The 144,179-nt window shown below is 38.2% G+C and overlaps 2 protein-coding genes across 2 annotated transcripts; both read right to left on the bottom strand.

Annotated features, from left to right (window-relative positions):
* Positions 1 to 34,096: 34,096 nt before the first annotated feature.
* Positions 34,097 to 40,673, bottom strand: mchr2 (melanin concentrating hormone receptor 2). Its single transcript, XM_082150200.1, has 5 exons — positions 40,438 to 40,673; positions 39,271 to 39,480; positions 37,172 to 37,366; positions 36,755 to 36,874; positions 34,097 to 34,998 (listed from the first exon to the last, which is right to left on the bottom strand). Exons 1-5 carry the CDS (start codon positions 40,653 to 40,655, stop codon positions 34,686 to 34,688), a joined length of 1,056 nt encoding a protein of 351 aa, XP_082006326.1. The 5' UTR covers positions 40,656 to 40,673; the 3' UTR covers positions 34,097 to 34,685.
* A 4,360-nt stretch (positions 40,674 to 45,033) lies between these two features.
* me1 (malic enzyme 1, NADP(+)-dependent, cytosolic) lies at positions 45,034 to 135,077 on the bottom strand. The gene is made up of 14 exons (XM_082149403.1): positions 134,918 to 135,077; positions 108,030 to 108,163; positions 99,060 to 99,209; positions 79,026 to 79,101; positions 77,512 to 77,673; positions 60,487 to 60,590; positions 52,783 to 52,892; positions 49,719 to 49,816; positions 49,314 to 49,427; positions 47,974 to 48,079; positions 47,740 to 47,882; positions 47,472 to 47,645; positions 45,435 to 45,533; positions 45,034 to 45,347 (listed from the first exon to the last, which is right to left on the bottom strand). The coding sequence occupies exons 1-14, from the start codon at positions 135,044 to 135,046 to the stop codon at positions 45,180 to 45,182; spliced, it is 1,767 nt and encodes a 588-aa protein (XP_082005529.1). The 5' UTR covers positions 135,047 to 135,077; the 3' UTR covers positions 45,034 to 45,179.
* Between the last annotated feature and the right edge of the window lie 9,102 nt (positions 135,078 to 144,179).

The raw sequence follows: 144,179 nt of genomic DNA, 5'->3' as shown, positions 1-144,179 counted from the left end.
ACCTCTTCCTCCCCATTCACACAAGTTTTAGAAAAAAATATTTATAAACAACTTTCAAATTATTTATGTATTAATAATATTCTATCATCTCAATCTGGCTTTAGGTCTAATCATTCTACAACTACTGCATTACTTAATTTTACTGATGATGTGTTTTCAGCTTCAGATAATGGCAAGCTCACAGGTGCTACTTTTCTTGATTTAACTAATGCTTTTGATTTGGTTGATCGTTATTTGCTTTTAGATAAACTTCATGCTATTGGTTTTTCTGAAAATACAGTTTTGTGGTTTAATTCATATCTGCATAACAGAAAACAATTTGTTGTCCTAAATGGGAATAAATCTGATCTTCTGATTCAACAAAAAGGTGTGCCTCAAGGTTCAATTCTGGGACCACTTCTTTTTTCTATTTATGTAAATAATCTACTATTACCTCTCAAAAACTGTCAGGTTCAAATTTATGCGGATGATACTGTCATATATGCATCCAATTCTGATTTTATGCAAATTAAATTCTCTCTTCAATCGGATTTTAATACTTTACAAGATTGGCTTTTGGCTAACAAATTAGTGTTTAATAAAACCAAGTAATATACGATGATTTTTGGTTTTAGACAGAAACTTAATTCCAAAACCTGTTCTTGTGTTGTATCATGTAAAGATGGTACTCCTTTGCATATAGTTGATACTATTAAATATCTTGGTGTATGGCTTGATTCTAAACTTTCTTTCACACATTTATCATGTTTTACACAAAGTCAAGGTTGGAATGAGTATCTTGCATCGATCTCGGAATAGTTTTTCTTATATTGTTCGTAAGAAACTTGTTTCTCAATTAATATTTCTGTCTTTTGATTATTGTGTTGTGGTTTATCAAACGGCATTAAAATCTGATCTTGCCTCGCGTATAATAGAATTAGCAGATTTGTTTTAGGATGTTCTTTTTACACACATCACTGTACACTGTACAATGTATGATGCACTCCAGTGGTCATCTTTGTGTGTGAGAAGACACATTCATTGGCTTCAATTTATATTTACATTTATTTATTTTAATTATCCTAGTTATCTACAACAATTCTTTGTACCCTTTTCTTCAAACCACCAAATTAGGCATTCTGTCCAGACTTATTTTCTTGTTCCTCATGCAAAAAAAAACAACAATTGGCAAAAGAGCATTTATGTTTAAAGCTCCAGACATCAGATCCATTACATCATTGGTTGTTTAAACAATCTTTATCATCTTATTTTAAGGTGGACTGCATATGTTTTCATTGAAACTGTCACTGTTGTTGTTGTGTTTACTGTTGTTTATGTTTATTTATATTTGTGATTGATGTTAATTTAAAATTGTATTTTCTGATCAGTATTTATTTTTTGTATATATTTATTGTTTATTCTGGTATCTTGGTGGTGTAATAAAAAAAAAAGTATTATTATTTTTATTATTGCTTGTGTTTTGTTGTTTGCTTGTTTGTTAACTGTTAATTGAAATTTTGTAATGTTTTTATTTTTATGTTGTAATTGTGATACATTGTACGTTAGGACCCACTCGAAAACGAGATGATACATCTCAAGGGGTTAATCCTTCTAATAATAAATTCTACTAATCACACCAATAGAGATGTCCATCACACCCAGTTCAGCAACAGCGTTTACTGCGGTCCAGTTTATAATTTTAGCATTAGATATCTGATAAATGGAAAAATAAAACCACCTGTTTAGTTTGACTTGTAATTTAGCATAATATGTGAGATTTATGTGAGCAGAGAGCCACTGTCTACTTTGGTTTCGAGAGGGTGGCCTTCCATAGAAATCCCAGTTCAACTGCAAAAATGTATTTAATGGCTTGGTTAATGTCTTACAATGCAGACATCATGGTTTCATATCTATCGTGATATGTCCATTAAAATTTTTGCACAGCACCACGCATAATTTCTCAGCCTAAACATCCAATCCAATAATGTTTCTCTCAAAAATGCATTGCTGTCTGATTTGAGTTTTTCTTTTCTTTTTGTTTTAAAAAAAATAAATTACATTTTATTACAACATCCTACAACTTTTTCCTGTTGATAGATTCATTTTAAGCATGATTAATGCATATGCTGATTATATTTGGGTTTTGATTACCTGAATTACGAGTGTAACAGCTTGAACTGAGACACATGAAATTACAATAAACACCCTTATTAATGAACAATAATTGAAAAAACTAAAAGTCAAATACACAGTCAGCAATATGTGCCTTTATGGCTTCATATAAATTTGAGCTTGTAAACGGCAAAAAGATTATTAAAAAAAAGAATTTATTTTGAAACCTTCCCACCACTACCACACTGTTCTCAAACCATTTTTTCAGATGGTCTTTCCATCATATGAGACCCGCAGTACCTGCAGGTGAGGGCGCAGTTCACACCAGCTGTGTTTTGTTGGTATCTTCTCCTCCATTCTTGGGCCTCCACAAACAAACATATGCTAATCACAGCTCCTGCTCACAGACCCAGCTCTCACATTCAACTGCAAATGAGGTCAGGCTTTGGACCCTGGGCTCCCTGAACCCTTGTTTGATGTGGGTCACAATGAGAGGGTCTTCTCCAGCACAAACATGAAACCCTAGCAGGTATTGTGTGGCGCACACTGCATATAGATTTCACTGTGAAGAAAAATTGCTACAAAGGATGTGATTTCTGAGGTTGATGCTGAATTTTGTTCCACCAGCAGCAACACCAAGGGACCAGAAAAGGTAGAAAAACATACAAGACTAGGGGTTACAGAGATAATTATTTCAGAATGTTTTTATTTTTATGTGAACTATTTATTCACTCTCATATTGTTCAAAATATGACTGACTTTCTTCATTTTGAAAAAAAAGCCTCAATGTTTTTTGGTCCAAACAATAAAAGTCAAAGGGGTCCAATGTTGTTTGGACTGCAACTTTTCTAAATATTTTCTTTTGTGTTCCACAGAATAAAGAATGTCAAAGGTTTGGTTTTACATACATTTTAAGAGAAAGTGAACTGTTCATTTTAAGAAATATTAAAATACAGGAAAGCATGATTTTCATAGGGGATATTCCAAAGAACTGAACGATTTATCCATTCTAGCAAAATGTAACAGGTTTGGTTTCATCATCAAAGGTTGGCATTAATTTGAGCAGCTAATTGTGATTGGCAGTGTGGTTCTCTGCTGCTATACCTCACACACTCAGTGCACCATTGTACAGTCTCTTGGTCATCCTAAACCCTTTCTGACTGGTAATTTCCAATGATGTGCTCCAAATACAAAACCTAATCCTTATCACTTGCTTCTACTCAGTTTCAGGTCCGACCATGTTCCTCACATCCAGGGACTGAGCCAGAGGCATAGTGAGCAGAGTGATTAATGGAAATTCGTTTACTTGTGGCCATGCTTTCTGTCCAAGTACTGCTAAAGCTGGGCTAAATGTGTACCATTGATTTCCTCATTATCTTCAGCCTAGTAAATATGCAGGCAAACCAGGCTGCTAATGTACCAGCAATTATTCTCCATTTAACCACATCACTACAGCTCTGAATATAGGAAACTGAATAATGACAAATGTTTAGCATGAAACTAAACTAACACACCTATAATTGCACATTTGAAATTACGCAGTATGATATACATGACAGAAGAACTGAAAACATTTCATTTAGAGTTTATTCTGTTTACACCAGTAGTCTCCATAAAGCAACCTAGTGTGTAGGGTCTTGCTGAAAGATACAGTGATGATAAAACAGGGTTCATGGGGTCCAAAACTGTATGACTTTCTTTCTTATGTGAAACATATTACATGTTAACCAGTCCATCTTTGTGGTTTGCAGAAGACAGACGGCCATCCAGGTTTGTAACAACATGAGGGTGAGCAAATGATAACCGAATTTCCATTTTTGTGTGTATATGGTAATGTTGTGATGCCTAAATTCAATAGCATTTAAAATGATTGATTTTAATGGAGGAAACTGCATGGAGGAAAAAATAATGTCTATATAACTGGCTTATCAGAATTGGCTGGAATTCTATTAATGTCAGTGAATCCTTTATTTAAAAGGTGGCCAATTTCTCCCAAAGGAGTCAACATTTCTTTCTCATGAGAATTGTCAGTGCTGAATATTTGAAATTAATGTAATTTGATTGGGTCATTTAGTTTAAGGCTCTAAAAATATTTGACCTCTTGAATATTCTCATTAAAAAAAGTAACATTTTGAAGGTTCTCAGACAAGAAAGAATTAGAAACAGTCTGAATCTAAAAACGAGAGCCTGCTACAAAAAAAGAAAACGGAGAAATAAAGAGAGGTAGACAGTGAGAGACAGAGTGGTCTATTGGAGTGCAGTGGGCTATGAGACAGGTCCATTCACACAGATCTAAGCTGACCGTCAGGCTGTGCTTGAGCGCACTCACCCGGGCAGCAGCACACAGGCCACAAACACAAAGTTAACCAGTCAACTCCATTACAGTGCAGGGGGGCGTGCCCGGACCTGCCACTCCAAAGAAAGCGGGCAGGCTGACAGAGAATATTAATTACCTTTAAATGAAGTGGAAGTCTCTTTATTGGATGTCTGGTGCTGGGTTTGTTATTGCTGGTTTGAAAAGGCCAATGGCCCTTTGGTCTCGCCGCCTTTGAAATCCTGTGGACACTGGTCAGTGGGTCGAATTAGCAGACAGAATGGATTCTCACTTTTCTGAAGAATCCAAGAAAATTTCTGAAGCTGAATTCTTTTCAAATGTAGTTTCTAGGTTATCAAGAAGCCTAACCTGTATTGGATCATATATTTAAGCCTATATTGGATCATAGCACTCTGACAACGGTCAAGTACAACGGAAAGAGCTTTTCAACCAATTATAGATTAAAATGTACCAATCTCAACTGAACTTTGCTGTATTAGGCACATGAAGCTCATCCTAGTGCGGCTGACAGGGTAGTCTGTAGCCATCAATGTGTCCTTAAGAACATATTCTCAGAAATCAGAACGACGACACTATAGGCGCCTCACTGCCCATCATCACAAACACACAGATTTAATTCCTCCCATCCTCCTCATGTGAAGAGAGCAAACAAAGCCCCAGAGTCTGATCTTGAGATGAAGACGACGCCTGAGCTTCAGTGTCTGTGAATGAGATTACATATTAATCCTAGCAAGGGAAAAAAGAACATGCTACAGGTAGCCTTTTAAGCTCCTTTTGTAAGAGGGCTTTTTTACACCTCTTTTCTGAACACTGAATAGACTCTTTTCCTCTCCCATTCTCTCTGTCTCCTTCTATTGATGAAATTGTTCCCTAAATACATGCTATTAGAATATGTGTATAGGTGAGTAATAAGTTATTAGTTGCAATTACTGGTCATCTATTAGCAGAGAATAATAGGCTGATTAGCTGCAAAGCCTTTTAACTTCAGAGGAAGTAATTTAAAGATGGCTATCCTTTCACAAAAAGAAGAAAGGAGCTGCTCTATGAATGATACACCCGCCTATTGCACAATAGTGGAGAAAAACCCCATCATAATGGCATAACCACGATACCACAGAAAACTAATACAATCAATAGGAAGAATATCTCTATAATTTTCAGGAAATATGTTGCAGTGTGTGAGCCAAAAGCTGTGTAGAGCACTTCACATGCATGGCCAGGAATCAAATCAACAGAATATGCAACCAGCTGTATACAAAATGTACAGAACTGAACTAAGGCATAATATAGCATAATATTATAATATAATATAATATAATATAATCAAAAACTGATATTTTTGGATGCAATAACTACCTAAATCACAGAGTTGAAGTCAGACACCTTTTATAGAAAAACAATGACAAACACCTTCCTCACATTGTTTCAAAATCTTTCTTTGTGCTTCAAGGACATCTATTCACCTAGACTACAATCATTTCAGGCAGTGAGACCAAACATTTCAGGTTACTTTCATTTTTTCCCCAACCATAAACAAAAGCATAGACTTTAATTGAGATGCTTTTCTTCTTTATGCTTTTGCTATTATATTAAAAAGAAAGCGGTGCAACAATGTGCCGAAAATGTTTTCCAAACAAATATGAACGTGCTTCATCGTTCTTGCATTCTTTACAACTGAAAACACTTGTGAGTAGGAGTTGTGGCTTTATACGATGATGCCTATTCAACGGCTTACAAGGATGAAAGTGCTAGAAAATGGTTTGAAAACTTGTTCATGGCTTCATTCATTTACACATTTAAAAAAAAAAATTTGTTATCATATATGGTTACCATCATGATTTTTGAAGAGGGTAAAGAAGAGAAGACAGCTAGATTTTTGCCAAACAAGGGTTGGCAGCAAAAATCTGTTTTCAAGCCAAGTCAAGTCTTTTTTATTGTCTGAAAAACAGGTGGCTTGAAATGGATTAAAATCAGATTTTTACCAATGTCTCAGTGTGAATGCATCTAAAATCTAATTCCGTTTTTCGTCATTCATTGTGCGTAATCTCATACATAGTAAACCTATACAAGTTTATATTGTTAATAACTGTGGACATGGCAGAAAAATGGAACTTGCAGATTAAACTTTGTTTACTTGTATACTTTGTCTTATTTGTATAATTACAAAAAATATTTAATAATAAAAATGTAATAAAATAAAAATTAATCAAATTATTAATTTTTTTTTAAATCTAAAAAAATAAATAACTAAATAAAACAAAATTGGATCACCCCTGCAGTGTAAACCTTACCTATCAGCAAAGATATACTTAATTTCTGACAACAGAGCATACGAAGTACCACTGAATAATCCTGGGGATTTAGCACATGCCATGCTTGGGAGAAAGTTTATATATACAGACAGAGCCTGATAAATAAAGTTCTGCATGGTCACATGAAGACAAGTCTTAAATGAACATGCACTCCTCTCTCATTTTATCTTCTTAATCACACTTTATTTCTATTTTTCCTCTCTCTTTCACTTTTGTTCATCTTAATTATAGCAGGAAACAGCTGAATGTGACAAGGCTAATATACACGTCTTCGGGTAATATGACAGCGAGCCCTGCTGGCCTTCATTGTGAGATGGTCTGCAGATGACAGGGCCGCCTGCTGCACCAGCTCCAGAGTGGATCACAAACAGGCACACTATGCATGCTAAATAAACTATACCACACACCAGCCTTCATACGGTGTACAACATAGTGAGATTTTGTAATACCCGAATAATTCTGTACTAATTTACAATCTCTCAAAGCCTATGGTTTTTTGAAACAGCCGGCCGCCATTTTATAACATGCTGTCAGTCAGTCAGTTTACCAATTTCCTCTGCGAGTCACTCTGCCAATGCACTCAATGGCCAAGTACTGTCAGCCAGTCCATTCACATGCACGCAACCGTCTGCGGGAGGACTCGCAATTCCCCCTGATGGTCCAGTTTTGATCTCACGGCCGGTAATTGCTGTGGGAAAGTGAGCCACTCCAGATGAATGGAAGAGGAACATCGGTGTCCGTGATGTCGGATGCACCACGTTCAGGTAATAGCCTCTCTTCTCCAGACCCTGTTGGCCTTTTGCACAGAATGGGGGGATGAAAGTGCTGAAGGAAAGAAGGGGGGGGGGGGGGGGGGGGGTCAATAGGCTCTGATCCAAGACTGGCAAACCATAATTACCTGTAATGAGACTTTTGTTTTGAAGTATCACGAAGATATTCTTGAAGTCACCCTGGGCTGATTGGTCGAAGTGGCACCACACGGGCCTCTAGGACCCTTTTCGATTACGATTTGCGCTTGCCGTAATTACTATTGAAGTCTCACTTTCCTCTCTGAGAATAAGCCTCCTTCGGCTCCTTCCATAAAGTGCTCCTCCTGAGCTCCGCCATGAAACTATCCACGCTCAAGAAAAAAGCTTTGATATTTCTTAAACCGTCATTTCGCTTAATGCGTTACCTTGACAACTTTCCTGAACTGAGGTTGAGATGAGTGAAAGATCATGATCTCTTTCGTCTTTGAGATCCGCTTCATAGGAACTTGCCATAACCAGTTGAGGTACCTTATTAAAAGAACTGTAGCATCCTATGGAATTCCGTTATTCCAGGTAAAGAGATGCCGTCCAGCAAACAGAGTAATGGCTGTGTCCTAATTTGGCTGTTATATCGGGAATATCTCTGATGAAGTTCTTGATAAAGAATGCTTTACATTTGCAAATCTGAAGAATAGTGATGGTTAATGCAGATCTGATCTGCAAAACTTAAAACCTTTCAGGGCTGTGCCATTTACAGCTCAACATTGTAATTGAAGAGGCTGACTAAAAGAAAATAATTTAAAGGTTAGACAGTTAAAGGGCAGTTCACCCCAAAATGAAAATTCTGTCAGTAATTACTCACCCTCATTTTGTTCCAACCCCGTAAGACTTTCGTTCATCTTCGGAACACAAATTAAGATATTTTTGATGAAATTGAGAGCTGGCTCACTCCTTCATAGGCTGCTGTGTAATTGATATCTGCCAGCCCAGAAACGTTAAATACATCGTTAAAATAGTGACTACAGTGGCTCAACCTTAAGTTTATCAATTGACGAGAATACTTTTTGTGCGCAACATTTTTTTAAATAATGACTTTATTCAACTATTCATTTTCTTCTGTGTGGGCCTCTGAGTGAGTTCACGTAGTGTAACAGTGCAGCGCTTCTGGGTTTGTACGTCAGAACGTAGGCTCACTATTGGCCAGCATCACACACGACCAGCGTCGGCCAATAGTGAGCCTACGTTCTGATGTACAACCCAAAAGCGCTGCACTGTTACACTACGTCAACAGCTTAGGAGAATGATGAAGAGAAGAGATGGTTGAATAAAGTCGTTATTTTTGTTTGTTTTTTTGCGCACAAAAAGTATTATTGTTGCTTGATAAACTTAAGGTTGAGTCACTGTAGTCACTTGGACTATTTAACGATGTCTTTACTAAATTTTCTGGGCTGACAGATATCAATAACCTAGTAGCCTATGAAGGAGTGAGCCAGCTCTCAGATTTCATCAAAAATATCTTAATTTGTGTTCCGAAGATGAACGAAAGTCTTATGGGGTTGGAACAACATGAGGATGAGTAATTACTGCAGAATTTTCATTTTTGGGTGAACTAATCCCAAATCAGTGAATCTCACTGTTTTTGCAGCCTCGTTCAGTATAAAGCAGACTTTTATTTACAAGTAGTTGGCTGTTTTTCTTTTATGTAGTAAAGAAACTACATAAAATCCTTCAACAAAAATATCTTTATTCAGAATGGTCTATTTTGCAGAATTAGATATCTGGTCCTTCATAGCAGCCTCGCTACAGTCATCTGCCTTGGTCACATTCAACATTTTCCATGTATGTTTTATAGGTCAATGCAAATTTTACAACCTTTCCAACACAGATGTGAATGGTTCTTGGTTAGGCAGTCAACAAAAGGACAATAAGGACAATATTACCCATCAAACAGAACCAGAAGCATGAGGCATTCGCTAATCACACTAATAATCACCTTATCAGAATGATTCTTGTTTGCCACACATAATCCACGACAATTACCTCATTTTGGTCTCATGCCCCATTGGAAATCATGTAGCTAACATAATTTAAAGACTTGTAAAAAAAATTTTGTAACAGCTTTTAAAAACTGAGGAGCTAGAAGACGACTCAAAATAATAGAAAGATAATTAAAAAGCAGACCGTTTCAAATGATCTATTAATGTGCCAAGTTTCTACATTGCTTTGCAACTGAAAATGGCCTAGTTAAACTGATTTTAACTGTAGACTATATTATTTGCTGGAAGAATTGTTCTTAAGAATTGTGTACTTAAAATATAAAGGCAACAAGTTACAATAAGGCTCAATTCATTAACATTGGTGCATTAGTTATCTAACTAACAACTGAACAATATGTTTACAGCATTTACTAATTTAGGCTAATGTTTTATACACTACTGATACACTACTTTATACTTTAAATATGATTTTATTTTTTTGAAAAAAGTCTCTTATGCTCAACAAAGGCTGCATTTATTTGACCAAAACAGTAAAAACAGCAATATTATGAAATATTGTGACAATTTAAAATAACTTTTATATTTTGTTGTCAAAGCTAAATTTTCAGCATCATTACTCCAGTCTTCAGTGTCACATGATCCTTCAGAAATCCTTCAATATCCTCTAATATTGGAAACGGTTTGAAGAATTTATAAAATTACATTACATTTTAACATTACAAATGTCTTCACTGTCACTTTGGATCAATTTAATACATCCTTGCTGAATATAAAAAAATAAATTAAAAAAACGTACTGACCCTAAACTTTTGAACGATAGTGTATGCTAATGTTAACTCATGTTCATTCATAATACATTAACTGTTTTTAATTTATTACTAGCCAAGAGATGAATAAATGCAGTAAAAGTATTGTTCATTGTTAATTTAATACTGATCACATTAGATAAAAGAAAAAAAATATTCAAACCTATTGCTAATTGTAAAGTGTTAGCATGTTACTTTTTTATTCCAGTGTCTTATATTTCTGTTGCCACTGTTTTATAAAAACAATTCTCCTGAGGACGCAAGTTAAAGTCAATTTATTTAAGGCGATTACAGAAACTCTGTTAACAACATTCACTTGAAGTGTTTTATTGCTTTAAAAAATAATGGCTTTAAATATCAACAGATCTTGACTGGATAATCCAACGGATACATATTACCAGAACAAGCAAATGGCTGAAAAAAGTTCATGGCTACACAATCAAAGCAAAACACACTCCCTCCCATGAGACCTTGGATTCCATAAAGAGACTTGAACACAAAACTAAGATATTTTCAGTAGATACACAAGCAGCCTCATGCATACACCTGATAAAAGACAAGGAAAAAAAGAGGGAGCACTACAGAGAATGCAATTGCTTCATGATAGTTGAAACCCACTAAAGAGTACAAGTGCAAAGGATGGAAAGCTGTCCTAATTTTTATCAGAATGCAACATTCTGAAGGGCATTACAGTGGTTAATGAAAAGATGAATAATTTGTAAATGAACCCTAATTGCTTATGCAGGGAGAGTCGGGTCTGTTTGGTCAGGTCTCAGGTGGGCTCTAGAATGAAGTGCTTTATGTCTCTACAGAAGAGGGGTCCTCAAACTCCAACCACTCCTCCTGCACTATAGCATTACATAGACCAGACCAGACATGAGAATTGACCAGAGAGGCAAGTAGATAGTAATGCACCGTTTCTAACTCTCTAAGGCAAGCTGCAACAAGACTCATCCCCCTTGTGTATTGTAGAAAGTTATGGTGAAAAGGCCTTCAAGTAAGAGTGTATATGCGTGTGTGTGACATGTGGGCTGGTTCCCAGTCCCCACTCAGCAGCGGGGTTCATTAGCATTCCTTTGTGCGTGCATAAAGGGGCACGGAGAGCCACCTATTCTACGGCTGGACTTTACCAGCTGCCATCCAGGGCTAGTCCTCATTAAGGCCCCGCTGTTCCTCTGAGAACACCGCCACATGTTCCACACGCGCCCACTCTCACCCACACTCACACACACACGACTGAACCAAAGGAGAATTTCACACACCAAACGCTCAATCGTGCTCATACACAGGCTTGCACACTCCACCAGAAAGGCGTCTATTGTGATGGCCTATCGCCGCCTGCATCTCCATATAAACACAAGGTGATCCTGCCTCACAGGAGCTCCGCGCTCACCAATACACACCATGAGCAAGTATACACATCGGGTTCAAAACCCTGCTTCAGATGGCTCTATTCAACGTGCGGCCATCGGAGTAATTGCTGTTGGAGGATAATTGTGAAGCAGATAAAGCTGGAGCTCATGGATGGGGAATTTGATTGCATGAGGTATGCAGAAAATATTATTAAAGGATAAATGTATTCTCAACTCTAGGACACCAGCATACAGAACCATTCATCTCTTCAGTACAATGCACTTCTAGTTACCTCCTCACCGCACATTCTTTTTGAAAGACATTTGTTTGGATGAGTGGAAGCTTTAAAGATTGAAAAATAAGTTGTGTTCCTGTGATCTTTGCTCATTCCTGAAAAGCATTAGAAAAATATGAGGCAAAATATTCATTCTCATACCGTATACATGACTGCTTGCTTATACAAATCTGTGAATACAAAAGAAATACTACGATTAATGCAGTTTTAAAAATAAATACACCACAGAGTATAAAGTTTTAAAAACAACAGAACAGAGCACACCAATGCATTTTAGCCTTGATTTTGATGACTCCCTGCACAGATCAGTCTGAAGGACCAAAATCACGGCCTTGTCAATAAATGGACTCGGTGTTTGACTGTTTACCTGCTACTATACACCAGGAACACGGTCATAATACCTTGAAGAATCAACAGGAGATGCAGTTTACTGTACTGGCATAAAATAGGTATGAAAGAAAGACAAGAGGATCTCATACAGTTCTTCTATTGATTTTTCCTTCCTGGAAGCAGATCAGTGCCAATGGCAAAACACTGCACCTGTACAGCTCTGAAATGTTCCAAGTCCAAACACACAGATATTGGATATTCAACTGTGCTCATTTCTATTCAAAGCTTATTTCTTGTATTCCTGTATTTTTGCATTTGACGTTCTTACACTCACTTTAAAACACAAATAATTGTATAATACAAAATGTAATCTTTATAATGTACAGCATGAGAAATAGATATTCATTTTGAGATCTGATAATGTTGTGATGCCTGTTGTAGCATTTAAACGATTGATTATCGTTTTCAGTGTTTTGTTTTTTAGACAATAGTATAGAACTTCAGTATTGGCTATTTAATATTGTATTGCCCATAACCTGAAACATGGAAGTAATAATCATCTTATTGGCACAGGTGTATCCTTAAATTACCCTCATCCTTAAATTTAAATGAAAAAAACTCCTAGAGCACAATCACACCATCCACCTGCGGCGGGACACAAGCACTGACTGGCAGTCCAAAATTGAGCCACTGAGTGCAAACTCAAACCGCTTCACCCTCAAGGGCCACTGATTGACAGCACATGTCAGCGACACCCATTTAGAGCATGTTAGCCTGGTCACAAGAGACAGCGAATTAGATTGAGCAAGGTTGAATCAGTGGAACAAGAGGAAAATTAGGGATGATTATAGCTGAACCACACCCATTGATAAAAGGTGGGCAGGCCCCCATAATCCCCTGCAAGCAGACAATGAACATAAGGAGATTGAGCCCTGTGTTTTAACTTGGCCAGGGAAGAAAAAGCCCTCTTATTCTCTGTATTTACAACATGTGAATGACCAGCCTAGCCGAATGCTTTTAGGTTGGGCTCACATAGCAAGGAGTTGGCTTTGTTAGCCACGGTCCCCTTTGTGCGACAGACCCTTGCAACCATGTAATGGGATTCACGCAGTTGAAAATTACACTTTCCTACCCCTTTCACTAGTTCTCATTCGTTTTTCTGTTTTCGCAATAATTAGGTCTTGATTATTTGTTTCTATGTATATCAATTCCACTGGGCCAGGATATGATGTCACATTGTCTTTGGAATATTATTGCACGTCTCTCTACTCTTTATCAATGTTTCTATTTACAGATGCACTGTGTGTGTAATTCCGGTCCTGTAAAGCAGGGTTTTTTTTTAACTCAACCCATGGGGCCACAATACGTGCAAAAAGATCCGATTTTACTTTTAAAGCTAAAGTTAATGTGTTAACCCCAAAAATATTATAGATATTAACTAAATGTGTTTAAAATAATATATGTTAAAAATTTAAATATAAACAATACATTTTGAAAAAATACAATCCATTTTTTGTTGCCTTTACAAAATCAGTTAAAATATGTCTCAGAGTATAAATTAGAAAGAAGTACTTTTACTCTGCTAGGCAGAATTACATTTATCAAAAATGAAGGAAAAGACAAAATGCTACAAAATATTTCCACTTCAAATAAATGATGTTCTCCTGAAAATAATCTCCACAAAAATATTGAGCCGCAAAACAGGTTTTAACATTGATAAGAAATGCTACTCGAGCACAAAATCAGCATATTAGGTTGATTTCTGAAAGACAAATTCAGTTTAGCCATTACAGGCATAACATACATTTTAAACTATATATTATATTTTATATATATATATATATATATATATATATATATATATATATATATATATATATATATATATATATATATATATATAAATCATTTCACAATACTGTTTTTACTGAATTTTTTATCAAATAAATGCAGCTGAGCAAAAGATATTGACAGTTCAGGGGGAAGAATACTTGTGAAAAAGATAGATTTTTTTTCCTTTTTCATAAGAATGTAAGCATATTTTGAGGAGCCCTTCTTGCTCACTAGCACCACTTCTCTGGTAAACAAACACTTGACAGAACATCTTTATTATGTAGAAGTTTAATAAGATCACTTTTTTTTAAATCAGGCATGGTATTTTGTGGCATTCCAAACAACAGTTCAGTTCAATGTCAAGTAATCTTAGAGACTGTAAATCATTAATTAAATTGTAATATTTTTTATCCACCTCCAATTAATGAATGCAAACCCTCCTTTTCTGAATTCGCTCCTTTATGGTCGTAATGCTCTTTCAAACGGATTGAAAAGTAAAATTATAAATATTTCCCGAGGACAAACTGACAAACATATGCAAATGTGGTTACAGTGAGAGAAGCATTTTTGATTCATAATAGCAGCCTTCTTTAAAATGCCCAGTTAGTACAAACTCTTATGTGAGTGTTACTCATTTTTTTACATGTTTAATTTTTTAATTTTGTGTTTTCAAGGACATTATAAATAAGCCACCGAAAAGTGCTGGTGAAACAATGCAGAGAGTGACCTGCTATAGTCTGCATCAAGGCCAAAGCCTTGAGAGAGGAGAAATGAGAAAAGAAGCTCAGCACATTCAGAATATTTTTAACATTTTTCCTCTTGCACACTGGTTCTTGCTCTTTATCTCACAGAAATGCATACAAAAAAAAAAAAGCAAGCACACACTTACCATAAATCTAAACAGGAATATTTGGTAGTAGCTACCCTGTGACTGAAAAGGTTATATGAATAGCATGTGACAAATAGTATGTCAGCTACTTATGAAGTCATGCTTCATTATTTTTCCGCTCCCACAAAATGATTAAACTTCACAGTATGTCTATTGAAAAGCAAAAAAAAAAAAATCTCTCTGGTGGATCGTTTTCTTTAGGATTCATGCAGTGTACTTTTTCACCTGGAATTTGGCTATTAAATGTTTTTTATTTTTTATTTAAATGAAATTTAAATTACTGATGACTTCAAAAGCATAAACCATTGATTAGTAATGTCAGAGCTCATGGTAGGTCTAAAAAGTTTCTATATATAATTTCCTTAATGGAATAAAATGAATGGGATTTTTTTCTTTTACCAGAACCTGGCTGTTGCACATTAATAACCTGTAACCAAAATGTCAGTAAGTATCAGACGGCAACTTCCATATCATCGGAAAATCTTATCACAATTGACATTATAATAAATTACCACAATTAAGGCACAACTTAATATATAAAATCTTAAATAACCAACAGAACATGAAAACACAACCCCTAAAATAGTTTATGTACAGTACAGAATGATGATATGACAGACAACCTGTAGTCCAGGGCAGTTTAATTCACACAGAAAAGTTAACCAACCTCATTCAAAATGCAGATGCGAGTCTTGAAAATCAGTTACAGAGTAGGCTACAGTTGTCACTATGGTTAATAGCAGAACTATGTGAACGTAAGTGTATTTAGGACTCTAAAAAAGGGCTGACAACTTTATTCTGACAATAACTGACCATCACCAGGACTTTCCGTCTCTTTCCCCATTTCCTTAACAGGTCCAAGAAATGTGATGGCTCCTGTCTGATCTAACAATCATGGCAGTGCTGAATGTTTGGTGAAATAAAAAAGAAGCTTTTTCTGTCTGTGGAAAAAAAGACAACCCCCACCATATGATTTTCATGCAACTACTAGAGCTTGTAGTAATTACTTTAATGATGTCCCATCATCTCAGCCGCCATGCCAAGAGCAATAGAAAGCACAAAATAAAAGTTAAATGAAGGCAAATGGAAGACACAATCATCTCATTAAACGACACAAAGTATAGATAGAGATAAGGCGGTTCCTCATATTCGATGCAAAAAACCTATTAGATGGGTAATATTTTCCAAGACTCTATGTGGCAGGAAATAGAGGATGTCGAATACTTGCAAAGCTGTAAATTACTTGGACATTTTAAAATGTTTCAGTAGTAGGTTTATTTAAGTGATAATGATCTAATTCTGTGTTCTCAATGCCAGATGTATGAGGATGTATCCTATTACGGCCGTCCATAGCAATGAATGCGACAGCTCCAAAAATCACGGCAGACACGGTCAGTGGAGAATTGCGCGAGGGCATTGATATCCACAGCTGTTCTATTTCATATCAGCTAGCAGGGACAGAGATCCAGGGCTCACCCTCGCTGGCTAACCCTTACCTCGGCAACAAATATGTAATTTGATTTCAATTGGTCCTGAAAGGTAGATGGCAGGCCTTGTTGCAACAACAATGACATCCACACGCTTCACCAGGTTTTCACGTCGAGGGGCACTGCAGTGCTTTTATTATTTATATGTAATTTTTTTTTTTTAGAGCAAAGAACTGCATTTTTTTTTGCGCCTGGTTGGATCCCAGGAAAGGCTCCAGGGTGGAGGGGGCGAAGGGTGTGTACAGGCACGTACGTTTTTCGGCCAATCGGGGAATAATTTACTTACATTTTCCATCTGCATAATAAGCTGGGCAGCTAATGACGGTGCTGGCCGGCCGAAGACAGGGTGGCATGCCTTCAGATTTAATGGGTGTGCAGAAGAAACTTCCAATGCTTTCTGACATCTCTCATAGTAAACTAAATGTGCTCTGGGTCAGGGAGTGTCTATTATGAAAATAAGAGACGAACAAGTCAATTATACTTCGCTGACTGCATTGCCAGGGGTCCTCATTAGAATGATCAGGAAGGTCCGTGGTGCTGCGCTCCTCTCCTCTCCTCTGTGTAGCTCCTGATTAAGCTGTGGAGGAATGACAAGACCCTGTGCTTCCCTTTATCTTATGGAGTGCATCTATAAGAACGTGTTCATGGAGTGGAATCAAATAGACATGCAAACAAACCTCATGAGGCTGTACAGGCGCAAGAACGCACTGAGGGGGCAGCATCTCGAAAGCCGGTAAGAAACTGTTGACATGCTCGGATAAAAAAAAAAGAAGAAAAAAAAAAAGTGCGAGACAAACTCAGAGGCCAGGAAGCTGATAGCGTCATGGATCACAGTGCATCCAGGAAATATTTTTGGCAGGGTATGTATGAAACTGTCATGCACAGACTGGATGCATGGCTTAGGGTGAGAGGGCGGGGCTAGAGAATGGATCCAAACGGAAAGCCTGGGGTTCGTTGGGTGGATTGGTGTTCAATCCTGCCCGCCTGGCTGGGCTGTTTCTCAGAGCGAGGAGCCTGGGATCCACTGACAGTGACAGGATCTGTGGAGACAGGGTGCAGGGAATCTGGCTTGTTCTTCCTAGTGCTTGTATCCTGTGCAGCACGGCAAAGTCCAGGCACTAATTCATTTATTTGAGCATGTACAAAGACAGCTGCAAATATCATGCCCCTCTACACATAATATATAAATATGCTTCTGCCTACACTACTGTTCAAAAGTTTGGAGTCTGTTATATTTTTATTGTTTATGAAAGACGCCTCTTATGCTCACCAATGCTGCATTTATTTGATCAAAAATACAGTAAAAAAACAACAACCTTTAATATTGTTAAATATTTACAATTTAAAATAACTTTTGTTTTTTAATGATATATTTAAAATGTAATTTATTCCTGTGATGGCAAAGCTAAATTTTGAACAGTCTTCAGTGTCCCACGATCCTTCAGAAATCATTTTAATATGCTGAGCTGGTCCTCAAACAATTCTTGTTATCAATGTTGAAAACAGATTTGCTGCTTAACTTTGGACTGTGGATATTTCTTTCTTCAAGATTATTTGACGAATAGAAAGCTCAGAAGGACAGCATTTTATTGAAATAAAAACATTGTCATAACTGACACTTTTAATCAATTTAATGCATTCTTTCTGAATGAAAACATTTCTTTAAAAATTTTAAAATTATGTGAAAAGTGGAATAAAAAAATGAATAATCTATTCATAAAAATTATTACTGTACATGTGAAAAAAAAAAAAAATTGTAGTTTATAACAATCTAACAGAATTGTACACACACACACATTATATATACATTATATATATATATATGTATATATGAATTCATATGCAAAAGCCTCTAAATGCCATTTGAAATTTTCATATAGAATGATCACTTTTATCAAGCTTGTATATTTAAGTTCAGTAATTTCACTTAAATGATAATTAATAGGTCATCTTCATTGCCATTTAAGTGAAATTATTTAATTTAAATATACGAGCTTGATAAAAATGATTTCAGATGGCATTTAGAGGCTTTTGCATCTGAACTCTTCATATATATATATATATATATACATAATATATATACGTGTGTGCGTGTGTATATGTATATACACACATATGTATGTATAAGTCAAGCCCGAAATTATTCATACCCCTGGTAAATTCTGACTTAAAGTTACTTTTATTCAACCAGCAAGTTTTTTCTTGATTAGAAATGACACAGGCGTCTCCCAGAAGATAAGACGATGTACAAGAGGCATCATTGTGAAAAAAATTACTCATCTTTTATTTACATTTGAACAAAAAGTGGCATGTCCAAAATTATTCATACCCGTCTCAATAATCAATAGAAAAGCCTTTATTGGCTATTACAGCAATCAATTACTCTTTTACTCTTGCTATAATTAGGTTCCCACCACCATGTTTGACAGTGGGGATGGTGTTCTTAGGGTTGAAGGCTTCTCCTTTTTTACGCCAAATGAAGACTACATCATTGTGGCCAAACAATTCAATTTTTGTTTCATCTGACCATAACAAAAAGCGGGCTTTGTCTTAGCCATGACTGTCCACAAACCAACAGCAGAGAGCTTCTGTTTTTCACCTGTTGAGTTGATTAAAACAGCTGTTCCCAATGAATCAGGGTTATTAGGATGCTTTAGAACAGCTTGGACTATTTGGAATGATATAGATCTTTGGATTTTCCCATAGACTGTGACAGTTTGCAAAGGGTATGAATAATTTTGGACATGCCACTTTTTGTTCAAATGTAAATAAAAGATGAGTAATAATTTTTTCTGTGTCATTTCTAATCAAGAAAAAAAACTTGCTGGTTGAATAAAAGTCACTTTAAGGCAGAATTTGCCAGGGGTATAAATAATTTCAGCTTGACTTTTAGATTTATATATATATATATATATATATATATATATATATATATATATATATATATATATAGGCCTACATATGCATAACATTTCATTCAAATTTTTACAAAAATAAATAATTTATTATTCACATTTCTAAGGTGAAACATTGATATGCTGTTATAATCCAATCTTTACTTATTTTATGAATCTAGCTTTGAGAAAAGATGAAAAAACAAAAAAACATGTTTTATGAACTGACCAGTTTTTCTTTCCATTTAGTTTCTGAGGTTCTTTTCCCCTCTTTGCATTCCTCTAAGGAAAAATCAATGCCAGCTATGGATACGATTTTATTTCACTGCATTTTCAGCACAAAGTACAAAAGGTGCTCTCCAACATATTTTTCACGACCTCCCTTAGGTGCTCTTTGAAACAGATGATTTAATCAATGACATGTTATTTCCTAAATTTGTTCTGGCACCAAATCCACTAATAAACACACTCTAAATCGACATTCCCTGAGGTTTTCAAAAGGCCATGCTCTCGTGTTACCTGAAGGGAAATTGAGAGACATAGTGAGCACTCCAGAGTACATGCAACATCCAGCGCTCATGTTAAAAGACAAAGCCCTCATCCCCCTTCCTGCTGTTGTGCAGACTTAATATAGCTCAAGGCTACGCAAATTTACGTCTTGACCTCCTTAAGTTGCCAAATCATGCAGAATGAAAAAAGCATTTTTTTCTGCTGCTGTCTGTCCTTATATGAGAATATTCTTGTTATGATAATTGGAAATTCAGTTATTTCCCTCCAGTGTGCATTTTAAAATATGAGCCAGCGTGTGCAACCAAACCAACTTTAACCAGCATTACAACCTGTGTCTCATCACAATAATTGGGTTTTTGAGTTGACTTGACTGGATGACAGCGATGCCTCGAAGATTCATCATGGCAGTCTCTTTAACCAACAGTGCGTCTCAGGAGGAGGCATTTAATTAGGGAATTTAAAACAAGGTCAGTTTTTGGCAAATGTTTGCTTGTCCCTCCACGTCCTGCTTAAATCCAAGTTAAAATATAAATTTTTTTTTTTTTTTTTAATATATTTTTTTTTAAATACAAGATGTTTAAGATGCATTTGTTATTAAAAAAAAATCTTAAACATCTTTTTTTTCTAACACTGGTTCTAGACTGACTTTCTTAGAAACCTGCAGCAGAATAAAACTGGTTTTGAAAGATATTTATCAAAATTTGTGCAGAGCCAATTTGCAGACATTTCTTTAAGAGATCAGTTTAGTAAAATGTAACCAAATGGAATTTCAATTTCTGAAATTACTAGCATAAAGAAAAAAAAATCAAGTCTAGCAATTATTAATGAGAAGAAATAATGAAATCAAAAATAATGTTTAAAACCTATAGGGTTACGTCGATATTAAAAATTTGGCCGATACTGATAAGTCAATTATTTTCATGTAATGGCCAATATTAAAAATGACTAATAAATGCTACAAGTGAATTTATGCATCACAACGTGTACAGTTTGAACAATTGTTGTTAATTTTGTGATTAGCTAAATATTACATTTAAAAGTGTTATTCAGTTTTTGATGTTTTTAAAGACAAATTTTATGAGAGCAATGAGCATTAGTTGATGGCAAAGGTATAGTCTAAATGTGAAAATAGGTGAAATGACCATGTAAAATGAAGTATACAACACCTACCAACCACACACACACACACAAAAATCATCTTGCTTCCTCTGCATGTTACAAATACTGTTGGCTCTTTAAAAAATTGAAAGCATCTGCTAAATACATACAGTAATCGACCAATAACAATAATGTCTGCCAGTAAAATGATGATACTGATTTAACATGCAGCGCTATTAAAACCTTCAAAAGATACAGCATTAAACAACAGGAACTAAAAAAGCAAAACAATGCAATGTGAAGAATAGGAAAATTGTGCCCGTTATCACATGCTGCTTGACCTATGCAAGAAAACTATAGACTAGTAGTAGTATTAGTAGTAGTAGTAGTAGTAGTAGTAGACTGTTGTTACAAATGTCTGATAAGAAATAAGATGATTTAAGACCATTGCACTTATTTGTGCCTCTGGTGTTAGATATACATCTCTAGGTCATGACTTATCTAACGATGTTCTTCAAAGACCATATTTTATCCTCCACCTACGCTCACGTTCACACCTCACAAACCAGAAAAGCAACCTGGAGGGGAGTCGTACAGTGTTCATAATTTCACAAGAGTGGAGATGTCACTGTGAGAGGAGAGGGATAAACAATAATCTTTCTAATGCAGAGGATCCACAGCAGCCTAACTGAGTCACTCCAGTACCACAGTTCTCTGTGCATCAAAGCACATGATTAGGAAGCAGCTAGGGCCCTTTGAAAGAGAGAAGTTGTGTGTCTGCTGTTTCCGCTGCAGTTATTTACAAACTGTCCATGATCAAGTTAAAAATGTAACTATGTCCTTAACATTTACATTTAGAAGAATTGAATCCCTGATATATTAATTTGGTGTTTTATAAGAAAGACTAAAGATGAACGTACTTCTTTCTTACATCAGTCTACTACAAATATAAGCCATTTTAATATCTTTGACTTATTGACTTAACGTTCCAGTTTCAACCGACCCTATTAAAGGGGAGGTATAATGCCCTTTTCACAAGATGTAAAATAAATCTCTGATGTCCCCAGAGTGGGTGTGTTAAGTTTTAGCTCAAAATACCCCACAGATATTTTTATATAGCATGTTAAAGTTGTCACTTTTTGAGGGTTGGCAAAAACGCACCGTTTTGTGTCTGGCCCTTTAAATGCAAATATGCTGCTGCTCCCGACACAGAAGGCGGGGTTTCAAGAGCTCATGTATTAGCAGCTCTGAGAGACACTAAAATGACAGAAACTGTTCTGCGTTTTATGTTTAAATGGAGTCAGACAAAGATGGAGAGACTCAAGAAGAAGTGACAACACGTAGAATGCAACAGGACATCTCTGAATGGTTAGTTGATGAATTTGTGTTGCTGATGTGGAGTTAACCATCTTCAATTAGCATATTCTGTCATGATAATCTATAAATCGCTTGTATAGGAACTGTTGTGAGATGCACACAGAGTGACTTTCTATTGCATGTGAAAAGATGGATGCTACAGTTTGAGCGGACTCACAAATGTGTTCGACTATAACAACTCTTCCTCTTCTCAACATCCCCGGGGGTGGGGTTTATGTAAATTTTAGGGTTGATGATGTCACTAACCCTGGAGGAATGTAGTCCCTACCAGCCATTTGTTGTAGTCCTTAAAAAACGATTTCTTTAAAAGCAAATATCTCCCTTTGCTTTGAACTTTGAGCGTTGCAACTTTGCAGTTGTTGTTTATGCCCAAAAAGCAACATTGCACACTAACTAAAGTTAGAAAAGTGAAATCATACTCAACCACCCCTTTAAGGGTAATCTACTTTTTAATATTATTTATAGTAATTTTGCCCAAGGTCTTCTCACACTAACTCATCCATAGGAAGATCCCTGGTTTCTTGTTTAAAGATCAAGAATAGGCCTTAACAACAGACCTTTCCTGACCTCAACGTGTTTGTCTTTTCGAATGCAAAAAAAATTAAATAAAAATAATTTTCAAAAGAGATCTCAACAATATCATAAATGGACCTCAAATTTGTAAAGACAACGAAGTCTGCCATAATTCAGTTCACTACTGCTGGCATTTAGCTTTCACCCCTGTGAGGGTTCAGTGATTTTAGGAATACGTAAGGCTTTAACCTTGTGAATTTCACCAAAACATGCATTTGTAGTCAACTTTTTTAGCTGCATATTTATTTACTTATAAGAAAGATATCTGACCCAATTTATTTACTGTCTCACAAACTGGTTGGTGTAAACTGGGTTACATAATGCATTAACCTGCATTTTAAAAAATTGGACAGTTTAAAAAATGTTGGACATCATTGCAAGGTTTTAACATGTTCTGTCATATGCACTACCTAAAAATATGGGTCCAGTAAGACTTGTTTTTTAAAAAGTATCTTATGCTCACCAAGGTTTGGTTTATTTGATTAAAAAAAACACAGTACAAATTTATATTGTGAAATTATTATAATTTAAAATAACAGTTTTCTATTTTAAAATATGAACATTTCTCATCAAATTTTTTCCCAAACAATTATCTAGGATAATTTTTTGTTCTATACTTTTACTGCATGACTGCAACTGCCACAACTTCTGAGCAATCTAGCGCTGTGACAACTAACTGGTGGGACTCCTCTGTCCCTGACAAGCACCAAACACTTCAAGCTCTTTACTTTTTGTAATTTTACTTTGAGTAGAAATAAATGCAATTTGTAACTCCAATGCCTACAATAAGGTGAATGAACAAAAATGCAGCCTTGCCAGCCAGAAAGAATAAGGAAGATGGTACAAAAGATAAAAGATACTTGAAAAAGGGCCGAGGCTTAAATTAGTGGCTCTCCTGAACTGAGACTAAATCAGAACAGCTCAAAAAAGAAAATGGCATCAGCTTTGCTTTTGGCAGCCTTGGGGAATTATTTTCTCTTGCTAAGGCTGACAACACAGCCAAAGCCATATCAAAATATACATTTAAACACACACACACACACACACACACACACACGTATATAATTGTCATTTTGGGGTAGATGGTGTACATGACCCATTCAACTCCATTTAGCTGCCTAAACTGCAAGGCAAAGGTGTTGAAAAGGTGCTTCCTCATCAACAAACTAATTTACAAACCAAGCCTTTGTTCAAGACTGTATTTACTGCATGACGGAAGTATTTATCCAGCTACGTGGTTCCGGTCGAATGATCCTGTGTGGAAAGCTGTCTGGTCCAGATTCTTTCTAGCCATTTAACTCTGCTAATGGCCTCTCTGCTGCACCAAATGGCCCTTCTCTCCGCTCCGCCACACAGTCGTCAAACTGATATGCCCTAATGTAAATATTTGGACCTGTACCCCCACCCCTTCCAAAGGGCAGAAAAAGAGCTGTTTAATTGATATACTGCACACTCAAACGGGTTTAACTTCTAGGAGAAGAGGTGAGCGTCAGGAGCAGAACAAAAGATCACACCAGAACAGACCTCTAAAGTGCTGGTGTTATGTATAGTGACCTTATGTGGGAATATCCATCTTTCTACTCCTCTAGATCACAAGATAATATGACCTGGTTCATCCCTGAATGGTTCAACTCACAGACAGGGCAAAACAAATAAGTGACAGTGAAAGAATGATGGTAGGAAGGGTGAAAAAATCCTACTTAAAAACATAGACCAACCTCTTTATAAGGCACTACTTGCATTTCCACTTTGGAAGCTTCAAAAAATTACCTTACTGTTGTAAAAGCTTTGAGAGTTATTCTATAATCCTGAAGAGAGAATGAGACACATACTGTATATGAGACAAATGTCCATTTTGCGGTTTTCCTGTGATGGAATTCAACATAATATTGAACTTGAACTTCTCCTTTATTACTTCAATGTAGTGTAGTCCGAAAAGTTTAGATAAAATATATAAATTAGAGTTTTTTAAATGTTATTAAGCATTAGATATATTGTTCAAAATGAAGACAGGAATTTGAAGGACATTAATATTTGTGTTGCTTAATATAGTTTAAATTCTTCAAAATATTAAGCAGTACAACTCTTTTCAACATTAATAATAAGATTTTTTTAACACAAAATCAGCTTATTAGACAGATTTCTGAAGGATCATGTGACACTGAAGACAAGTAATGGCTGCTGAAAATTCAGCTTTGCCATTACAGCAATATTTTTTAAATATATTACATTGAAAACATTTTAATTTGTAATGATATTTTTACAATATTACTATTTCACCGTATTTTTTATCAAATAAACTTTGTATACACACACACACAAACACACATTGTTACAAACAGTGCACTAATATAAGGATTGTGGTCATTTTATGAATTGCAGGGTAATCTTTTTAAATCTTTACAAATTAAAAAGTGCCATAGTACACACACATTTAGTTTGCATATTAAACACCCTCTGGGTAATCTAGGTCAAAGTGTCGGTCATTGAGGCGTGTGGCTCGGGATTGTCTTCACACCTTCTCTGTGCTCGGGCTAATGGACTATAATTAGCAAATTTACTGGTCAGTAATTCAATTTTGATTGTTTTTTCTCCTCTCTTTGCTCCAGTGAATTGTGGAGCTCTCACCCTGCACTAAGTGTCAAGTCCAATCAACCTGGTGCGAGACAAGACCCAATTAGCACTGTGGGGCGATCCCTCAAAAAAAAGGAGCCTAAAGGGGATATGTCCCGGGGACATAATTGAATGGGACACCAGCTTTCATTTGGGTCTATACATTGGGAGAACTGGTCTGCACATAGTTAGTCCTAAATTGTTGTTTTTGATTGTTCTGTTGTTTTTGATTGTTACTAACAAAATAGATACAAATATTTATCACTTAACAGACACTTGTCCAATTCAACAGACAGTACACCAGTCATATTGATGACTGAGCAACTTCTTGGGATGAACTACCTTGTCTAGTGCTGGATTGCGGTATTAAGTAGAAATAAATAAAATGGCCTACTCATTGCTTAATGAGACAGAACATACAAACAAAAAAAGTTATGTTTACTCAAAGAGTTCCACCATCGTACCATATATATTCTCCTTTACCTGCTCTGAGCAAAGTGTTACAGGCACTGAAGCAATTATCTCCTCTCTTCAGTCTATTATTCTTACAGTCTTCATTGTAGTGTTGAATGACTATACAGGGAAGACCTTCAGATCCTATTACCGCAGAACATTCCACAATGAAAGCCTGAACTTCTAACCTTTTATGATTCTCCCGGCTAGGATTAATAGGACACCAGAGTTCCAACCCGCATCCAACCAGCACAGCGTATTAGCACCATTCAGACCCAATAACTTGCAATCTCTGTAGCTGGGTCTATCACATGGACTTTACTTAAATGTGAGGTGGCACTGCTGGGCCAAAGACCTGCCTCAGTTTACCAGTGCCTCTGGTCATGGCCTGTGATATCTCTGTCCAGTCCTGTTGCCCCGGGTCATCTTTAGCTGGACGACCCAGAAACGAGCAACCAACCACTCTATCACACATCCCCCTCGGGAAAAGCTGGTGGGTGTCACCAAGGGCGTTTGTGAATTAACTCCTCAGAGGAGCAAGAAAGAACTTAGTGGTCTGCCACAGAAGAAAAGATTATATAGTGCACTTATACTCTTATTTATTGTAAACACCAACACATGATTGTTAAATAATTTCATGCAGCTAAAGAATATTTACTACACCAACTAAAAAGAAAGGCAATATCATATCATGAGATATCAATATAATATTGTACGACCAAGTCCCTGCTGATAGAACTAGTCTTATATAATTGGATTACTTTTATAACCATACATTGTTGACCTTTCCATCCTCTTCTCTTGGATATTTCAGCCTTTACTCGTCTAAGGTGATGGTTGGAGGTGTGTGGTGCCAAAGCTTGTGCTATTCAGTGACCTGGAACTGGAGCAAACAGATAAGAACATCATGTACAATAAAAACTCAGCTAGTATACATGCCTCTCTTAAAATAGCTGGGTAACATCTCAACACCATTAAAACACAGTTTCACTGAGAAACCACAATCACACACACATGTACTCTCCACCAATAGGCCTCTGCAATTTTGATATTATGCACCTATACAAGCCTATTATTGTTATGACATCCTGGTGATCCCAGGGGCCTTTTTCAATTAAGCCGCTGGCTGTTTACAGGTATTGTGCAGGACTTGTTGTACCCATACAGCCGGCGCTCTTGGCTATTGTGCCAGGCCACAATGGTTAATGAGCTATCTACCCATGAGGACCAAGCAGAACAAATAGACAATGTGCTCTTCCCTCCTACAAAACTCATACACACAGACAATACACTCCACCTCAGCCACCGAACACACCAATCCAAGACCGACTACTGTAAATATAGGCCACTGCGAGTTCTCTCCTTTGATCTCTGTTTGCATTTCAACATCAAATGAGCTGACCTAACCTTCTCCTTGGGCCATTTAAATGATAATGTGTAGCAGGGACTGGTTTGGGCAGCCATTCATTTCAAGGTCAAGAGGGCGATCAGACGTGCTCTCTCTGGATTAGCACAAGACAACAAATGTGTTTTTAACCAACCAAATGCACACTGGAGTTCAGTTTTGCCACTGTTTGATTGCATAAGATATGCTTTGGCCGGAACTGGTCAATGAACGAAATGACTGATGTGATGAACCAAAGCTTAACTTAACTTCATTCACATTGGAGTAGAAATAATAATTCCCAATAACAATTGCATACATCATAACTTACATCATGCATTTAATCACGATTCAAAACAATTTATACTTTGTGAACAGACAAGCATTTGTACGGAATACTTAAAGTAACTTTGCGTTCACTCGCAAAATCTTTGCGTTCCCCCGAAAATCTTTGCCTTGGTTCGCAAGACATTTTGCGTTCCCCCAAGAAACATTGCATTTGGTCGCAGAACCTTTTAGGCTCTTGAAGAGTAAACGCAAAGTTTCTCGGGGGAACGCAAAAGAAATTGCGCGAGAACGCAAAAGCATTGATAAAGTCGAAATATAGAGAAATAAAATTGCAACTGATATATAGTCACATTGTGAGAAACAAAGCAAAAATTGTGAGACAAGACACAACTGTAAAATATAAAGATGTACAGTATAAGAGATAAAAAGTCGAAATTACAAGAAACAGTAGAAATGACGAGACAGTCAAAATTGAGCGACATCACCCTGCCTGATATAAATATGCATTTGCAAAATATAAAGTGATAAGACAAAATTACAAGAAAGTAAGATAGACCACACCGCCTGATATAAATACGCAATTGCGAGACATACAAGTCATATGAGAAAGTCACATTGGGAGATTTGATATAACACACAATTGCACTTTAATTGCGAAAAATAAAGAAAGTCTTTTATAGGCAGAAGCAGGCTTACGTACAAACAAGCTAGACCAGCAGTACTACAAGCCCTTCAGAAATAGAACATTACCAACCTGAAAATTCATGTTTAAGCTATAACTGAATGTCATACACAGACAGGCAGTATTATCAAATGAACAGAAAAACAAATGCACACAGATTCACATTCTTCCCAAAGCGTTTTGAGTGGCCCGTCGGGTAGGTGACATCTTCTGACTCACGCTACAACAGTGTGCATATACAGGAAGCCAGAGCAAATCCAGTTGCCCCTTGAGCAGCAGGTAAGGAGATAAAATGCTGGCTGGATTTACATGCCACAAGTGATGCAGAGAAAGAGCCACCTCGCTCCACACCGTCACATCAAAGCTGGCCAGGTTATTAACGGGGCATGAAGAGCACTGGAGACCTCACTCGTATCACACACACATCACATCTCAGCACGATGGACTCAAAATGGACAACACACACACACAATATTTTAAATGTCTAATTCTGACATTAATGTGAGGCCCTGACCATTGTCAATGCCCCTCACAATTCGTTAAGCAACTTATTGGGCAAAAGATTCAAAATGCATGTTAATTTAATGGGGTTTCTGCTTAGGGGAAATTATATTAAAAAAGCTTTGATGTTCACAAAACTTGGCAGTCAATCATTTTGCACTGAATTTCAGCTTTGAGGAACAATGAGGGATCTATTGTTTCTAACACATGCATGTTAATGTCCTCCATTAGAATGCATGTAATCATTTCAAAAACCATTAAAGCGGCCCGGCTCGTGTTCGGTACAGGTGATTTCTGCGCCCTTTGTCTTTTAATCTGCTTCTAAGGTTAATTTGTGATCATGTACATCCTAAACTGTTACAAAGCTAGATCAGTCCAATATAACGGAGATAACTAACGAGAACTACATTAGCATCAACCCCAATGCACGATAATGTTCTATTTATTATAAGCACACACTGCAGTTAGGTCGTCTACTGCTTTAAATTCTCGAGCTCTTTAAAGCAGGATGGGATATGATTGTTTTTTTGATCGTCACCTCGAACAAAATCCTTCTGAAAATGATTCTAGCAATATTGTTCCTCTGTGCTATTATCGTTATAGTTGTGGTGTGTACTCTGCTGTTCTTTTACATTAATAATAAAGACTTATTGTAAAAACATTCTTATAGTTATCATCCTGGGTGTGAATGGGCCTTTACCCAAAAAACACTCCACCTGTAAACAACAGTCCTATTAGACTAAAAGGCATTAGACTTAACTATACCAGGCAAGTATGCCCATGGCAAAAGCGTTTCGACAAGATACGTGACAACAGGTTAAAGCAATGCCCACCCACACTGATTCAATTAACATGCAAAAAAAATCTGATGAGGCTGTTAAAACGACGTATGAGATGACAACATGATTACATTTTTCTCACTGAGTCTGAGAGTGGAAGCACGCTGACATTTATACAGGCAAACTGAAGTGATAGATTGAGGTCAGACGGAGAACTGCGTCTTAGTTTGTCGCATTTTCAGCATGTGTTGATCCATCTGGAGTTGTGGAGGCTGTATAATCAGCACAAGTCACACAAGCATGTGCCGAGGTTGTGGGAGCAGGAAATGTGCAATGTGCACCATGCTTTTGCATAGTCAAATAACAACTCAGTCGAATAAACATTTTTGGTCCACTAAACATCACGGTTACCTCACACAAACTGAGAGGAGTTCTTATGTGGAAGAAACAGTCTTGGAGCCTTATATCTTCATGATATTTTTTGCACTAAATCAATATGAAAATAAAAAGGCATCTAATTAATTAATACTTATAATCATCCTTAAAAATATATTTTAAAGGGATACTTCACCCCAAAATTAAAAAGCGGTCATTATTTACTCACCCTGATATCGTTCCAAAGCTGTATTACTGGCATCGTTCAGTGGAACATAAATATATAATTTGAGAAATGTCTCACTGTTTGTGTGTGTATTTCCCTTTGTGTTCCACAAAAAAAAAAGGTCATACAGGTTTGTAACAACATGAGGGCGGGTAAATGATGACAGTATTTAAATTTTTGGGTGAACTATTCCTTTAAGACTTAAACCATTTACACCCTCATGTCCTTCCAAACCCGTAAGACATTCGTTAATCTTCAAAACACAAATGAAGATATTTTTTATAAAATCTGAGCGATTTCTGTCCCTCCATTGACAGCTACGCAACTACCAATTTGACGCTTCAAAAAATTAATAGAGATAGTAAAACTAATCCATATGAAATGAGTGGTTTAGGTTTTGGTTCTGAAGAGACACAATCACTTTATATGATGAACAGATTGAATTTAGGCTTTTATTCACATTAAAATTCATCAACGGACACATCAGTTGTGATAAACGGAAGCTCGAGCATGGTTGCTTGATGTGCGAGAACCAATGAGGTCCATTCTCGTGTGTCTTTGAGACAATTTGAAGTGTATTTAGGAATAAAAACAAATTCTAGGGCCCTGTGATATCTTGTCAATTACTTACAACACTTTTTTATTTGGTGTTGATTGGCATGCTGTGTGCTTTACAGCTATATTGTTAAAATACCCTTAAAAATGTAATTCCAGTGGGAAATATGCCCCTTAAAAACCGTTTTAGGAGTTAGGGACTATATGGGAAAGTGCTCTTAATTTGGTAAAAATAAATAAACTGCTCACTCACCTCAGCTAGATGTCCAGTGTTTCAGCAGAGGCTCTTCCACACAGTTGTTAGGCCTACAGTGTGGAAGCATACAACGCAATGCAACAATGAGTTCAAATCTCTTGGTCAAATTGACCATATTTATGGTTTTTACTCTATACCTGAGGCAGGCAGTCCCACATTGATTCCACAAACACAAAGGCACCTCGGCCAAGCTGAAGAAATACTGCAGTTACGAGTTATTTCGTCAATTACAACTTGAAATGCATCACAAACGTGCACAGAGCGGCTTCCAACTTCCAAGGGAGAAAGAAAATGTAATTAAACGCGACTGTACTTCGTGCTCACACTTGTCATCTTGTATCTCAGGCTTTTCAGCACCCTCGCTGCACACATAGCGAGAAGCCTGTTCCAATTAACAAAGAAGTTGTCAGGCCTTTGATTCGCGCTTGGTTTCTGCGCGTGGTACCCGCCCGCGAAACAACAGGCTGTCGGGAAAACCTGCGCGCACCATTGCCTCACAGGCGAAAACCTGTGCTGATCTCCTCACAGGTTTCACCATGTACAGACACGTCCGGGAATATTAATCTTACATACACACGATGAAATAACCGAGGTCATTTATCAGAGTGCGAAACTGTCAGTGCCAAATTGTTTTACCTCTTTAAAGACAGGTGTTACATTTCATCGTGGAAATGTATTTGAATAAGCGAATGATCAAGGATTAGGCATGTCTTGATTATTATTATAATTTTTTTTTATTAACAAGCATAAGTCAAAAGCTCTTCTAATTAAGTACCGTTACAGAATAATTTCTTTAAATTTGCCAGGGTAATATTCGCATTTAAGAAAGAAATGCACAAAGTCTGGCACGTGACGCGACACTAGAAAGGATGCAGAAATGGAAGCTTAAGTCCTATTTTGAAATAATGATGGTTTGCTGTATTTATCTCGTTTGCGAATATCACGATAAAAAAAAAATGAATAAATACACGGAAATGACATATTAAGTTATTAATATTAAGTTATTAAATAATAAGTTATTAAAGGAATATAGATCTCGGATAATTAAGACGCATGAAAGTAGGCCCAGTCAGTTACCAACGACAACAATGACATATCCAGTGTCATTCGACAATCAGGTAGGCTAGCTATTCCAGGGAACCGTGTCATTCATTTGTAATTAACAGTAGGTCAAAAAAATAATAAAAGGATATAAGTGCATAAATGTGCACAGAGAGAAATATGATTTGATCTTGCATACATTAGACTTAGGCCTAGGACTATATATAAACATGCTGAACTGATTCACTAAATAGCCTATTGCGTAGGCCTATTTTGCCTCGTTTGTTAAAAAGCATCTGCAAACTCTAAGCTGGGAAAATTGTCAGCACATGCCCTCTACTGGTGAAGAATTAAACTACACTTGGTGTATTTTGTATGTCCAGCTGATGTTTTTGAGATGGAGGATGTAGGCTATAGAAGGATTTTCTGTTTTACAGTTACATACAAAGGAAAATGGTTTCACTTGACATGTGTCACAATGGTTTCACTTGACTGAAAAATATTTTTTTCTACCAATCATACAACTTATAATTGTGCCACAAATAAATATTTGAGGGAAAATTGACTGTGCAATAAAACATTTAACAAATTAAAAGAAAATACTTGTGATATCACACATTTTAATTACTCATACAATTAATGATCTGTCAAAATAAAATAAAAGATGTAAAAACAAAAGCCTTGGTGTGAAAAACATGACACAAACTGGCAGCCGAACTGTTGAGGTGTGAGTAACAAGGCCAGTGCCATATGAAGCAAGTCACAAACAAGGTCAAACAATGTCAGATTAGCAGCAGTAGTCAGTCACCACGCTCAGAGACCAGAAGGATGATTCAAAGTTTGAGAAAGTGAAAAATGATGTGATGCGGAAAATACAGGGCGAAGACTTTGTATAATGTGCTTTAACAGAGATAGAAACAAAGAAGGTAAAAGTACCTTCCTACCCAGGCAGAATCTCTATTGCTGCACTGGAATCACTGACAAAGCCAATAGCACAGTTTGTGGCTTATATTATTGTATTGAATAGTATTATTGTAATGCATGGTCTCAATAAACTATGTTGACACTGAAACACTAATATTGACAAGTATTTTAACACATTAGATGGTATTTTGCCTCAGGCTGGTTTACTAGGCCATAGAAGGTATAAGTGAGAGAGAGAGAGAGAGAGAGAGAGAGAGAGAGAGAGAGAGAGAGAGAGAGAGAGCATGGGGTTGAGTTTCCAGCCATTGCCGCCAGGCATGCTTTAGGTCAGTCCCGGTCCCTGTCTGTCTCTGGTCTGGTTGGAGAATTGATTCCACTCTGGGAGCTGCTGCCAACGGATCCCTGCATCTCTGCCTGTCTGGTCAGTGACCTCACTCTTTAGAGCTGCCAGCCACTTCATTGTGATGTCCAGTTTACACACCAGACAATCCTAAATGCCCTTAAAGGATTTCTGCACAACAGCAACCTTTTGTCATGGGCAATATTGATTTTGCTTGTATGTAACAATGATAATATACACTGTAAAATGTTATGACAACATATGTTTTTGCATTGTTTCAACTCATCAAGATGAGAAATTTCACAATTTTCAAGCATTTTTTTAAAGTCAGTTCAAATTACTTAAACATCCAAGTTGATTGTACTTAAAAAAAAATAAGGCAGAAACTTTTTTTTACAGTGAATGCACTCACAAGATGAATGAAAACATGCTCACATGCCTTGATACATTCTGTACCGTGCAAAGCAATCTTTTCTAAACACATTCCTGATATGGCAAATTAATAAAAACCCATTGATAATACAATAAAACCTTCACAAGATGTTAAAATATCAAATTTTTTAAATGTCACATACAGTACAATAAAGATCAAAACCTGAAAACAGAGCCATATTATATAGTAAAAGACTACAATGAGGTATACTTATCATAATCATCTTTTTTTACATTTTCTCCAGAGATGAGGACTTTTGACCACAATTTAATGCAATCTGCAAATGTCAAAACTGACCCTTTAATCAAAGGCAGGGTTGTGCAGAATTCAGAATATCTTTTCTCAGTATCAACTGCAGAATTACAATTCAAATCAGAATGTAAGGAAATTAAATAAATAAAAATCAGCATTAAAAAAATCAAGAAAATTAGCATATAACTCATTTTAAGTAGAAGAGTGAAATTTGAATGTTGGCTTGTTAAAGATTTTTTTAAGTTTTGAAGATAGTTTGAAGGTTAATAGGCCTGATTGGATGGATGGATGGATGGATGGATCGGACGATGGATGGATGGATGTGTTGAAACAACCCAGCATTTTTTGTAATGGATTGATGGATATTTGAGCTTAACAACTTAAACCGAAGACTGAATTACTACAACTAAACAGTAGAGGGAGCCAAGACACCACAAAAATAATAAATAACAGAACATTTACAACATAGGTGCAAGACAAGCATACATGCACATATCAAACACCCCATGCCTCCTATATGAAATCCCTCCAGTCCCAACAAATAAAATCTAAGAAAAGCAAACAAATAGAAATGTTTCCCCAACGTGCTTTGCATAAAACCAACAACGGCTTCACCCATTTACAGTGCTACTTGTGTTTCAGTGTGAATTCAGCTTAAAAACTGGAGCGAGGGGCCTGGATCTCCCGTTCCACACTTGGCATGCTGGGTGTATCCCGACAGACCAGCCTGTGGCGGAAGTGTCCGCTCAGCAGAATGTAGATGAAGGGGTTTATGCTGCTGGCGGCGTAGCTCAGGCACACGGACATGTAGTAGCAGGTGTGGTACGCTAAAGAGGGCCGAGGTACGCTCAGGTTAACCAGCTGCAAGATGTGGTACGGCCCAACACTGACCAGGAACACCGCTACCAGAACCAGGACCATTTTAGTGAGGCGGACCACACGCTCCCGAGGCAGGCTGGTGTTATACCTGAGAGAAAGCCGAAAATGCAGATCTGTCCGTCAAATATGATTGGCAATTAGCATACAGTTTGGATTGGTGGTATGGTTCCGTTCTGGGCGAGAACTCCCTGCGCATCCATGCAACCTAGCATGGATAAGAGCAGGGAGAGCAGCAATAACCCCTCTTGGGGTAAACAGAACAGAACCAACATGAAAGCTTGCAAATATATTTAATTCAAGATTTTAAAGTACAACATAATTCGATCATTTATTCTGATTCAAGGGGAATCAGAATGCCAAATCCTGACTGGGTGAGAGGAGGAGCTGGGGATGGAGGAGGGTAATTAGCTCATGAGAAACATGATAGCTGCTGATAATACTGAAGGAGCTTATATATGTATACGGTGATAGGCGTCGTATTCCTATAGGTAGATGTGGATCAGCTGAGGGTCAGCTGATGCGAGCTTGACTAACGTGACCTGCCAGAACTATGATGTTTGGGTCGTACAGTATTTAGCCGAACCCTAAATCCAGGTTTATGGTGGTTACATATGGGCATTCTGATTTTGTTCTAATCTAAAATCCTAAATATGGTAATTACAGTTAAAAGAATAGTCCACTGAAAAATACAAATTCTGTCGTCATTTACTCACACCCATGTCATGCCAAACTGTGTGACTTTTATTCCCATTGACTTCAATTGTATGAAAAAAAATCTGTTTGGTTATCAACATTCTTCAAATTCCCTTTGTGTTCAGCAGAAAAAAAGAAATGCATACAGATTTGGAATGACATGAGGGTGATTATATGCTGACAGAATTTTCAATTTTGGGTGGACTATCCCTTTAATATGTAAATTAACAATGCACAGCAACATTTTTGTTTCTGCTTTTAAATCCACCAAAAACTGTCCGCATTTACGTCCACTCTTAAGTGCATTATTGTTTAAAAAAAAAAGAAAGAAAACATTGTATTGAACCTAGGATATTTTTAATAGAAAATTCTTACAGTATAAATAATGGTTTAGCCATAAAATCAGTATGTGCAGTCTATCTAAAATGAAAACATTTCCATGAGCAGGATCACTCTCAAAGGGGACAACCTGCTACATCTGACAACAACACACAAGAAAAAGCTTAGCTTAGCATAATTAATGGAATCCTTTGTTGCCAGCTAGCATGTCGTGAGTAAAAGTGATAAAAAAAAACGAATAAAAAAAATATGAATTACTTCTTGTGGCCTGCGTATTTAAAATGAGTACAAATAGTAATGCAGATTAAGACTAGGCAATTTCCTAGGCAGATATTGACATGTGTCAATGGTGTTGCGTGATATCTCTGCGCCCAAGTAGCAGTGCTTTGCCTGTGCTTCACCCCAATATAGTCCCAAGACAATTATCTGCCTAGGAAATCGCCTAGTCTTAATCTGCATTGCTATTTGTACTCGTTGAGAATATGCAGGCCACAAGAAGTAATTATTATTATTATTATTATTATTTATGTTTTGATCACTTTTACTCGACATGCTAGCTGGCAACAAAGGATTCCATTCATTATGCTAAGCTAAGCTAGCGGCGGCGCTGCCAAACTAAAACAATACATGCACTGAGACAAAAATGCGTTTGCCCACCTATCTAAATGTAGGAAAGACGGTGAATAAGCCCTATTTAAAAAAACGGTGGAGTGTTCCTTTAACGAATGGAACCAGTGTAAGAACAAAAGCAATTACATTTGTAGCTTTGACAGTTTGGTATCACACACTGGCTGTAATGAATTTAAATTCACCTGTGAGCCTTTTTGTTCTTGCGATACATTCTCCAGGAGTAGCAGAGTATCAGTATGTAGCAGATGAGAATCAGAGGTAATGGCAGGAAGAAGGAAGTCACAGTCTGGTAGAGTGTGTACCTGTAGATATATGATGACACATGATGTCAGTGGTGTGAGAAAAGCTTTAAAGCCTTTATATCCCCTCTCTTAGTTTAATTCACTTAGTTTAATTAAACAAGAAGGATGGATTCCTCTGAGCATCACCCTTTTGTAAAGGCACTTTTCAATAGAAGATTTTATGACAATAGAGTGACAGAAGAACAAAATTCAGAAGTCAAAGCAGAACTATGACAATAAAAATAAGGGGTTATGAGAGAGGGAATAATCAGACCTGTGCAGAAGGCTATACACAAGTACATAAGCAGAAGCATTTACCAGAGCAACTCTTTATGAGAGACAAGGTTAAGGGAACAGCTCTCCAGCCCGTCTCTGAAGCGGATCACTTTGGCATGAACCCAGGCTGGCAGAACCATGATGAAGGAGGCCGCCCACACAAACAGGTTAATTCGGATTGTCCTGGATCTGGTCCTGAGACTCAACAGGCGAAAAGGATGAACAAGGGCCAGGTATCTGGAGCACATAAATGAATAAACAATAAAGATTTTACCCCCCTTATGAGTCTTTTCACACTGAAAATGTGTCATTTTATCATTTAATTAGTTGGTTGACATTTATGAGAGGCAATATTTAAAAATATTTCCCATTCACCATTACTCTGCTGGTGAAGACACGATCTGACATTTACAGTAAAGGACAGACAATATTGTTGCTGATAGAAAAAGCAGTTGGGAATGAGCTTGGTGTTAAATCATCTTGTGCCAAGATATGCTTTGGCATTAATTAATTCATTAATTAATATTATCTTCTTATACCCCAAAATAAACCTCTTTAAAACAAAGGAGGAAACAGAGTCTACTGCAGATGCTGCATTGCGAGAAATTAGGGTGTTCATGGACCGTCAACCGCAGCTACGTGTCGAAATAACACATTCCTGGTCTAGTAAGTTCTTCCTCAAAATTATCCATTATAATTCTGAGAGGGGTTTGAATAAATGAATGAATAAATGAATAAAATAATAAATGAGGGTTTGAATTTTTTTTTTCTTAACGTTCATATAACAAGAGAACATCCTTACTGAGCCAAAGAAGCACAAAATAGGCAAGACCCTTATTATACTGTATGTATATCAGCACAGAATTGGTTTGTCTTTCAATACTGTAGTGTTTATAAACAGTCAAAAACTTAAAGTCCTATTTTTATTCATTTTGAAACATCTTGAGGCTGCTCTAAGGTTGTTGTTTTTGTTTTTGTTTGTTTTTTTGTGACTGATTGCAATTACTAATGCATCTCAGGTTATAATTTCCTGTTGTCATTTGTTCATTTCATCACTGTTCTCAAATGTGCTACACAAATGAATAATGAGTTTACTTGCCTGGCCTGCTCTATAATTGTGGTAAGAGTGGCCTCTAGTGGTGATGTTACAGTATAGCAGCTCTAAATGAAACACTAATGCACTTAATGTGCTACATAAAAAAATTACTGTACTACCAGCCACAGTTCAAAAACTGTATGCTATTCCCATTGGAGAAGCTTAATCAAAACCTGATGAACCTTTATCAAACGTAGCACTAACTAAAAATGCATTGACTATTCAGTCATTAACTTCATTGAGAATCCAACATAGGCCAACAAAATATGAAATCAAACTTTTGTCTCAAAATCTCGTTACTCAAAAATAGATAAAGCCCTTATAACAACTTCTCCATGTGACAGTCTCTATCTCCTTTTCCTCTTCTTCTAAGAACTCAACCTGAGCTGTTGCTTTCAGAAGAGATTAAATAAGAGATTAAGCATCAGGCTGCGAGTTTCAAGGCACTTCAACATGCACACACACACACACACACACACACACACACACACACACACACACACACACACACACACACACACACACACACACACACACACACACACACACACACACACACACACACACACACACACACACACACACACACACACACACACGTGTTTCCATTTCAGGGAAAATGAAGAGAAGGAAAATGGAAGTGAAGGTGTAGTTTGAGAGAACCTTTAATTATTTAGCATCGCCCCTATGGATTTAGACCTCTTTTTGTATGTGATGGCCATACAAAAAAATAGGGTTGTCCGTGGTTTAAAATGTGTTGTTGTGGGTGATAGGGATGGCCTGGATGAGTGTGAGATGCCTGAATTTGTGTCCCAGTCCAGCCCAGGGTCTATGAATGCACTTTTGGCTTCACGTGCATCAATGCAATTGAGACAATAAAAGCATTTTGATTAGGACATAATAAAACAAAAAAGTAAAATATGTAGTGGAAAAACAATTGTCCATTGTTATATTTGATGAATAAAAACACATTATGTTTATTTTAATAAAGCTATCAGGAAATAATGATATCCTTTCAAACATTGTTAGTTGACTGATCACGTACCTGTCAAGACTCATAGCGGTCATGACTGCAGCGCACGCCACCTGGTTGCAGTTATCAAGAGAGGTGATGATCGTGCAGAGGGTGCTGCCGAACACCCAGTGCCCCCCACGAGCCCACTGGTGAATGAGGAACGGCATGACGGTCACGTGGACCAGGTCGGCCACAGCCAAGTTTCCCATATATACATCTGGGACTGTCTTTTTGGCTGACCTACAAAAATATACAAGAAAGAACTTGTTGTGGTCTGTGGTCCCTTGATGAGAAACTGCTAAAGAAACAACCAGGAAATGTGAGGGAAACATGACAAGTTGCAAGAAGCAATAAACAGGGTATAAGTGAGTGACAGGAGTATGAGGATGGGTCATGGCTATTTTCTGAGGGTATCCATCTACCAAAACAGTGAAAATTCTCTGAGGAATTCCTCTAGCAAATCAGAATCGAGTATTCAGACAGACCATGGTATACATACAATTAAGATACACATTTTTGTGTGAATTAAATCATTGAAACAATTTCATTGATCTAATAAAAGAACTGTGGCAAATAAAATTGTATATTTCTTTAATCAGAGATTGTGCAAATGAAACAGAATGAATTCTTGAATATTTATATATTGAATATCTATATAGCCTACAGAATGATTTTTTTTTTATAAAATGAAATGATCTATTCTTGCCATATAAAATTAATTGCATGAACAATGAGCAAGATGTTAAATGTAGGATATAGTGGCAAATTCCCATTTAATTATCATTTTAATAAAGCTATATTCAATTAATCAAGCTATCAAATCAAATTACATCCTTTCAATAATGAATTTTTTTTTTAACTCTAAATTCTTAAGCCTTCATAAACATGCTTTAGTATTCGTTATGATCACATTAATTTTTATTCCCTAAGGAATTTGGCATATTTCTTTACTAACTACCTTTACACGGGCATTTATCTATGTAGAAAGAGAAAACCATATTCAGTATAGGCTATACACCATTCAATGTTATTGTGAAATTATGCCTGGGGAATTTCAGGGAAGTGTTTATGCATTCCATAAGCAATAACGTATTTAACATGCCATGAAGTAAATGTATTTAAAATATATAAACAAAAAATGCAAAATAACTTAATTAAAAACAGAAGCAAAATAGTGAGTCTTCCCTTTAAACCCACCTTAAAATAGTGACCAAAACAAGAACATTTCCAACAAGCCCGGTGGAGCACAGAAATCCAATAAACGCAGGAAGGATTTTGGTTTCCGTGACGTGAACAATATTATAATAGTCATCGGCTGGATGTCCTGCTGCTGTCTCATTAGCGCGCGTGCCGTTGTCTAATTTGAGCGTAAAGTTCCAAACAACAGGTTCCAACTCCACCATGGCGTTCATCATTCGCGTTTCATTCCGATAGACGAGAATGCTCTGAAATACGGTAACGTCAACCGTACAGTAGTTTTACGTCCATGGAAGGTCCTCGTGGGCTTCAGCATCCTCATCATACCAGACAGTGCGCACATGGTGTCTCCACTCGTACCCGCGCGCGCGCAGCACCTTGTGAACATCAAAGGGAAACATATAAAGACATTCGAAAGATATGATATATAATCATTTATATTTTACATTTGTCTGACACGTTTTATTCAAATTTGCTCATATTGCATTTTATCATTTCATACATTCCCTGACAATCGAACCCATGACCTTGGTAATTCTGCAATTCTCTTTGAACTACAAAAGAAAAAAATATATAATAATAGTCTACCATCTATGAAAAATATGCTCATACCACTGATAGATCACTCTTTTGGATGAGAAAAAAAAACGATTTATTCATATTCCTTTGCATGGTTCTACAACTCCATAGTCCCTATTTAAATTAAAGAGCAATAATGAAAAGCAAACGGCATATCATGCAGTGTTCACCTATTGTTATCTTGGTTACACTTGTATGGTGCAACATCAGTGCGCCATAAAGTATACATATAGCAAAGCTCATAAAAAGACAACAACTCTCCCCTAACAAGCAAAGTATCTTTTACCATTTCAAAATTTGCTTTGAAAAATAAGTATTCTAGATTATATTCATGTAATGAAAAATAACTGCGCCAGATCATATGAAATGACAGGCAGACTTATTTTGAGAATATAAAAAAATGAATCAAAGCCTTTTATATTAGAATCCTTAGAGGGCTGTAGACTTCTCCAATGTAAGTTCCTTATCTTTATTTAAATTTCTATGTACAGCTAAAGAATTCAGCCTTGAATTATAATGAAATTATGAAGCATCAGAAATCCACAATTTTTGAGGGTACTCCCAAAGGAACAGCATGTTCCAGCAGCACAGATCTCAGCACTTGGTTAAATGTGCAACAAATTGCAGTAATTGGGATATAGTCCCAGTGAAGGTAAACCCAGTGAAATGACCTGATTATCTTATTAAACACTCAGTGGCCTGCACTGCACAAATGCAAATGAACAAATGATACATGTTTTTACCAATTAAAGTGTATATCTGGCCAATCTGCAGTGGTGTATAACAAGGGGAGTATTTATATTGATAGGAAATGGATGAAAATTACACAATGTACTCTGTTTGGAGAGGAAAGTCAGTTTTACTGCAGTCATGTAATGGTTAGATCAGCAGGTACAGAGACTTCTGTTTGACCTTCCAAATAGGGCAGATGGGCAAAGAGTGAAAGCTATATAACCAGTTTAGATGGAAAGGATCTCAAGCTGACCAGCTGAAGACGTTACTGTAGCTTTACTCATTAATAGACATGGTACTTCCTTGAAAATAAATTCCAGCACAGCACTACAACACATAGGCCTAATGAAATGAACCTTATAGATAATGCTTCACTATGAACTCTGTTAGAGAGCACCATATGACAAATTATCTATTGAGTTTCAAATCGGCATACATTTCAAATCTCTCAGTTCTCTTCATCTCCGGAAAGCCAAGCAAATGTTGATTCTTGTTTTATTAAGAGCTCTATTGCGTGCTCATTTTGCCAGAAGACTCTCCTCTCCTCTGTTCTGTTTTTATTTTTTAAACGGGGTTATTGTCAGAGGTTCAAGATTTAACATGCTCTATGTCAACCTTTCTCGCTCGTTGTGACAACTAACCTATACCACTCCCACAGCATACATTTGTAAAAGTAGCTGGAGCTAATTTTAGCTGTGTTCAAAATAGCCCCCTATACCCTCAGTCACTATTCCCTACATTAGCCGACTACTAGCCAACAGTTCACTTAAATGAAATCGAGTGAGTGAATTCGGACACTGAGTTCCGGAAGGGCTGCCACTTTTGCATAGTTTGTTCTTGCTGTTTAATAATCATTTGAAACTTAGCAAACTGGCAGCTCCAGTAGTAATGAAAATATTTATCTTGTACCCTGTCATGGATACTAGACTGTATAAACCCTAATTAAACAAATTATTAATTTAAAAGGAGTTTATACCTGTATGAAATTACGCTGTAACCACATTGGCAGCGGTTTGGATGGATGGATGATTCAGTTGTCGGTGCCATCTTCTGGTCAGACGTAGGAATTCATTCGGCACAAGCCTCAAAGTGCATTATGGGTATTCTCTAGCCGCTGAACGTATATCAGTTGTACACTCATTATAGCGATGCATTACGGGATTGAATGAGTGCACTTGATAATATCCACTATGGTTTCGGATACTACTACAAATGGCTTGCCACTCAAATAGTGTCTTATTTAAGGGTAAAGGAGGCATTTTCGAACACAGCCTTTGTTTACAGATATGACGAGACATGCACAGGCAAGTGACGTATGTACGCAATTTCCTGCGAAAACCATCTCACTAGGTATAAACATAGACAGTAAAAGAAATGGACACAGCGACCCCATTGGATTCAACGGAGAAAAGTGAAGTCAATAAGAAGCACTCACTTCCTGATGGCTGAGCGTACTGCGCAGACTCAAACTGAGCTTGACGACGTAGATGTGACGTGGGCAACCTGTCTGTCTTCTAGTAGCTGTGCCAAGAGAAATCTGAATCATTCCCTTCCGAAACTTGCAGAGACGGAGAGCTTGAGTAGGAGGTGTTCATGAGCTAGGAGCAGGAGCAACTTTTGCTTAGTATTCTGATGAATTATTTTGTCATTTTGCCTCCACGTCCCCCCGATTGCTCGCGAGCTTCTCCTCCTGTCTATACGGTAATTTCTCTACTGTGCGAAATTAAAATAATAAAAAGAAATAAGAATAATTAAAACAGTTTAGAAAAATTAAATAAAATACAGTACATTACAAACGGTCAGACGAACAGCGGCACAGTGCTCATTCAGTAAATGCATAGTTAAACAGAAGTGTTTTGAGTCTGGATTTGAATGTGACTACTGTAGGAGCACATCTGATCTCTTCAGGAAGGTGGTTCCAGCTGCCGCTGGCATAATAGCTAAAAGTGAACCCTTGGTATTTCTAGCTGATATGATCCTAATGATCTCAGTGATCTGTTGGGTTTATATTCGTGAGCATATCTGCAATGTATTGAGGTCCTAGGCCATTGAATGATTTATATACCAGTAATAATACTTTAAAATCAATCCTATATGTAACTGGGAGCCAGTGTAAAGACCTGAGGACTGGTGTGATATGTTCATATTTTCTGGTTCTGCTCAGAATCCTGGCGGCAGCGTTCTGTCTTTTTGGGAAGGCCAGTGAGGAATCCATTACAATAATCCACCCTGCTGGTGATGAAAGCATAAACAAGTTTCTCTAAGTCTTGACTGGAAACAAAGCATCTAATTCTTGCAATATTTTTCACATGATAGTATGCTGATTTAGTTATTGCTTTGACATGACTACTGAAACTAAGGTCTGACTCTAGAGACACACCAAGATTCCTGACTTGATGTTTAGTTGTTTGACCCCTAGAGTGAAGGTATGCATTCACCTTGAGAACTTCATCTTTGTTTCCAAACGCAATGAAGTTTTGGCACATCCAACTGTTCACTTCATCAATGCATTGGCACAGGGAGTCAATGGGGCTGTAATCGTTAGGCGATAGGGCTAAGTAGATCTGTGTGTCATCTGCATAGCTGTGGTAAGCAATTTGGTTCTCTCTCATTATTTGGCTCATTGGGAGCATATACAGGTTGAACAGGAGTGCCGCAAGAATTGAGCCTTGAGGGACTCCGCATGTCATGGATGTCCACTCAGACTAATGGTCTCCTATACACACATAATAACCTCTCCCATCTAAGTATGACCTGAACCATTTTAGGACTATCCCAGAAAGCCCCACCCATTTTTCCAGCCTGTCAAGAAGTATGTTATGATCGACAGTGTCAAATGCAGCACTGAGGTCGAGTAGTACCAGCAGTAAAACATAAGAAAAAATGGCATAATAAAAGCCTCAATAAAGCACTCAGCTGGCAATCATGACTCATTAAGTCATGTTTTTAAGACAAACACTTCAACAGCTTCTAACTGCTACAGGATTTGTTCATTTCCAATGGAAATATCTAGTTGATTATGGTGTTAAAATAATGTGTACGAGAAAAAAAATCTCTATATAAATCTGATGCCAGATATCACTTTTATTGAAGTGAAAGGTGCTTGATAAGGAATGGCTTTATAAGGCACAGTTCTTTTTATAGCCCAACATGAACATGTTCATATGTATAATGATCATGCAGTGCTGTACGTCCCTTCATGCACCCTGAAGTACATACTTATGGACAATGGTGATTTGTAAAGAATTCCATACAGTGTAATAAAGAACATACTCTCTCACAAAATTACAATAAATGACATTTTATTTATTAAGGCTATTTTTGGTTTACAGTACTGTTTGCAGATAATCATTATAATTCTATCAAGAAATCACATCTAAAACAGAAATGTCATATTATAAATCTCATTCTGGTCTGTGTATTTTGGGTGGTCACAGTTTGCACGTTTGGACGTTCTTGGCATTCTCAGGCCAGCCGTACGAGTCCACCGCAAACTCGTCGTAGTCTGTGCTGTAGATGAGCGAACGAACAAAAGCCTCTTTATCGTGCGGCTCCGGGTGCAGTGTTGCCATTTTGTGTTTATAGGCGTACTCCACAATCTGTCATGATGCACATAAAAATGATTAGTAAATAGCGGCATGCATGAATCACGGCTGTGGATTGAGATGTTATGGAGTCGAGCCCACCTTAACAGCCAGCTTTAAGGAAACATCCCGGATGCTTTTGAGAGGAGGATACAGACGCCCCTCTGCAAGATCCTTCTCAGTCACCAGTTCTGCTATAGTCTATAAACACAGCACAAACTGGTGATTATTATGGACTTAACGTGTGGACAATATATACACAGTTTGTGTACACCGACAAAGAGTATGAACCTAATTATTCTTCTGTTGTTTGTTTTTCTGATAGACCTGCATTAAATATTCATCCCAGCTTTCCCACTGCTTACAAACGTGGATTGTGTAGGTAGTAATACGTTTTTTTTTTCTTGCCTGAGATCAGCCAGATCCATACCCCCAAAACAAACAAACAAACATACAAACAAACAAACAAGAGACTAAAACAATAACTAAACCATTTATTTTTGGCTAAATTTGTTTCCGGCCTCTGGCCTGTGTTGTTAACTAAAAATAAGACTAACATTTAAAACAAAAAAGCTGAAATAAAATATAAATATTACATAAGAAAATTACTAAATCAAAATAAAAAGCGAATTCAAAATATGAATAAATTATATTATTTAAATAGTAGTATATACAGTAAATAATACTAAAACAATGCTGTGTGATGCAGAATAACAAGTCTCTTGGATAAATAATAGCCATAAGGTCTAGGTCTTGCAGCTTTAATTAAACTAAAACCAAAGCACAGTCGTGGTGCTATGTTGTGCTGCCCTCAAGATAATTGCTTTATTTGTAAATACTTCTAGAGCCCAAACAAACCTTTTATCTCTATTTAGAGTTACTGCAACCTTGACCACTAATAACAAGCACAGAATAATTAATCACAATTAGCTTTTGTCATTTTCCAATTTAGAACTACACAAGAAGATTCTTCAGCTACCATCAGCTGCAGTCGCCAATTGTTCTGGTTGATCGTTATCTTAGTTGCTTTATTTACATCAATTTCCTGTATCTCCCTCTATTGCTCTCAGATGGTTTGTTTTGTTCACCACTTTGTCATTTCAGGTCACATTGGGTTGCTGCAGTTAGTGATTATAGACCTTCCTGAGACTCGATAGCACAGAACCATAACTTACTGAAATATACAAAAGCCTTGTACGACCAGCGGGGATAGAGATTAAGCATTCCCCCCTGCTGTCGGATACTGTTTGAAGCTCAGATATCCAAACAGCAGCTTCACTGGAGTTGTCCACAGACTGCAGGAGAAGTGATCCCGCTCATGCTCTGAGTAGATGATTCTACTTTGAGCTGCTTTAAAGAGAAAAATCTCCCTCATTGGCACATGTTGATTTAACGTGTGGGTGCGTAAGGCATTGGCTAACCTTTTTATGCTTCAATGGTCTGTTTCCAGCATAACAGGGCAGTGGTTCATTGACATTCAAAAAAAGCTCTCTTGTTTGCACAGTCTGATGCAACCATTCACAGTACCTGACTAAAACACTGTCTGGCTGATATCAGGTGAAGCACAGAGGACATCTTGACAGATAAGTTCAGTAAAATACAAGATGACATTGCTTGCAGCAATAAAATGGGAGATGTTCGCATACTGAAATGGGATTTTATGGTTTATTACGAGCATATAAATACAGAGAGACAGAAAAAGTAGGGCTGTGCCAGTGACAGATAATAAGCAAGTTTTTACCCACCAAAACTGTTATGATAAATTTCAGACTGTCAGCTACTGTTATGTGCCATTTTTACCCATCTTTAGTGAAAGTTCGCTACTATTTAATTGTTTTAAATAAACAAAATAGTTTGCTGTTAATTTTTTAAAAGAATTTTTTTGCAATGTACAGTTCATAGAGGTTCATTGTATAATTTTAAATAGTTTAGAGATTATAGTTAATCTGTATTGAATCGAATCAGGAACTGTGTATTAATAGCCAGCCCTAAGAAAAAGAGAGTTAAAGATGGAGACAACAGATTACTATTAAAAAAATTTGATTAGAGAGAAAGTTTCCAGAAACAGTTAAATTTGTTAACAATTAACAGAATAAACAGATTTAGGTAGACAGAAAAGAGCAAGCGAGATTCAATCACCTCAGCCGTAATGAGGAAAATCTCCTCAGAGATGTGTCTCATCGCACAAGCGGTGACTCCCAGCCCCACTCCAGGGAACACATAAGCGTTGTTGCCCTGACCGGGGTAAAACTTCCGGCCATCGGGAAGGGTTACCGGATCAAAGGGGCTCCCGCTTGCAAAGATCCCCCTTCCCTGCAATATTAAACAAACAAAAAAAGAAGCAAAAATTAAACCAAATTTAAAATTTTCTGACATACATGTACACATGCGACTCCTTCAAAAGCACCTCAGTGAGTGTGTAGCACTGCTCAGCGGTGCACTCCGCCTTGCTGGTGGGATTGCTTAGAGCGAAGATAATAGGTCTCTTATTGAAGGAAGCCATTGCCTTGATTATCTCCTCTGTGAAAGCACCAGTGATAGCTGCCACCCCTGTAGAGATGATGAGAAGTATTTGAGTCCATTCATAGGGACTGCTGGGGCAACAGCAGTGTATATATATTTATTTACAGTACATGTATACCAATTAAAGCAGTGGGTTTCAGCTCCTTCACAACATCCTCAAGCTTCTTCATTTGTGCATGCTCATGCGCAAACCTCATTTTCTCATGGGTGAGGTGATCCCTACCCTTAATGGGGGACAGAGACATTATTAGATTATTAGAAAATTAAAGCGCATCAGGAAAATACGATAGCACAACTCACTGCACTTCATAATGAACACAGATTCTCTACACAGAGAACAAAGTGTGTATGATCTGCCAGATGGGCAATAAAAACAGTGTCTAAAATATACACACTTAAAAATGTCACACTTTAAAATAGTATAAATGTCACTGTCATTAAAAGTATAAATGTCATTGCATTAAAGTATAATATATATATTTTTTTTTTTATCTGTATATCTGCCATTCATTTTAATGAAAGAAAGTTGGTTCGATTTTTAATGATTAGGCAATATATATATACCGTTTATGGCTGTCAATTGTTAGTGGAACTCATCCATATTTAATGTGATGAACTACACCTATGAACTACCTTCACACAGCTACTAATACAGAATAAATCACAGAAATGGCTCAGAAAAGTGACAAGTTAGCACAGACAAAAGGTCCAGCATCAAACAGTCTAGCACATGGCATTTGGTTTGATATATTATTATTTAATGATGAAATTCACATTTTTAGATTTGACTTATTTGTCAGACACACACACATAAAAAGGACACACTAGTATTAATTTAAAACAATAAAAAGAGACAATCCCATGTTCTTTGGATAAGAAACTATTATGTCAGATAAATAATAACCTAACATAAAACTAACTGCAAGGCTAAAAAAAAAAAAAAAAAAAAAAAAAAATCATATATTTATATGCATGTATTTATATCATCTGTTAGTGGAAAGTATTTTCCTTTATTTCATGCTTAACGGCATCTAATCCGAATGGTGACAGCCTTCCTCTTTAGGATCTGAGCCATTAAGTGATACAGCCCCAGGCTTCAGAGAAGCGGAAAGAAGCAAGGCATGAGAAAACTGCAGAGATCACAAAGCTCCTCCATCACCATCCTGCCCTTGAGAAAGATTCTGACTCCAAGGAGTTCCAGGGAGGTGGAGAGCAACTGGTGTACCACAGATCACTTGGATGAAAGTATCATTATCACAACCTCCCTGACTTCTTTGTCTTTATTAATCTAACATGGCCAAACGATCTGTTAAGCTTGAAATAACAAAACCATCTATTGAATTCTACCATCTTTTCTGATGAAGACAGAAGATCTTTAAACTCTGATGAACTTCTGAACGTTCATCAGTGAACGTCAACACTGACGTAAATATATCTTGTCATTAATGATGATCTCACCTTGACGATAAGTCCTTTAGAGTCCACCATCCAGATTTTCTTTATACACTGCTCACGAGGAAGCCCTTCCTTCTCCATCGCCATAATGATCAGCTCAGCTATGCCCATTGCAGCCTGAAAACATAAAAATGCTGTTAAATCAATAGGTATACATTTCACATACAGATCTAAAAAGGCCAACTCAACTTCACAATATTTCGATAAAAATCTCACAGCTTGACTCCATTATCAATCCATTCCACACATCTTAAAATAATCATTTCATAAATGTTTTAATAGTTTTATTGACAGACAAGATGCATCACCATATGAATCAAAATGGGTTAGCCACCATCAAAACACTGTCTGAAACAATTGGCATTGAAAACGGTTATATGCGGATCTGTGCAGCTGACACACACACACCTCCCCTGCACCCTGAAACACGATGGTATGGTTGCACATTTTGCTCATGGTAATGCGAAGGGCAGCCAGCAGTCCCGCCACAGCCACAGAGGCAGTACCTACAGGACAGGAAACACAAATATATTTTACTGAGTTTATCTAATCTCTGTGGTAAGAAGAAAAACTGGACATAAAAGTAGGAGCTGAGGCTTGAGACTCAACTCTGAAAACTCAATTCTAGACACTAAGGTGGAGTTTATATGGAGGTGAATTTCTGGAGGAATTGTCAAAGGAGTGAGATAAGCAGCTGTTAATGGATTCTCACCCTTTATAAGAATAAATCCACTCAAAACTCTAGAGAACTGCTGATTTGGGGATGAGTCTGTTAAATGTACAGCAGTGTGGCTGTCTTCAGTGAAGTCTAGCTTGCTTTCAAAGCACAGTCAATAAAATAATTACATACATTGCATAATAACAGTTGGAGAATTCTAAACTATTTCTGAATGGCCCATTTATATATATATATATATATATATATATATACAGTGGGGAGAACAAGTATTTGATACACTGCAGATTTTGCAGGTTTTCCCACTTACAAAGCATGTAGAAGTCTGTAATTTTTATCATAGAAAAACTCTTCAACTGTGAGTGACGGAATCTAAAACAAAAATCCAGAAAATCACATTGTATGATTTTTAAGTAATTAATTTGCATTTTATTGCATGACATAAGTATTTGATACATCAGAAAAGCAGAACTTAATATTTGGTACAGAAACCTTTGTTTGCAATTACAGACATCATACGTTTCCTGTAGTTCTTGACCAGGTTTGCACACACTGCAGCAGGGGTTTTGGCCCACTCCTCCTTACAGACCTTCTCCAGATCCTTCAGGTTTCGGGGCTGTCGCTGGGCAATACGGACTTTCAGCTCCCTCCAAAGATTTTCTATTGGGTTCAGGTCTGGAGACTGGCTAGGCCACTCCAGGACCTTGAGATGCTTCTTACGGAGCCACTCCTTAGTTGCCCTGGCTGTGTGCTTCGGGTCGTTGTCATGCTGGAAGACCCAGCCACGACCCGTCTTCAATGCTCTTACTGAGGGAAGGAGGTTGTTGGCCAAAATCTCGCGATACATGGCCCCATCCATCCTCCTCTCAATACAGTGCAGTCGTCCTGTCCCCTTTGCAGAAAAGCATCCCCAAAGAATGATGTCTCCACCTCCATGCTTCACGGTTGGGATGGTGTTCTTGGGGTTGACCTCATCATTCTTCTTCCTCCAAACACGGCAAGTGGAGTTTAGACCAAAACGCTCTATTTTTGTCTCATCAGACCACATGACCTTCTCCCATTCCTCCTCTGGATCATCCAGATGGTCATTGGCAAACTTAACACGGGCCTGGACATGCGCTGGCTTAAGCAGGGGGACCTTGCGTGCGCTGCAGGATTTTAATCCATGACGGCGTAGTGTGTTACAAATGGTTTTCTTTGAGACTGTGGTCCCAGCTCTCTTCAGGTCATTGACCAGGTCCTGCTGTGTAGTTCTGGGCTGATCCCTCACCTTCCTCATGATCATTGATGCCCCACGAGGTGAGATCTTGCATGGTGCCCCAGACCGAGGGAGATTGACCGTCATCTTGAACTTCTTCCATTTTCTAATAATTGCGCCAACAGTTGTTGCCTTCTCACCAAGCTGCTTGCCTATTGTCCTGTAGCCCATCCCAGCCTTGTGCAGGTCTACAATTTTATCCCTGATGTCCTTACACAGCTCTCTGGTTTTGGCCATTGTGGAGAGGTTGGAGTCTGTTTGATTGAGTGTGTGGACAGGTGTCTTTTATACAGGTAACAAGTTCAAATGGGTGCAGTTAATACAGGTAATGAGTGGAGAACAGGAGGGCTTCTTAAAGAAAAACTAACAGGTCTGTTATGTCAGAATTCTTACTGGTTGGTAGTTGATCAAATACTTGTGTCATGCAATAAAATGCAAATTAATTATTTAAAAATCATACAATGTGATTTTCGGGATTTTTTCCGTCTCTCACAGTTGAAGTGTACCTATGATAAAAATTACAGACCTCTACATGCTTCGTAAGTGGGAAAACCTGCAAAATTGGCAGTGTATCAAATACTTGTTCTCCCCACTGTATATATGCTTGCTTTTCCACTCCGGTGGACACATATGGTTAACTATGGTTAAACTCAATTTCAAACAATAAGTGTTGTATTCTACAATTACAATATGTGTTGTAGTTGCTGATTGGAATTAGCCTGGTAATACCAGACTCTGCTACTTAACTTTGCTTCGTATACAGAGTCTGGAATAGCATAATAGAGAAGTGTTTTCTCTCTCACGGGGGGGCGCTTGTCTGAAGTTTAAAATCATTGGTTACCCGTAAGCCAATCACATAACGTTTGGTTATGGCGTGTGTTATGCGCATGCTCAGCCGCATCTAACTTCCACTGTAAACGCATGTATGATGCAAAAACTAAACCATCGAGCGAAATACCGGAGTGAACATGGCTGTGAATGACTTTTGCAGATTATGTGAAGTAAATCTACGCATCCACGGTACAATCAGCGTCTACGTCACGGCTCTCAGCCCGCCCTCTGTTCGTTGATTGGCCCGGCTGTTTTCAGGCCGGTGGAAAACTGAAAGATAGGCTGCTATCTCAGACTGACTACAGGAGCGAAATGAAATTAGCGGAAGTAGGAAGTCTGACGTAGTCAGGCTAGATTGGAATGTGTCTGCAATGATAATGTAAAAAAAAATTTTTTTTTGTGAGAGAGGTGGATGGTAGAAAATAGACTCAAGATAAGCACAGTCTCGCTATCGAACCATAAATATAAGAGGGGTTTAAGCAACAGTATGAAGGAAAATCAGAGTGAGAGATGTGATCTGAATGAGTAACTTACAATCATTGATTTCAGCATTTGCTCAAATTGACTGTACAACAGACTTAAGCATAACATTATGACATTTTAACTGACCTAAATTATAACTTATACTGTATGTGTTGTCTGTACTTTCATTTAGTGCAAGAGAGACTAAAAACAAGTGTGCAACTAAAATCTTTTAGTGCCCATACCTTGGATGTCATCATTGAACGTGAGGTACTTGTTGCGGTATTTACTCAATAGACGGAAGGCGTTGGTGTTGGCAAAATCCTCAAACTGGATAAGGCAGTTCACCCCATACCTGTGCATAATAGAAACATCAATGTATATTTCTTCAAAACTCAAGAAACACAACAAAATGAAAGATAATTTCAAAGGAATTACAAAAGTCAAAAGACAAGTATAAAGAATCCTAACAAAATGGAAATTAAAATGGTCCAATACACAGGCTAAACATTTAAATAACTCTTTTATCATTTCAAATAAAGCTGCTAAATAACGCACTCCACTTCAGCCTGCAGAGGGGGCCATCCAACTGCTCCTCAAGCCCATCACAGATGGGGTGGTTCAATCCCGAAAGGTTTTTTCCTACTCAGTGTGGGCCTGAGACTGTAATTGTTTCTTTGTAGTTGTTTCCACAGCCAAACACAACTCCGAAAAGAAAATAACAACCCTTGTATGATCAGTTAGCTAATGATGTGGTAACACCGTGGCCTCTAAAACATTCAAACATGGCTATTCAAAATCAATAGCCAATGAACTGCACACACACAATCGTTTCTCTCTTCAGAACAGCAACTTTGAGAAAAACTACAGTGGCAATTCAGTGGTTTCTCATGTTATACATCCAGTCAGCAGAACAATTGAAAGAATAGTATAGAGCAACCAACTGATTCCCCAATGAAAAATAGAGGGCAGAGATCCCCATCAGATTTTGATTCAATATTAGAGGTTCCAGACACCCAAGCATTGGAAATAGGATGGGTAAACACTGCAGTGTGGCACTGTAGAGAGCCAGCCAGTCACTCAACCCAATGTAAGAAGAACAGAGATCTGCATTGCTGCCTAGAGCTGCCATGCATACATTTCCGTCAAACACACAGGGATTTGATCACGGTTTTCACAATGACAGCTGTCTCTTGAAGCATCCATCCGTTTCTCTATTTCTGTCAACAACATCATGAATAGAAAAGATAAAATGAAACATCTGAGTGGTTTTACAAACTAGATCAGTTGATTCACTGAAAGTATTTGATTCAGATGATTCGTTCACAAATTGGCCAAAGGAAAGTTAGGGTGGATGTAAAAAAATTCTGTGAATACTTCTCACACAAAACCATCATAAGACTTCAGAAGGCTTGGAATAAATCATTTAAAACATTTTTATGATACTTAAATAGTGTTTCTCCTGCATGTCATTTTGTAACTCAATTTCCTTATGTGGAGAAGTGTCCATGGTATTCTTCAAAAATGTAATTGCAAGTCATACAGGTTTAGAAAAACATGAGGGTGAGTAAATGCAGAGAAATGTCATTATTTGTGAACTAATCCTTTATATCATACAAAATGGTCAGTATTGTGTGGTCAGACATACTGCAAAAACAGAAAAAAGCCATAACGTTTTTTCCAGCACCAAAGCACTCTAGGTAAACAAGGTTTAATGAGCTCAGAAACCCTTTTAAAGTTTTCAAGAAACCGCCGATCTGGGGACACGTCTTTCTAATCAAACTGCAGTCTAAACTCTTACATATCTACAGGACGAGGCAGGAAAACAGTCCAGAGAGACTGACAGAGTAATTGCTCATGGATTTGGAGAACTTTGGCAGATTTAAATAGGACCTAGAGAAAGTGAGTCATAATCCCAACATGCTCTCTGATCTGCTGAAGCGCATCATCTGAGGATGAAGACGAAAAATTAGATCACAACCTCCTGATCTACCTCAACAGTGGTCAAAAAAGACATTAAGATTATCATTAGACCAAGAAAATCTCTGCCAACTTAATACCATTTAATATCTGAGATAATACAGAGTTAAGTATAGCTCTCATGGTTGTTTATTTTGGGTAAATGTGCATGAGAAAGAGACAGAATGAGGCAGAAACAACTAGCCGACAAAACAAAGCACCCATTCGGTGCATTGTGCTCTCAATCTCACCAAAGCTTGTTGTCTTTTTCTGGCGCCTCGTTCAATCAGATCCATAATGCACCTCTGCGTCTGTTGTAAAACTCAAACAAAGAGCTGGCTGAGAATCAGCTCCACTGGTCCTCTCCACCAAAAATCAGGCCAGACAATGACAGGCACACCCAAGCACATTGAGAGCTACAGGATCTCAGTCTCCCCTCATTTGCCTTTACCTCCAGACAGGAGAAGAAAGCATTGGGGTGTTGAAAAGAGCCAATATTAAATCTCTCTCTGTGACAACTGTGCCATACTTTTAGGAAGAGAAAAAGCATGTTTTTTTTTGCAAACAGGCTACTTGCTTTGGTTCTGTCCTAAAAGTTATCTCAGTCAACAGATCAGCATCTGGGAATGAGAAAACTTTCTGGGCTGCTTTTAGAAAGAAATTTCTCCACAAGTATTCTGGTTACTGCACTTCCATTAACATTTTGGTGCTCTGTGCTTGGAAAATGGCACAAGCAAGTGGCAAAAACATACTTGTGAGACTGTTGCAGGTTGAGTTAAGTAAGAACTTTAAAAATCAAAGAAAATTAAGTCTATTTCTATGAATGTAACATGTATGTTGTGTTTTGTTGTCCCCTGTGACCTAGTTTCTCAGTTGGTTTGATAAGTCATTCTATTCACCTGTTGTCTATTTAATTATCTCATTGGTTCCCTTTGTTTGTTCCATGAATTTAAACTATGAGTTTTTTATAAATTACATAACGTATTTATGTATTATGGTATTATTTGTTGTACTGCCTTTATGCTGACAAAAAACAAAACAAAAAAAACAAGGTAATTGCTGTAATTTAATACAAAAAATGTTATCTATATATATTCTAATGTGAATTAAGAAAACACAAAAGTAGGCCTACTTTAAGTAAAATAATAATACTATAAGTATTTCTGCATTTCATTAAGACATTGTTTACTATGTTTATTAATCCATTTTCCTTATGGGGACTTTCTCACACTGTATTCCTGATACTTGATCTCTTGATTTTGACTTGATTTTAACCAGGACATTTGGTCACCACATCTCACAATTCCCAAATAAATTTTTCAGGCATATGGAAGCTGGAGACTGTAGCCAGCAAATTCTATACAAACCATAATACACTTCAGTCTCAGTCTAAATGATCTTAGGACGGAAGCTTGGCTCCATCACTCTTAAAGTGGAATGCAGTAAATGAGCTCGGAGCCCATGAGAGACTGTTGAACCCATCTCAACACCATCGCTAACACATTACACCAAGGCCTTTTGTGCCTTCTTGTTTCATTCACTGTGGATTTACTACTTGTTTCTCTCTAAGATAAATTATTTGCCGCAGACAGAAGTGCAGGAAAAAGTTTCTTTTGATAAAGCACTGAAATCTAAAGCTAACCAGCCACATCTCACTGCAGCATTTCAGCTTTTGTACACTAACAGGAACACAACATGGCTGTTGGGAATTAAGCATTTCTCATAAAGTGGTTTGCTCAGACATAACAACATTCTTAGAGTTGAGAAAAGAGAGATGAAAAACCCAGCCACTAGGTTTAGATTTAGCATAATCTTGCTGGGTCCATACTGACCACACATACTCAGGGCGTTTGCTGAGATTGGGTCTAAGGATTCTGGTGGTGCTGACACGCTTTCAAAGATTTTCTTTTTCCCGCATGTCTACCGCACAACCCACGGGCTTCCGTATTAAAGGTCATGGTAAAAATCTTGTCCAAACACAGCTGTTCAACAAAAGATTTAAATCCGTGCACACACACACAATACCAACGCATTTTCTGAGGTCGAATTCCAGACAGGTTTGCACACATTATCAGGTGTAAAGTCAAACTGATAAACTCCCAGATCTTCTTCATATGCCAAGGGTGAATATCTCAAACTACCACCCCCAGGACCTCATTAATAAAATGTTTGCAAAGATTTCATCCTAAAAGTATGTGTATGGCATACACAAAGTTCACTTCACAAAAACTTTATGAATCCAAGTTAGTGAAAGAGTGTTTATTCACCAAAATAAGCATATGGAGCTAATAATGCGTCTTTTAAATGTGCATGACCACATTTGCATTTAATTTCATATAATTTTTTTTGTTTTTGAAGTCTCTAATGCTCGCCAATTGCATTCACTTAACAGTAATATAAAAAAAACTTAAAATAAAAAAAATATAACTTTAAATAACTTTTCTATCTTAATATAAAGTATTTTTTAAAAGCATTCTTACTCCAGTCTTCAAAATGATCTCCAGAAATCATTCTTAAATGCTCATTTGGTACTCAAAAACAACATTTCTTCTCTTCATCAAAGTTGAAAACTGCTTAATATTTTTGAGGAAACTTGTTTGACATCAGAAAATAACTGAAAGAACTTTTTTAAAAACAAAGCTTGCAAAGCTTACTGTTTCATTTAAACATTACACAAATGTGTTATGAAGGCCCTATATGGGGTTATCATTATCAGGTCAGGGTTTAATGGGACAGGCAGGCAATACATTCACTCATTGTGAGCATGCAGCTCTGAATTCGGTGCTCCTCTCCAGCACACACCGGCTCCCACGGGGCCCATGGGGCTTTGCAGGCTGCTCTTTCTATTAAGACACTCCTTAAATTCCCATTCCTCAATTCCCATCTGCATAGAAAAATCAAGCAACATTCCCATCCATCACTTTTCCTAACATGGCTTCGTAACGGTGCCCTAAGATGGCCCGTGTTACCATAGCGATAGCTGGAACACCGTCACCACTACAGCTCTGTGAAAAGCAACAAGCTATAATGAAATAATTTGACATGGGAATTGTGCCGGTGCACACAGAGGGGCTAAAGAAGACAGATACTTTTCAGTCTGTTCTGGGAGCGGGTGGGAAAACAAAGTCAACCCCCACAAACTACTTCAGCACCACAACACAAAGCCTTAGAAGCAAAAAAAAAAAAAAACTATTCTTGAATTAACTACATCATAAAAGAAGCATAACCCCCCCCCCCCCAACTTTTTTTCTGGACGTTTCTTTATATGTTTTTTTTTTTACACTCCTTAAACAAAATAGAGACCTCAAAGAGCATCTATGCCCACTATCTGCTCTAGTTCCTCTTCTTAAAGCCATTGTGGCAAAGAAAAGTGGCCTGATGGGGATTGGTGTCATTATTCTTCATCACTCTCACAAAAAGGCTTGATGGGAAACAGAGCACCTGCAGGCTGTTAAACTTATGGTCTGAAAGAATATACAGTGCATTTAATGATTTTCCTTTGTCTTATCTATACATTTTATTTCAAATTGCCAAAGTTATTTTTGCCATAGTTATCAAATGTATTGATTATTGCATAAAAAAACCAAAAAAAAAACTGGATTGCAGTCCACCAATAGACAGTTGTGTGCAGTTTCTTCAAATATTTAAAACAGAGAGAAGTTTAGAACTGTTCATGTCACTGAAAGAAAATGGTCATGGGTTCGATTCCCACTGAAAGTACAAACTAATGGCCCCCCCAAAAAAGGCCCTTTATTGCAATGTAAGTTGATTTGGCTAAATGTAAATGTAATGTAAATTTAGCACTTATCCAGCAACCTTTTCAGGATTTTCCTGAGGAATCTAGCCTCTGATTTTTTTAAATTATAAGGAGTTTATTAAAAATCCCCAGGACTGTAATCATTTGTCAATCGGCAACCTATAATCACTATATTCATTTTCCACTAACTCTGCACTTTTGAGGAAAAGTGACGCTTTTCCCTGTAGTTTCATGTCCAACCCATTATTATAGAATCATGGCTATATTCTTCCAGCTGGAGGGAAATCAGACACTGGGGTTTTTGAGTTCTCCATTAAATACAGCCATGTGTGGCACTACGTTCTTATGACATCCTCCATCAAACCAGGCCACACCAGAGCCTAAAGTAACAGAGAGACCTTTGACAAAGACCCTGGTTCTTAAATGTTAATGGTTATAACCAGTGCAAAACTTGCCGCCATTTTCTAGGTGGTTGCTAGGCATTGCTAGTTGGTTGCTAGGTTTCTGTGGGGTTTTAGGTGGTTTCTTACACTTTCAGACCAAAAGAGCCAACCATAAATGCCCTATGATATTCTGGTCCCTAGATACTGTTTGTGTCTCTCCTTCAATGCAAGTATATGGGAATTTTCTACAAATTTTGGCATCCCCCAAAAGTACAATGACTCAAGTAATAGCACTCATCTCCTTAACAACTTGATTGATAATATTCATGTCTGTAGCACAGTTAGTGCAACTACACGCTAAAATGTGTAATCAGTAAGTGAATAGTAATGCTTGCTTAAACAAATTTGACTAATAAAGACTTAAAGGGGTCCTAATATGCCCTTTTATGGAGTCTTGATTTTGTTTTTGGGGTGTACTAGAATATGCTTTCATGCTTGGTTGTTCAAAAACACATTATTTTTCACATATTTTACATTATTACAGCACCTCGCTCCCCAGTCTGGCCCGAACACGCCATTTAGTTTCAATTAAGCCCCTCGTTCCGAAATATTGCTGTGATTGGTTAGCTGGCCCAGTGTGTTGTGATTAGCACCACTTAGCGTGTGTTCTGGAAATTTCAAGCCCCTTACTATAACTGCGAGCTCTACTCAGATGTAAATATTGAGGATAGCGTCAATTTCAAACCAATTCAAGCTTGATTTAGACTTAGGAATGTTAACAAACAAGAGGATCGTCCAGAACGGATTTCATGCATGGACTTTTCAAGCACTGATTTAACAGGATGTTTCAGAGTGGTATGTTTTTAATTATTTTAGATACAATAAAATGTCAGGAGAAGCTTTTGTGCATAGTGGTTCTGGAAGTTGTTTTCCGTCAAATGTGCAGCACACAGATAAACGTTGGGATTATAATACTCAGGAACAGTGTATAAATAAATTCAAACCACTCTGAGTTTGGAAACGGGGTGGACAAAACAGCGTCTCTTTGACATAGCAACAACACTGTCTTCTCTATTGCAGCTCAACCAGGCCTTGCACCTTTTTTTGTGTATTCCGTGGGCGGGGATTATTTAAATGAGTAAAATTGTGACTTCACAAAACCCGGATAAAAGACGTTGTAGTCCAAACAAGTCGTTTGTTGTAGTTCTTGGAAAGTGAATTCTGTTAAATAAAATATCTACATTTAGAGTGCACGCTAAGCTTTGTAACCTTGCAGATCTTTTTTATGCTCAAACAGCAACATTACACACTAACTAAAGTTGAAAAGGTGAAAAAAACAAACATAATAGGACCCCTTTAAAAACACAAAGTTTCATTCTCCATGATATATATGATATATAACAATGTATTTAAAAGCTGAGCTTTATGCATGGACATTCTCTCTCCCATTAGCTGTCGAAAAAGAAAATGACAATACTCAAATAACCCAAACTGCCATTTTGAAGACTATCAAAGAAAATGGCACAAGACCGTGAACAATTCTAAGTATCATGGAGCCTGAAGAGCCATCAACCAGCCAGTGGGGGCTGGTTATGAACGGAATTACATCACCGCATGGCTCTATATAGTGCAGGATATGTGGGGAGAGAACTGATGAGGCGTGCAGTCAGTGATCCGGTTCGGGTCTCTGCCACTGGAGTCATCGCTCAGAGCCCACAAACCTAGAGGCATGCGCTTTACCCCACATTCCTGCAACGCAATGGCTCAGCTATGCTCTCCAGGCATTTCCATCAGCGGCCTGTGGAAGGAAGCATGTGCTTTGAGGGAAGGGTACAGTGGATTTACTATACCTGTCTGTGATGGCCTGCATAAACTCCTCCAGAAGCTCATCATAGGCCTGTCCACGTACTCTTTTATGCCTCAGACCAATGTACAGAGGGTCCTTCAGGAGTTCCTGCGACAGGGAAAGAGAGAAATAAGAGGGTTTTAACCACACTTTTTAGAATCCCAGGCATCAAGTAGAAACAATAGCATGACATAACAATTCATCATTCTCTAACCAATGGAAAAAATGAGAACCAAAAATAAAATACCATCAAAACTCAACAAGTGAATGTTTGTGTATACAGCTCCTCTTTAATTAGTTTACATATGGTAATCTGGTTACCCCGCAGCTGGATAAACCTCACACAGTTATTTGTGCCTGCCTGTGCTTAAGGAAACACAGACCGAGAACAAGGGAAAGAGAAATGCATAAAATCGTAAAAAGAGACAGAAAGAGGACATGTGAGGAAAAAGAAAAACACTGCATTTTCAATTTGAAAGTCTAGCAGCTGTCGCTCTTGTTCAGATCTGCAGACATCACACTGTGAGCCACAAACGCTATGGGAAAAACAGAAAAGAAGTTGAGAGAGAACGCAAGTGTCATATAAAAATTCTGTGCGCCCCATCACTGTCAGCATGCCAGTCAACCAGAAAAGAAAATGGATTAACAGAGCACTCTCAGCAGTTCTGATGTGTGGTGCATACTTAACATCGTATGGCAACAACTTTGGAGCCTTTTCAATGTTTTGATCACAGTGAAAGAGGAAGTGCTTTCATCAGAACTCATTCCCACATGGCGCACAAAATTTCTGTCATAATCAGTTCTGACGATCTGTCCTCAGTATAAAAGCATTTTTTTTTTTTTTTTATCTGATAGGACTAGTGAAAAAGAAAAAAAGTTGTTTGGGACTGAAAAAGTAAAACTTTTAAAGTTTCTATGAGATTGTCTTCAACATATATAGTTTGATTTTTCATTTCATGTTATTGATCTTATTCATCAATGTTTCTTTTTTTGACATCAGAATTCTTGATCATCATAATTCATAACTACATTTTCCAGTGAATGACAGACTTATGGCATATGGCAGGCTTCTCCAATCTTTAAAGATCTGTTGCTTCTTCCGTTTCACAATGCAAGATAATCCATAATCCATGAGAAACTTTTCGGAACTGTGCTGGCATGCTAGCTGAAAAAAAAAAAAAAATCATGCAGGAAGTCTGAAATTGAACTAAGGGGATATTTTTCATCCAGGACCTCTTTGGATTTCTCCTTAACCCTCTGGGGTCGGCGGTCAAGGCGGCATGACCAGCTCGCTTTTTTTCTTATCAGTGCAAAAGAGACTCAAAATACTCTGTTGATTTTGATCTTACATATAAGTGTTATACATCATTCAAAACTGTTAAATGTCTTCTTTTATTTGTGTACACTCATAATAAAAACAAAATGTTGTGTTTTTCATAAAATAAATAAAATAAACATGATGCACGTTCTGCTGTCTCTCTCAATGTGAAGTTCATTCTGAAACGCGACAGAAAATGACCTGTAACTCAGCGAATGTTTGTCACACAGACTTGAGACGAATGTCTTTACAAAGCTTGGAGTCTCTACTTTTAAATAATGTCAAATATATCAAAAACAAATATTATCTGTTTAAGTAATCCGTATGAAAGCAACGACAAGTATAGTTTCTCAAACATGTCCTCATTACCTCTAATGTGACCACACCCACGCGTGCTTGAGCAATTCACATGCAAATTGTTCACGTGAAAGAACGCAGACCTGAAAACGCCCTCATCACCTCAAAAACAAAGAATCAGAGACCTCAGACTCCTTTGCTTTTCATCGAGTTTGGAAGACTGTGTTTGTGCTGTGCTGTCCTGTTTACCTTGGATTTACCTCAGAAGAATTAGAAGAACGCGATTTGAAGATGAGAAAGATTTTTAAGGTAAGACATTTCCACTCATAATAGTAAGCATGTTATTGTTGTATAAACTTTACATTGTAGCAACTAGTCAAACTGGTGCCAGACTAAAATGTACGTTATAAAATGAGATTGGAGTAAAAACATGACGCCTAATGCCATACATGTATATGTATCTAAAGCCCTATTCGGACGGGACTAGTTTTCCAAACGACGTTTGAGTTACAATTCTTATCAACCTACGTCTGTGATTTCATGTACGGATTCGGACGGGACTAACATCTCCGTGTTTATTACCGAGGTAGGAGTGTCTGTGTTTTACATGTGGGCATTGCAGAAGATCACGTTTTCAGAATGCGTGGATTGCGTATGCGTATTGCGTATTAAGCACTTTGAAATATAAAGTAAAACGTCCTAACGTATTTAGTGTTTTGTAAACATTTTATAAAAATTGTAGTATAAAAAATCTAAACATACATTTATCATCATGATTTTATAGAACTGGGTTCTTATAATAAACCCACTGGAATAAAAAGTTTTAACTTATATAATTTAAACGTTATGTAATTAAGTGCAGAAATGAAAGTAATCTTACCTGAAACTGATATTACAGTAGCCAGTCTTAACAGTTTACGTGATTTGGCTCTTCTTGTTGATTTCATTTTTTTATTTCTTTGCAGTGTACCGAACACATCTACATCCATTATCGGTGCGCAAAAAGCAGAAACTTGAATACTGGCGCGATAGCGAGAGATTGTACGGTAGTTCACGTTGACCAAAACACACAAGAAAAAGCGTTTTGGATAAAAACATTTTCGGCAATCACAGACATTCGCATTCGGACGGGATTAGATTTCTCTGAGGACCGCAGAGTTTGACGAAAAACAGTAGGTAATTTGTAATTTTTACAGAGGTCGTGTGAGTAAAAGACAGACATGGCAGATTCGGACAGGATTAAAATCTCAAAGTATGTCTGTGAAACAGAAATTTCTCTAACGTCCCCCTGTGAAACTAGTCCCGTCCGAACAGGGCTTAAGACAGAAACATGTTGAAATGTGAACTAGACAGGTAGGCAACCTTTCAATGCTAAATTTATATACATGTACGACACAAGGATGTTTTTATGTTCGATAATAAAACACAGCATGATAAAAGTAGGCTAGTATGAGTGTTTACTCTAATATGGTGAATATTATAATGTTTAGACCCGTGTTTACTGTTAAATACTGTGTTTGTGGATATCTGCTCAAACGTAGATATGTATAATATGGTAACAATAATGTTTCATAGTTTGGAGCGGCTCGATCGCTTCAGTAAATGTTCTCTGCATGCGCTGTGAGTTGAAAAGCAAAATGTGCCAAACATTAGGCTTCATGTTTTTACTCCAATCTCATTTCATAACGTCATAACGAATGGAAACATTTGAAGTAACATATGATAATCCATATATTTTTCTCTAGTGTAGTGTTACTGAAGTGTTCCTTTTTAACAATTTATAGGCCACCTGCTATAGGCTATTGTTATTATTATTTTATGCAGCACTACACGTAGACTATATAGGTATTTACACGTATATACACGTAGGCAAAACAAACCTGGTGTTCATATATATATATATATATATATATATAAAAAATATATGTATGTATGTATGTATGTATGTGTGTGTGTGTATGTATGATATACAGTATACAGTATATATATATATATATATATATATATATATATGTATTTTGTACATTTTAAATCGCAATTTTAACCAGAAAAATCTAAAATGTATTCCCAAAATCGTGCAGCCCTATAGTTTCACTTGATGTCCGCATGTTCACAGCTGTTTTTTGTTGCTGTTGTTGTTGTTGTTGTTTTTTACAGGGACCAGCCACTGATGAGTCCTGCTCACTTCAACATTCACATGAGTCTCTGTACATGAACATGGTAAAGTGAAAAATCAAACACCTTGGAAATGACAGGTATGTACAATGTTTCAGGAATGGCACAAAGGTGTGTGACTGTTCAAGGCTCTGTCTTTAGATCAGTGTGTTCAGTAATGTGTTTTTTTTTGTCATTTGTTGTGTATCTTTGGATTATGTTGTAAATAAATCCAAACAATCAAAAAGCCATTCTTTTTTAAATCTCTCCTCATTCTTTGTGCAAGGTTCCTCATAATGATAAGGCCTGATAGCACCTGATAGGGCCATTATGGGAGGGTCTTTGTCTTTCTCAGGTGTGAAACACATAAATATTCATGATGATTCACGCCTCCTTGCATAAAGCTTTTTTTACACAAAACATATCTTACAAAGTTTAAATCAATATATTGTTTTATCTGAATGAGTAGGCAGGATGATTTTCACATAGTTTTGGAGCAAATATTCTAGGCTACGTGATACAATTTTCAAAAGTCTTGTGAAGAAATAATCAGTATGGGTTTCATGATCTTATTTCAGTGACAATTTGTTTTTTCACAAACAACGCATAAATGTCATTATCTCAAAACTACAAACTTTTACATATATACTGCTGACATATTATTGTAGCAGAGTATGTGCTGAATACAGTGTAATCAGACTTTAGCCATGAAAATGTTACAATGCATGTCAGAACATCTCCAGGGCCCAAAAAACCCCAGAGGGTTAAGAGTTTTACACAGCAATTGCGCTCATAAAGGTGCCCTTAAAAGGGAGGACTGTCTGGTTTCTGGCAGTACTGTAGGTGAATTCATCAGTGTGGGAGAGGAAACAGAGAGTGCAGTCTGAGATATGAGATGGTGACTGCAGGCAGATTTATTGTGTGTTCATAATGCACTTCTAAGTGCACACTCAGTGGGATGGGATATACTTCCAGAGGGTCTGGTTTGTTGTGAGTGTGTTTTTTAATCTCAAGACAGTCGCTATAAAAGTAGTTTCTCTGAACCTCACAGTCAGGAACCAAAACAAACAAACTGCCACTCCTCTTCAGAAGTGACATGTTTTGCCAGCTATCCCAACAATGGGGCGGCGACAAAATAAGGCCTTCCCACGCTGCATTTGTAGGATAATCGTAGACTGCACCAGGAGAAAACCAAAAACTGTATTATTTGTCATGGCCAGGATTTTGCCGAACAGGATGTCTTGTGTTGGTCCTGGAACCTTCTGTCAAACAAATAATTCATGACACTATCGCTAACTTTAACCATAAACTACACCACATTTCGAAAGTTCAGTAAGGTCAGTAAGATTTATTTTTTTGAAGGAAATTAATGTTGTTATTGTTGTTTTTTTTAGCAAGAATGCTTTAAATTGATTACATTTTTTACATTTAAATTAAATTTAGAATCCTGAAAAAAAGTATCATAACATTTCTTGAGTACCAAATAAGCATTTTAGAATGATTGAAAATAATGGCTGCTGAAAATTCAGCTTTTTTCCAAGAATAAATTGCATTTTAAAATGTATTGAAATAGAAAAGTTATTTTAAAGGTAAACTTATTTCACAATATTACAGCATTAACTGTAAATAAATCTGTTCAAAATTAGAGAAAAATTTAAGATGAATAAGAATACCATTAAAGCCCTACCTGAAAGTCTAACCTAAAATCTGACAGGTTGACGAACACGTGGTTCCGGAAGCAACAAAGATCCAGAAACATCATACTCTTACATCCACAAAACTTTTTTCCAAATTAAATTTCCAATTAAATTTAAATGTAAATTAAATTTCCATCCAGTAATCTCTTGATCTTCTTGCCCATTTGATAATCACCAGAATGTATTCTGGTAAAATATATATTCACAAAATGTAGGAAATATGACAGTTGTTGACATTAGATAAGGCTCTTTAATCTGAAAAAGGAATACATCAGATTACAACTAAGATAATATATAAAATAACAAGACGTGCCTGCTCTCACAGAAAGTGAAGTGCTTGAAGTTCTCAGAAGAAACAAATCATCTCAGGTTATGACTGTAACCCTTGTTCCCTGAGAAGAGAACGAGACGCTGCGTCGAAGAAGACGTGATAGCGTCTGAAGCACGTGTGGAACAAGTCACATCTCGATTGGTGTGGTGTCATGACGTCACATGTGACATGTACACGGAAGCTACAAAGGGACGCTGGCACACAACAGTATTAGCTTCTGATAGGTCGAAGCAAGTCGTTCTCAGGAACTCAGGAGGTATGGCAAAGGAACGCAGCATCTCGTTCTCTTCTCAAGGAACAAGGGTTACAGTCTTAACCCGAGACATTCCCTTTTAATAAGCTATAATATCCAAGCTATAATATCTGATAAAGTTGTGAGGGGAGGCCGAGCCAGCAGCATCACAGACCTCTTGAAGGGAAACCCCCGATAGAAAGGCTTTGGAGGATGCCACTCCTTCACTCGAGTGAAATCTTATCAGGAGAGGAGAGGGCAGACTGCGTGCCTCATACGCTGAAGAAATAGCCTACAGACTCCACCTGCTAATCATCTGCTTAGAGGCAAGGGAACCCTTCTTAAGTGACCCAAAACACACTAATAGCTGGTCCGACTTCCTCCAACCTGATGACCTACGTACGTAGGCCTCCAAGGCCCGGAAAGGGCATAGTAGGTGTAGCCTTTACTGATCAGCCGACACATGTGGTGGAGGATGAAAGGCCTGCAGGAAAACAGACCGCGCCAAATTAGATGGCACCTTGGGCATGTAGCCCGGCCTAGGGTGGAGAATGGCCTTTACCCTCCCAGGGGCAACAGATAAACCCTGGAGGTCCCCCACTCTTTTAACCCTGTGAGGTCGGCAAACACGCCGGCGAGTTTTGCTGGATTTTCTTCACATAGTAGCACAATAAACCTAAATTACTCCGTCATTTATGGTCATACAGAAAAAAGAAATATGAAAAAAGAATCTGTGAAATGTCTACTTTTGTATATGTCCACTTACAATCAAATCAAAACATTGTGCTTTTGTAAAATAAAGAAAATAAACAGGGTGTGCTTTCTGCCTCTCCGTCTCTGTGAACTTTTTTTTCTTGAGCACGTCTATAAACTGAAACAAAACTCAGCGAATACTATTGACACATTTACATTTTTACATTTACATTTATTCATTTAGCTGACGCTTTTATCCAAAGCGACTTACAATTGCTATATATGTCAGAGGTCGCACGCCTCTGGAGCAACTAGGGGTTAAGTGTCTTGCTCAGGGACACATTGGTGTCTCACAGTGGATTCGAACCCGGGTCGATTCCATTTATGAGCCATATATATTTATAAACATTTAAGTGTGTACTTTTAAATGATCGGATTAAAACTGAAAACAAATATTCTCTGTTGAAGTAATTTGTATAAAACCAACAAGATGTCCAGTATCTCAAACCCTTGCTCATTATTTTTAATTTGACCACGCCCACGCGCGCAAAAGAGATTCACATGCAAATCGTCCACGCGTCACGCGCTCGTTACCTCAAAAACAAAGCACCAAACTTCACAAGTCCCTGCTTTTCGTCGAGTTTGGAAGACACGCCGTGAGCTTACATTGGATTTACCTCAGAAGAAGAAGAACGCGATTTGAAGACAAGAAAGATGTAAGGTAAGAAATTCTTAATTATTAGTTTATGTTATTGTTGCATAAACTTCACATTGCAGTTGAACTGTTGCTAGATATATGGTGAATATTATAATATTTAGACCCGTGTTTACTGTTAAATACTGTGTTTGTGGATATCTGCTCAAACGTAGATATGTATAATATGGTAACCATAATGTTTCATATTTTGGAGCGCGCTGTGCGTTTGAATGTACGTCCTTGTTATGACGCTGTGCGTTTATCAATAGTGTTGTTATTATTATTTTATGCAGCACTGCACGTAGCCTATGCCTACAAGGCACAACAAACCTGTTCATTATATATTGTTGGAAACATTTGTGTGTGTGTGTGTGTGTGTGTGTGTGTGTGTGTGTGTGTGTGTGTGTGTGTGTGTGTGTGTGTGTGTGTGTGTGTGTGTGTGTGTGTGTGTATTCTGTGAATTTGAAAAAGCAATTTTAACCAGAAAAATCTAAAATCTATTCCCAAAATCGTGCAGCATCAGTATGTTCACAATTGTTTTTTTGTTGTTTTTGTTTTTTTACAGGGACCAGATGCCCCACGGATGAGTCCTGCTGACTTCAACATTCACATGAGTCTCTGTACATGAACATGGTAAAGTGAAATTCAAACACCTTGGAAATGAAAGGTATGTACAATGTTTTTAGGAATGGCAAAAAGGTCTCTGTCTTTGGATCATTGTTTTCACTAATGTGCTTTTTTGTCATTTGTTGTGTATCTTTGGATTATGTTGTGTTGTAAATAAATCCAAACAATTTAAAAGCCATCCTTTTTTAAATCTCCTCATTCTTTGTGCAAGGTTGCTCAGAATGATAGGGCCTGATAGCTCCTAATAGGGCCATTAGGGGAGTGTCTTTGTCTTTCTCAGGTGTGAAAAGAAATACACATTCAGGATGTGTTTACGCCTACTCGCATAAAGCTTTCTTACACAAAACACGTATTACAAATTTTAAATCAATATATTGTCTTATCTGAATGAGCAGTCAGGATGATTTTCACATAGTTTTGGAGCAAATATTATAGGCTACATGATACAATTTTCAAAAGTCTTGTGAAGAAATAATCAGTATGGGTTTCATGTCCTTATTTCAGTGATTTTTTTTATTTTATTTTTATTTTCACAAACCACACATAAATGTCATTATCTCAAAACTACAAACTTTTACATACATGCTGCTGATATATTATTGTAGCAGAGTTTGTGCTAAATACAGTGTAATCAGACTTTAGCCATGAAAATGTCACAAGTAACAGAAACAAGCACAAATGTCAGCACATGTCAGAACACCCCCAGGGCCAGAAAACACCTCAGACCCCAGAGGGTTAAGGGAAGTAATGGCTAGCAGGAAGGCCTCTTTAAAAGAGAGAAACTTCTCAGACAACTCATCAATGGGTTCGAAGGGTGCCAGGGATAACCCCTCAAGAACCACTGCCAGGTCCCACACAGGAACCCAGGCCTGGACGACAGGCTTCATCCTCTGAGCACCAAGAAGGAAACAAATAATAAGTTGGTGTTTCCCCAGAGGGGAAAGAGTGGATGGACCAGGTCAGGTCATCGCTAATGTTAACCCCAAGGAACTTTATGTGAGAGAGTCAATAACATAAAGTTCCTTGGGGTTAACATTAGCGATGACCTGACCTGGTCCATCCACTCTAATATGGTGGTTAAGGAGGTCAGAAAACGGCTCTTTTTCCTCCGACGGTTGAGGAGATTCGGCATGGACGCAAGAATACTGTCCAATTTTTACAGATGTACTATTGAGAGTATCCTGACCGGATATGTCACCGCATGGCATGGCAGCTGTACCTCCCACGATCGTAAGGCACTACAGAGGGTTATTAAGACAGCAGAGCGCATAACGGGGTCTGACCTGCCATCCATGCAGGATCTTCACAACGAGAGGTGCAGGAGGAGAACAAAAAGGATCATTTCTGATCCAAGTCACCCGGACCATCGATTGTTCAGCAAGCTGCCATCGGGCAGGAGGCTCAGAAGCATCCAGACCAAGACCAACAGGTTCAGGGACAGCTTCTTCCCCCTGGCCGTTAGGCTATATAACTCGTAATGCACTTCCTTCATTCTGTACCAAATATAGACTGTCTTTTATACTGTCTTTTCACTTTACAATTGCTACTTAGCTAACTGGACTTAGCATAATTATTTGTATGGTCACTGGCACTTATTAACACTGTACATAGTTGGCTACTTGGTTTTTTTTTTATTTTTTTTTTTTTATTTTTTTATCTATTGTTATTATATTTATCTTACTGTTAGTATATTTATTTATTCATGTGCATGTGATAGGATGTTTTTATTCCAGATAGGTTTTTAATTTTATAATTTGTATGGTAACGTTGGGTGGCGGTGGGATCTAAGCATTTCATTACATAACCTGTTATTGTAATGACAAATAAACTACCTTGAACCTTGAAGAGGGGCACCACTTAAAGCCGTGTGGAAGGCAGCGCTGGCTGCCACATAGACGTTAAGTGTGGATGGGGAAAGACCATCAGAGAAATGGCTTTGGAGGAACTCCTTCACTGAAGCCACTAGGCAGTTAACTGGGTCCAATTGGCATTCTCTGCACCATAAAGTGAACACATTCCACTTTAAGGCCAAAAGTTTCCTCGTGGAGGGAGCTCTAGAGTTTTTAGAGTTTCTAGAGCTCTAGAAGATTGTCTCAAGAACCACGAGGGTGGTTTGATGAGCCCTCGGCTTGAGAGAGAAGGTCCCTCCTGATGGGAATCTCTCATGGGGGGCCTGCTAGGAGAGCTATGATGTCTGAGAACCATACTCGGGTGGCCAGTACGGGGCTACCAGAAGTAGACTGACCCTGTCCCGACGGACCCTCTCTAGAACTTCCGGGAGCAGGGCAATCGTGGAAAATGCGTACAGAGGCCACCTTGGCAATACCTGCACCATGGCATCCAGTCCCAGAGGAGCTGGATGTGTGAGGGAAAACCAAAGTGGGCAATGTGTGTTCTCTTGAGAGGCAAACAAATACACTTCCGCTCGGTCGAACTTCCTCCAAATTAGCTCCACGGTCTTGGGGTGGAGTCCCCATTCCTTAAGCCTCAGCCCTTGCCTCAATAGTGTCCCGACAATAGTGTAGACCACCCCGCTGAATTTTGGCGGGCGATACTATTTATAGAATTTAATTCTGTACCTCTTTTCCACCGTATGCAGCACCCACTGAGATACACTGTGAATACTCCTCCAAGCTTCTACATATTCTACTAGGGGGATCAGTCTCTCAAGACTGACCTCGGGTGTTGTGCGTAAAATAGTCTCGGTACCCTGAAGCGACTGGCTGGCAGGTAACAACCAAATTTTATTTTCTACAGGCCTCATCTGAGGAAGCTAACTCGACAGATTTGCATTTGCTGGAAACCGATGCGTCCCCAAGTGCACAAGGCGGCGGGAAGCAAACATTGATTTCCTGAGGGCTCTGCGGAGGAGCGAGATCTTGTCGCTCCGTCAATGGAGGGACCGCCCTTAGAGGCCTGCGCACAACGTCCTGACCTCTTTACCGAAGCCTTCCTCGCCTGAATGAGTCTGTCTTCAGACCAGTCCTCAGATCTGTCTTTGGCTTAGAAGACTTCGGTTGAGAGTGCTGCTTTGACCCCCAGGCATTTTGGAGGGGGATGAACTGTTTGAATTTGGCTGACTGTCGGTTCGCCTCCTGAAACCTCTCGACCACTGTATTTACGGTGTCGCCAAAGAGGCCAGAAGGACGAAAGTGGGGCATTGAGGAGGAAAACCTTGTCCTTCTCTCCAATGCTCGACAAGTTCAGCCACAAATGCCTCTCTACAGCCACTAATGCTGCCATGGAGCGGGCGATGGCAGGTGCAGTCTCCTTAGTGATCCCGCTATCGTCTGTATCTTTTAATAGGTTGGCCTGGTATGCCTGCATAATGTCCATCGTATGTAGGCATGCATCAGCCTGACCTGCTGCCATATATGCCTTGCCCACCAACGCAGATGTTGTGTGACAGGGTTTTGTGGGCAGCGTCGGAGTCTTAAGGGATGATGAAGTGTTGGGTGAGAGATATGATGCTAAAGACTCTTCAACCCACGGCATCACCCCATAGCCGTTCTCTTTCGAGCACAAGAGGGAGGAATAATTATGAACAGTTGGGCTCGATAATCTCTGAGAACGGCCTTTTCCACGATCATGACACCTCAGTGTATAGATCGGGAAAGAAAGGCAGACTCCGACATGAAGGCTATGACCGAGCCTGCAGGAAGCGCTCACCGCATTTACTTTTCTTTTGCCCTTCCTGCTTTTCTGTTGGCCAAATTATATTTAATTAGGCCATTACTCTAGTTACAATCTTCAGCAGCTCCTCAAAAGCAGGGAAATGAGGTGGCAAGTACTCTAATTATCCTGCCTCGATGCTTAGAACATCTAACTCCTCAGAGCCAGATAATTCTAGCATCAGGTTCTCATCCTGAGCAGAGCCGCAGAGCGGGCTTCCGATCCCTGAATGGGAGCAATGGAGCTGGCTGCTGAGAGCTGAGAAAGTGCAGAGGCCATCTCAAACTCGCCAGGCAGCTCCATTTGCGATCCCCATGAATGTTAACGCCACGCTGCCCCGTTGGACATGGATCCCGAACCATGGGGAGCGCGAGCCTGGCCTGTCTAACAAGGCCAGGCGGGAGCGGAGCGATCTGAGCAGCAGTGGCAGCTCACAGTTCGCACTGACAGCACCCTTGAGCGCTGCCTGTGCATGCTCCGCTCCAAGGCACATGACAAAAAGTGAGGGTGTGTTTCCTTCCGTAATGAATCTGAGACAGGGAGACGCATACTGCCTATATTGCCTCTCACCCGCCATACTTTCACTCTTTTTGATAAGGAATGCTTATACAAAGTGTCGTCTTCGACACAATGCGAGTTTCCTTGAAAGGGAACCACCTGAGATATTTCTGGCAAAATCAGGACAAAGTTGGATCCTAGATCAGCTACTCAGAAGTGAATACGAGTACTGATTGCTCAGTGGGTGATGAGAGAAAGCCCTTTTCTCTTCGGGATTAACTGGGTTTTGATGTACCATGCTTTGTCTGTGTGAACTGTATGTGTATGTAGTCTTTCAGGTGAGATTAAGGCACAGGAACAGTCAGGGTCTGTTAGCCACAGTCAGAGAAGAATGAGAAAATGAGTGTCAGAGAGAGAGAGAGAGAGATCCCTTTGCCTAGGCCACCCACAACCTAAACAGACAGCACTTTGTTTGTGATGACATCATTTGGTTTCCTTTCAGTATGTAAGTGGATGCGTGTGGATGAGGTCACATGAGGTGATAGCAGTTTAGACCGAGTATCCCAGCTGTCAATCAACAGAAGGAGCCTCTGAAGTTCAATGATGATGTGTAAGAGACGTCATCAGAGATCATATTCCCCTTTTACACCAGACACATCAACAGACTTGTTATCAGCAATCATAATCTGTTGTCTGGAGGTCTGTGTATACAGGAGCTCAGAAATTTCCATGAAATATAGCACTGTTTAGACAAGGCACAATACTCCAGAAAAACTCACAGGAGGTGTTTACACAAATAGTGTTTACATGGGTTTGATTGTAAACTGCTTTGGCTGTTTGTGTGTGTACAATCTGGATCTACACTGCAGCTGCAAAATTTACTGAACCTGTCCTCAGCTAATGGAGTGACTACTTGTATGAAGGTGAACTAGTTGACAGTGCAGCTATCCATAGCGAAATTTTGATCCCAGATTATGATATTTTCAGATCCTGCCTGATTATCTCCAAATCTATAATTAAATTAATTCAAATTAATTAAATACTTAAAATACATGTAAATACTTAAATTAAAAACAATTGTTTTAAACAAATATATATACACACATTTCAAAATGTATCTCATTATAACACACACACACACACACACACACACACACACACACACACACACACACACACACACACACACACACACACACACACACACACACACACACACACACACACACACACACATACAATCTCAAAAACCTCATACATCAAATATAATATGTTCTTAATAAACAGTTTTAATTATACTGTGTTCTTATACTATTTATTACTGAACAAATAAATCTACAAAATACTTAAATTCCTCAAAAACCACATAAGATATCAATATAATCATGATAATAATGTTCAAAATAAATTTTACTAATGTGTTGTTCTTATACTATTTTAGAATATTACTGTATGTATATGCTTGAAAATTTGATTGTTAAAATTTTCAATATTTTATAATAAAATATATATTATTTTATATTTAAACAATATTTTAGTAGTATATATTCCAGTATATAGGCTAATACTAAAATATAATCTAAATACTATACAAAAATAATATGTATAAAATCCTAAATATAATAGGATAGCATATGTAATAGTGTATATATTTTCACTGGAATGCAAACAACTGCAATTACAAGGAGCAAAAAGTATCTGACAGGAAATCCAGTTTGCTGACATGAACAATTAGCGCACTTAAGCTATCCATAAAAAACCTGTGCAAAGCCCCTCCATGTTATTTGCACATCTTGAACTTTCTCTAGCAGCCAGACCACAGACAGCGTTCTTTACGGATTAGAGTTTAACCAGAGCGTACAGGGCCTGGATCAAGCAACCATAAATGATGCTGATCCTGGATCAGATTCCTCACTGTCTGAATTGATGTTAGTGGCTGTGTTTGGAGAGTCAAAACTGACCCAGGTGCAGTTGTCAAGCTCCCTCTGAGAGGCAGAAAGAAAGGAGTCAGCCTGACCCCAGTCAGTAGGCGTCTTGCTCCTTTAGAAATAACAGTAGACTTAATCCTTTAATAACACTAATTTTATCATCTAACTGCACAATCCTATAAAACGCACACACACAGCTGTGGGGGTATAAGCAGTGAGTTCATCAATCAGATCTGTCATCTCCTCAGAATATCCTGAAAACAAGGTCTTAATTACCTCAGACTTCGTGCAAAGTCGGCCAAATGGTGCAGCAGAAGAAGTCTTTCAATTTTAGACTTCTAGAGGGACAGAAGACTCTTTATCATGAACACATGCATGCAACATTAACCCAGACAGTGCAAAATAAACAAATAAATAAAATTAAACCAAAACAAATGATAAAAAAAAAAATTCCTCCAGCTGAATACACTTGGATGCAGACAGAGACAGGGGCCCAGAATCTAGAGTCAACTCATTAAAGTGTTTTGATGCCTGAGGATACGTTGAATCGCTGACTGGCCACTCTGGATTTAGCATTGCAGCAGAAGACACATGTGGAGCTGGCCTACACAATACTGAAGCTGAACCGAATGGGAAAACTGACTCAGAGCAGTTACACAACAGTGTTAATGTGCTTTTACCCTCTTACTCATTTATGAGCTTTTGTACAGAACCAACAAGAGTGTGAAGCTGTCAAATATTAACAAACTTGAAATTTTTGTGTAAAAGCAAGAATTGTTGACATGATATATGACCTCATATTACCTGAGATATACATACATGCATACCTTGAATTTAAAGCAAGATGCTTTGGGTAAGATAGTTGAGTTTATTTATTTTTTTGAGAGAAGTCTCTTATGCCGAGTACACACTGCACGATTTTATCCCTGATTTTTACTGACAAATGCCTGAAATCTGAGGCAAATCGGTGCTCGCTCACGTGAGTGACAATCGTGTAGTGTGAATGATCAAAGACGTGATCTAAGAGATGCGCCAATGCCCATAAAATATTTAGCATGCTTAATATTTGGACCTGTCTGTGACTCAGAGTCATGTATTTTGACTGGAAATTACATCGGCGACAACCTACAGCCAGTGAGAGAGCTAAGATACAGGGCAAGGGAAAGTTCAGGGGGGAGGAGTCCTGCAACAGAACATCAGCAAGCATGTCTTCTGATGGCTTCTTTTTTCTTCTTTGCTACAAATCAGCACACAGACAACTTGGACCACAAGCTTCTTGCGTAATCATTTTAAAAGAAGAAATCCAGTCTCGCTCGGGAACTCCTCTCACGTGTGATTTTACATTATTTCCTGCAACAGTTCTCATGTGTGTTTGGTTTGTAGGCCAGACAGAGTTGTCTGCGATTCTTCCTATTGAAATGTTGTCGCCGATTCGTTGTGTAATGTGCACACAAAAGCAATTAAATGGTACCCCAGAAAAGTCGTGTAGTGTGAGAAGAACAGCAATCTGACGACTTTGAAATCGTGCAGTGTGTAATCAGCATTATGTTCACCAAAAATACAATAAAAACAGTAATATTGTGAAATATTGTTACAATTTGAATTTATTTTAAAATGTATTTTATTCCTGTGATGGCAAAGCTGAATTTTCAGCAACCATTACCTCCAGTCTTCAGTGTCACATGATCCTTCAGAAATCTGCTGCTGAAAATTTAGCTTTGCCAAATTCTTTTAAATTGTAATAATATCACTGTTTTTACTGTATTTTTGATTAAATAAATATAGCCTTAGTGACCATAAGAGAGAAAAAAAATCGTATTTATTCCAGACTTTTGGCTGGAATAAATGTTGACAACTTGTTGGTTCCCGCTGTATTTGTAGCCAATGAGCTTGCTGCTCAACTTTCAAATGATTGCCTATTGTTTGCCGTAGCAGTTTGCAGCATGCTTTCACAAACCCTCCTCCTTCTCCAGCTTCACCTGTATATATCTGTATATATCTGGGGGCGATTTGTGAATGCTTGTACAGCAGCAGCATGTCTTGCTTGCTCATTGCAGCATGTCGTGTGTATAAGCAGTGGCAAATTCCGTACTTGCTCTGCAAAAGCAGCAAAAAAAGCAGCAGCAGTAGCAGCGTAGCAGATCTATTCTGCCAAGACCAAACACATTAACATTGTCATACACATTACCATGCCAAACTCTCTGAGAGTTGTCATGACAGAAATATATATTTTTTTACTTAGGCCCAGCAAATTTTTCTCCATTACTTTGTGTCCATAAAAAATCTGATTAAATGAATCCACTAAATTGAAATGAATGTTAATGTCATTTTGAGACCGACAGTTGTACTGTATACATAAGCTACTGTATGTATAACTTCAACAAAAAGACAAGTGTCTCTAAAACACAAAGGCTTGAAAGTCATACACTTTCTTAGTCTCTTCTTTTCTCACTTTACTCTGTCTTTCTCCCTCCATCTGAGATTCAGCATCTATGATGGCATGGCTTAGCCACTGCTCTGGCACAGAAGGGGAGTGCCAGGTGGACACTGGCACAAAGCCTTGGTAGATGAGGCAGTGGTTTTCTATTTCTGCAGTGCCACACCCTTAGCCCTGTTGAGAATGACACAGACTTTATACTTGCTATATTTACATTTATCTGAACTCAAAGGGCTATTCACAGCCTACAGCTACTGCAGCAGTAACCTACGTCCTTCTGCTACAACACTGCAACCGTTATAAACAAACAAGGTGGCGGATTGAAGTCGTGAAAGAGGATGTGGTTGCTATGAATAGTTATGTCTTTGATTATGTCAAGGAAAGCAAGATGGCAAGTGGGTGTCAGCAGTCACGGTCTGGATGGCTGTGGTGCCACATGTCTGCCTACCTCATTGTCTGTCCCAACATCCAGCATAACAGGCAGGCACTGCTGAGGCGGCATTCCACCACAGGCGGTGTAGAGGGCCAGTTTACCCACTGGGATGCCCATGCCATAGCAGCCCAAATCCCCCAGGCCCAGTATCCTCTCTCCATCTGTCACTACTACAGCCTAGAAAAAAATATAACCAAATTATTGAGACAGTTAGCAAATTCAGAAAGAGACTACATGAAAAGCCAAATCATTTGTAAAATTTTAGGTGAACAAAGATTTTATTTATTTTTTGCCAAAAATATGGGCCATGTATGCATTATAGGGAGCCAGGATTTTGGTAATATTTTAATAACACACACACACACACACACACACACACACACACACACACACACACACACACACACACACACACACACACACACACACACACACACACACACACACACACACACACACACACACACACACACACACACACACACACACACACACGGTCTTGCTATCTTTGTGAGGAATCTCCATAGGCGTAATGATTTTTATTGTCACAGTTATGTTCAGTTAGTTTCTGTTTTCATGGACCTTTAGTTTGTTATTTTCAGTCACACCTGAGAATCCAGATTTTTTCATGATTTCCAAAAAGATATTAAACAGCACAACTGTTTTCAGCATTGATAATAATAAGAAATGCTTCTTGATCACTAAATCAGCATTTTAGAATTATTTCTGATGAATCTTATGACACTGAAGACTGGAGTAATGATGCTGAAAATTCAGCTTTAACATCACAGGTTGTACTATTTTTACAGTATTTTTGATCAAATGAATGTAGCCTTGGTGAGCATAAGAGTCTTCTTTTAAAAACAATAAAATCTTACTGACCCCATTTTTTTTTAATGGAAGTGTGTATATATTGTTTTGGACACTACAGCAGCCCGCACTTTTAATTCACCCTACAAAGCTTTCTGGTCTAATTTATGCATTTTATTATCAAATCACTTTCTTCATTGAATTTGTATGTTTTTGCCCTGGATTAAACATATGTATTTATAGCTGGATCTGTGATAGGCTAGTTTGGCTTGTAAGTCTACCCTCCAGTAACAACAGATTCTCTGCTTTTATAATCACATTTTCCTATATTCACAAAAAACAGCACAAGCGGTGTAATTTAATCCAATTACCGAACGCAATTGATCCCAAAGCAAGAACAACGTGTTTTTTCCCGTTAACATTGTGATGCAGATGCAGTAGGTGTTTAACCTTTTTACTGCTTCATTTCATGCCACCCCGCATTGTTCCTCAACACGCCACAGGGTGCGACATCATTACCTTAATAACTTTTAAATGCTTAACGAGCAGATTAATATGACTTTATGGCATCGTTTTCACGGTACAAGTCATATAAATTTGGAATCAATGTCTTTGGCATTGTTGAAACCCTGGAGTTTTGATTTTGTGTCTGACAGTGAGAGTTCTGGTACATTGTGTAATAGTACAGGGTGGTGTAGATGTAAGTGGGCAGAACTCACACGAATGTCCTTCTCTGGCCAGCTCTGAAGTAGTGTGGAGATGTGGGAGCGGTCATGAATTGTAATAAATAAGCCCCTGAGAGAGAGAAAAACAAAACATGGTCAATTGAATTGAGCTGTCCGTGTCGGCAAGTGTTTCCATTCATTTTATAAATGGAATCAGATTACTAAAACATTTAAACAAACCAGTGGACATCTAAAATGATGAGGTAGAGTACGTTTTATTATGTCCAGTGTAGATTAATTTTCCAGTTCCATTTGGAGCAATTCATGTACCACCTTTAGGTAAATGTAATGATAGGCGCATAGCTCCTGACTATAAAGTCACCGATTTTTTTGTTCACTTTTAATGATTGATTTTGGCATAGTCTCCCCTAGCATGTGACTCACAACCCTGTGTTGCCCTTACATTTACTGTCAGCTTCAGTTTTGTTGAGAAAACTATAAAAAATATATATATAAACATGAGATAAAAAACAAACTTTAAAAATCTAACAAAAATAAGAAGTCACTTTGGCAACTACCTGAAATACTAAAACTACTAAAATTGAAATAAAAATAAATAAAGCTAAATAGAATTATAAAAAAACTAATAAAATGACAAAAACACATTCAAATGAAAACTTAAAATATAAAAATAAAAGCCAAAAGCCGAAATATTAATAAATACTATAATAGTATGTAAAAAATAATAAAATAATAATGGTCGCATTGAGCTTCCTCTGAAACTTCTGAAACTATCTGCTGCTGTTGCTAAGCTACTATAAAAAAAGTGGATTATATGTTATTTAATCCCATATTTCAGTGTGCTTATTGCTTTGCTTTATTTCTGTACTCGCCATTATTTTTGCTTCCAAATCAAATCTATCAACCTCGCAAAGGTTCAATCACTCCCACATGTTTACAATGATTGCTATTTTTTATAGGCACCCATTCCACCCATATCCTTCTTCAAATAATCAAATCATCAGCTTCAATCCTGGGCTACTTCGACAAGAAACCTGTTTCTCAAAAAAGCTTCTCAAATGCACCTCCTGTTACCACTTGTGATGGATGTTCAAGGGGAGGGTTACTGATTTTTGTCTGTCAACAGACAGACTATGCTGTTTGAGCTAGTTAAACCACCCTGGATCAGTCTGGAAAGTCATGCTTGTTGAAAAAAGGCGGAGACTCAAAACACCTTCGTAGATTAGAGGCTATACTTGACTGATCAATGCCTAGAAAACATGAACAAACGCTCACTTTTGCACACCTATCAGTGATGCGCGGGTCAATGTATAAACAACCCGGACCCGACCGACGTTTTCAACTAACCTGCCCGCAACTCGGACCGCAAAAAAAAAGAAAGAAAATATTGTACCCGACCCGCTTCCTGACCCGCATTTTTTAAAAGTAGGCTAGTAAATGCATAGCAAGAAATACACATGACAAAGCCAGCACTTTGGTCATTATCTTTCATTATTTCGGCAACTTTGCTCTTTCTGTTTGTGTATTTGCGGAGCTTCCACTCCCCAGTCTTCACCTTTTCTCTTGCCGCCTCCATCTCTACCTGCAGACTGAGCTCGTGCGTCATCTTCGCGCCAGTTATTCAGCCATTAAAGTGTAGGCCTATGTATTTCATAGAAAATTGCATGTGAGTGGAGTGGAGCGGGAGCAAGCGGGCGGATCTTGGACAGAACGCAGAGCGGCATTTTTAAAAGGATGGAGCGTCGCCCTATTTCCCGCTCCAATTTCGCTCCGCGCACACCAAGATTCTGAAGCATGCTCAGTCAAGCCTGACTCAGTCTACTGTTGATGACTGCAAGATGGATTCAATTTTCAGTCAAAACTCGGCTCAAGAATGGAGTTCAAAAAGTAGGCTACTTCAAAAAGGAAAATAAGAAGTCATACAGGTGTAAAACTAACTATTATGTGGTAGAAGAAAACGACATCGTTTCAGTCAGTAGGCCTAAAGATTAATTTTGGAATCTAAAAAGACACATCTCTCAAAAACATGCAGTGTGATATGTGAACACGCTGGGAAGAAAGCAAAAGGTTAGCAAATTGAATACGGTAACTTAAAGTGTAGCCTAAATTAAATACAGCGTAAAATGCAAACAATTGATACAAGCCCATTTAAATTTTAATCCTGCGCGCTGCGCACAAGTTCAGTTATAAGAATGTTGTCCTAATAGTTAATTTAGCCTAGGCCTACTTTTAAAACGTTTATGTATATTTATTTTATATTTTTGTTTATATAAATTTTATTTATATTATTAGGCCCATTTATTCGTTTTATTTTACAGCAGTTTGTGTGTACAATGGATATAAGCCCATTTAAATTTTAATCGTGCGCGTTGCACAAAAGTTAACTTATCAAAATTCTGGCCTAATAGTAAATTTACTTTTAAAATTTTTATGTAGGCTATATTTTTGTTTATATAATTGTTATTCATATTATTAGGCCCATTTATTCGTTTAATTTTACAGGACTTTTGTGTAGGCTATATTCCTTCTTACATAGGCCTAATTTGTCATTTGACATAAAACATTTCTATTTGAAAAATGTTGTTGCTGCTCATTAGTTCTTTAGGAGGTAAGGCTGTGGTCTAAGCTACAGTGATATAGGCTACATGTAGATTTTTTTTCCCCTTTTTGGAGCGAGCGGGGGGCGATTTGAGTGGAGCGCGGATCAAACTGCGTTGAGCGCTGATCGAGCGATAATGAGCTGAGCGGCCTGATGTAGCTTTGAGCGGGGGAGCGGGGGGGTGGACAGTTCCGTGAGCGATGAGCGAAGATTCTCACCGCTCCACTCCGCTTATGCTCTCTATACTACTATATAAATTACAAAGGTTTAATTGGCATCTTTATTTCAAACGACCCGACCGACCGCGACCCGAATATCATTAAAAATATTTTTGGATGACTCGTAACCGCGGGTAACCGCGGGTGACCGCAGGCACCCGCTCATTTCGGATCAACCCGCGCATCACTGACACCTATAGATCGTTTGTTTTGTTTCGAAACAGGGACTTAATTTGTTACATATGTTGCATACATAACAATATATTGCATTTTCTTCTTGGTTCGGTTGGCTTTCACAAGGCAACCTTTTAAAGCGTACCAAAATGAGTTCACGCAAATCACATGCAAGTGCAACTGTACTCTTCTTGGTCAGAGTTTCCTCTGCGTCATTCATCAAGATGATTGACAAGTTCGCTCCATGAGCTTATTGTGGCTTTATTTGTAACTGCCGAGACACATTCAAACACTATACGAATGTAGCAAATGGATCAAATTCAAACTCCCAGCGCTGTCTAGAGGTTAACAGTTTCAAGACACAGTACGAAACACTATACGAATGTTATAATGTAGCTAGCAGGAATCAAGGCTTCATCACGACAGCATTCTCGCACAGAGAAGCGCAATTACACAACATTTTAAGATGAAGAGGTGCTCTTTTGGTTTTCGACTGTGATAACTAATGTGCTCACTCACAGAATCAGACACTACTGCTATTTTTATAGCAAATTTCCGGTTAGGAATTATAATACCATTTGGTCCATTGAGTAGGATTCCTTTCACACCTCAAGCGAACCACCCCACAGTTTTTTTGCAATATCTGACCACTGTATCACATGACATATGGCCTATAACAAGCTCTCACCTGTTTATTTTTTAGCATTGTTGGGAGGAGTAAAATTTACATATGCGGCTTCAACAACCAGAGGCATTTAGACTTGTTCAGTTTTGACTGGAATCAGTCTCAGACCACCTCCTGAAGTAGTTTGAGTGATCAAATTTAAATCCGTCATGTATATGCATCACTTGCCAAAACTGGGGCTGTCTGGTAAGGGGTTAATGTCTATTAATGCTTTATAAATTATGAATTAACTGTTTACTGATGCTTAACTAACGATTAATAATGTGCAGTTATTATAAAGTGTTACCAAATTGTCTAAGAAAATGATTAATAAAACACATTACTCACTTTGTCTTCACTGACAAAGACGAAAATGAAAAGACTAAAAGTCAAAGCTTAGCTTTAGGTAGGGAAGAGACAGGGCAAGATAAGGAGACAGAGTGATGGAAATGAGGAGAGAGCAGGTATTGACAAATAATCTACTGCCCACTGACATGGTACTGACATGGTTTTAAAGCTATTTCGTATCCATTTTTTGGCCTTCAAACTTCTTGAAATGCACATATGTAGATCAGAGAAATAAAATTTGTATAGGGGGAGCCTGGTCCCTAACCCCCCTAACTAGCTCAAATTTGGGACCTTGGTGATTATAAAATCCTGCCCAAGACCCTGCTTGCAAAGATTCTCTCTGTAGCTCAATCTCTCTCTCTTGGCCACTCTTTTTCGCTTTTAAGTTTTTATTTTCTGGTCTCATGAAATCCACTGAGTCGAGTTGGATGAGCAGGACCCCTGGGACATCCTTCACATTGACCTCAAAAAAATATCTCCAGAACATACACCTACTGTAGATCTTTCTTCCTTCCACCTACGGCTTCATGGAAAACGTCCAATCTCTCAGTCAGCCCGAGTTCACAGAATCCATAAAAAAACAGATCATTCTTACATCTGGAAGAATCTTGAAATTAAACTTCACCAGGTGGACTTGATCCAATTCCATGAAGCCTACAAATTGAGGCCATCTTGTGACAGGAAGAAACCTCAGGCAATGACAGGAAATCTAAAGATGGGTATATAACAAATTATATGACTCCAGGGTTACAGTTTAGACATCCTTTTATGCATCAACAAGATGTTGCTAAATTCCAGTGCAGCGGAAAAGGCGCATAAGAGCTCTTCCTCAGTAGCTGAACTTAAGTCAAATGAAAAGCACACGCCTGGGAGCAGGGATCAGGCTCGAAACACAAACATAATTCAGACTGCATGCTCCTCTGACACAGAACTCTTTAAAAGTCATTCATCACAAGCACCATGAAAAATAACCTCTGCAGCTTCAGTAAACAAACTTTTTAAAATTTAATAAATGAAATGGATATTGTCAGGAGCCAACTCGGTATATATTTAGTCTAAAATATTATACTGTACTACCGTTCAAAAGTTTGGGATCGGTAAGTATATGTTAATGTTTTTAAAAGAAGCCTCTTACCAAAGCCTCTCATAAAAAAATACAGTAAAAACTGTAATACTGGGAAATATTATTACAATTGAAAAGAACTATTTTCTATTGTAATGCATTTTAAAATAGTAATTTCTTCTTGTGATGGCAAAGCTTAATTTTCAGCAACCAGTACTCCAGTTTTCAGTGTCACATGATCCTTTAGAAATCATTCAATGCTGATTTTGTGCTTAAGATTTGTATTATTATCAATGTTGAAAACAGTTGCCATGCTTAATAATTAAGTGGATAGCGTGATTTTTTTTCCCAGTGTTATTTGATTAACTGAAAGTTAAAAAGAACAGCATTTATTTGAAATAGAAATCTTATGTAAGATTATAAATGTCTTTGCTGTCACAGTTAATCAATTTAATACATCCTTGCTTAGTATAAGTTAAAAAAAATTATACTATACTAAAAATGTATACCATAAAGCATCATTGAGCAATCTCAATGTTAGTAACATCCTGTCTACTAAGATGCCCTCCTCTGGTCATTTTTATAGACATGTACTTTGCTGCCCATAATATCCCACAGTCCTGTGCATGTGATTTGGTGGTTGGTTGAAAGTATAAAAATGGCATCTAAAGGAGTGGATGCAAGTAAATGAATCTGTAAAATGTCAATTTTCCCCGTCGCCACCAATGTATGATTCCAATTCTGCTGGGAAATACGCATAGTACTCATTAAAATTTTGCCAGTTATGTCTAAAGATCTTTCAAATTTGTTTAACATCATTGCAAATGATGTTATGATGCCTTGGAAACCTGTTTCTTCTCATAAACATTTCAGACTAAAGTGTCCCAGGTTTTGACTGCTCTATGAAATTCTCCACAGTGACTCAAACTTATGCATGATGAGGGGAAAACCACAACAGATCTTTTAAACAGGTTTGAACCATACCCAGACAGCCTGGACAACTTCCCCCACATTATGTCTGACATTGTTCTGTCAAAAGAATGGGTACTTTGGTACCAAGTGAATACTGCAATTTAAAAAATTGAACAATACCAGCATTTCTGTAGTAACAGTTACACTAAGCACCGGGAACTTGGTACCTGCTGACAGGCGGCTGCTTTCCTAAGCGCTCTGTGCATCAAGAGCATCAAAGGTTTCTATTTACATCATGTTTTGACTGTAGCCAATCACAGACATTTCTGTTGAGTGCTTGAACGCATTGGCCACTTGGTGGCCACTCAAAGGTGTTTAAGTTAATCAGCGCAGCATCCACTCAGTAATGCACAAAATGCTGTTTTTGTTCATCGAAAGCTTGTTGCATTGTAAGCTCATTGCAGTTTTGCACACTATTGGATACTTTCATAACCAACAACTAATAGACCTGCCACTATGTAATGTGTAATGTGTCTCTTTGTTCCTCATTTTATTACAGTTTTTCTGAATTGCTAAAACACTAAATCCCATTCTCTGAACCAAATTCTCAATAGCCTAAATCTACTATTTGCCTGCAGCACCCTCAGCAATACATCCTGCTAACTTGTCAAGCGAGAACTCCAAATTGATTTTCTGACAGTGTAACTGAAGAGAACAATACACTATTAAATGAGAACCCTTTCAATCCTGAAACTAACCCATTAGTATGTTTACTAAAGTTATGAAATGCTTATCGGTAATCAGCATGTTATACTTTGTGTATAACTTTGCGTAACAAGCTTCCAGGCATACATTTCTGCAGCACTGGGATCAATCTAATTAAATTCATTTATTCACATGTGAATGCTAATAGTTAATATCTTAGCCATTTTTATTATTTTTTTCAAATCACAATCATCCTCATCAACAATTAATTACTGATTAAAAGGCCAGGAATTAGTTCAGGAATCTCTTTTCATTTAAACATTATAATAAGAAGAAAAGTATGATTCAACTATCCCACAGACAGAATAATCCCATGGAGGTCCTCTGGGTAAAAAAAAAACAAAAACAAAAAACAAATACGGAAAAAGAAACATGTGATGAAAAAGGAGAGCCATAAGAATGGGACATAATATTAAATTATGTGGCTAAATTTGACCAATTTCTGGCACCAAAAAACACTGACAATACAATTCTTTCAGAATGTGGTTACTGATTTCTTGACACAGACTCCTTCCTAATCCTGATCTATGAGTTAATAACAGGATAGAAAGTTAATGTGAGTGGAAAGAAAGGAGAGGAGAGGAGAGGAGAGGAGAGGAGAGGAGAGGAGAGGAGAGGAGAGGAGAGGAGAGGAGAGGAGAGGAGAGGAGAGGAGAGGAGAGGAGAGGAGAGGAAACAATGTCAGCTGATTACTATGCACAGCAATGGGCACCTGGTATTAGAAAAAAAGGGAAGGGCAGATTTAGTTTCCACCTTCATAAACCGCCTGTGATATTTACAGAGTTGGCAAATGGAAATATGCCCAGAGCAAGCGGTATAAAATTAAAGTTCTGTAGACATCAACTTGCTTCAAACGTCATTGTGGGGACATGATCCACTAACAATAAAACAAGAGAGCCTAAATCTGTGAGAGCACTGCGTGGGAGTGTGCAAGGGCGTGCGTGTGCTCTGAGGGATGGAAAAGTGCTTGGCTTGAACAAAACGGAGGGACTCAGATGAAAAACTAAGAATCAGCTGGACAAACACACCAACCGTTCTTTCCAATTCCCTCTCCTCTGCTCTGTGCGGGCCACTAGCAGCAACAATAGACTCCTCTCCACCCAGCTGCCGACGGCAGCCAAACTTTCCTCTATTCCAGTAAGAGGAGCGCATTGCATGAGAGGTTCATTTTTCTGAACCCACCACCCTTTTCCATACAGCCTTTGCAAAGTGCAAAGCCATTTCAGATCCTGAAATCTGAGATTTATAATCCAAGACCATCATCTTCAGACCCCGAGTGCCAGTCTGAGGTTTGCGTCACCCTCATTATGATCAGTCCAGACATGGCTGAGAGTTCTTGGTTGAAAAATGACAGTTAGAAAGGAATAAAAACAATGATTGAAGTTGGTGTAGATGGTACTAGCCTTCCTCCTTCAATAAAGTGTGGTGCAAATGATCTGCATTTGAATGTCTGTGGGTCAGAGTGGGCTGACCGTCTGTTTTTGTCAGAGTCATAGACAGTTCCTCTACTCGGCATTCAGACAGCCAGAAGAGTCAAATTACCCAAGCTTACATAACAGACACACACACACACACACACACACACACACACACACACACACACACACACACACACACACACACACACACACACACACACACACACACACACACACACACACACACACACACACACACACACACACACACACACACACACACACACACACACACACACACACAATGCTAATGGAACAAGGCAACAAGCCCTCTGCAGTCAAAGAAAAAAGGACAGATAAATTACAACCATGCTCCGTTTTTCCATCAATTACTTTCCAGTAATTGTTGCGTTTTTGTGACGTTGGCTATTAAACAACTGACATGCTTAAAACGCTAAATCAAATTGAGCATATAGCTCATTGTGCTAAATATTGACTGCTACTCTACAGCAAAAGCCAAAACTGCACTAACATCCCATATGAAAATAGTATTAGTTGTGTCTGACCACACAGAGACTCTTTTAAGGAAAGTTAATTCAGAGAGCCTTGGAAATGAAATAAAAGAAAAAGTTATAGCATTATTAAATATTGCTTGTGTGACTATGATTTATGGATTGTTCAGATTTGGTATATTTTATAGATGACTGTGGATTGCATTTTCTACAAGCATGTAAAATATAACAGTGTCTTGTGGGACGAATGTACACAAATCACTGTTAATGCAATCCGTGTGTCTCATCGGACCCCATTTCAACAGAAGATTAATGTAAGTTTCACGTACAGCAGTAAAATAAGCATGATTTGATGATTTAGTGGAGAAAAAAAATACACCTCACTTAAAACAGCTGGCGGCTGAATTAAGATTCTCTAACCTCTGACTCTTACAAAGATACTAAAATAAATAAACAAATAACATATGATGAAGAGCAGTCATAAAAAAAAAACATACTTTACTATCATCACCAATTATATCACCTATCCCGCAGAGCTCAAAGTTCCAGTAAACTTGTGAGGTGCAAGCAAATGTATTGAATGACATCCAATATTCCATAAAAGCTGTGACCAATGAAAAGAAACATCACCATCACTTAGTCACATAAGTGGACAAATCCTTAAATTAAAAAGGGAAATTTGATGAAAAAAGCCTGAATTGTTCATGACATATTTACTTAAGTAAAGCTTTTTGCCCAAACAAATAATACAACAATATATTCCAAAGCCTCCTCTGTTGACTGTGGGTGTGCTGCACCCACGGTGCCCATTGAATCTCTGCTTTAGCTACGATTACTGCCAATTTTCCTCTCATCCAAATCATCTTGAACCGCTGCATCTGTGTTTATGTGTCTAATGAGTGTTTTTGAATACTCAAAGAAAAGGTCTATTCAAAAAGCATACCCTGGGCAAGGTGCACTGCATATAGAAAGGATTTTATAACCATAAACAGTAAAGCAGCTCAAAAATCTTCTTAAAAACCATTTTAAACATCAACCATATGCATAATATGCCATATGCAGGCAAATTATCCAGTTAGTCTGGACTTTGCTAGCATGGCATGCCCAGGAAAGAGCTGTGGTCCATGACATTGGTTAACTTTCACATCTCTTCAAAATGTTGACGCTATGTAGATGCGAGCAAAAAATAAGTCTGACACCAAAGTTTTAATGATGATAAACTCCCACATATCAGAATTATATGCACGAATGGAGAGATGAATTGACACAGAAGGGTGTGTTTTTTTACCTCCAGTCACGCAATTTCATTTTTGCTGCAATGCCTGTCAGGCTTTGTGAGTCCTCATTAAATGTGATTAACATCCATAGATAAAGTAGTATATTCAGAGCTTTTGCACACTCTTTCTAAAGTAATGGAGTGATGTGCAACCTTTTGATGCTATCCAGGTTATAAAACCCCAATAAGGGCACATTCAGGAAACATAAATGCTTTAATAATGTCTCATAAAATGTAACATGTTTTTAAGGCCACAAGTCCTATGTGGTGTTCACATCTACAAACAGTTTTGGTTTCTATCCATATTGGTCATAAAATAAATCGAGATTTGAATTTAAAATGTCCTGTTACACAACTTTATTTATGACTATGCATCCGAAACCAAACATCAACAGTTCCGCTAAATACAAAATGAGCAACTTTCCCACAGTTTTAAGGAGGACAAAATTACCCACAGGCTTATTTATTTAACTAAATCACATTTAAAGTCTCTTCAGGCTGAGATTCTGTTTTCCCCACAGGAGTTGTTGCGCTTATTGCAGCTGATAAAATAATAAGGCACTAAAATAAAATGTAGAAGCGTCAGCGCCGTGACCTGTTGGACAGGGCCATTTTTAAATATGACACCACACAGAGTTATAAAAAGCTGCAATAGTGTTTGACACTGCAATAGAGTCTGCAAAAAAAGAAAAAGTTTTTTCCTCCCCTTGAGAAAATCACAGCACGCTGCATAGTGTTTCACAAGCCCTTATTAAACACACTCTGGCATCTTCAATTCATTCCCAAACTATTAAAAGCTTTCTTTGCGGTTAGGCCAAAGATTTTGTGCTGTGACTTCCCTACTTCACTTCATTTCAGAGAAACAGTACAGGCAGGCCAAAGTCTGGAGCTTGACTTAGTATTTAACTTAATCTAAATAGAGTTTCTTCTGCTTGCTAGGTTTAAAGAGAAATTAATTCATTATTGTATGACTTTCTTCTGTTGAACACAAAAGGAGACATTTTTAATAAAATACTGGTTGTTTTTTTCCATGCAATGGACTCTAAAAGTATCATAAAAGTATTATACAACAAGTCCACCTGAGTGTCACGCAGTGAATGCAGCAAAAGTTAAAATAAACGGCTGGATCTATTCACAAGCAGTTTCTTTAAAGTCCCCATGAAATCAAAATGGAAGTTTTTTGGCTTTTAGTATGAACATGTTAGCCTTACTGTTATCTATAAGCTAGTGTGCTCCAATGACAAAATTCATATTTAGAAGATATAAGCATTCAAAACTAACAGTCTCTCACTTCTGCCAATATGGATCAATGATTGTGATGACATCACTCTGCACTCTGCACAGATTTTCTGTCCAATCAAATGCTCTCTAGAATCTAAACTGTCCCGCCCCCTGTCACTTGTTTTCATTTTCTACATGGTGAATGGCACATAGTGCACTATGTAGAGGATAGGGAATGATTCAGACAGAGCTTTCCACTGGGGTGAATGAAGTCTGGTTTCACGTTAGTGTCATACAAACCGCCGCAGCGTGCATACAGTGTGCTCCGGTCCAGAGACATGAAAGCACAGAGTGGATCATATGTGCGAGTCGGCGCATAGTACCAAAAAAACGTATCGAACCCATTTAAAAACTGCACAGAATGCTATATTTTAAAGCAATATGGAGGAGATTAGGAGGAGAAACGGTTAGAGATTAGGAGGAAACTACGGCTTTACCGAGCTCAATGGCTCTGGTCGATCTGTGATATAAACAAAATGCTATTGGCTATTTTAAAAAGGGGAGGAGCTGTTTGATATGTCCCGCCCTGTCTTCCTGTTTCAGTGGAAATAACGCCAACACATTGAATAATGCTGCGTGTTTCAAGGCACTTCAGAGGGACTTTAATGAAAACAAACGTAGAAATAACCTCTCAGGAAATCATGAAACAAAAACACGATAAACAGAACAACCACTATTATGAGACAACATCTTACCAAGAACGTGACAAACACAGGGCTATAAATACACAAGCAGACCATTCAAAGGAAATGAGAAATGGGTGCCGAGAATCAACCAAATAATGAATCGCCATATAAACAAATTCAAAGACAGGAAACAGTGCAAAATCAACTCAAAGTCCAACTCAAACTAAACTCAAACACAGATAACACGTGACACTGAGACTTAAAGAACCAAATGAACTACTTGTATATATTTTTTTGAATATAACATATTTTTAAGGTACATTAGGTTGAGTAAATAAGGATGGACATGTTAATTTTTGGGAGAAATTATCTCTTTAAATTCTTCCAGCCATAAATGAGCCGTTAACTTAACTTTCAAATTTACCATTTTTATTCAAGTAAACTGTGCAAGTGTGCCTTCATAAGCTGTTCCAATCCAAAAAAAAAAAGAAAAAAAATTTTGCACAATGACACTGTATCCAAGCCTTATGCATCCCTAAATAATCTTAAAACAACAGACAAGCGTTATGTGATTTGCCACACATATATAATGGTATAGTGTCTTATCTTTACAAAACAGGTAAAATTATTTCACAACACATGGCTAAGACCTAATAACCTTTAACAATAGTGTGTGATGTTCAATTTGATGTTCTTCCAGACTTACCTATTTTTATGTAAAATTTATGTTTTGTTAAAGACTTGAATTCATTACACTACATTCAAATGAGGAATGAAAAGTGTAAAGAGCTTTTTTATCAACCCAACTTCTGAGCACAAGTTTCTTTCCAAGGTGACTGGAAATTAAAACATCCTCCAAAAGCAAATAAATGGCACGGGCCCAGACTAACACATCTGGATCAACAGCTAACCTAAAATAAAACATCTGGATGGAGAATTTGTTGGCCTCTGAGCACCACCAAGGAGGAGTCAATACCACGGCTTGGCATATGTTGGACTGATGACCACAGGTTTAAGAGGAAATAAAAATGCAGATAATTATTACAACATTGTTTGAGTGTACAACACCTGTTTTTCTCTGAGTCTGATATACTTTATTGCTCCCTTTATATTAATGACACTAAAATCTGGTAAATGTGCATTGTTAACCTTGAGGTCAGAACAGTATATTTGTACAATATGTGAGAGACACTGTGTCAGGTGCCTTGACGCTCCCTTGAGTGGGAGATTCCTGAAATCCTTTTAGGCTTATAATGGGATGTATAGCTCAAAATCTCAAATACATCTTCAAAACGGCTGGTGTCACATTGAGAGCTATACTAAACACAAAACAAAATTGTAGAATTTTTTTCCCCTGCAAAAATAATTCCTTTATGAATCTGTGTATCATTTGTTCATTCATTTTTTTTTTTTTTTATGAAAGTAGAAAAATTTGAAAATGGCATTTTTCATTTAAAAACAAACAAACAAACAAACAAACAAACAAGAATTTAGCAATAAAATTAGAAAATTAATAAACAGCTTGAATATTCAATCTCTACATGTGGGCAACATTGGTCAACCAAACATCAAACCGTGTCATCATCAGTTGTTCCTCAGCTATCTGCAACATAATTATATAGAACCAGTACAGAAACAAACTATCTGTGAAATTAGATACTAGTAACACTTCCACGGATATTCCATATCATAGCAAGCAAAGCGTCTCAACTGAAAAAACGCTGCGCCCTCAAAGTGCTCTCAAGCACCCACAACTAGGCATTTGTAGCAGAGCGCCTGCCTTCTTCAGCTGGCTAAAAATGCTTTGGTGGACACTCAGCCTCAGTTTTTACCCAGCAATCCAATCACAATGGAAAAATACCACACAGAACAACCGTCACATTCTGCTTGTACAACGATAACAAACGACAACAACATCTCTTCATCCAAAACTAGTGCCAGAGCAAGTATGTTACATTGTGTCGACATTTTTATATTTAGAAACAAACTAATTGCCAAATCAGATATTAGTAACAATTTTCAGGTAAGAGCGGGCATGGCAATTTGTAATTTTAATGTGTCTGGCTGCCTGTGTCATTAGCTTTCAGTTATATCTAGCTGTACAAAACAGCTTGTTATGTTTGATATTGCAATCTGATATTTCTTGCCATTTTATTTTATTATGTTGTCTTAATTATAAACACGCTGGTTTATAGTGCAAACAGTTTACTGCTCTTACATATTTGTCTCATTATTTCGCTATAGCGGCTAATAAATCGGAAGTCTCGCACATTCACAGAAATCACCCTACTTCTGTGTTGAAAAATAAGGTGGATAGTGTGTCTAAAAAAAAAAACAAAAAAATACAGCTGCACCGCACCCACAGCAAGGCGTTTTCAGGAGAGCGCTGGCGTTTTCAGCTGGGTAAAAACGCTTTAGTGGACTGGACACATGGCCTTATTCATTTCATGCTAAATTAATTCATCATGTCTAAATTTAACATATCCTGCAGCCTCAATTAAAATTTCTGGTACAAGAACCACAGGATTGCAAACCCTATAACACATGGGATTGTAAACATGCAGCACATTTAAATAATTCTCTATATATTTATTAAAAAAAAATTAAAAACGACTCTAGAGCCAACACAGCAAAAAAATTCAGCTGCTCAAAACACATAGCGCTCTACAAGGAAACACATATTTTCATCACAAAAGTTCTATAAACTGCCTTAAAGATTCTTTTTTGCCTTCTGATTAGAATACCTTCATAAAAAGACAATCATCCCACACAGACAACTCTGACTTCTACTCGGGATAAAGCAAAAAAAAAAAATCAGAATGTGCCAGTATATCACTGTGGTTGGAAAATAAGGTTTCTGAGTAACTGGAGGGTATTTACATCCATCACAGAATGGTAAACCATTCAACATCTTACCACTAGGAAATAAGTTCTTCTTAAATAAGTCCTGTGATTCAGTGCTTCACATTCTGTACAGCAAATCAACTATAGTACATGCAAATTCACAGGATAGGAAGATGCTTCGGGGCCTCCAACACAAATGGATTTTTCAATTATTCTGGAATCTGCAGTGCACTAAAACTTAACTTAATAAAATTATTTATTATTACCTCACAATGTTCCATTGCTGGATACTTGCATGTGGAAATAACATCATAAAAACACCCCATCATGAACAAGTACACCAACTGAAACTGCCAATGCTACATCTTATTTCTCTCATCAGCCTCTCGCTTTAGGGTAAGGTTCCACAATTTTACTAGGAGGAAAGGAATTTCAACAACTCTGCCAATTTCAATGATTTGTTACAGATAAACATTGGCCTGGAATTGGGTAACGTTAAATATTGCAGAGATTATTAACATAATATGCTATACAACACATTGGCTTCAAACCACAACGTGTTGTAATCATCCAAAGGTCAGAGTACATCTTCGTAGCTAGTACTAGGGCAATAAGTTAAATAAGTCAAAAGTATACTATACAGCTTCCATAAATTGCAAGGTACACTGCAGTGCGATTCTAATTGGATAAAAAAACCCAGAGAGTCCCAAATTTCATATATCTCCAAGGTGTATAGGGATTAAAGACAACACTGTGACAAGTCCCTGAATGACCCACCTAGCTCTAGGCAAAACTTCTGAGCGTTGTCAGATCTGCTTCTGTGTCTTGTGCTCTGTGGGACTTTCATGTTGTAGTTTCCTGTGGCCAGGTCTTAGTTTTGTAGTCTTTTCCATTTTCATTAGTCTGCTCCAGGTATGTCATTTTGCCTTGTTAAGCTCGTTTACCTCTCTGTTTAAATAGCCCTTGATTTCTCTGGTTCTTTGTTGGTCGTTGTTTGATGTCATGCAGGTGTCTCCAGTTCCCTGTGTTTTCTTTGTTTTTCTCAGTGTTATTTTGTTTCTGACTTATGTTATGATTGTTTATTTTCATTAAAATCTCCCTGCATTTGGATCCCTCATCTCTGCCTGCCGTCTTTGATTCCCCCGTCCCGTGACAGAATGACCGACCCATAATGGATCCAGCAGGGAGAATTACGTGTCTCCATCAAGGAGATCGCTGCATTGAGGATTATGCTCTGGATTTGATTGAGTTGGTTAATTTGAGCAACATGAGCAAGGAATGCCTGATGATATTCTTTCAGGGAGGGCTGTCTGAACCGCTCAGCTCACTCATTCCTTTTTTGGGACCTTAACTGGACACTCGAGTATTAAATCTATCGTGCAATGCAGCTGAGCGGCTCTGCACTTACTGTGGGAGTTGCGGAGGAGGAACGCATCATGGCCGCCAGGCCAGAGCTTCCAGCCGTCATGGACGCCAAGTCAGAGCTTCCAGCCGTCATGGCCACCAAGTCAGAGTTCCCGGTAGCCATGATCGTTGCTGATGAAGACATTAGGGCGGTCCATAGGTATTTGAGACTGGCGTCGAGCCTGGAAGACACGCAGTTTTGTTTGGTGCGAGCAGCTGGCATCTCTGCAGTGGGGTCAAGTCTGGGGGTTTCAGCCAGGATGGCCGCCACGCCTAAGCCCTCGGTCAAAATGGCTGCCGCCTTCCCAGAGGCCTTCCCTGAGCCCGCTGCCGGCCCGGAGTCCTTCCCTGAGCCTGCTGCCTTCCCTGAGCCTACTGCCGGCCCGGAGTCCTTCCCTGAGCCCGCTGCTGGCCCGGAGTCCTTCCCTGAGCCCGCTGCTGACCCGGAGGCCTTCCCAGAGCCTGCTGCCTTCCCTGAGCCTACTGCCGGCCCGGAGTCCTTCCCTGAGCCCGCTGCTGGCCCGGAGGCCTTCCCAGAGCCTGCTGCCTTCCCTGAGCCTACTGCCGGCCCGGAGTCCTTCCCTGAGCCCGCTGCTGGCCCGGAGTCCTTCCCTGAGCCTGCTGCCTTCCCTGAGCCCGCTGCCGGCCCGGAGGCCTTCCCAGAGCCCGCTGCCGGCACGGAGGCCTTCCCAGAGTCCGCTACATTCCCAGAGGCATTCCCCGAGCCCGCTGCCAGCCCAGGGGCCTTCCAAGAGCCCGCTACCAGCCCGGAGGCCTTGCCTGAGCTGAGACTGATTGTGTCGAGACTGATCTGGGGAAGACTACAAAAAATCTCTGCATTGAAGGTTCAGAGGAGATAATAGATAATGGAGGCCACAAATGAAGGTTCACATGTAGCCTCCATAATCCTTAATGGAAGTAGTTTGTAGTAACCAGGACTCTTCCTAGAGCTGGCCTCCTTGCTAAACTGAGCAATCAATGGAGAAGGGCCTTGGTTAGTCATGACCAAGAAGCTGATGGTCACTCTAGTTGAGCTCCATGATCATATATGGAGATGGGAGAAACTTACAAAAGGACAAACATCACTGCAACATTTCACCGATCTGGGTTTTATGCCAGAGTGGCCAAACTCAAGCCTCTCCTCAGTGAAGACACATGAAAACCCACCTGAAATTTTAAAACAAAACAAAAAAAGCACCTAAAGGACAGTGAGAAACAAGATTTTCTGGTCTGATGAGCCTCAGTTCCAAGCATCATGTATGGAGGAAACCAGGCACTGCTTATCACCTGCACAATACCATCCCCACAATAAAGTGTGGTGGTAGCAGCATCATGCTGTGGGGGTGTTTTTCAGTGGCAGGGACTGGGGGACTAAACACAGCAAAATATAGGGATAGCTTTAATGAAAACCTAATCCGGAGCATCCACAACATCGGACTGGGCAGAAGTTTCACCTTCCAACAGGACTATGACCCTAAACGCACAGCTAAGACAATGCAAAAGTGGCATATGGACAACTCTGTGAATGTCCAGTAACCCAGAGCCAAGACTTAAACCCAATTGAACATCTCTGGAGAAACCTGAAAATGGCAGTCCACTGACAGTCCCCTTCCAACATGATGGAGCTTGAGAGGATCTGAGGAGAAGAATGCAGAATGCAAAATCCCCAAATGCAGATTCACATTAAAGCCAGAGAAGAACTGTTGGGCATCTCCGAGCAACACACAGTGGTGCTTCATTTTTTAATTAATCCGCGTTTTGGGAGAATCAATCGGATGAACCAATGATTCAAATGGCCCATTCATAAAGCGTCCCATTTACTTCATTCCTGAATGAATCAGCCATTTGAACGAATCGAATGAATGAATGACTCAGTGACTTACTCATTTAGACATTTACCACCACCTACTGGCAGTTTCAGTTTCTTATGTAGTGTATTCTTTCATTAAAAAAAATTATTTCATATTTCCATGATTAAAAAAAAACATTAAAGATAGTTCTCTGTCATCATTTACTCACCCTCATGGCCAATGAAGCCTAAAAACATATGTGTAATAAATAATATGTTGAATGAAATAAATTCTTTTTTTCTAAAGCTACTTTTTGTAATGTCTATTTGATGCTTTCTTCATTTAACACAATGACTTTAAATTATCTTTTGGGGGTAATTTCTCAGCCAAATTTAATGTGCAATTAATTGGCGATCAATTAGATTAATGAATTGCAACATCGTGTAATTAATTAGATTTTTTTTAAATGTAATCGCTTGACAGCCCTAATAATATGTATACTTTACTCAGGAATACACTGCTGTTTTGTCTGTGTGTGAGAGATTCAAGGAAATAATGCCGAGCAGCACCTCACACTGCGTATTTCACGTTGTTGTGATTAGCGCTCTAATCTGAGATTTCTGCTCCACCCTGGTGGTCCGTTTGACACATTTAACACCCATGAGGAAGTCTTTGTGTGAGTGTAAATACAAAAAAGAGATTGGCTTCAAAGAGAAGGAGGAAGAAATTGTTGTTGTTTTTTAGCCAATGTGAGCAATCTTTAATAATCTTTATAGGCCTATTTTACTATATTATATTATATTATATTATATTATATTATATTATATTATATTATATTATATTATATTATATTATATTATATTATATTATCAGCCATAATACAAAAAGAATGAATTACTGACCAGAATATGAATATCAAAATATGCATCCAAACTTCAAATTAGACATTTTTAAAATGACTACAAACTGCTTATGCTCAACATTATGCAAAATTATTTCGTAAATGCACAAACAACAGCAGAAGTTTAATTAACCAGTTTAAAAGGCATACAGTAGTTTCAGTTATCATTTATTGACACTCATGTCATTCCAAACCTGTATGACTTTCTTTCTTCTGTGGAAAACAAAAGAAGATATTGTTTAAAAAAAAGTGTCTTTGTGCTCCACAGAAGAAAGTAATAGGTTTGAACAACACAAGGGTGAGTAAATCAGAATGTTAATTATTGGTGAACTAGCCCTTTAACATGTAAAACAAACACTGGGTCCAAATTTTAAAAATCTAATAATAATATTATCAATATAACCAAGTGCACCAAAATACCGTAGTTTGATTGGATCTACAGTCTCTAACCTCATCAACAAACTTTTCTCTTTCATTTTATTCCTTTCATTTATCTTGCTATCTTAACGATGCACAATTATACGGTTAGTTGGGTTGCATTTTTGGGTTGCAACCCACCAGTTCAGAACCCCTGTCCTAACATCAGAGGTAATGAGTCTGCTAGGCATTCTTTCCAAATACTTTGCATTTAGGGAGATTGCGGAAGGCTCTCATGTAACGTTGAGGTTGTGGAATGCTCTAAAATTTCCCCTCATTTGAGGATCCTAGGAAATCCCTCAAAATAATTCACTGAAAACAATGAAAAAACTTGAAAAGCATTCTTATATTTGATCATGTCCAGACCACAAAGTACAGCGGTGAGGGGAAAAAAAAGCAAAAAAAGAGGCATAATTTGAGAGATAAAATGGGTGATAATGGCTGCTAATCACATTGAACCAGGACAGGAAGCAAAGAGCGATAACAATCTCACAACATATGCCAAGCTCGTCAATGAACTAAAGGTTATGCTTATTTAAACTGGCATATACTTCAAGGAGTCAAAAATCTGACAGCATAGACTCCAAATTCCACCATACAATACAATTTCTGTTACGACAGGATGTATATTCAACTTTCCAGACAGATGTTTCAACTTTCCTAGAGGCATTCAGTTTCATTTTCCTTGAGGCAAGATATTTGATGATTTGTAGAACAATTCAAAAGCAGAGTGACAATGCCAGGACCTAAAAGATAAGCTGCCGGATGGATGGATGCGTTTGCTAAAGGAACGTGTTGAAGGAGAAAGAGCTTAACTATAAAAACAAATTAAATTATGTTCAGCAGTCTTCTTACCTAGGTCTCCTGAAGGTAAGGCCGTATTGCTGGCACGCTAGGCCGACAGTAGGCGTGTACACAATGGGCATGAATCTCTCTACGTCTGAGATCAAGACCCGGTAGAACAGCTTCTCGTTACGGTCCTGAAGGCCCATCAGAAATACGTATCTGTAAGAAAGTAGAACATGCATTAAAGGACATTTTATATTCAGCAGATACTAAAGTAAAGGACAATAAAAATGCAACTAAAGCTAGAAAGCAGGACAGACACAGGGTATGGTGAGTAGCTTCAGGACCTCCTGAGATTATACTGCTCCATATTTAAGGGAGGATTACCCAAACCTACCCAACCGAACCATTTAAAGCTGGCGTAACAGCTTTAGATTTTATTATGGTCATGTTGATGTTAAAGTGTCCTGCCAAAATGTAGCTGTTCAAAACAGTGAGAGGGAATCGGAGCAAAATGTCAGACATATTTGTTTAATAGTTCAGCCCTCTTCAATTCTTAATCTGTAACTATGACAGAAAATGACAAGATTTAAGCAACAACAGTCATTAAGTGTGACATCCCCGACCTATTTTTGAGTCGTTCTGATTCAGCTAGTGTGACACCAGACAAGCCCACATCAACAAGTGATTAAGAAGGTTACTGGGGAGAAAACAGGTGAGACAGAATGAAAGAAAGACTAATAATAAACTAAATGCTGAGGAAATCTCTCTGATTGGATGAATAGAAGTGCACTTTAAATGTAGCTTCATAAATGTATTAAAATCTTCACAATTGGTTCACACCAATTGGGGATATTTTGGGGATATTTAATTTAATTTGATCAATCAATAAATTCCTCTTGAAACAAACTTTGTTGTATTATTTTAATTTAATACTGTGAAGCTGCTTTGATACAATCTGTATTGTGAAAAGCGCTATACAAATAAACTTGACTTGACTCTTACTGTACTCAAGCAGTGTATATAATGTATACAATGATCATGTTTTATATACCGACTTTTAAGTTAAACAATTAAAGAAGTCCTATTATGTTTTTTTTTTAACATTTTAGTTTGTAATGTTGCTGTTCGAGCATGAAAAAGGTCTACAAAGTCCACTCCTAGAGTTATTCTCTAATAATCTAGTTTCTGAACATCCAAGGTTGTTTGTCTTTACTTTGGTTTTCATGGTGGATTTATTGTAGTTGTATGGTGGATTTTAAATACCATAAAAACTTAAGTTTGAAATATCACCTATGATATAATATAATATTTAATATAAATATATATTTAATATGTAAAAATCATAATATATTAATATATGTTGATGTATTATATTTTATTTAAATATATTTTTTATTACATATTATATTATATTGTTTCTCTTACCAGAGTGAAAGTGAGAGATTTCTTAATTATTTTGAGCCAAGAAACTTACTCAACTTGTAATGTAAAGTTGGTTTACAGCACAGGGAGAGGGACACATACTATATCAGAGGACAGAAATGACATGAAAATGCCAAAAAAAGTAGTACATAGATGACCAGACTGTCACATTAAAAAGTCTTGACCATGTGCTGCTGCTTGAAACAAAGCTCAAGAATAATTTGGGTTTTTCCCTGCTTATGTCAAAATGTTAGGAAAAATACGCAAAAATGCCCCCAGAGATCTTAGACACAAGTTCCTTGTTATAGAAATACGTTCAAGATAAATACATTCAAGTTCTACATCTGATCCAAATTAAGACCACGTCACATTCCCCATCAGTGCGAGCAAGCTTTCCATCAAGGCAAGAGCATAATATCTCTCTTGTTTGGCTCAGAAAAAGTGTGCCCACCTTCCTCAGGCAGAAGGAAACAGATGTGTACCAGGACTGTAAAGTGAACAAGGTGGGATGAGAAAAAAATCGAACTCTACCTTAAAGTGTCAGCTCTATCATGACAGTCACGACCAATTTGGACCGCAGTGCTCTGACAGCGTGATGGTGATGGTGAAATGTGAGTGATATTTTGGCACCTTGTTACCTAACTAAATCTCAGGAGACTCAAACAAATGTCATTCTTGAGACTCGGCTCAGCTAGAATCTGGCTGGATTGGCCGTCTTCTATTCTGGCAAAACCAACTGCTGTAAAGCTGTTTGTATTCCCAATAAACTGATGGGAGTAATGGCTTTCACAGAGTTTCTACAGTTCCTACTATATGCGATGGCATTGTGAAGGGGAAGGCAGAACTTCAAAATGAGGTGCTTAGACTATGTTAACAAGCATGATAATTCTGGACCTTAGATTAGGGAACAATTTCTTTGCATAATTTTTATTTAGATACACAGCTTCTTTATTAATGCATCTTTCTTTCTTACTTTCTTTCTTTCTTTTTCATCTCCATTCTTTTTTATCTCTCATTTTTTCCTGATGTGTAGGGCAGCACAATATTGAAGAAAAATGTGATAAGTTCAATAACACAGTATGTGATATGATAATGCCTTAAGAGTTTGAAATCACTTGAAATTATATATATGTAAAAACTGAAAATGATATAACCAAGATAAGTTTTTTGTTCTTTTGGCACTAAATCATCAACAGTAACGCCTCGGTTACGACTGTAACCTCGGTTCCCTGAAGAGGGAACTCCCGTTGCGTCGAAAACTGACGCTATGGGAACGCTTTGCGTGATGACGTCTTGAAGCACATGTAAAATCAGTCCAATGGTGTGGCGGAACGTCAGAGGCGGGTGACGTCACGTACCAGGAAGCTATAAAAGCCGGCCCGAAACAGAAAACGAAAGCTTCGTAAAGTCTGAAGTCGCGCTGACAGGCATGAAGGAGATATGGCAAGGCGACGCAACGCTCGTTCCCTCTTCAGGGAACCGAGGTTACAGTCGTAACCGAGGCGTTCCCTTTCAAGGGAACTCCCGTTGCGTCGAAAACTGACGCTATGGGAACGTCTATACCAACGCCTCCATAGCTACAAATGTCTGTCCTGTGTGTAATCATGTGAGCAGCACTAAGAAGACAAAACATGAGACCCTGGAGTAGAGTCTAAATCCAGAGAGTAGAACCTGACGAAGGTGTGCGGTGAGGACCAGCCTGCCGCATCACAGACGTCCTGTAACGATACTCCTGATATAAGGGCCTTAGAGGCCGCCATACTCCTAGTAGAGAGCGACCGGACAGCCAAAGGAGAAGGCTGTCCAGCCGCCTCATAAGCCAGTGAGATAGTCTCAACCACCCACTTGCTCATCCTTTGCTTAGACACTGGACCTCCCTTGTTAGGGGAGCAAAAGTCACTTTTACGCCACAGGGCAGCTCTGTGGACATACGCGTCTAACGCCCGAACAGGGCAAAGCAAATTATTCGCCTCCTGGTCCGATTTCGAAAGGGAGGAGGACCTCCAAGTGCCACGAGGGAAACGAGATACCAAAGGGTCTTTCCCCACAGACATTCCACCCAAAGGACTGTGGTAAGCACCTACGGCCGCCACATAAACCTTTAAAGTGGACGGGGTCAGACCTGCAGTGAACCGGTCCTGCAGGAACTCCAGAACTGTACCAATTGGGCAGTTGACTGGATCCAACCGACGGTCACTACACAAAGAGGTGAATACTCTTCAGTTCAGGGCATAAAGTTTCCTTGTGGAGGGAGCTTGGACTGTAGAATGGTCTCAACAACCTCAGTTGAGAGACCTGACTCTATGAGCTGGGCCCCCTCAGAGGCCAAGCCCACAGGTTCCACAGTTCTGGGCGGGGGTGAAATATTGAGCCCCCTGCTTGGGACAGAAGGTCCCTCCTGACGGGTAGCTCCAGAGGATGCCCGTCGAGGAGGGACACAAGATCGGGAAACCATACTCTGCCCGGCCAGCGCGGGGCTATAAAAAGCAGGCAAACCCGGTCCCTGCGAACTCTTTCCAGAACTCCCGGGAGCAGAGCAACTGGGGGAAAGGCGTACAGACGTAGCCTCGGCCACGTCTGTACCATAGCATCCAGTCCCAGAGGAGCTGGATGCGTGAAGGAGAACCAAAGTGGACAGTGAGACGTCTCTCGAGACGCAAACAGATCCACTTATAATTTCCATATCAGCTCCACCACCTCGGGGGTGGAGCCACCATTCCCCGGGCCTCGGCCCCTGTCTCGACAGAGTGTCTGCTCCTATATTCTGGACCCCGGGGATGTAGGCTGCCTTGAGTGACAGCAACTTCCCCTGGGACCACAAGAGGATATGGCATGCCAGCGCAAACCCCCTTGATATAGGCGACTACCGACGTGTTGTCCGTATGTACTACACATGGTGTCCCCTGAGACCTGTGATAAAGCTCCTCAGAGCCCGGAAGACAGCTAACATCTCTAGGCTATAGAATGCCAGGAACGATGATGGTCTTCCCACAGACCTTGAGATGAGCGACCCTCAGGATCGCTCCCCAACCCGTGAGGGAAGCATCCGTCGTTAGCAGTTTGCGACGACAAGGAGCTCCCAGCACTGGGCCCTGGGACAGGAACCAAGGTTTCTTCCACATAACCAAGGCACGTAGGCATCACCGCGTGACCTTGATTGTGCGAAATGGGTTGCCCCTCGGGGAAAAACCCTCTGGTCCTGAGCCACCACTGCAGGGGCCTCATGTGCAGCAGTCCAAAAGGTATCCCGTTGGAAGCTGCTGCCATGAGACCCAACAGTCTCTGGAACTGTTTGACAGTGAGTAGCTGGCCTAGCTTTACACTTCTCACAGCTGCCAGGATGGAATCGAAGCGTGGCGATGACAGGCGCGCCTGCATCGACACTGAATCCCAAACCACGCCTAAAAAAGTGGTCCTCTAAAATGGAGAAAGCACACTCTTCTTGGCGTTCAGCCGTAACCCCAACTCTTTCATATGGGCGAGAACAACATCTCGATGTTGAACCGCCATCTAATGCGACTGAGCTAAAATCAACCAATCGTCGATGTAGTTCGTGATGCGAATACCCCGGAGGCGCAGAGGCGCCAGAGCTGCATCCACGCATTTGGTGAAAGTGCGGGGTGATAAAGCCAGGCCGAATGGAAGAACTCGATATTGGTATGCTTTGCCCCCGAAAGCAAACCTCAGGAACTTCCAATGACACGGACGGATGGAAATATGCGTCCTTGAGGTCTATCGTGACAAACCAGTCCTCGGACCTGATCTGTGGCACGATTTGTCTCAAGGTTAACATTTTGAACTTGAGCTGCATGGCTGACTCGTACAGAACTCGAAGATCTAAAATGGGACGCAATCCCCCGTCCTTTTTTGGAACTATGAAGTACCGGCTGTAAAACCCGGTTTCCCTGTTGGAGGGGGGTACATATTCTATGGCCCCTTTCTCTAACAGAGTGTTTACTTCCTGTTCCATAACCAGAACCTGCTCGGGGCCCACCACTGTGGGCAGGACCCCCATAAACCGCGGTGGGCGTTAATAGAATTGTATCTAATACCCTTTTTCCACGGTCTGCAGGACCCAACGAGAAACATTTGACAGTAGCTTCCACGCTGTCAAAGATTCTACTAGAGGTACCAGTCTCTCGAGACTGGTTTCTGGATTTTGTTGCTGTTGAGTAGTCGGTTCGTCGCCATGTAACGGCGCACCGGCAGGGAACGACCAAACAGACTGCTCCAGCACCCTCCTCAGAGGGGGCGGGCATCCCGAGGCCACTACGTTTCCGGGTGGACCTTGAGATATGTGCTCGCCGGAGACCGCTGCGCCCTGTAACACCGGAGGCGGCAGGGTTGGCAGAACGGTCCCCTGAGGGCACCAAAGAGACGGCACCGTATTTTTCTCCTGCTGTTGAGTAGTCGGTTCGTCGCCCTGTAACGGCGCACCGGCAGGGAACGACCAAACAGACTGCTCTAGCACCCTCCTCAGAGGGGGCGGGCATCCCGAGGCCACTACGTTTCCGGGTGGACCTTGAGATATGTGCTCGCCGGAGACCCTGTAACACCAGAGGTGGCAGGGTTGGCAGAACGGTCCCCTGAGGGCACCGAAGAGAGACGGGCACCGTGAAAAGAGGTGTTAACCGCTCTGCTTCGGGGGGACTACCCTCATTTGTCCTGAGCCCTCAGACATCAGGACTTTTTCCCAGCAGCCTTCTTGGCGGTAATAACGGTCCGCAGATCCGTTTTACCCCTCGAAGACTGCTGGGTTTGAGAGCGCCCTCCGTGTCCCCGAGATTTTTGTGGGGGAGCACGAGAGGACACACTCTGTTTTTGAGTGGCACGATGTTCAGCGCTCTTTTTAGAGGAGTGAGGCTGCTCCCGCTCAGCAGCCTCAATGAAAGAACGGCGGGGGAGAAGTTTTTGTAATGCAGCTGCCTGTTTAGCAGCTTCCTGAGATTTAGCTACCGCACTGTTTACTGCATCACCAAATAAACCAACAGTGGAAACCGGAGCATCTAAGAGAACGTGCTTTTCTTTCTCTTTTATATCACTCAAATTGAGCCACAGATGCCTCTCAGTGGCCACCAGGGCTGCCATAGACCGCCCGATTGATTTAGCGGTCTCCTTGGTGGCCCTGAGAGACAGATCTGTGGCTCTGCGTAGTTCAGCCACTGTGTCAGGACCAATTCCCCCGCCCTCCTCTAAATCCCCCAATAATTCTGCCTGATAGGTTTGCATAATAGACATCGTATGCAGACACGCTGCAGCTTGACCAGCGGCTGCATACGATTTATGAACCAGAGAAGATGTGAATTTTACTGGCTTAGAGGGAAGTGAAGGAGCTTTCAGGGAAGATGCCGTTGCTGGAGAGAGATAGCTCGCAAGCGTCTCCTCCACCTTCGGCATCTCCCCATAACCATATTCTTTAAATTTGTGAATGGAAGAATAGTGGGATGTTTGTGGTGCATACACTCTGTATGAAACCGGTTTTCCCCACGATTTCGACACCTCGGTGTGGAGATCGGGGAAAAACGGAAGGCTTCTTCGCTGAGGCTGTGTACGAGATGGCAGGAAGCGTTCGTCGAGCTTACTTTTCGAACGAACGTCCTGCCTATCCTCTGGCCACTCAATAGATAATCTGTGAACTGCTCTCGTGACAACATCGAGCAATTCCTCAAAAGCGTGAGACTGAGGTGGCGAATCCTCAGACTCAGCTTCAATACTAACAACGTCCAACTCCTCAGAGCTGGACAATTGCAGTATTGGTGCCTCCATCGGGGGGGAAGAAACCGCAGCGCGTGCTTCCACACCCTGATGAGAGGCACTGGATCTATCAGAAGGATGTTGAGATAAGGCAGAGCCCGTCTCAACATCCACTGATAGATCCATTTGCGAACCCCAGGTCTGTGATTGCCGCCGTGCCTCGGCAGCGGCGGGACCCGAGCCCTGGGGAACGCGATCGGGATTGAACCGAGCCAAGCGGGATCGGAGCGTGCGCAATGGAAGCGCGTCGCAATGCACACAGTCACCACCCTCGAGTGCTGACTGGGCATGCTCCTCACCCAAACAAACAACACAAAGAGTGTGAGTATCACCTCCCGTTAAATAACGCGGGCAGGGATGGACACACACTGTAAACTGCTGCTTGCTCGCCATACTGAATATATATATATATAATATAGACAGACAACACCAAATAACAAGGACAGATTCAACACAGAGCGCAACTGAAGACTCAGAAAGCTTTCGTTTTCTGTTTCGGGCCGGCTTTTATAGCTTCCTGGTACGTGACGTCACCCGCCTCTGACGTTCCGCCACACCATTGGACTGATTTTACATGTGCTTCAAGACGTCATCACGCAAAGCGTTCCCATAGCGTCAGTTTTCGACGCAACGGGAGTTCCCTTGAAAGGGAACTGCGGGTGCGGGCTGAATCCTCCTCTCAGACTCCTCTATGAGAGTGTCATGATGGCTTGTTAATCATCTCGCATACATCATCAGATCACCTAAAATCATCATTCAGTTGTTGCAAGCCGTTGCGATATATGCAAATCATGATTTGTACAATTTGCAATATTTTAATATGGTAATATTAACACCGCAAGTGTTTAGGGTGCCATTTAGGACAGGGCCTTAAAGTAGTCCACACTGCGTGACAATAATCAAACAAATGAAACTATTTGCATTATGCGATGAATTAGCTCTACCTTCCATCTTGTTGTATGTTGTGGAATGTTTAGTCACTATCGCTCCTCAGTCATGTTGACAGTCTGAACCCAGCCTTTAACCCATTAACCACTGGTTATGGCAGAGACTGGTTTCAGAGGCCTGTGCTGCACTTTGTCAGAAGATTGTCAAAATTTGTTGTGTGGTCTGCCTAATCCAAGCAAATGCATGGTTTTACTCTTTTTTTTTACTTTTTTTTTTGACCAAACACCCTTCAAATATTTTGGTTAAAAATGTTGGTGGGCTGCCTGTTCCTTCACAAAATTCAGGCAGTAAAACATCTAAATAACTTTGATAGTCTGGGAAAGACTCCCTCATTGCTCAAGCAGTCAGCGATATGCATGCCGAGATCAGGGTCATTTGACTGAAAGCGACCCATCCAGAAATAAACCTTGTCCACAGTCTGCGAGGACAAACCAAAGACTGTTACGTGACCAGTAGCCTTGAGATATGACGGAAACATAATTTCCCAAAAAGTCAGGCATGCAAAACATGGGTTGCAAAACAGATCCCCTGCAGGGACTAATGAATTCTGGGAAAATGCAAACTAACATGATAGTTAAAGACCTATTGATGTTATTTTGATGTTATTTTGATGACACTTTGATGATGCTTTTTATGTCTTGTCAACTCTTGATGTCTCTTTGCTTTGCAGTTTAGAAAAATGGGGAAAGTAAAAAAGAGAAGAAAATGAAAATAATTCTTGCTGTAACAAAAGATCTACTTATATTGTGCAAATGGCGGCAACAGCACTATAATGTTACATAACACTATTTCTGTGATCTGATGGTGTGAAATTTAGTCACAGAAATCAACTCATCGATTAAAGAGAGTAATTCTAATGAAGCAGGACTGAGAGCAACAGGATGGACGTCACCATTTCCTCCATTTCCTCACCTGTCCAAGTCATCCTTTTTCAGCTCGTAGTTTCTGAGGACCCGCAATACTTGTACATCCTGGCTGAGGAAGCAGGGAGGCAACAGGCCATGAATGCCCAGCTGCAAGCGCTCTTCCAGGGAGAAGGCCATCCCCTGCAGAGAGGACACAGAACAGTCAACTATTAACAATTATTACAGAAGTTACTGAGCATTGAGAACTGATGTGAACTGCAAAGTTTAAAATAAAAGAGAACTGAAGTTTTCAACCTCCTGAAGTGAAACAGGGTATATATACTGTATGTATATGTGTATGTATATATATACACACACACACACAAGTGTATATAACAGATATTAAAAGTCCTCAGATTTTCCTTAATTACACTTGTGTGCCATGGAAATATGTAAAGTCTCTACAATGGCTACTAGAGTAATAAGAAACATATGTACTTTGCATTCATTTCAATAATTAATCTTTACCCAGCTAAGCTTCAGCAGCTGTATTATTAAAAGATTGTTTGGTAAAGCTTAAATAAATCCCCATATTCCCTTTGCGTGTGTCTCAGATGACTTAAAAGGCCTTTTGTCACTGTTTTCATAGAGTTCTCTTCCAGTCTCACTGTTTGTTATGGTGGGGAGTCTGTAATGCAAGAAAAGCCTAAGAAAGGTCACAAGGGTCACGGTTGGATCACATCTCAGTGTGATGTACAGCTAAAAGGGCAAGACTGCTGCTTTACTGCTGCGACCCCTCGACATTTACCCTGACCCTGACCTCTACAATATAAATGCTAAAGCCAGGGGGCCCTGAGTTCATATTACCAGACTCCACATGAATATCTGTCAAGACCAAAAGCTGTGGCATTTGAAGCTAGCCTGTCTTTTCCTTAATGACAGACTTGCATCATCATTGCCGCGCCTCTGGCTGCTCCTTCAGAGGAACCACTAAGGAAGGCGCAAAACCCTGAAAGGCTGTGCTAGATCTGCTTTTTAAACAAGTATATGCAAGCTTGGCTTTTCAATCCTTTTTCATCTGGTTATGTTAAGTGGTATGTTTGTAAAAATTATTTTGACCTTGTAAACAAAGACTACTCTGCGCACGTACAATAAGATGTGGTGTTATTGACGCAATTGAGACTCAGAGCAACTCGCCTTGTAAAAATTCGGAGGATTTTGCTGCTGCTTCATGAGCTGTAAATCAAATGCAAAATTTCTGAATTATCTGCAATGTAATTTAAATCTGAGTGTGATCAGTTTATGTGGAAATTTATGAAAATTTGATCTAAACCATAAAAGCAGACAGACGAAAATATATGGATGCATATAGTATATAAGTAGATACATTTCAATATGCATATTTAAAAATTATATATTTAAATAAATATAAACATATTAATATACGTATAAAGTATGTTAATATACAATTAAATAGTTTTTTTTCACTATTTATTGAAACGTAAAAGTCCTCAAACTTTCTTGGACAAAACTCCTTTGTGACAGGACAGCTACACATGCAATAGCATGTAACAGAACTTTTTGGCTTCTAAAAAGATTCTGTGACAAAAATACAGACTTATTACTCAGAAGCAATGGATTATTTTTGTAGCTTCTATCATGTCTGTCATCTTCTGAAGCTAACTCTGCAGTGCACCACTGATGGTCTGTATTTAAGAGCCTCGAAAAATCACCGCCATCTTGCCAGGTCTGAATTGCAACCCTTGTGATTAAAAATGGACATTCTATTTTCTCTATTCTGGTTTATGCAAGACTATCCCTAGACACTTATGATTACATATCCAAGGCAACTTTGATGTAAATAAGCATTTCATTGACCTTTACTGACACATGCAAATGGCCAAAAGTGCTTGCTATTCTTGTAACTAGCGATTTGAGAAGACTGAAGATGACTCGAAAGAAACAGCAATGGGGATTCTCAATGAGAACAGCTCTACCTAATCAAATATAATTACTCAAACAGCTCTACAAACACTGAATGGTTCCTTGTGTCATGTGTGTAATGGAGACATCGGTGGAACCGGGCCCAAGCGGCAAATTAACGTCTCTGACAATGGAGCTGCAGGTGGAACTCTGGAGGGCATGTCCACAGGCCCCAGGACTGGCATTCTGACCGTGGCCATGGATGGCTGGACTGGGGAAAGTGGTCTGTTTGATGGCACGCATGGATGGCAAGATTAGAGCAATGAGTCCCGGTCGGAGCTCCTGGCGAGGCTGGCGTGGGAACTGGTGAGGTACTTGGCGCTGGTTAAGAGCGACTCTGCTTTGACGCCAAGTGGAGTGCGAGACTTACACAACAGTAGCGCTGCTATCTAGATACAACATATTTATTTAGTTAAATTACAGTTTTGACGATTTGATAATCGCACTTAGCCATATTGCGATTTTAATTTTATTTTGATTAATCGGGCAGCCCTATAAACCTTTATGACTTTTCTTCTGTGGAACACAAAAGAAGATATTTTAAAAAGTAAATGGCATCCAAACAACACAGGAATATCACACCATCTTCTTTTGTAGAGAATTTCACAGAATAAAAAAAAATCATTCAGCTTTGGAACAACACGATGATGAGTAAATGATGAACTAAACCCATATCAGAGCCCCTGCCATGTTTATTGGCTCAGGTTGTTACAGTTTTGCTTTTTGTAGCAATAAAGGGACAGGCAGGGCAGGAAAGTGTGAATGCTTCCACATGCGCAACAACCACATTAAAGACGCCAATGTGTTGTTTGCAAGCTCAAGCAAAGAGTGCATGTGCATGTGCTCAAGCTGTGCATGCCAACCTGTAATCTCAAGATCAATGCCACCACCCCTCTATTTTGGCCATGACAAGTACCACCCCAAACACACAGCACTAAGTACTTTGTGGAAAACATTAAAGCCTTACTTTTGACTGATAAAAGCCAGTCTAAAGCTTTCAAAAGCTTTTCATGACTTCAAGCAAGAGGTCACGTTGAAGAACTTTGTGATTCCAATTCAAACAACTCAATCTGAATCCTGAAATTCCCAGTACTTGTACGTGGAAAAAATTTGCAGCTGCTTCATAAAGTGCCAAAAAAGCACCAAGGCAAAGCAAAAAGCAAAGCAAAGCTGTTCTTCAATGGAACTTTACAGTGGGAGTGATGTTTCTTGATCCTGTAATGGAGAATACATGAGAGTCCATGAAGCACAAAAGTGTCAGTGCATTTTGTGATCTCACTGATGTGAAAAGTTTGCATAACCTCAATCGAAATGTGACTTTTCTTATCGTACATTCAGGACTGACTTAATGTTCTTGGAGTGAGACCAAAACACTGCTAATGGGTGTTTCTTCAACTTTTGTGTTTACTTTTACTTTTATGTTTGGTTGGTTTCTATTTTATGAAAACTGATTAAAATATTGAAATATAAAAAAATATTAAAATGTCACAGAAATAAATTTATATATATATATGTAACTATGTAGCTTAACTGGGGTAGGAATAAAAAAAAAGAAAACTGTTTGATATTGTTAGAGGACATATTAATGTCTGATAATGTGAATGACAAACAAGCTTGTGAAAAGCATGTTTTAAGATAATTTATTTTCTAAAAATAGTGCCAAAAGTCCCTATAGTTGAAGAAATGCCTAACTATGCATATCTACACACACACACAGACATACAGAAGACCAACATTCACACACCAAACATAACTCCAAATCTTGATCCAAACGGAAATCATGGTGTGAAGCAGGGTTCACTACTTGGCCCATTTCAGATTCTCAAAATGAGAATGGGACGTGAGAAAGGAAATCATCCATGTCAGTCTAATATACACACTGGCTCTATTTCTGAGAAAGAGATCAGAGGCCAAGTTTTTGTTCTGATTGTGCTTCTCACATTTCTCTTATGTCCAAGTGGCGACCTTCATCTACAGTAAGTGAAAACACTAAAAAGTTTTCTGTTAAGAGAATGCTTTGACCTAATGCAATAGCCATGCTAGTGATCAGACACAGAGGCAAGAGTACCAAGCTCCCTTATGTCAATGAAATGTACCTATCACATGATCCACCTCCAGAATAAACAAAGGATCAGAGAGTGGGAGCTGTATGGGAGATTGCTCTGACATTGTTGATGACAGAGGATGTTTTTCCCAGCTGTCTGAGACTAATTTGAAACGGCCGAATCCAAATACATGGGTTTGGGTAGTGCAGTGGATGTCTACCGATCTGAGATGCTTTAAAGGGATACTCCACTTTTTTTGGAAATAGGCTCATTTTACAACTCCCCCAGAGTTAAACAGTTGAGTTTTACCTTTTTCTAATCCATTCAGCCAATCTCCAGGTCTGGCGGTACCACCTTTAGCATAGCTTAGCATAGATTATTGAATCGGACAAGACCATTTGCATCTCTCTCAAAAAAATGACCAAAGAGTTTCGATATTTTTCCTATTTAAAACTTGACTCTTCTGTAGTTACATCGTGTACTAAAACCGACGGATTAAAATAATTCATTCAAATCACTTTTTTAAATAGACTGCAACAATTAAAATTTTGTCAGAAGAACCTCTAAATTACATGTTATTTTGTTTAGTAGTCTATTCAGAATTGTGTGGGAATCGTGATCTCTATAAAAATAAAAATAAATAAAAAAGTGATTCCCAATTTATCCAGAATTGTGCAGCTAGTTAAAGGGTGATTTTAAAGGATTAATTTAAAAGGTCTTAACAGGTGTAAATAGACACACTCTGAATGTGTTAAAAACCGCATGGCCACCCAGTCAGCTGCTTGATGGTGCAACCAAAAAAAAAGGAATAAATAATAATAATTTTACATTGTTCCAGCAAAAGCTGTCACAGGGTACAGACATGTCACAGACCTTTCCAGCTGACCAAATAGGGAATAAATGAACACATGCTATTCTCATAAACACCCTTGTTGCTTAAATAGCTGTATTAATGCCACATGCATCTTCCCACGCTCTTAATTCAGTCCACAAGCAGCCATTTCAGAGCAGTGAAAAGAGCCAAGAAGGATGACCATATAAAGTGACTTATAGGACACAAGCAAAAAGCCACGAGTGGAAATAGTGTGGTGGATGTTGTACTGACCTAAAGCATATATCAGATTGGGTGGAGTGGCACAGCGATTAAGTCTGGTTCGATATCCTCAAGAAGCAAGCCATAAGACATCAATATTGTTTATGGTCAGATGAAACAAAAAAATTAGCTTTTTTGGCAGCAAACACTTAATATGGGTTTGGTTCATACAGGGATAAAAAAAAGTATCCCATGTGTAAAATGAAATACTCTGCTGTATCTTTAATGCTGTGGACCTAATTTTCTGCCAGAGGTCCTGGACATCTTGTTCAGATACATGGCATCATGGATTCGATCAAATACCAACAGATAAAAAATCTAAACCTGACAACCTCAGCTAGAAATCTTATTATGGGCCATGTTTGGATTTTCCAACAGGACAGTGATCCAAAAATACATCAAAATCAAAACAAAAATGGGTCACTGAGCACAAAACCAAGGATCTGCAATGGCCATCCCAGTTCACTAAACTGAACCCTATTGAAAATTAGTGGGCTGAACTGAAGAGAAGAAGCCCCAACATGGATCTGGGAATCTGAAGGATCTGGAGAGATTCTGTATGGAGGAATGGTCTCTGATATCTTCTCAGGTGTTCTCCAAACTCATCAGGCATTACAGGAGAAGACTCAGAGCTGTTATCTCAGTTGCAAAAAGTATTTAATAAAACGGGGCAAATAATTGTTCCCAACGTGTTTTGGAGAAAAACATTTATTTCATAATGTGATTTCCCCCACACTTTAAATTCTTTTATGAAAGGTTAGATTTTTGCACATTTTTTTTAATAAAATATCAAAAGATTAACAATGCAGATTAATTTTTTTACAGCCATCTTTGATCATATTTACCAAGGGGACAAATAATTCTGACCAGCACTGTATGTGGATGAACAATCCATTTAATGCCTCTGATCTACGATGACATTGTATGAGACTCTTGAGACTCATGAGACTCAGCTCTGGTTTGTGTATAAAAAAAAAATCTATAAAAGCATCACTTAAATGGCAAGTAACCAGATGGGCAAGAAGACAAAAAAAAAAAAAAAAAGAGCAAATAATCTCAAATGCAGAAAGACAATCACACGTGTGAACCTTTAGGAAAGTGCAATAAGAGATGAGATGACACAATGGTGAGATGACTCCAAATGTAAAAAATATGTACTTGAACAGTAAGCAATAATAAAGATAAAGTAATGAAATAAGAGTTTTTCAGCACCTGGAGGAGAGTGTGACTCACATACACAAACAAAAGCGAAGACTGCATCAACAAACATCAATGTGATAAATCTCCAAAACATCAGCAAAATAAAGCAAAAGTGCAGAAATTCCCCTCCATCAATAATACACTGTCTGGCTATGAGTCAGCACTGTGTTTTATGAATTGTGGGCTTTTTATAGTGGTAACCAATCTATGGTACCAGGATGATGACTCAGATTCTTGACTTCCCTGCTTGATAATTTCCACAGAGATTGGTCTGTTTACACACAACACTCTGCTGAAGATCAATGACAAAACCATCAATATGTGATCTAACACACTCACACAATCACTTCTCCACTTATCTCTAAACACCAACTAAGAGGAAAGGAAAATGGATTTTTGATTTTATGGCTGCCCGATACGTTGCAAAATTAAACGGTGATGAAAAATTGTGATCTTTAAAGAGTAATCCATCAAGTTTAGGTAATTCTCTTGTTGGCCTTTTTTATATAACAAGTAACTGTATTTCAATCAGGGCCACAAATATACAAAATAAATGTTGTCTGATGATATTCCAGTGGAAAGGTATAATTTTTGTATCTTTTTTTTTTCTTTTTTTATCTTTTTTTTACCTGATTGCTTCTTCTATACCATGTTTGTTTTTACAAACTTTTGGATGGCACAAATCTCCAATAATCCCCTTGTGGGGGATCCCCAAAAATATAAAATCAGCTATATTTTTCCATGTACAAAGACTCATTTATATTGTGATAAATAAAAGAATAATATAATATGTTGTAACATTATCTGAAAACATTTACTTTTATTAAGTTGACAGTATCTTTTTTCCACCCACCAATCAGAAAGCAAAGTGAAACTTAATATAGTATTTTCCTTACAGTTTCATCTTAAAGCAAAAAAGCAGAAACCAACATTAAGCAAACTAAGTATGCAGACGGCTCCACAAGGAATCCAATAAAAAGATTCTTATGTGAAACATCCTTAAATATTGAATTCAACAGTGAAATATGTAGGCTATATTATAATCGTCTTTTGCTACATTTGGATGAAAAAAAAGTCTAAAGTCTAAGGAAAAAAGGCAAAATTAGACGTATTAAGTATGCTAACAACTCAACAAGGGATTGATAAGAATGATAAGACTCATTTTAAGAGATATCACTATCAGAACCTATTTGTGAAGTGTTTGTTCATGTATGAAGGAGAAAACAAGAAAAAAAATAGATGAGATAAGGATATGCATGGCTTTTGTTCTCAGTTCTTTGATCTGCTCTGAATCAAAGATGTCCTGAGCTCCTGGTCCTTCTCCAAAAACAAACTCTGAACTGAACAAAAACTTTGATCCAGAACACCAGACTATCTTTCTTTTGACTGCTGCTTAAAGTTTGAGGATATATATATATTTTATCTTCTAAGCTGGAGAAAGAAGAAATCAATATCTGCACTGAATCAGAGAGTCTGCAGACTTTTTTCTTTCTTTCTTTCAGCCATATTTCTGGACAAAACAATGATCCTCCTTCTACTCAAAAACACTTATTTAAATATATTTTCAGCAGACCAACCAAGAGATTGACAAGTTGGCACTGCCTGAGAGTAACTTTTTTATTGCAACAAATTAATTGTCACCAAGCCTGTACCACCACCATGGTGAGCTGGTCTTTTCAGCAAGGCCAAGCCATTGTGGTGAGATTGAAAAGATGCTGTCAACAGCATTGTTTTCTTCTATCACGCTTATTTTTATCTACTTATTTCTATCTGAAATGTAAAAAATACTTAAACATAAAAACATAAAGCTTTTTTCAACACTAACACACAAAAACAAAAGGGTAGAGACACCTGTACAAATAAGATTTATCTTTATGAATCATTTTTGCAGCTGACTGAATGTTATTCTTAAAGTACACCAATGCACAATGCAGCCTTGTTTAAGATTTTGCCAATATGCTTCTAATCTAAATCACTATTCATATCTGCAAATCCACAATCCAGCAGAGCAACAGAGCAGCACATTTAGTAAAAACAACAATCCCAAACCATCCACTTCCTTTAATTGTTTAAAGTTACACTCTGACTTTTGACCCAGCCATGTTAAGATGATTGTTAAGAAGGGTTGCCATAGCTGTGGGACACAAACAGATCCCGTACCAGTGAAATTCCCCTTCCTCTGCATGCGATTCTGTGTTCAAAATGCTCACCAAGTTGTCCACAAAGGTAACAATGTCTTAAGAGTTGTAAAAGGGGGCATTTTTCAATGCTTTCTTGTAAAGTAGTAAAATGTTCTTTCAGTCCAGCGGGGTCTCAGATGGTTGGTGGACATTAATAGTCCCGTTCTAAACAGCAAGCAAAATCTTTACAGGCCTGGACTGCAGGTGTAGGACTTGCACTGAAAAAAGCTGCATTGAATTCGGTCACGACCTCTGACAATGGTACAAAAGCACTGTCTAATCTATCAACTTAAAGTGTAAATTCTGTTAAATAAAAATGAAAGTCGCTATTTGTGTTACGGTCAGTGACATTTACAAGGAGATCACTTTTATCACTTGCTGCTTTTATTGCTTCTAGCTTTAGTCGTCGTGCCTGTTATTATATAAGGGCTCATTCCCTGTTTTATTTTTATTTTTATCAGATTAGTTAATTCACAGCCATAAACCATGATTTTGATTGGACAAAAATGTGTAGCACAGGGAGATTTTTATTCATATGTTTTCCTAGAAGATAAAAACTGTACATTTATATTGTCTAGCTGCTAAAAGTCAATTTTACAAATGTTTACTAGTGCACTAACCTATAGATGACTTTAAAGCAAACACATGAGACTAAAAGCCACAAAACTTGGGTCTCGAAATAAAAGTAAGAGAGTGGAAATAAGATGCCATAGGCCAGACTTGAACCTCAGTTCCCATGAGTCAACACCCCCCTAACCGGGGTTATTTTATTAAAATTAGGAGACATCCTATCTTTTATTAAATTATATAGACTCTGAAGAACCAATTGTATAATGGATGTTAAATAAAATTCCGAGACCTCATGGCCAAGAGCGAGTCAAGGCCGGGTAAATATGCAGTCAATCCCTCCGGGCACTCAGTCCGTGGTCAGGCTCATAACCTGTTCTCAAGTATATCGACCCTGACGGTGTTTTTTATTCTTCTTTAATGTGCACCACTTTTCCTTTATCATTCCCAAAATGGTCTGTCATCATCCCTTTGTACCAAAAAACAAGTCTCTCCAGCTGTATCTTTTCATCAGAGCACTGAGGAACAGGATCAGAACAACTAGACACAAGACTAAATAGGAAACCACAAAGGGGAGGGTTTAAAAGTAACAGAGTGATCCGTGTATTATAGAAGAAGAAAAAACTACTTTGTAAAATGAGACTGTGGTTACCAACTATTCAGAAACAGGAACGAGTACTCAAGTGACTAGAAAGCTTACAATTAAATAAAAAAAAACTAGACAGAACAACTGCAGAAAGTATGTGTTGAGCTCTTTAAACGAGCTAAAGTCACAAAAATGTTACCGAAATCTCACATTTCATCACGGAACCCACTTTGGCACTGTCTTGTCAGCGTGCAAAATGTAGCAATTAGCTTTGACTATTAGCTTTGTGTAGCACTGGAAAAAAAACTTAGCATTTTAATAGAAAAGATAATTGTAGTGTTATTATTAATAGCTTAATACAAGAAGTGTTTGGTACTCCAAATGCTTTCGTTCACTAATATTTGTTGTAAAATGTTGTTACCTGCAGTGAGTTGTTCACAAGCTGCATGCACTGGTGTCGAACTAAATGAAGACATTTTTCATCGCTGTTAAACTATACATTAGTATTTCTTTGATTTAAACAGATTGAAGGTTAGGTCATTTGAATTTAAACCTCAACAGACAATTTAGGTTGACTGCATGAATGGGAATCAGGTTTTTCACAATTTTGAGTCCTTCACATCTTAACAATCCCTGGATTCGGACTGCACACTGGTCAACCTGTACTAATTTACAAATTTACTTGAATTTACTTAATTTACTTGTTGTACACTCGTTATTGCGGTGCATTATGGAATTTGAATGAGTACACTCGATAACATCCACTATAGACACCACTAAAAATGGCTGTCCCTTCAAATAGTGCCCTATTTAAGGTATAGGGGCGATTTCTGACACAGCCTTGGTTCAAAAGAATAGAACTGCACTGTTTGTCATGTGTGTTTCTGATTCCCTTAAAAGAATTTGCTTTGTTTGTTCATTTGTGAACTGGACTACACTCATGTGATGTACTGTATGCTTTGATTCATTAAAAGAACTGTCTAATAAGAGTCCTTCGTCCGGGAATCAGACTGCACCCAATAATCAGGTTGTGTTTTATTCATTATCTCAAAATAACCATTTTTTGCTGTAATAAGGACCAGTTCTCCATTCAATTGACTGTCCTGAGAACAATACAACCTGACAGCTAGCTCATGAATTTGACGTTAATGGCCAAAGCGTCAAAGGAACAATGCACACATCATTTTTTCCCCAAATGGAACCAATTTTATTGTCTGGAAGAATTATTTAACTTCAGCACTTAAATGAGTTATATAAGAGATTTCAGAATTCATATGTGGAGAAGATCCAATTAAAACTCACAAAGATTATGGTAACACTTTACAATTAAGACCTACCTGTTAACATTAGTAAATGCATTAGCTATCAAGACCTTACAATGAGAAATATATTTTTAAGCATTTATTAATCTTTTTAATGTAAAAATAGCCTATAGTTCACTGTTTGTTCATGTTAGTTCACAGTGCATTACATATGTTAACAGACAGCCTTTTGACTTTTAAAAATGTATTAGTAATTGTTGAAATTAACATTGACTAATATTAATAAATACTTAAGTATTATTTATTGTTAATTCATGGTAACTAGTTAACTGTTAACAAATGAAACCTTATTGTAAATCAAGTGTTACCAAGATTATAAGCTGCTGCTTAGCTTATTCCCATGAGACCTTTTTATTTAGAATATAATTACAAATGTATGTCTAATGCTGAATCTCATGCTCAGGGATTATAGTAACACGTGAAGTTGTGAAATTAATTACTGTTTTTCAGATTTGATAAAAACAATTTAATGCAAATTTCCACACATGTGCATAACATCATATCTGTCGCAACAATTTGCTTTGGTACAATATGTTTTGGTACAATAATTACCCTCTTTCTCACATGAGAGTCACAACATTGTTTTTTAACCTTGGAGAGCTTTTAAAACCTTCCTTAGGTTACCAGCATCTTTCAAATGCCTCATTTCCTCAATATAAAGGTTAAATTGCTATCTGTCTGTCAAGTAAATTCCTCCATAAACTGTCCATTCAAATAGGTCCATTTGTCTGAATCATGGGAGACTGATGTGTTTGCCTATTGATTTTGTTTAGACAGAAGATGTCAATTATCTTAAATGATCTCAAATGGTTTTGCCATTTTTTTTTTACAAACATCAGAGAATTATGAACCAAGAGAAAACATTCAACATTGTTAAAGAGTATCTGTTGTTGTTTTCCACTAGCTACACAAGCTGTGCCATGACAAGGACACTTCACCTCACATCCAATCATGAAACCTCAATGTAGCAGACACCAATGACAGTAATAAATAAAGCCAAACAGACATTCTGCTAAGCAAACTGACAAAGCAGGGCAGTGACAATGTTAAGAAACCATTGGCTATACTTTGCAAGGGCTTTTTCCTGACAGGAAAAGTAAACATGATGCTTCATTAAACGGTCTTCCATATGGCGTGATGCTGTCCAAAAAATCATGTTTCAGATCCAGAGAAGGCTGGATACTATTACTTAGTGATAGTTTTAACCCACACTCTCATTTTGACTTGAGGAGAAACAGAGTTCAACACATTTAATTTCTTCACAAAAAGCAGCCCCATGAATGCCATCTGAGGGATGTATAAATGGACTAAATGGTCATATTTAGTTAAATAGCCCTGAAATAAGTTCAAGTCTGACAGGTTGGCTCGAGGAGAACGGATATAGATGTAAAACATTACACTTGTTTACACATGCTTTTGTATTGTAATAATATACTGTCTTCTATTTTGACTTTGGTTTCATGTTCATGTCTTGTCAATTTTTTGTGTTTTTGTTTCATTTTTTATGCTTTTCTTTTGTTCTTCCATGTTATTTGTCAATTTTCTGTATTATTATTAATCTCTAAATATACTATTTGGGTTCAAAACTTTTAGTGTTGTTTTAGTTTTTATTTTAGTTTTATTAATATTTTTAATTATCTTTTATTTTAATATTTTTAGTTTTCACGTTCATTTTAGTTAGGCTACATTTTTAGAATTTTTTTGTGTTTTGTGTTATTTAGATTTCTGAGGATATATAAAAAAAAATATTGCTTTTTAATTTATTTTTATTTCAGTTTTAGTTTATATCCAGGTAACAAAATTAAACTTATTTCAGTTTATTACCAAGGCAACATTTCTTATTTTCATTTAGTATAAGTTTTTCAACTAGTTTTCTATTTTCTTTAATTTAAGTTAATAATACTTTTAGTTAAAGATAATAACCCTGGGCTGAGCCATTTGGTTCTTTGCATTTCTAGTCTTGATCTAAGACTCAGTCAAAAGTAATTTAACATACAACCCAAATCCACAGGCACAGCAGGAGCCTTCTTAATGCGATAACCATGATCACAGGCATTTCTCAGTGGACGCGTACACGCTCTAGGCCGATTATTATTTTTACAGAGATTCCAATCTACCACAAAAATTATATTTGATAAATATCAAACCACTTCTTATTCTGAAAGCTTTGAAATATTTTCACTTTGGGATTCATGTGTTACTGAATGAAAAGGAGGAAGTTGGGATTGTCTTTTCTTTCCTACTGTGACGTATATCTGAGTGAAACGGCTTCAAAAGCAAAAAATTATTTAGGGCAGACTTAATTTTGTCCATCGGGAATTGTGATCCTGGACCACAAAACCAGTCACAAGGGTACCTTTTTCGAAATTGAGATTTAGACATCATATGAAAGCTGAATAAATAACCTTTCCATTGATGTATGGTTTGTATGACAATATTTGGCCGAGATTCAACTATTTGAAAATCTGGAATCTGAGGGTACAAACAAATCTAAACATTGAGAAAATCACCTTTAAAGTTGTCCATTTATGTTCGCGATTGTGCTGCACTCATTCACAAAAATAAATGTTTTATATATTTACGGTAGGAAATTTATAAAATATCTTCATGGAACATGATCTTTACTTAATATCCTAATGATTTTTGGCACAAAAGAAAAATCTATAATTTTAAAATAGTGAGTTCAGAAGTATTTTTCTAAAGGTCTTTTGTATTTTATTAACCCAATTATTAAACTAATTATATACTGTAAAACTATGTTGTCAGTGCCCTACTAATAAACTGGTACTACGCCTATAATTTGTTATTTTAAACTGATAGAAAAATATAAGACCTAAGAGCATCAAGTGTTCACAACAGACTCACACAAGTATAGCTAAACATGCCCACACACACACACACACACACACACACACACACACACACACACACACACACACACACACACACACACACACACACACACACACACACACACACACACACACACACACACACACACACACACACACACACACACACACACACACACACACACACACAGAGTGAGATTAAAGAGTTGGAGACTGTTTACCAGTTAGTTGAGCCAGAAGTTTCAGCTTTTTGAAGTTTTGTCTGATCAAATGAGTTTGAAGGTATTTATCTTAAATTATTAAAGGTCTTTTTTTAAATTTGTATTAACCTAATTAACTAATTATATAATTCTAAGTAGTCAGTGACTACAAATGAACTGTCTCTATGCCTTGATTTTGCCATTAAAACTGATAGATTTAGAACTGAGAGGATATTTCTTATCCTGTAATACTGGCAAAGGCACAGAGGAATGAAAGGGTAAACAAGAGTGTAAAATAGACTCAGACAGACTGACACACACACACATAGAATTCGCAGAGTTAAGTTGGAGACTGTTTACCAGTTAGTTGAGCCATACAAACAAACAAACAAAATCTAAACTGTGACAGAAAGTAGTCTTTGATCATGTCTAAATACTGTATATATCCACATGCAATAGCTAATAAAAGTAATTATGTCTGAAAACACTGTTATTTTTTCAACCAGATAGAACAAACTTCCTGTTAGGGATGTTAACCGATGACCGTTTGACCGATGGTTGACCGTATCAACGTTAACCGATCAAAGTTGTCGGTAGTCGGTTAAAAAATAAATAAAAGTGATCTCTAAATTAGGCTATTATAGACAGTGGACTAAACGCTACTACAGTTAGCCATCTCATTCCAAGATCTTTTTGTGTGAAGTGAACAAAATTATACAAAAGAGTTGTTCTGTCCGTTATTAGAAGGCACACAGTGAGTTAGACCTGCCTTGGCCGGTGCGTCTTTTACGCATTCTGAAGGTGCCTGTTTTATCCATTGGTTTTATCGTGTTGCAGTCTATTAGGCAACATTCCGCATAAGATGGGCTTAGATTTGGAAATACATTACATCTACATTTCAGTGGTAACAGATAAGGTGAAGATGATCATCATCTTTCTTTATTATTGTTAGCACTACCTCAAACTAAAACGGCGTCTCTTCTGAGCTGTCATTTTCTTAAATGAGCCGAGGCAATGTTTCAAATGAGCTTCTAACGCTAGACAAACGCCTTTATTTTCAACGCGATCACCTTGTACCCAAACCATTTCGAAACTAAGGAGCCATTTGTCCTCCGATTACATACAAGCTCCTCGGCGCCACGTTTGCGGGACTCATGTTTCGCGCTGTAGGGGATTTAAAAAAAGTGACGTGAGTGGAAGGGCGGCGCAGTGTGTGTGTGAGCGGGAGGCAGAGCGGCAGAGAGATGCGACAGAGTAGCGAAATTGCAGGCGCGGCTCGAAATGGCTTTTATTTCAAATAGCGTAGCATATTTTAAACTAATCGGTTAACCAGTCTCAACCGGCTTATGGAGCTCGGTGGTCGGTCAAGAACATTTTTAGTTTTCGCCATCCCTACTTTCCTGTTTCCCTTTTTTCGCCATAAATTCGTTGCCTCGCCATTGCCAATCTGTTTGAGATATCAAAAATCCGCTTGCAATTTGGCATTCTCAATGTCTTGGTTTCATGCTGATCGAGCTTTGTGGTGATCAGATGAATCCCCTTGGGGGAGTATATATCATTTCCCAGACATTAGTTTTTAAAACAACCCATAATAGCTGACTTCCTGTTGGGCTGGTGTACGACTTAAAGCCATAGACAGTATAAGAAATGGACAGAGTCATCTCATTGGAACTCAATTGAGGCAAGTGAAGCCCATTTTCAGCGATTTTTTAGGACTTCCGTTCATGACGCGCAGACTCAAACCGAGCTTGACGACGTAGATGTGACGTGGGCAACCCGTCTGTCTTCTAGTGGCTGTGGCATGAGAAATCTGAATCATTCCTTTCCAAATCTTGCAGAGACGGAGAGTGTGAGTAGGAGGTGTCCATGAGCTACGAGCAGGAGAAACTTTTGCTAGGTATTCTGATTAATTATTTTGTCATTTTGCCTCCACGTCTCCCAGATTGCCCGTGAGCTTCTCCTCCCGTCAATACGGTAATCTCTCTACTGTGCGACAGAGAGTCGTGTGGTTATGACGCAATCGTTAGCCTACTTTTAGAAAAACTGTTTTTACTGGGCCATAACGTAAGCTACAAGGTAATGGAGCATTTTATACATTGTCGTGTTTCTTTAGAAATAAATAATGGACAAATGGAGTCTTCAAACGCCTCAGATGTAAAGTTATTCGCTGTCAAAGTGACGCCAAAATGAATGGGAGTCAATGGGATGCTAACAGCAGGTGAAGTTCTGCTACAAGATGGTGGCACGCGGCCGGCTTCAACTTCCGGTCGACTTCCTTCCCGCTTGCTTAAAGCAGCACTCAGTAACTTCGGGACTTCTTCGCTGTATTCTCGCTTTTTGCTCGCAGGTTTCTCTCTAGAGCTCCCCCCACAGCTTCGGAATAGATATTTGACAACACTGTCGTAAAAACTCGTTGATTCTCAGACACCAGAGGCTATAGATCAACGACATCAAAGCAGATGGGACATTCTTTAAAACGTCTTCTTCATTCGGGTTCGGACAGCGTGAGGGAGCGCAATAATGACAGCATTTTAGCAGATTTCTTTTGGCCGTAAAGCAATTGTTTACATCGCGAGACTTCCTGACGCGGCGGCCGGCGGCCCGCCGGCTCAAAGTTGCAAGTGCGTATTTTCCGCTCACGGGCACCAGGGGGGTGCGAAACGACCACCATTCAACCCGAAATAAGTAATATAACCATTCCAATGACTCCGAAGCTGTTCAGTTAAGGTAAAAAAAGTTACTTAGTTCACCTTTAAGAGTGCAAAAGTTGTTTGGCCCGATAACATCTATAAGTGTATGAAGTTTCATTACTGTAGGTGAAAAGGGGTGCGCTACACAGCCCCTCAAATACAACCATATTAAAGAGTGCGCCACAGAGCCCCAGACTTTGGGACATGTTCTAGTCTTCTTGTATGAACCTGAATTCATTTGACTCTTGACTGCTGACGTAGTGACTGTTGAACTTCATTACTGCACAGGATCAGCATCGCTCCTCTGGGGCTATATGGCGCCGGGAACTTAATTTGACACTATTCATTCACATCCTCCTTACATCTAGTTAAGTCATTCACTTGCCCACCCACAGGGTGGCCATCCATGTGAAAAACTGCACATCTTTAAGAAAACAAAAGACAAAAAGGAGTTAGACTTAAGAGCCTAAAAAAAATCCTTCTCTTTGAGCAAAGACTGTGACCACTCTCCCCATTCCCCATGGGAAGTCAGAGCATTAAAGGCAAGCAAGCACAAATTTCAGAGCAGATTTAAAATCCCATGAGCCCTTCAAAAAGAGATTACTCTCACCCATTCCTCACAAAACACTCGGTATAGGTAATAAATGTAGAGTTTCTCAAATCTGATAAGAACTGGATTAATTTACTGTAAGTTGCTGTTTATGTTGTTTTACATATGGAATCATTCCCATCACAGTTCTCCTTTAATTTGAACTGCTTTAGTGCATGAGAATATGTAGGCCGAAAAGATTGATTATGTCAAAGCTACTGACATTAATATTAATGTTTTGTAAAGCCTTAATATGTTGGTTGACCTTCAATTGTCAAAATATTCCAGAGCATATATGCTCTCATTAGAGCTGTCCATCACTTTATCGCATTAGGCCTGACATAATTTATATAGACTTATTATTTAAATCATGACAGATAGATACAAAGTCAAACTATTTGGATTTAAAATCAAATTTGACAACTAAAGGAAAAACCTTGTTCAAAATCAATAAATAAGATTGGACAGCTACAAATTATTGTATACTGATTATCAAAACATATGTAATGTGGGTTTTATAACAACATTATTTTATATAATTTGTTGCATATTCACTTGAATCACTTCTATCAATGTTTGTCAAATCATATTATATTTTACACAGCAGCTAATCAATAACAGCCCTGGGGTGTGATTCATAGAGTGGAAATAGAAAACATGGAGTGGATCTAAAGTGGAATGACTGTGAATGTGAATGTGATATTTAATAAAGAAGTTAATGTTGAGCATTGTACCTTTAAGACACAACATTGCCAACTTTGCTTTCTCACAGCCAAAATAACTTTGTGGGTCTCCAAGCAACAAACAGTGATGTTTAGTCCTTGAATTAATCAGTGTGATTGAATGAATCCACTGAGTAAATGATTCAATGACTCACTCATAAAGACAGTCCTTTGATTTGTTCCTGAATGAATCTGCGTTTTTGAACAAATCGGTTGGAATGAATTTGTTCAATGATTCACTCATACAGACTGCCACCTTCTGGCAATTCAGATCATGTAAATTAGTTCAAATAACCTCAAAGGACTTACTGTACATTTGCATAATCTTTGAGGTCATCATATTGTGGGAGAATATAGGCTACTTTATATAACTGTGTGCAAATCATAAGATGGGCTAATTATTTGGCCTCATGTGCACTTTATAAATAATTGTCATTTTCTGGGAACTAAATTTTAACCACACTAAAATCAAATTAAGTAAATTTTATCAGGTTTCTTCCTGATAAAGTCAGGTAAACAAATATTTGCTATTGTTGTCGCCAAAACAATAATTGATATCTGATGTTTATTTACCAAAATATTGTCAAAATGTGTTTATGTTCAAACGCATAGTATAAACATGATTAAATTTACCTCCTGTACATACTATGATGGTAAAAATGTATTCTAATATCAGAGACTAATCGTTTCCAAGCTAAATTACACTAATGAATTACATCATGTCTCAGTTAGAAATACTGTTCTGCTGAAACACTGTCTGGAACCTTACAATTTGTCAAAGAGAAAAATGTGAAGGACAAATGAGCAGGGAGATTGCGATCAGAAGGCTGTTCTGTGCATGCATGCTTGTGTGTGTATGTGTGCACTGTGTAGAGGAGTTGGATAAGGGTGACTGGCACTTAATCTCTCTGTGAACAGTAGAGCACTTTCCTCATTTAACCACTTCGCTCACATCTAGTGCTGGAATGCTTTACTGCTACACTGTGGGTGGTCAGTCTCCTCTCCTATATGCACCTGGGCACACCTGGGTTGCCATACATATATACACACACTACTGGAGCCCACCTAGAAAGATGTGACCGACATCAGCACCTGACCCTCCCTGAGAGCTTAGATGCTCTCCGTCCAAACAAAACCAAGTCTGTTCCATCAACCTTTCATTAGCATACTGACTCAACACACACATTTATAAGAATCTCAGCTGCATGTATAGGCACTGTCCTTATCTTCTGTAATGCCCACAGTTCCTTAGGTTACCAGCATCTTTCAAATGCCTCGCTTCCTCAATATAAAGGGTAAATTGCTATCTGCCTGTCAGGTAAATTCCTCCATAAACTGTCCATTCAAATAGGTCCATTTGTCTGAATCATGGGAGACTGATGTGTTTGCCTTTTGATTTTGTTTAGACAGAAGATGTCAATTATCTTAAATGATCTCAAATGGTTTTGCCATTTTGAAATACATTAGAGAATTATGAACCAAGAGAAGACTGTTTAGAAACATTCAACATTGTAAAAGAGTATCTGTTGTTGTTTTCCACTAGCTACAAGGACCATGACAAGGACACTTTACCTCACATCCAATCATGAAACCTCAATGTAGCAGACACCAATGACAGTAATAAATAAAGCCAAACAGACATTCTGTAGAAGCTGGTCTAAGCAAACTGGCAAAGCAGGGCAGTGACAATGTTAAGAAAACCATTGGCTATACTTTGCAAGGGCTTTTTCCTGACAGGAAAAGTAAACATGATGCTTCACTAAACGGTCTTCCATACGGCGTGATGCTGCATCCTCAACACTCTTCGAATATTTCTAGAGCTTACAGGGTAGAAGTGAAACTAATTCAAATGTCTGAGATGCTAACCAAACATCTGTTAGTTTTAATGTCAGAAACAAACCCATTCGTTTCTGGCAAACATTTTATAATCAGGTCCCTTGGTAGTTCAGCATAAAGTAGGTATTTTTCTTCCATTTAGATTTACTTTATGCACCTTTCTGCATCTGAAGAAAAAACATTAGCATTCAAATGAAAGCAGCATTTTCTTTTGTCATATTGGAAGAAAGCATCTGGCAAGGGGGAGATGAAAATGTAATGTCTCTGCCAACACTCAAAAAAGTGGAATTAGTGGAACTTTCGGTGGAATTAAATTGAATGCAATGAAAACTTGGATTAGTACAGTGTAACATATCACTGTCTATATTTCTTGGACTAACTATTCAAAATATTACTACATTGGTTGGCAGTTGGCTGATAATTTTCTGGTATACAAAAGCAAATTAAGTAATTTTTTATTTAGTATAAATTACATAATAATGGATGGATGAAAATATAACGCTTGAATATCCAACATGTATCTGTCTGTCTGAACGTAAATTCCTGATATAATAGCCAATAAAAAATTATTAATATTCTTCAAATATCAATGGCTAAGTAGACTTACATTTTATACATTTAAATTGATTCATGCTTGCAGACAATGAAAGTGTGACAAATTGTGCAACCAAATATTAGTGATATAGCCTACTTGTACTGACAGATTTTATCTAGTTCATTCAAAAAAAATGTCAAAATGTCAAAATCAAGCAAGATTCAAACCTTTCACACTTAACATTCAAGGAGAAATTAGCATTCAATTTGAACAATGCAACTGCACTACCAAAATATGGTCTTTCTAAGTGACAAAATGAAAAGCTCAGTGCTTGTTTACACTTGACAGCCTTTGCCTTTTTGCTTATTTTATTTACCTCACCCATATTTGCTTTCATTTAAATGCAAAACTATACATCTCATGGAAAACCTCAACCCACTTTGAGATTAAACACACCACATATGTGACAGAACAAGACAAGCATGTGTGTCAGGGAGGCAGATGTAAGAAAGTATGTTTAAAATAGGACACAATTGTCCAATTTAGATAATTCTTTCCACAACTGCAAAGGTTGTTGTCATCAGAATGCTAAAGCTAACTGATGATTACCAAGCAACCTAGAAAGACCAATAATATGGGGTCAATGCTCTGGTTAGCCTGGTCCACTTAGCCCCTGTTGGTAGATGCTGGAACTACATTACTGTACATGGCAGCCAAAAACATTTTTATTCTTTGGTCATCAGTTGTCCTGAACATTATGAAGCATGTAACAACTGTAATTGAAATGAAAGAGAAAGCTAACAGATGCATTTCCCAAAATAGCTCTTTCCCTGTAACAATAGCTCAGTGCCACTTTGAGGCAATTGGCACAAACAACAACCACAAGGGGGCCTTAAAGTCTCCAATGCTCAGCCCAGAAGGTGCCACATTTCCAACTGAGCTCTTGTTTTCCACAGCAAGTTGAATGGGCATCTGTTAGTCACCTGTGCTCCTAAAAGCACATTTCCCCATGTGAAACAGGATCTCAGCTTGGACGCTAGGAGAGTTTTGTGCTGCGTTGTTTGAGTTTTCGGTCTCTGGCATGGCGTGAAGCCAGAGGCTAGTGCTGTTGGCCTCGATTCACACAGGCGGTCATTAATGAGAGATAAAGCAGAGACACAGAAGAGGTCTGTGGAGAGCAGGGCCAGCTCCCTCTTTCTCTCCTTTGCTCCACAGAGACCTCTTTCTCCTCACTCTCGTCTCTTACTGTGCAAAGCTTCCCACAAACACAGGGATAATATCCTGCACCTCAGGCAGACACAGGGAAGGGCTGTTGAGAAGGGAGGAGGTCAGAGGGGATGCCGGGGAGGGGCGCTGCGTAAACTCCAGCTTGTGGACGTGAGGCCTTTACATTTTCAGTCCCACAGCATCAATTAGCATGTTGTCCTCTCTGCTTCTCTGCAGCTAAGAGCGAGGAAAAGTGAGAACACTCAAGCCCTGTGACCACCAGGCCCGTGGGAAGGCAACAATACACCAATGAAGAACCACAGAGTACCGAGTGTACAGCCTCGCACCGCTCCTCTCAGGGGTCATTTCCTACCTTCTCTCTTAATTTCCTTGTTTTGGTTCATGAGTTGTGAAGGTTGGTTTTTGCATGAAAGAGCAAATGTTTCACTCGACGGTGGACTTTATTTACAAGCGAGTATCACTATCTAAGCGTAAGCTAAAACCCACCCGATGAATGACATATGCCATTGATTACACAAACATGAAGCTTAGCAATGTCCAACTGACACATCATAGTCAGAAAAATAACAGGGCACAAACAATGACGTAAGCACTTGTCCAAAGTACTGTGTGGGCAAACATTTGCATTGGTCCAATGGTAACAAGTAGAGAGGCACTTCAAGAGCGTCCGCACACTCCACCAAAAAAAAAAAAAAGTCATCAATGAAGTGAGATAAAATCAATGCTTTACTATAGAAAGGGCTTTTTGTCTACGCACCTCATTTGGACTAATTTTAAGGTGCAGTGAGCTCTTAACGATTCTTCTGATGGTAACAATCCTCAAAATGTTATTATTCAAATGATCTATTCATCCATCCATCCATCCATCCATCTATCTATCCTAATCAATGGTTTATCGCGCAATAAAAAATATGCAAAATGCGCATTTCTACCAGAAAGACTCGGGAGAATTAATACTGTGACAATAACATTTATTTAGGAGCTCAGCAAGCAATCAGGTTCTTTGGCGTAGGCCCCGTTCATAACTCGCATTCAGAGGGTACTGAATCTGCGAGTCCCGCCTGAAGACGAAGGCGGGGGCGCCGCTCACCCCCCGGCGGAGTAAGGAGAGGGGCCATCTGGTGGTGGTGGGGTGGATGGAGGAAAAGACATCTGAAGTCTTCAGGATGGAAGGGATAGCCTGACTGATGGTGTTGGGGTTGATAGAGGGAGGGCCCAGCTTGGTTGAGTAGAGGAGTTGGAGGAAAGATCCCATCTTGGTGGAGGCGGGGAGGATGGAGGTACTGGAGTGACAGCATCTGCGAACTCAGACATGTGTGAGCGCTGCCCTTTTAAGCTACAGTAAGTGATATAATTGGATAGATGAGGAGGTAATTAATGACGCGAACGATTGAGTCTTCCTGGCAGAACTTGCGCTAGCTTCATTTCTTTATATTTCAGTTCATTTTAATGTCATTTCATTATATTCAAATTCAAATAAATGTAATTCTGCATCCCGCATCCATTCTCAATTCAGCTCTTAATGGACCTCGACCGTGAATATGACTTAATGTCCTTTAACACTTTAGCTGCTTGCTTATCACGGTGCTAATTACAATATACTGTATATTGCACACAGTCTTTTGTGCTTCTTATGTTTATGTAATCCTCTTTCCTTCCTTATAATGACTGCAGAGATTTCACATTTCACACAATTTTCCTGACACCTTCAACAAAGACAGCAAACTCCAAAGCCTCTCTTTTAATTAATCTCATTAAATCAAGTCTCGGTCTATAAAACAAGACAATAACACTGAATTGAGCTCATTAGAGTATGAGACGTGGGTGGAACTGGAAAGCCACCTCATAAAAACATGAAAGAGTTAGAACTGCTCTCACACCCCGAAGCACCGCATGAGCTTTAATTTGTGGCACCAGTCTAGCAACTTCCAGCACCACAGGCACAGGAGCCACATAAATGAGAGCCATTAATCCAATATTTTTTTTGATACCAGGAAAAGGGACTATTGAGGGTAATAAAGTGATACCTAAAGAAACACTTTACTTCGAAATCATACTGTATGCGATCATAAGTTAGGTTATCTAAATTGAATTTAGCAGGCTGAACAAAAATGCACATCAACTGAAAATCAGTTGAAATCGACACTGTGCCTGCAACATGCCCCTAAGCCACATGCCAACCCTTAGTTTATTTTATTTTGCATTTTGAACTCAATATCTCAGTTATAAACATTTAACATCTCAGTTACAGAAACACCTTTTCAGATTAACATGGTGTAAAAACACAGCCTATATTCTTGAAAAACAGCATCATGACCTCTATAACGAGTGGGTCACTGAAAATGTCTTACTTCAATAGCCAGTTCTGATTAAAGAGTGCCTTTGCGTCTTTTATAGGCCTAAGAAAATGTTATTTTTTAGCTGGGGTCAACATAGCTGAAATGACTGTGAAATGAGTGTGCACTAAAAAAAGACAACACAGACCTGTGATCTTCATACCTCAACCAACCCTATGCATTCATGTATACATAAAGACACCTTTCAGAACTTTCTGGTAGTGTGCACCTGGTCTGAAAATATGACCTCATTCTGTGGCGTCTCTGGTGCAGATTAGAAGTCATTAACCTTAACGACAGGCACCGTGCTGTGTTGTCATCAGTAGCCTACCTTACCTGTGGCAGAGTGCCAAAAGACGTGACGTTTGATCAGACTATGGTCCTTCATTTCAGGACGGGAAACTGATGCAAAGGGTTCAAGAGGACGTAAAGTCCACCTTAATGAAAACAAAAGTGCAGAGTGCAGGCACACGAAGCAGAAGACTGGAAAAGTTCAAAGAGAAATTAACCAAAGTTCAGGGACAGTGAGATACAACTGTGGGTCAAACAGTGACAGATTAACTCCAATAAATATAAAGGCAAATAAATAAATAAATAAAGTATTTATATATAGTGTTATGCAAATTCGATTAAAAAAAGTAAAGTTATTAAAAGTAAATTGTGCTCTAAAATTAACCAGGGATAAGAGCAAAATTGCTACTTAAATGGGTCTATAAGACCTTATGTAGCCACGCCCCTTTTCAGCGCTGCGCTCGATGTCTTTTGACTTCCGATCTGTATTTTCACAGCGATTTTAAGTGTTTATTAATGAACGGCTCGTTTTAAAATCTTCCCGGTCGACTGACATTTGTTTTGTCATCTGCTTTAAACATTACAGTCCTCATAACTTTCGTTAACTTTACATTAAGTAAATCCACTTCAAAAGCTAATTACTCCTGGACAGCAATGCCATAGAAATATACAGAGCGACCGCAAAACGGAAGTTAAAAGACAATATTCTAAAGATGGCGGCGCCCTCGTTTCTCTGGCGCATAAGGTCTTAGTGAGAATTTTCATATATTAATTGCTTTTTTATTGCCAATATGTGAACAGCTTGTAACGAAACTTAAAAAATGAGACCGTCCTCGACTTCCTAGGTTGTCTATAAAAAGCCTAACGTACGTTAGACTGATTTTTATGTAAAGGACACGAGGGGAAATCAAATCAAATCAAAAGGATATGACGTTTACGTGCGCTCACCAGAGCCTCTCTTCCATCCAATAACACATTAAATGAAAGCTTATAAAATGTACAGGATAATGCAGAAAGAGCCATAATGTCAAGTCAATTTGTCAAGAAAAGAAAATGGATTAACTATCTCACATAGTCAGATCTATTTTGTCTATACTCTCAAATATAGGCTACTTTATATTCAAACTATCATAACAGTGTAATTTTAATTACCTCATCTGTCGAAATGATGACGGTGAATTGCAGAGCTCGTGCAAACATATCACATCGCTATGATCAGATGCTTTCTTAACTGATACTTTCTCACTGCTGTCATAAAATGTCCCCCATTATTCATAATCTTCAAATGTGTGTTGTTTAGTGCCTTTGCAGTGCAATCATAGTTAGCGACCTGTAGCTGAGAAAATTCTCTGTTCACTGTCTCAGAGGATGAAAATGAGATTAAAAATCATCTCTGGATGTGGAGAAAATACTTCTAATAATTAAAACGGAAATGTCAATCAATGGCAGACAGAGAGCTAAATAATATTATAATCAGACAAAAATATTCTAGTGGAGCTTTTACTCTTACTGTGTTATATCTTGTGCATTATTTATAAGAACTAAGCCTATAATTTGATTTTATTTATTTTTTACAGCAATTTATTTATTTATCTAAATTACTTGATTAATTTGTAATTTTTCACTATAATGGGTGATGCTGCATGCACTTTGTTTTGTTATATGTCGGAATAAAAAAACAATGCTCTGAAAATATATTCCAAGGGGCATACATTGATCTACCCCTGTTTTCTCTATCAACTGGTAGGAGGTTTATGAAGTTTGGACGTCATCATACAGAGTAAAGAGAAGAATCTAAACATCACCCCCCACAAAAACATACATACCAATCGATCGCTCAAGGTCAGTAATGTTTACATTCAAGGTCAGAATGAAAAAAGTGCAATGTTATGTCACTCACTAGATTTTTTTTTTTTCTCAAGCATTAAAAAAAAGCCTGTAGGCTACTGTAACAATATAGATAGACTAAGTTACCACTGAACTAGCAAGTGGAAAGGCAGGGCTAAAACTTCATTTTACTTTATTTTAACAAATTACCTGTAGGCTACTTCATGATCCACTTCATGACGCACTTCATGATCCAAAGAGTGAATGTTTTAATTTAAGAAATTGCATTAGAAAATGGGAGTATAGTTCTGTTAATATAAACTTTTTTTTAAAATGTTTAACTCAATAGATAGCACGAACATTCAAGCAAACAAAGTAAATATTTTGCAGCATCATGGTCGCATCCAGTGCGAGTTCTTGAGGTGATGCCACAGCAACCTCTGGTCAGCACCTTGGACAGAGGCTGCTTGTTGATCTTACCAAAAGATTATAAAAAATAAGGTTATGGGTCTTATTCTTATTCTTTATTTTGTTTTATAGCGAAATATGGGACTTACTAATAGGATTCGTATACGGATAAAATGCGTAAATGTAGCTGGTAAATGTAGACTGTTAAAAGAAAACTTAGTGCGCTGATCCTGGAGGTGGCACGTCACGGCCCACGTCAGTTCAAGAGCACCTGTAAACTAACGGACTTGCTTTAAAAACAAGCAGCAACCGCTAACAAAGCAAGCGTGTGGCCCTTTAAGTCTAATTATAGTTCCTCTCGAAACTGATATCCACTGCCCTGCGGTCGTATTAGCAAACAGTCAACACAAAATGTTATTTAAAAAAAAAAAAACGTCAAAAGGTTATTAAAACAACTCATTTTTACCTTATTCAGATGGGGGTTGCGTGTAACATAATACCCCCTCTTCTTTGTGTAAACAAAGGTCTTGGTTTGGTCTGCTGACTTCTGCATCTCCCACTCGACAGATTCCTGTTTGACTAAAGCGTGTGCCATGTTGCTTCCCCTTTAAATAGCGCTGAACTCAACAAGTGCACGCGCTGCATCACAGACAGGAAGACGTTACTCAGCGAGAGTGTCACAGCGGTGGCGTGTCGCTATCGCCAAACTATTAGCTGTAAAAGTCGATAATAGCCTGGAAAATCTTATCTGGGGCAGGACATTATAGGATTTACGTAATATTTTCACGCTTTGTTTCAAAGTAACTTTCCCATGGTTGGAAAAGGAAAAAATGAGGCAGGGGCTAGTTGTCACAATGTTTGTATTGCAGATTTGAGTCAGATGCAGTTATACAAATGTGTATTTTCTTTATCAGGGGTTTTATATGTTGGTTTTAAGTGCTTGGTTTAAAAACTTCAAAAATAATAAGTACAAGAATATGAATTCTGGCATCCAAACTGAGAATTTCAATCTCATATGTTGCTATAGATTTTGGGTAACACAATAAAACTTTAGAATATAGTTGATAATTGTTTAATTTACAGAAAAGCCTATACAAGACGTAGACTTAGACATACATTAAATTAACAATTTATTTGACAATAAAAAATGTTAAATCAATTGGCAAGTTTTTAAGGTGTGTGAGACTACAGTATGCAGAAATTAACCTAAAACCCATCCTGAGAAAAAAAAAACTAGCCCTGGTCTATACCTTACCACTTATTTCTGATATTTCATATAAATGTAATCTTACACAATTTGTAATATTGATTTACCCTTTTTTTTTTTTTTTTTTTTTTATCTTACCAAACAATAATACCAACAAACTGGTGTGTGGTGTGGTGTCAGGTGATGGCTAGCAAGGTTGCAAATTCACAACCCAGATTTCATTGTGCAAGTTGCTCTGAGTGAGGTAATATGGCTTTGGATAATGAAAAATTGCTGAGTAAGACACTGCAATAGAACGACTATGTAAAAGGTACTGTAGTTTAATCATTGGACAGATTGGCTGATGCGTGCACAAAACTTTATTGCAGCTTTACCTGAATTATCCTCTCATCAGAATTTTTAATACAAAGCTTATTGTTCCCATATGGACTATAGAACTATAGATAGCATATGTGTGTGTGTCTTTGTGTCACTGTGAGCATTACCTCACTCCCCTTACATTGCACAAGGCCATTGAATTAGCTGAACTGTCTCGTAATGATAAGAAGGATCATGTTTCACAAATGAGCATGTCTGATAGCAGTGTTCTGGCTGAACCCTGCCCTGTTTGTGTGTGTGTGTGTGTGTGTGTGTGTGTGTGTGTGTGTGTGTGTGTGTGTGTGTGTGTGTGTGTGTGTGTGTGTGTGTGTGTGTGTGTGTGTGTGTGTGTGTGTGTGTGTGTGTGTGTGTGTGTGTGTGTGTGTGTGTGTGTGTGTGTGTGTGTGTGTGTGTGTGTGTGTGTGTGTGTGTGTGTGTGTGTGTGTGTGTGTGTGTGTACTTGTACAACTATCTTTGTGAGGACCAGTTTGAGTTTTAGACCATTGGAGTGAGGACAAAGAGAGTAAAGTGAGCACATTTTGGCCGGTCCTCACTTTCTGAGACCCCTTTAAAGGCCTGTTTGAGGGTCAAGACTTGGTTTTAGGGATAAGGTTATAATTAGGTTAAGGGTAGGTTTAGGGTAAGGGTTCGGGTTAGGCACTTAGTTGTGATGGGTAAGGTTAGGGTAAGAGATTGCATTGTGTCAATGAATGTCCTCAGAATGTGTGTGTGTGTGTGTGTGTGTGTGTGTGTGTGTGTGTGTGTGTGTGTGTGTGTGTGTGTGTGTGTGTGTGTGTGTGTGTGTGTGTGTGTGTGTGTGTGTGTGTGTGTGTGTGTGTGTGTGTGTGTGTGTGTTCACAAGTGTGCAAGATATCTGGTTCGTACAGTATGCTGGTATGCATTCTTACAGACTTAGTAGTTAGGGTCCTCTTACAGAGACGCTTAGTCACTGTGACTGCTTACAAATGCCCAGGGCATTTGGCCCTGATCCAACACTACATGCCAGGGGCAAAAATGTTTAAATTGCTTGTGCACACCATTACTGTTCCCATATGAACAAATACGTAGATATGAAGCCTGTCTAAAATGTTAATTAGCAGTGAAATGTGAGTTCTTTTCTAGATACACAGAGCACATAAGAGAAAGTAAAGAAAGAAGGCACAGCTTTAAGGAACTGGCTCATTAAGAAAGCTGATGGATATTCTGTGACCTTCAGACATTTCCCTGTATGTATGAAGTGTGACTCAAGGGCAGCTTGTTCAAGTGCATTCCTTTTAGCCCCAAGGCCTATGTCACTTTATCTTGGCTTTAGGCAGGCTAAATGTGGGAGATAGTGAAGCTAAGAGCATTCAGAAAAAAACGACAACAGAGACACAGTTAGATCACAATGCATTTTAAAACACTATCTTTCTTCCTGATGCATTAAATGCACAGCAGTTTCATTCAGACTTCATGTCCTTCTTTACGGTATCTTTTTTTTTTAACCCTAAAGAACTTTAATCCATTTAAATGTACACCTTGGTCAAAAATGTCATATATTAAAAATTATATATTAACAAATATTACTATAGTTTATTTTATTTAAATATAATGATATTATTATATAATGCAAGTATTAGAGAATAGAATAAAATAGATAGAAAATATTATAGAATAATGTTTAAATAGGATAAATGTGATATCAGGAGACTCTTCTCCCTGTTAGTGACTGGTATGAGGTGATTAAACATGTCAGAAAATAGACTGAAAATGATTTACAAGAACAGGGAGCAAACCAGGCTCTTGACAGTGCCAGGTTTGAGGTTATGTCACTAAATATAATCCCAGCTTGCAAAATAAATCAAATATTTATTCTACTAAAAATATTGTAATGGGGTGATTTTTCAGAGAAGCATAGGCCTTATAAATTGGATGACAAAAAGATAAACACTAGCTGCCCAAACACTATGTTGCAGAGAGTTATAAATGGAGCGATAAATTGGGCAAGACTGTGATACAGAGGCTCAGATAAGAGCGCAATGAGGCTCAGATAGGGGTACATTCAGTTCATTTTTCATTACACACTAATCATCAGTAACAACTGCAGTTTTACGGAAATAAAATAAATGTAATTCAGTAAATAAAGGAAGTTTATAGCCATTTAGCAGACAATTGTTATCCAAAGTGACTTGCAAATGCAATTTATTATAAGCCAAAAATATTTGCAGTCCTATAAAAATGAAAATTCTGGCCAAAATATATTACAAATATTTGCCAAATACTTTGGAAATAACACATGATATTTACTGATAATACATAAATGGGCAAAAATTATGAGGAAAATAATTTAAACATATTAATGCCCCAATGTTTTCTCTATTCCTTAATCTCTCTCTGTTCTAGAATTGTATTCTTAAATGATGTCTGAAACTTTGTATTGCACTTCTTGTGTTTATTACCTCTTTGTGATGAATCGCTTGTTGTAAGTCACTTTGGATAAAAACGTATGCTAAATGAATAAATGTAAATGTAATGAAATCATGCAGATTGCCTTACTATAATACAGCTTAACTAAGACATTCTTGCGAAACAAGACATCAGCCTTACACCACAAGCTGTTTTTCAGCAAAAAGAAAAGTCTAAGTTTCCTCTTTTCTTTATGTTTCTTCCACTTCTTCATGCATAAGGAATGGTTTTCCCCAAATTCCAGTTGTCAAGCTGGTATAATAGTATTGCTATTATTTGCACTTTCAGAACAATATAGATGGTATTTAACATCAGGGGTAAACATGCAATTATCTGTGCACACTGTTATCTGGTTTATAATAACAGGACTTGCTTCCGGCTGTATAATTATATTTGCAAAGGTGTTCAATTCAACGATAAGGTTTTGTGATTTCATACAGGAATTCCAGGAGCCTCCTGTGCATTCTATTCCCAGATTTAGGATGTTTGAGCCCTACAGGCCCTTAAATACAACACTGAGCTCTTCAATCTGAATCAAAGCCACAACACTGCCAGAGATCAACAGGATGAGAGAATATCTACATAGCCCCAGAAAAGACAGTGAATGATGTTCTTGATAACAGAGGATTGCTGAACTTCCTCCCTAACCCCTGAAAACCAACACCTGGTGTTGCTGCAGCTGTGATGTATGATATTAACACACACACTCGCATACTTACATAGTGTGCAGCGAAACACCTAGATTTCCAGGAATGAGGAAATTATACTCCCTGTGCTGTGATATATACCTGCCAATGCAAACTGTATCAGTGGAGAGTTTCTCAATGAGAAGCCGCTGCGGGAGAAAGGGAATCCCTCTGCGCTGATAACGGAAATTGCACGGATAATTTGGAAAAGGCTTGAAGTGCGAATGTGACACGGCATATGTGCTAGAGGTTAATATTTTTATTTAGGAACAAAGTGAAAAGATTTAGCAGTTGGTGGTTTAGGGAGCAGCGAGAGAGTAAGTGAATCAGAAGAGTTGGGAAATGGAAAGAACAACGCCATAAATCTGTCTTGCCATTTTTGCCTCGCTGTTCACTCAGTCGTTCATTTCTGCTTTATACATAAACACAGTGTCTCAATGACACACATTGTATATGGTGTGGTGTTCCTAGAAGAAGATTCCACCGAGCTTCATTAAATGAGGGAAACGCTCAAACACTTGAGGACTTCCACTAAGAGGAATTTTTGCTGATTTTAACCAGCACCATTCTTATATCCCATTAAAAACCTCAGCGGGGTGAGCCGAGGGAACCACACATCTCAAATCTTAGTGAGTTTTTAGAGAACTGAAGGAACACACACAGACTCGTGAGCTTACCAGATGTCTGTGACAGAGAGAAGGACAGAGAGTTCAAGACAGACTGTGGCATCAATTATATCATCTGATCTTTGCATACTCTTAACTGATAAAAGGGCACTTTTTGAGCAGGTGAGTTAAGATGGAGCAATAAAAAGAAGTTAAAGAACTCTAAATATGAATTCAAAAGCCCAAGTTTCATGATTCTCGACCAAAAGCTCTAAGTTACAGAATAAGATACGGAAAAATAGGAAAAGATGTAAAGTGACCAACCACAGCTTGATTTCTTCTCACGTGCAGTTTAGGGGTAGATTTATCTGAAATAGATGATAACGCAGGCCACCTTTAATACATTATAAAATTAAATTAAATTAAATTAAATTAAATTAAATTAAATTTAAATAGATAGATAGATAGATAGATAGATAGATAGATAGATAGATAGATAGATAAATAAATAAATAAATAAATAAATAAATAAATAAATAAATAAATAAATAAATAAAAAAAAAAATAAAAAAAAAAAAATAAAATAAAATAAAATAAAATAAAATAAATATTTTGGATGTTAGGGAAACGGTTCCATCATCAACATTATCAAAAACCTGGTCAAAATGTTTTTATTTTCACACTAAAATGCAGGTGCACTCTGAACCATAGAACCATTTGTTCCCTAAAGAACCTTTCAGTGAACAGTTAAAAGAACAGAACACTTAAAACAACCATTTATTTCTTAGTGTGAAGAACATTTTAATAATCTAAAGAACCATTTTCCACTATAAAGAAGCTTTTGTGCATTGAAAAGTTTAGATAAAGGTTCTTGGAAACATCAATTCCAATAAAAGGACCTTTATTTTTAAGAGTGTATTTTTAAAATAAGGAATTTGTTTACAATTTATTTAAAAACACTTTAAAATGCATTAAACAATACGTTTCAATAAAACGAATTATATAAATACGTTATTACAATAAAATAATAAATAACACTATTACAAAAATAAAAACATTCAAATTCTGTCATTCTACCTAAAATTAAGATAAGAACAGATTATTTCAAAGCCAGAAAACAAAGCATAATATATACAGTTCTGCTTGTGAACATCTGGATTACTTGGTACTTAGTACCCATACAAAACTCTGAATATCTTCATATATTTTGATGCCATTAACCTGGCAAACCTTGACAAACTCATCGACTTGTTCTTCATAGTGCTCATAATAAATGTTCCTTCATTTACTGTGATGCTGCTATGATTCATCTTCTGACATGATCGTACAAAGTGTTTGCACGTGTTTAATGGGGACTAATCAAGCATGCTAGCACACGAATGAGCAATGCAAAAAATAATACAAAACAAAGAATGAGAGACTGAGAGGTAAGGAGAAGGACAAACAGCCATACAGCATAAAGTGGCTTGAAAAATGCAAGGCAGGTCAAAGGTCATACAAAGGGGAATAAGAGTTGCTTTTGATCTTGGTTCTTTGAAGTGATCTTGCACAAATAGGGAGGTCAATGTGATTTAGCAATGTACTGCTATATGTAAATACTTGACTTTCTGCCAGACAAGAAGCTTATTGGCAGTTATGAGTGCTTTGTATGAAAATCTTGTATTACACTTAAGAATTAGCAGAACAACTTAACAACCTGTAAGCTAATCCAAAAGGACCCTGGTTGTTAACAAACTCCTGACACTGAAGCCACAAACCATCTAAATTCACAACCAAAAATGGAAGTCAACATCTATTTATCCTTTCATTGTAAAATGTTGAACTTGTTTCAAGCCGCTAACTTGACAACTCCTATATGTCATCTTGTAGGCCAAGTCCAGGCCAATATCGGAGCAGAATGACTCACTGTGTCAAATCAGTGTGTTTGCTTAGGAACCATTTCTGTTTAGTTTGTATTAGCTGTTTGCATGCTTGAAGTGCTCTGCTCCTCTCTTGTGTATGTTGGCAACTTCGCCTTGAGCACAGGAGGTCATGTCTCTTAGAGAAGTCTGTCCAAGTGTCTCACTTTAACAGCAGTCTTGGTGAGCTACTTCTATCAAGATGTGGACATCCTTATAACTTCCTTATAGAATAGAGGGGAAAATGTGGTTTGAATCACAGTTCTGGTTGTGTAAAAACTTGGGCATGGCATAAAAAACAGATTTTAACCAGATCCCTTGGATTAGAAGATCTTTGTAGAGTTCAAAGTTCCTAAAAAAATAAATGCTATAATATTTGTAATTAAAATATTTAATTACACAAGATATATCTTTAATGCATACACTACCATTTAAAAGTTTGGGGTCAGTATGATTCAGCTTTGCTTAACAAGAACAAATGACATTTTTAAATATATGCAAATAGAAAATGCATTGTAAAAAAATATTGTTGGTTTAACTTAAAAAGTAAGTTAAATGGTTGCGTTAAAATTTTTAGTTCATTGAAATAAAAAATTTGAGTTAATACAATGAAGGAGATTGGTTTAATAAATAGTAACCCAAATTCTGAACTACACTAATTATCTAAATTGATTTGACAAAGTAAAAATGTTGCGATAACAAATCATGAATTTTTTTTTTTACAGTTGGGTTATTTTAAATTGCGATATTCCATACATTTTACTGTATTTTGATCAAATAAATGCAGCCTTGGTGAGCATAAAAGACTTCTTTCAAAAACATTAAAAAAAATTACCGACCCCAAAACTTTTGAATGGTTTTATACAAATGTTTGTTTTGAGGCTTGTATATGTTAGCTGTATAATGACACAGAATCCTGACCTTTGACCCATTTGGATGTCTAATTATTTGCTGTCAACAAATTCAGTACGGCTAACCCCAAAGTTATCTAGCTAGATTACAGGGGAGAGGAGGGCTGTTTAGGAAAGAGGCACCCTGTAAATGGCTCTCTCTTTCTGGGAGGAAGCTAAAATAAGAGATGGAAAGGTGAAGGCCAGCTGAGATGGTTTATGACCATGACCTGCATAAATAAACACTGACTCTTTAATCTACATCGACTCAATTGACTCTCTAAGGATGTGCCTGAGCAGCCACTCAACACAACACTCACGTTCCCTAAACTCCAGCAAACTGTCTTCGTTTGCATGGAATTATGAATTTAATTAGAATATTATAAATTAGCAGTGAGTGAAATCTGACCACAAGCTGTTGGGTAAACTGGAATCCGGTCCACCACCTAGACCAGCACTAGCTCTAACCATCATAAACCAGCCTGGTTTATGCTGGATTTTTCAGCAGGGGAATCAGCTCTTAAGTAGATTTATATTAGCCATGACTACTCAAAATGAAGGCTATAGTTGCAATATTCATGAACACAATCTTCTAACAGCATACGCCTGCACAAAACCTTGGTGGTTCACCCTGGATCATGAAAACATGACTTCCTTTGACAAAGAACTCTCTATGCAACCAGTGTATCGCACAACCATGAGCAGAAATATCACTTAAAGCTATTCCTTTCAGAGCAACGCTGCCAAACACTCATGTAACAATGTCTAGTCCTGTCAGATATGAAATTATTATTTTAGCCTTGCAGCTGCAGACACAGAGAAGTGGCTCTCATTTGAGACAAGAGTTTGATTCTGCTCTGTGTCATGTACCCGCCCACTCCGCCTCCATCATTTGCAGTCTTGCAGTTTCAGAAAAAACTAAAAATATAATACCAATGTGCAAAAAAAAAAAAAACAATACACCTTGCATTGACAAAGAAAGAGCTCATGATGATCATTGTGGGGGCACATTCTCTATGTTGGAGGGTGGAGGCCACAGTCTAAAGCGGTGAGATCACCTTTCTCTGTTCAAACTTGACAGAGAACCTCACAGTGCTGTGAAGGGTGCTGATGTGAGCGTACATTGTGGACGACTGAAAGTCTGACCCTTTCCCTAAGTCTCTGACTTGGACAGAGAACTAGAAAACCGAAACATCCAGAAACAAGAGGGGGGAAAAAGGCAATATACCTGATCGTACATTAAGTGTAATATAAGTTCTTGCACGATGCAGTTCTGCCTCTTTTTAATTCCAGCAGTCACTTTAATTCCAGGACAGGAATTTGTGCCATTTTGTGTAAAGTGTCTACATACGTATGGTGGACTCTTTAAAATAAAATAACACTCAATCATTTAAATTCGTAGAGCTCCCGTGAATTATTAAGTGGAAAAATTAACACTTTTGATAGTGTTGATCGGACATCTAAAGAATAAACTTGAATTTGTATAAATTACAAATAAGGGGGATAAACAGAAATTTAAAGACAAATCTTTAAAAAATCTAGTTTAAAACATATGTTGGTAATCTATCTACATTAAGTTTTCAACGGGAGGTTCATAGAAATGTTATGTTTGTATTCACCATCACGTAAAAGTAGCCTAC

The sequence above is a fragment of the Leuciscus leuciscus genome (assembly GCF_965113295.1).
Source record: "Leuciscus leuciscus genome assembly, chromosome: 20".
In the NCBI taxonomy this organism is placed as follows: domain Eukaryota; kingdom Metazoa; phylum Chordata; class Actinopteri; order Cypriniformes; family Leuciscidae; genus Leuciscus; species Leuciscus leuciscus.
This window is presented reverse-complemented; position numbering and strand designations above follow the sequence as displayed.

Bases quoted from the DNA above. Each gene is read 5' to 3' on its own strand.
- mchr2 (XM_082150200.1), bottom strand. From the start codon at position 40,655: ATGATGAACGCCATGGTGGAGTTGGAACCTGTTGTTTGGAACTTTACG. The intron at 36,875-37,171 runs GTAAATGCTTCT...ATATATCTACAG, and splicing joins TCTCATAAAGAGTTGCTCTG to GTACACACTCTACCAGACTG. The intron at 34,999-36,754 runs GTGAATTTAAAT...GCTTTCTCTCAG, and splicing joins AAGAACAAAAAGGCTCACAG to GTATAACACCAGCCTGCCTC.
- me1 (XM_082149403.1), bottom strand. From the start codon at position 135,046: ATGGCACACGCTTTAGTCAAACAGGAATCTGTCGAGTGGGAGATGCAG. The intron at 47,883-47,973 runs GTATACATGTAC...TCATCTCTACAG, and splicing joins GAAACCCACTGCTTTAATTG to GGGTGGCAGCTATCACTGGT. The intron at 45,348-45,434 runs GTGGGCTCGACT...GCATCATGACAG, and splicing joins CCTTAAAGCTGGCTGTTAAG to ATTGTGGAGTACGCCTATAA.